Source organism: Phyllostomus discolor, chromosome 2 (assembly GCF_004126475.2).
Source record: "Phyllostomus discolor isolate MPI-MPIP mPhyDis1 chromosome 2, mPhyDis1.pri.v3, whole genome shotgun sequence".
In the NCBI taxonomy this organism is placed as follows: domain Eukaryota; kingdom Metazoa; phylum Chordata; class Mammalia; order Chiroptera; family Phyllostomidae; genus Phyllostomus; species Phyllostomus discolor.
In genome coordinates, this window is record NC_040904.2 from 29,320,604 (window position 1) to 29,464,782 (window position 144,179).

The 144,179-nt window shown below is 32.1% G+C and overlaps 1 protein-coding gene across 1 annotated transcript; it reads right to left on the reverse strand.

The window, feature by feature from the left end:
- Nucleotides 1-27,438: 27,438 nt before the first annotated feature.
- On the reverse strand, nt 27,439-114,019 carry SI (sucrase-isomaltase). The gene is made up of 47 exons (XM_028504854.2): nt 113,902-114,019; nt 112,600-112,736; nt 107,996-108,113; nt 106,974-107,083; nt 105,940-106,091; nt 104,538-104,709; nt 102,874-102,973; nt 101,795-101,907; nt 99,033-99,158; nt 98,074-98,205; nt 97,414-97,533; nt 95,480-95,593; nt 92,129-92,213; nt 89,940-90,057; nt 88,036-88,207; nt 85,804-85,920; nt 82,886-83,040; nt 81,944-82,028; nt 81,115-81,171; nt 79,935-80,059; nt 78,219-78,307; nt 75,402-75,451; nt 74,315-74,485; nt 73,327-73,482; nt 69,555-69,758; nt 67,386-67,540; nt 65,918-66,086; nt 63,401-63,497; nt 63,192-63,304; nt 62,975-63,100; nt 61,866-61,994; nt 60,948-61,058; nt 58,696-58,758; nt 52,411-52,527; nt 50,382-50,469; nt 49,304-49,442; nt 41,705-41,838; nt 40,766-40,800; nt 40,566-40,682; nt 37,936-38,084; nt 36,035-36,119; nt 35,604-35,660; nt 34,890-35,014; nt 32,305-32,393; nt 30,996-31,045; nt 30,590-30,757; nt 27,439-27,610 (listed from the first exon to the last, which is right to left on the reverse strand). The coding sequence occupies exons 1-47, from the start codon at nt 114,017-114,019 to the stop codon at nt 27,542-27,544; spliced, it is 5,481 nt and encodes a 1,826-aa protein (XP_028360655.1). The 3' UTR covers nt 27,439-27,541.
- Nucleotides 114,020-144,179: the final 30,160 nt, after the last annotated feature.

A 144,179-nucleotide genomic window follows, 5' to 3' on the forward strand; every position in this document is an offset into this window, starting at 1 on the left:
TTGCTCTATGGGAAATGGGGCTTGAACTATATGTTCTCATAAAGCATCTTAGCCTCTCTTCCCAATGTAGTGTATTTCAAAATAAGAAACTGACTATTGGGGCAAATCACCATTATCTAGGAGAAACACTATTTTAAGACCACTACCACATCTACTTGTCACTGTATAAACCACTATGTGGACCAGTTAAGATTTATATCTAATGTAAAAATGAAAGTAACTGCAAAAACTTTATCAATGGAGAAGTGAAGCCAACCAAACAATAACATCAAAAATCAGTTATTTTGTCTTATTTTATGGCAAAATTTTCTTATGACAAGTTAGTTATGTGACAAAATGCTTGCTACAAATATGCCTATAGCAAAAATGTGTTTGGTGAAAGTACCTGAAAATAGTTAGACTATTTCTATCTGATTGTTCTTGAACATAGAGCAGAAAACAGCGATAAAATATGTCTTAAATACTGTTTTTAATGCTTAAAAATTAGTATTTAAATATTCCTGTCAGTTTTACAAATCTATTAGGGAAGATGAGATTTGAACACTATAGCATTACCTTGCTTTCCTTTTTGTCCTGTCCTTAATTATCAGATTTTAGTGATCTCAGTTTAGTCTTTTCCACTTCATTCCCAAACTTTCTTTAGCTCCTTACTCTGCTTTAAGTGTTTTGTTAAAACCTGTCACTAACTCATATTGCATTTTATATTACTTTCTATATTTGTTTATTTTCTATATTTTCTTTTACGGTTAAGTTCTATGAAATCAAAGATTTGAATTCCTCTCTGCTTGATCTCTAGCATTAAGCTGTACCTAGAATACAACATTCAAATGTTTTATTGAAGAAATGTTTTATTAAATACAACTCACTGCTAAAACTAGATCTCTATATTATTCAAATTTGCTTTTTATTTTAACATTTTTTCTTAGAACCTAACACAGTGCCATTTTTTTCTGAAGTCAGTAATGTCTTTTTTGTCCCTCATTTTTTTTGTATTTGTTAGGTTTTTGTCATGAGTTCTTTGCACATAAAAGCTCATTCAGTAAATATTTACATGATTGAATCCATCAGATAATCTATTATTTTTTTTTACCATGTCCAAATTGATACTCTTATCACTCACACTTGCTTTAACCTGATTTCACAGTAGGCCAGATGCACGGCTTTTGTTCTGGTGTTACTGGGTGTTTCCTTTGCCTTGTCCCTATGTTGTATCCCTTGTTTCCATGATACCATACACATTCTTCTCTGTTCTTTTTATTTCTGGAAAATAGCCATGAAATATGTGGCAAACATACTCTAGCATGCCCCCTCTATGATCCTCAATTCTTGTATTCCTACCTTTGGGTAACTACTCCTTGACTGTGGGTGAACCTGGAGTAGTCCAGGTAAATATAGAAAATCTGTAGGATACAATGCACATTATTATATGTGGGTGAAGCATCATTCTTGCTGGAGTGTCTGTCTTTCTCTCCTTGGTGACTTCATGTTGCAAGCAGTCCTGCTGGGGTAGTCCACATGGCAAAAAACTACAGGACACCTCCAGGAAATGTGGGAAGCTTTTATGAGCTGAGGAGAATATCTGACAGACAGACAGCTAAAGAACAAACAAACAAATCTGTAACTCTTAATTCTACAACTGTAGGAACTAAATATTGCCAAAAACCACTTGACTGGGGAAGTGAATCCTTTCCTAGCTCAGCTTCCAGATAAGAACTAAGTCACAGCCAACACCTTAATTGCAGACTTGTGAGGCTCTGAGGAAAATGTAGCTCAGCTGTGTTTGGGCTTCTGACTCATAGAAACTGTGAGATAATTAAAATGTTTTGTTGTAAACTGCTGAGTTTATGGTAATTTGTCACAAGGCCTAGAAAACTAATACAGTGAGTAACTTTGTGAGTCCATATGTGTCTGAAAATTTCTTTTTCTACTCTAGCATTTAATTTTGGATTGGCTGATCTTTGAATTTTATGAATTAATTTTCTTTCAGAATTTTAATACATTTTGCCATTGTCTTTCAGCATTCATTATTGTCAAGAAATAAAATTATATTCTAATACACAATAAGAAATGTATACATTCTCCAGTCTTGTGTCTTTAATGATCTGCTCAATCTTCCAAAAATGTTTTTATACCTTGCATCTGGGGTTGTCTACTCTATTCAGACTGCTCTTATGTGTCTAAAAATTTTGAACTACTGTTTGCGATTGGAGTAGAAAAAAAGTGTATTATATGTATTTTCTATATTAAACTACTATTTAAGATATTGCTTTTAGGAGTTCTGGCCAAGATGGAGGTGTAGGTAGAAACCCTTCACTTCCTCTCACAACCAAAAGGAGGATAACAACCAATCTAAAATCAGTAAACAACCAGAAGCACCAGAAAATCAAACTGTGTGGAACTCTGACAACCAAGGAATTAAAGAAAATATCACCCAGAACAACCAGACCTGTGTGCCAAGACAAAGAAATATGGCTCAAATGAAAGAACACAGCAAAACCTCAGAACTAAGTGATAAGGAGACTGCCAACCTAACTGATGGAGAATTTAAAACCCTGGTAATCAAAATGCTTACAGAACTGATTGAGTTAGGTCAAAAAATGAAAGAACAAATGAAAGATACCCAAAATGAAATAAAGCAAAATATTCAAGGAACCAACAGTGACAAGAAGGAAACCAGGATTCAAAGCAATGATTTGGAACAAAAGGAAGAAATAAACATCCAGTGGATCAGAATGCAGAAATAAGAATCCAAAAAATGAAGAGAGGCTGGGGACTCTCTGGGACAACCTGAAACATTCCAATATCTGGATTATAGGGGTTCCAGAAGGAGAAGAACAACAGCAAGAAATTGGAAACTTATTTGAACAAATGATGAAAGAAAACTTCCCCAGTTTGGCAAAGGAAATAGGCTTCCAGGAAGTCCAGGAAGCCCAGAGACTCCCAAAGAAGTTGGACCCAACGAAGCACACACCAAGGCACATTATAATTACACTACCCAAGATTAAAGATAAGGAGACAATCTTAAAGTAGCAAGAGGCCCTGGCTGGCGTAGCTCAGTAGATTGAGGGTGGGCTTCGAACCAAAGCATCACAGGTTCGATTCCCAGTCAGGGTACATGCCTGGGTTGCAGGCCATGACCTCCAGCAACTGCACATTGATGTTTCTCTCTATCTCCCTCCCTTCCCTCTCTAAAAATAAATAAATACAATCTTTTTAAAAAAAGCAGCAAGAGAAAAGGAGAGAGTTTCTTACAAAGGAGTTCCCATAAGGATATCAGCTGATTTCTCAAAAGAAACCTTACAGGCGAAGGGGCTGGAAAGAACTATTCCAAGTCATGAAAGGCAAGGACCTACATCCAAGATTGCTCTATCCAGCAAGCTCTCATTTAGAATGGAAGGGCAGATAAAATGCTTCCCACATAAGGTCAAGTTAAAGGAGTTCATCATCACCAAGCCCTTACCATATGAAATGTTAAAGGGACTTATCTAAGAAAAAAGAAGATAAAATATGAACAATAAAGTGACAACAAATTCATAACTATCAACAAATGAACCTAAAAGAAAAGAAAAATAGCAAAAGCAAAAACTAAGCAAACAGCCAGAACAGGAACAGAATCAGAGAAATGGACATCACACAGAGGGAGTTCAGTGGGGAGGGGGAAGGGAGGAGTAGAGGGGAAAAGGTAAGGGAAGAAGAAGCATAATTAGTAGACATAAAATAGACGGGGAAAGATAAAAACTGGTACAGGAAACAGAGGACTCAAATAACTTATATGTACAACCCATAGACATGAACTGAGGGGGGAAATGCTGGAGGGTTGGGGGGGCAAAGTGGAGGGGTGATAAAAGGGGAAAATTGGGAAAACTGTAATAACATAATCAATTAAAAATGCTTTAAAAGATATTGCTTTTAGATATTTTATTTTTTTGGTTTATTTGGGCTCTATTGTTTCCTATTAGTAATTTCATCTTACCACTTTCTACAGACATTTCTTATGAACAGAAAAAAGTCAGAGGGCCTCTTTTCAAGAGAAAAGGAGGAAATTTTAAGGCCCCAAGTTTATTGGAAACACCTAACATCTGGATTGTTTTTTTTTTCTTTTTTAATGCATCTGTCATTGCCCACATATACACCCTCATACACTTTTCCTTCTCTCTGTGTCCTTTTTTATTTTGAACATATCTTTCTTTCCTAGTAAGGACAAGGTGAATGTACAAGAAAAGAACCCTAAGAAGATCGGGTACAGAACACTGGAACACTCTGCACAGAACACGTTCCACTTGAAATTCCTAACAGCCACTGTACCATTAAAGGTGCGCTTCTGAAATTCAATACAATTCAAGTATATTAACAGAAAAAAAGAGTTTACAGTTATTTATTCTGTAAAAAGAGAACACTTTTTTAAAAATTAATGTATTATTTTATTTTTTAATTCAATCTTTATTGTAATTTTTTCCATTACCATTTAGTCCCTTTACACCCCCTACCCCCCAGCAAACCACCACACTGTTGTCCATGCCCATGTAAATATTCAATCCAGGTAGTCCACTCTCAATTATTCATTTTTAACAAAATAATGCTATGGTTCCCCAAAGTGAAAATGTTAGGCGAATCAGACTGTTACATACAACTTGGTTCTAATCTAGAAACTACAATTAATTTGTTTTGCTCATGCCTTTAAGATGATCATATCATGATAAAAATAAGGTAAAGATATTTATATTTTGGTACAAGGAAGCTATTGAGGGAGAATTAGCTGAATATAGTTATAAGTAAGCCATAAATAATTCACATATATAAAATCCAACGTTAGTTATGTCTATTTTATGAGTATTAATAATGATTTGATAAAATAAGTTAATATTATTATAAATGGCCTTAGGAAAAATTACCCTTGCATTTTTGGTCTGCTTTCCATAAGTTACTTTTATGGCTAAGTCATAAATGCTAATCCTTAATAGAACTTGAGTTTCTTTTACAAAAATATGTATTCTGAGTGGTTAGTAACTATCTGAAACAAGTTGCACAGTAAATCAATGAAGCAGACCTAAATTTGCAACTGACATTTCTGATTCATTTTGTCTTACTTTTTAAGCAACACAATAAGCTAAAGTGTTCATTTATTTACTTTTTTAATGTCCCATTCTTTATCAGGGCATTCTACCACTTATCTTCCCCAAATATTGTCATTTTCCTATCATTAAAGATGGAGATAATTACTATTATCTGCAAAAGCCATCTTATACTGGTTTTTAAGATAATTCCATTTGTAGTTATATTTCATTTTAATGCTGTAAACTTGTACTTTTTATTTTATTACAAATGTATATAAATGTTATAGGTGCCTCTATTTACCTTCTCACAAAATACTGGGTTGGTCAAAAAGTTCATTTTTTTTTCTGTAAAATAAAAGACACATTTTTTAAATTTTCCCAATAACATTATTGATTTGTGTATTTTGAGTATGTTAACTAACTCCCACATGATATGAAGTTGATTGTTCTCAATTAATGACTCAATTTGATTGTTATCAACTTCAACTAGTCTACTCAACCATGGAGCATAGTCAAGGTAGAAATCTCCAGCACAAAACTTTGCAAACCACTTTGACACTTTTGATCAGTCACAGCAACTTCCCTGTATACTGCACAATTCTTTTTTGTGTGTTTCATTTGTGTTTTTATCTTTCCTGAAATAATAAAGCATGATATGCCAAAAATGTTGCTTATTTTCTTCCATATTCAATATTAAAATGGCTACACCAAAATTCACCAATTTTTATGTTTTATTTTTAAATGCATGCTGATATTATAGCTGCCTCAATACAATCTAACAAAATTGTTTCAAATGAAGTTAAAGACATCTAACCATTGCTAGAGCCATCTTAACAGAAAAAAGAATGAACTTTTTCGCCAACCAAATATCAAGGAATGAAATTGCTGGATTATACAATAACCAATGTTCAACATTTTCCCTTTTTTTTTCTTGCTTTTCTTATTGTTGTTCAAGTACAGTTGTCTCCATTTTCCTGCCACCACTTTCCCCTGCCCCTCCCACCTCCACCTCCCACCCTCAATCATATCCCCCTTTGGCTTTGTCCATCGGTCCTTTATACATGTTCCTTGATGACCTTCCCCTTCTTTGTCCTGTTATCTCCGTCCCCCTGCCCCTCTTGTTATTGTTTTTCATTGAGATATAATATGCATTTTTATATTATAGTTATATTATATAATTTTTATATTAAAACATTTATATTTTTATAATATAAAATATACAATGTATTTTTATATATTTATAGAGTAAAGTGTATGACTGCTCTCCTGATTTGTCAATGTATAAACTGCTAAATCCTATCAATACCACAATGTACAGACATAAGTAAATATTCCACAATCAATATGAAACAGAGGATTGTGGAAATTAGTAAAACTTCAGTTTATTCTGTACCTTTTGCTTCAATTCATAGACAAATCTAGGGCAAGTTGTCTCATGAAGAGTATAGTTTAGGCCCTGGCTGGTATGACTTAGTGGATTGAATGCTGGCCTGTGAAACAAAGGGTCACTGGTTCAATTCCCAGTCAGGGCACATGCCTGGGTTGCAGGCCAGGTCCTCAGTGGGGGATGTGGGAGGCAAACACACATTGGTGTTTCTCTCCCCCTGTTTCTACCTCCCTTCCCCTCTCTCTAAAAATAAATAAATAAAATCCTTAGGAAAAAAAAACAAGTAAAGTGTAATTCGTTCTGCAGTACTGTTAACATTTGGTACAGGATGAATATAATTTATAAAACAAAAATTATGTAGAACATCAGTTTAGAAAGTTTTTTTCTTATTTTTTTAATGCTAGTATTTCCTTTGAAATCTAAAACTGCTAGGATTTCAAGACTATCATTAATTTTTCCCTTCTTATCTAAACATTCATTGATCAACTGTTATAACATGTACTCTCTACTCTATAAAGGCCAGTTTCTAGACACCCCACCAATATACTAGTTTACATATTTGGTACTTTTGGTCTCCTCTACATCCTCTCCATTTGAGAACTTCACTTTTTCATCTATTCAAGCTGTTATTCATTTCTAATAGTTTCTCCTACAGGTCAAATCCAAGCTTTGAAGCCGGGATAGGGAATAGACATGATGGCATTTTTATGGTCTTTATCGCTTCATCTCCCATCTGCTCTTTGTAGCTCATTGTTAAAGGATAAAACATACTATCAGCAAGAGTCCTGGGACCACCAACTCACCATTTCAGGCTAAAATAGGACAATTTAAAATATATAAAGGAACAAACAATGGAAGCCAGTAAAACTTTTATTAAAAAAACAATGATTTAAAATTTTGCAGTGACAAAATATTAGTCTGTACATAGGTATGAAAAAGAAAAACCTATCATCTATCTACAATACAATTTAAAAAATTACATTAAAAGTAAATAATAATTGTCTTTGGGTGAAATAGCATTTTACTTAATTTTTATTACAATGAGTATGAGCTATGTTTAATAAAACATATTTAGGATCCAAAATGTATTTTAATTTAAAATAGTTTATACAATTCTACCTAATAAATTTGTCCATATATGCATCTATATAAGTTAAGTGCCTCATTTTTATGCCAGAATTTATTCAATTGCATTACATTTAGTTGTTATATATGTAATGTTTAAGATTTCTCCATTTAAATGCTATTTTAAAAAAAAAGCATGGATAACTGTTATTTAATATTCACCTTCTTTGCAGCATATTTTCACAAAAAAGTCTCAGGAGTGCTGTAGCCAGGTCAAAGATTACATAAAAATTACAGTCCCTAATCAACAAGGCTCAAAAGGACAATCCTCTTTACCATGTGACTTTGTGCTCCCCTTCAATTTCAGATTCTACCCAGAGTTGCCTGGTTAGCATGATGATTGACATCTTCACAATTTCCTCTATACCACAACATTCTTCTGAGTGAGAACTCTCTTCCCTGTAAAATTCTAAGTGTCATTTTTCATTTGAGATACTCCTGCATTGTCCTTAGTGTCCTATTTTTTGTATATATGAATTGCATTTAATTAACATACAGTGTTCCTTTATAGAATATGTTCCAAGTGATGTTTTAATGTCATGCATTTTATCCTCCATTTGACCACCATATTCAATTTATCTTTATAATTTGACATTAAAATTTATTATTTATTTTATATTGCTTTCTAATTACTATTTAAATTTTCCCTTTGTTGTTTTTCTGCTTCATGTTTTTCTTATTTTTATTCATATAAAGCAATAATTTAGGTTTCAGACTTCTGTACTTGGTTCTTCCTTTCCTGGTGCACATCTTTTAAAATTAATTTGAAGTGTGTTAAATCCTTATTTAACATTTATTTTATTAGTTCTGATTTCATTTTAGCCTATGTTCACTACTTATCTTTACTTCATTTTTTGTGCATATTTATCTGAACCTCAAGATCTTTGAATTTGTCTCTCTACTTTCTTCCAGAATATTCAGTTTTATCTCTTCCTTATTTAACGAGTAATTATCTGACATTATGTTAATCTTTCTTTAGTTGTGTTTCTATAGTAAGTATATATAATCTATAATCTATATACCTGAAAGAATCATAATCCTTCGTCTTTTATTCTATTATAAAAGAGGGTGGCTTTCTAAATATTTATAAATATTAGCATTTTAGGATCCTCACTAAAAAATGGATATTTCCTTGGGATATATGTTTTAGATTTATAAGATATAAGGAAGAATTGAACTTGTAAATATTCCTAGATGAGATTGTGAATGAATATTTCCAAAATAAAATAAAAAGTCAATTTTCTTGGTAGGCATACTCAATGACATAGTACTTTGTTGTCATAATTTAGACTGTACTGTTGGGAACTGCCCTGACTGGTATCAGAAGCTGAAACCCCCACCTAGGCTAAGGCTAAGGGAACGCCCTTGGAACAGTAAGCCAGCAAGGAGATAAGGGCTTGTCTCCCTGGCAGGAATGCTGCTTCTGCTGCTGAACCCCAAAAAGCTTGGTCGGTTAGCCAAAGACGGGTAAGATTCCCCACGGGGGGGAACGACCTAGGGCAGGCACGATCACTTTGGGAGGCCCCCCAAAAGAAGGACTTGGGGGGCTGCAGCAAAAGGGGGTGATGGACCCTCACTCCTCAGCTTTGACATAGCCTGAGTTCTCATCATCTGGGAGAAAATCTCTTGATTGCCTTAGTTCCCGTGCTAAGCCTGAAACAATGACAGGGTGGTGTAGCTCTGTGCTGAAAGGGCAGATTCCCTGGGTGATCGGGCCTAAGAAAGAACATGTGAAGTACTGTGAAACCTTCTTTGTTTAGAATGCTCTCAGTTGAATGAGAAGGGTCCTAGGAGGAAGTTAGTTGGTTCCTCAAAGTCTTATAGCTCTTTGACCCCGACTCAATAGACTGGCAGAATTCCTTGTTTTCTATAGTTCCTTACTTCCCCCTGATAAGTACTGTACTTTACCTGAATTATTATGCAAAATGAGCCCAATAAAAGCATGTATGGACGGTAAATCAGGGCGCCCCCCACTGCGGGGGGGGGGTGGCCATTTCATCCTTACTTCCCCACAGAAACTAGTTTGTCTCTGTGCATGTTTGTTTCTTGCGTGTTTTTCGGTGAGCCATCCACAGCGTTCCGTGGTCACTGCTGGCCGGTGACCCACGCGCAACACTGTACCATGTCTAATCAAAACATTTCTCAGGGGTTTGGGGGTGATAGCATCCTATAATTTAGGATTCTAATAATGAGGAATACAAATGAAAACAAAGCCTAATTCTATATATTTATAACCAATTTATAAACTCCTCACTAGTTTTCTGTTCCAGAAATAGCTCCAAGTTTCAATGTGTACACAATGTAAAATAAAACTGATTTTTGCACTTGCACAGACATTCCATTCAGAAGTCTGCAAGGTAGATCTTTCTGCATAATTCACTAAGTAATTTTGATAACACACATGCTCACTTGTGCATACACAGACATACTGGCTTTCTGAATATAAAAATATTAAAAATATTTAATAACATTTTAATAAAAATGATATATATACATTTAAAAATATTTTATAAAAATATTAAAAAGATAGAATTGAATCTTCCTGAACAATGCTATTACATTCTAGGAAATTAAACTAAATTCAGTAAAAAACATACTTGCATTGTCTGTTTTTGAGCACAATGTAGTCGTATTAGTCAACCTCTATCTTTTTTGCCAAAATGCAAAGAATGTTTTAGTTTTTGAGAATATCTAAACAATATGGTTCAATCATGTTTAGAATATTTTACTAGGTAACAAATTTAAAACATGATTTCATAAAATACTGCTAACACAATTTTAACAAAAAATATTTGTTTATAGCTACTCATTCATATTTTTTAATTTCAAAAAAACAAGGATAATCTAATGGAAAATTCTACTAGCCTTTCCTAGTGTATCCTCAAGATCACGATGTTGAAGAAATGCTCCTTTGAAAGAGAGAGGAAGGAGAATAGAAAAACAATCCATAAATAAATTATCCTTGAAATAAACATAGATTATAGGTATAAGATAACATATTCAGGCCTCTCAGAAATTCTAAAGTTTAAAAATGTCTAATCATATGAAATAAGTTTTCTTAATAAGCCAAAAAGAAGCAATATTGAGGAATATACACATCTGTCTGCTGCGTATGACTCTACACAAGGATCATATAGTGACAGAGCGATCCCCAACCTTTTTGGCTCCAGGGACTAGTTTCATGGAAGACAACTTTTCTATGGACCAGAATGAGGGGTGGCTTTATAGTCTGCCATCAGATGCAGCTCAATTGTCACTTGTCACTCACTATTAGAGTTTTGATATGAGTCTGCTGGCAATTGATTTGTTATGGTTCCTGTGCAGTCAAACCTCTCTGCCAATGATAATCTAAATTTGTAGCCTCTCCCCGCTGCTACCATAACTATCTCAGCTCCATCTCAGATCATCCAACATTAAATTCTCTCAAAGAGCGTGCAACCTATATCCCTCACATGCACAATTCATAGTAGGGTTCCTATGAGAATGTAGTGTCCCAGCTGATCTGACAGGAGGAGGAGCTCAGGAGGTAATAGGAGTGATGGAAGCGACAGTAAATGCAGATGAAGCTTGGCTGACTCACCAGCCACTCACTTCCTGCTCTGTGGCATGGTGTTGGGAACCCCTCTTGTAAGGGATTCCCATAAAGATATCCAAAGAATCAGCAGAAAAGTGTTGTTTTTATTTCACAGAGAATCATTTAAGGAACAAATCAGAAGCATTATCTACTATTCAATGGTACTAAAGAAAAATGGGTTTTAATTCAAAATATTTTAATAGTTTACTATGTTGTACAAAGTTGAGAATATTTAGCTTTCTATCTATAAAGTGAAAAATAGTATTTTTACTAAACTATTCTTTTGAGAATTTGGAAACTGATATTGTGAATCATAATGTAAGTGTAGCTCACAGGAAATCATAATTGTAAGGCTGAATTAATTTGACTATAAAATCAATCTGTATATTCTAGGAAATAAAAATAGGAATTTCAAAATATGAGTTCCTAGAATTGGTATGACGCAAATCTAGGTAAAATAGTATATTTTATTATATAGTCTACATCAGTACTCCACTAATTATATCCTTTGGGATAATAGTTTCACAGTATGTCAAAAAGTTATAAAAAATAGATTTGATGAACATATAAATGTGAACAATTCTGAATAAACTAATTTATATAGGTTTTAACATTTTAGAATTGTATCGTTTTCCTTTTTATTTTTAAAGTATGCTTTATTGATTATGCCATTGCAGTTATCCCATTTTTTTCTCCTCTTTTTCCCCCTGAGCCCTGCACCCCCTCCCCCCAGCATTCTCCCACCTTAGTTCATGTCCATGGTTCATATATGTAGGTTCTTTGCCTTCTCCATTTTCTATACTATTTTTAACCTCCCCTACCTATTTTGTACCTATTAATTATGCTTCTTATTCCCTTTACCTTTCCCTCATTCTCCCCTCTACCAGTCCCTGCCGATAACCATGTGATCTCCATTTCTGTGATTCTGCTCCTGTTCTAGTTGTTTGCTTAGTTTTTTTTGTTGTTGTTGTTGTTGTTTTGTGTTTTTGATTCAGTTGTTGCTAGTTGAAAATTTGTTGTCATTTTACTGTTCACAGTTTTGTTTTTTTATCTTTTTCTTAGGTAAGTCCCTTTAATACTTCCTATAATAAGGGCTTGGTGATGATGAATTCCTTTAACTTTATCTTATCTGGGAAGCACTTTATCTGCCCTTTCATTCTAAATGATTGCTTGACTGAATAGAGTAATCTTGATGTAGATCCTTTCCTTTCAAGACTTTGAATATTTCTTTCCAACCTCTTCTTGCCTGCAAGGTTTCTTTTGAGAAATCAGCTGATAGTCTTATGGGAACTCCATTGTAGGTAATTCTCTCCTTTTCTCTTGCTGCTTTTAAGATGCTCTTCTTAATTTAATCTTGGATAATTTAATTATGATGTGTCTTGGTATGATCCTCCTTGGGTCCAACTTTTTTAAGTCTCTCTAAGCTTCCTGGACTTGCGTGTCTGTTTCCTTCAACAGATTGGGAAATTTTTCCTTCATTCTTTTTTCAAAGAAGTTTTCAATTTTTACTCTTCCTCTTCTTCTGGCACCCCTATGACTCCAATGTTGGAACATTTAAAGTTGTCCCAAAGGTTCCTGAGATTCTCCTCATTTTTTTGAATTTTTTTTTCTTCATTCTTTTCCTGTTGAATGTTTATTTCTTCCTTCTGCTCCAAATCATTGATTTGAGTCCCAGTTTTCTTACCTTTACTGTTGGTTTCCTATATATTTTTCTTTATTTAATTTTGCATATCCTTAACTTTTCCTTTATTTTGTGACCATACTCAATTATTTCTGTGAGCATCCTGATTACCTGTGTTTTGAACTCTGCACCTGATAGGTAGTCTATCTCCTTGTCACTTAGTCCTTTTTCTGGAGTTTTGATCTGTTCTTTCACTTGGGCCATATTTCTTTGTCTCAGTGCATCTGTTACATTGTAAGAAGTAGAGCCTTAGGTACTCATCAAGGCTGGGTAACCAAATTCTCTGATATTGTGGTTCTGTATATAGGGGAGGGGTCAGAGAGGGAACAATGTTGTTTGCTCAGCTCTCACCCCATTTTTAATCACTTCCCCATTACCCACAAGCAAATTGGGCTCTTCTGGTGCTGATTCCCAGGTGGGTGGTTTTGTGTATGTTCTAAGACCTTTGTGGGTCCCTCCAATGGACTCTCCTGTGAGACTTGGAGTTTCTCCAGCCACCACACACCCTGTATTTTTTTACTACCAGAGGTTTTGAGGATTTATTTCCCTGTGCTGGAACCCTGGGCTGTGCAGTCTGCCTTGCTCCCCAGTTGTTCCTATTGGTTTATCCACAGGCAAATGTGGGACTGCCCTGTCTGCCTGCTGCTGTCTTACCACGAGTCCTCTCCCTCCAGCTGCCCTTCCTACTAGTCTGGATAATGTTTTTTTCTTTAAATCCTTGGTTGTTGGACTTCCACACAGTTTGATTTTCTGTCAGTTTTTGTCATTTTTTTGTTTTTGAATTGGTTGTTATCGTACTTTTGGCTGTGCAAGGAAGCAAAGTGTATCTACCTACACCTCCATCTTAGCTAGAAGTACATTTAATATGCTAATGAAAATTTTAATCTCCATAAAGAGGTTTATACATAGAATTTTTCAGTGTTTTTTCCTGGATCATCTTCTAATATATGTATTATGATTAAACATTATTTAGTAATTTTACAGCTATATTAGGATATATAATGATTCTTATATTTTATATCAAAAATAAAAGAATCACTTTATTACAGAATGAAAAATAGAAAAAATGTTTTTTGTTTAAATATTTTAAGGTATAGTCCCTATGTATCTAATCCAGCCTTATATAATATTTATTGCCAATAACAATAAAATAATATAATCAATAATTACAAGTTATTTTTATTATAAAACCTAATGTCACACAAGAGAAGATATTGAAATGCCCTCCAAAGGATAGCCATTTTGATTTTCAATTATTTTTCAATATTAATGAGCAATTTAATTATCCCTCAGTGTTTGTTAACATGGCAATTTAGTCAATATTATTGAAACTTTTTAAGCTACTTTGACATACCTACTTCTAGTAAGCATTTGCTATGTATTAAGTATAAAATCGAATCTCACAGGATCAAACACAGATGTTTTAGTAGCTAGAGGAAAGAGACTAAAAAACAGAAAAAAGGAAATGGAGTTTTCTTTGGAAATTTGTTACTATTTTCTTCATTAGAATTTCTTTAAATTTTACTCCCTTTTTATTGGTATTAATGAACACTGAAGTACAAGTGTGCATATTGAAATAAATTAACTATGAAATGTGAAAGATGTAATGATCTGTGATTATCTATATAATAGCTCTTATTTGAAATCCATGTAGTTACCCATGCATTTTAGCAATTTTCCTATTTTTTTAAGTATCCATCTTTCCTAAAGACATGTGTGGAGTTCTTCCTGGCTTATTATTAATTTGGTAAGGATGACCAGAATGATTTTGACTATAAATTGCTCAGTGGATTTAGAAAATGCCAAAGCTCGGGTAAATTGGTGATACAACTTGGAGTGGACTGCATCTTTTGATACACAGTTAACCTATGTTTTTACACTACACCATTTCATTATTGAAGTTGGATAAAATGCTTCATTTCTTTATTTCCTTCACTTCTCTGACTTTTTTTTTCCCATTTAAACTTGTGTTGTTTATTCCCTTTGACTTGCGGAGATCATTCTGTCTCCTTTTAAATATCATCTGTGTCAATCCTATTTTATCCTCAAAATTTCTTTTACTCGCTCAAGTACTAAATGTTGATTGTCCCCAGAATTCTATCCTTGGCTCATTGTTTTCCTCTTGTTATATGCCTCATATGGTTTCCCAAGTTTGCTGGATAAGAGACTAACTCTGGTGCCAGGAACACTAGATTTGAATATATAACTTGACTACTTCTAGCTGCAGGACAAGGTGCTTGATCACTTTCTAACTGATCCTTTCTTTCTTTGCATATGAAAAATTGTTCACTAATTTTAGCAAGTGCCTGCTGACTCTTCTATCCAGAAACCACCTCCTCTGTAGTCTGGAACTGTTCTCCACTTTCCTACCTTGTTATTCCAATATCTTAGTTGGTGGTACTATTTTCTTCCCATTTGTGATTCCACAGAAAAAAAAAAAAAATCACTTGGCATGTAACGAAACCAACTATTCTCCACTGCTGCTCTTCTTTTTGATGCTTGAATGTTGACAATTGATTATCCTTGTGCTGCAATTTTTTACAGCCTTGAAATTCTCATACCCACAAAGTTAAATGTAGTGCAACTATGTCAAAATGGTTTATAAATTTCAAAACACCCGGATATTATTTATCTGCAGACTAGCAGTCTCTATCTCAAGCACAATGATAAATTTATCTGAAATTTTACAGTGCTGAAATTTAAATGCAGCTTTTGTGATTTTTAGTAAGAAGGATGTTGGCCACAGTGTCCACAGTGATTCCCAAAATCAGTTGGTATATACCGCCAAAAGTTAGTATTGCCTTGTTGAACCAGCCAAATACCAGAAACTGTCAAGCACTCTTGCAAACTCAAGAGAATGATTTTATCGTCACCAAGAATTATTTATTTTTCTCAAGCTATATAAAAACTCAGAGTTGTACCCATCTTTGTCATGTATCCAGACATATTCGCAGGTTCTAAGGAGTATAACATGGGCATCTTTGAAGGGGTACCATTTTTCTTTCTACTACAGTTGGATATTACTTAAAGACTTACAGTTAAGTTTTTAGATTAAAAATATAAAGTTGAAAATTCTCCCAAGCTTATCACCTACATTGTTTCTGGCAGTTGTATTTTGTAGCAGTGTCCTCGTATTCTTATGTTAAGTATATTCTAGCTACATGTATTACAGCCTTTTGACTTCTACGATATAAAGATCTTTGTTCTCCAATAGAATGTCTATCAAATACTTCATGTTTGAATCGCTGAAATGTAAATAAAATTGATGATTTTGTAAAAAAAAAGTATAATTGGATGACTGATTGTTGTGGTCTTGTGTTTGAGTAAATATACCAAGTTTTTCAAAAGAAATAATGTGTTTGCTATGATCATTTTTCTGATGGTAGCCATGGCAGTTTGTGGAGATTTGTGGGGATTTTACTATTATAAATATAGAATACAGCATTCAGTTCTCAAAGTTTTCATTTTACAACATTGCTCCTAGCAAGGAAAATTATTTTCCTTTTAGTGAAAAGTCTACTTTAAAAATAACAATTTCTGAAGAGATAAAACACATTTCTGAATCCCATTTTAAGCCAATTCACACCTATTAGTTTGTGTTGAACTGAAAGAGGAAGCATCCATATTTATAGTGTACCTAATGCCAGTATTTCCTGTACTTTGATGTTTCAGGCATGAAAATGCTCCTGTGGTCAGTTACATTTTACCGCATACATGTCTAATTAAATGAAGAAATCTATCAGTGCCAAGGTACATAATACTGATTTCTATTTACTAATAAGATACATCACTTAAAATGGATAGAAATAGGGAAATGGAGTTCCCCAAGAATGTTAATATAAAATAATGACTATTCTTAGAGTTGAATAGAGGTGTGTAAAAGGGATGGAGGGGAAAAAAGAAGCTTGTGGTAGAGATCTGGCCTGGAGATTAAAGTTGTTGAAGTTTGAAATAATAAACTGCCAGAGAAGCAGTGACATCAGGCTTCAGCCCGGCTTCAACTAAGGATAACAAAACATGCTGCTTGGTGCAGCTGGAGGAGAAGTTGAAGACCAGGGAGGGCATTTGCTGACTGTGAGGCTGAAATGTGTCCGGCCCGGAGCAGGCAAGGAGGTGGAGAAGGGAAGGTCTGTATCAGGGCAGCGATGCACTGAGACTTTGGGAGACTTGGAATGCCTCTAAAGTTAATTTACATAGTTCTGTTCTGAGTTATTGAATGTTAATTTTAGAGAAAGTCTTACATTCAAATCTCCAGATTTACCTTACTATAATCTCTATGTGTTGATAATCTTTCACATTTTACCTAAACATCAGATGAAATTTAAGGTAAATAAATGGTAAATGCTAATTTTATTGGATTACTAGATAATTATATTTTCCAAATAATTATCATATGCTGTGATTAAGATTTTTGCATAATAGAGCATATTCATATATTTCAAATGAGTCTCACCTGAGTTATAGTTTTTCCCAAACTTAGTTTTAAGAAAGGAAATATACTTGTTAATTAGTATAAAATATAATGATATGTATTTTCTTTTCCAGTTAACCTATTTTATTGCAGTCTTACTTTTTATTTATTTATTTTTAGAGAGAGAGGGAGGGGGAGAAAGAGAGGGAGAAAAATATCAATGTGTTGTTGCCTCTTATGCACAGCCTACTGGGGACCTGGCCTGGAACCAAAGCATGTGCCCTGACTGGAAATCAAACTGGTGGCCCTTTGGTTCCCAGGTCAGTGCTAAATCCACTGAGCCACACCAACCAAGGCTGAAGTTTTATTTTTAAAATAAAATGATATGAATTCAGAATTAATAAAGCAATATGCATATCCATAGTAAACAGAAAGTTACATCAAAGTGGCTTTGAATGTTTATGAATGTGACATTAAATAACATAAATAACATGTAGTAGGAGGGAAAGCTCAACAATTTCAAGAAATTGAAGTGTATTCCTTTATAAAAAATTCATAGTCTTCTATTTCTTGTTCATATAATGTATTGTCATATTGGCAATAAGTTATTGTCATAACATATTGTCTTTTATTAATTCTGAATTATCTAGATATTCAATAGCTATATATAAGTTTGCTCCATTTTAAAATTGATATATTATGTAAGACATGAAATTATCAGACTTTCAGTCAAATAATTAATCCCTGGACTTGGAATTGAAAGTACAACTTAATTAAAATAAAAGGATAAAATATTTAAATTTTGATAAAAGACTAAAGGTATTTTTTGTGATCATAAAAATCAGAAAAAAAAACATGAATGAGTAGTTGCAAACCACAGTACATTGTCACTATAAAATATTACACATGCTCTTAAGAGACATTAGTACATTTGTTTATTGATTATCTTGTCAACTTTATTCAACTTCTAGAATATAACAATTGCTTATTTAGAAATAAAACTTTATGATCTAATAAAATAATATTGTTTTTTCTACTTATTGACTTCTTTTATTTTCTATTTTCTGATCTATCAACAACCAACCAACCAACCAACCACTATTTCTATTTATGCACAAAAATTGTCATTTTTAATAACCTAATAAGCAGAGGAAAATTATCGGCCCTAATTTAATTTTACATTGTATATGAAAGGAAAATTTAGAAGAGTTCAGAAATGTGTAAAATATTTATATAGATCAGATTTAGTTTCTACATAATTGTCTCTTTTGATTTTATATTTTTGTGCTGTTCGAATCTTTTTAACCTCAAATTGTTCAATGGTAAGATTGACAGATGTATTCTGTGAATATAAAATGCTGTAAAATTATAGTTCTAGGAAAGCAATGAAAATTTTCTGTACTAACAATGAGGCCAAAGGCAGAAAAAAGAAGTTGGAGGAAAGTAATATAAAACTCTAATATCTGGGAACTTGTCTTCAAAGACGGTGACATCAATTTGACATGACCTCAATGGAGAAAGTCTATTTCTTCACCTTCTTGAATCTGTGCTGGTCTGTGACTGCTTTTACTAATTTTATCAATTCTTATCTCTTGGAGCTCTGGGTTTTTACATAAGTCCAAGCAAATCAACAGTCAAGAGAGTCTATGAGGATGAACAGTGATACACCAAATATAAGTGAAGATGTCATCTTGAATTTCCAGCCAATCAAATCTTTAAATGACTCTAGTCCCAACCTATATTTGACTCACAACATGACACAAATGGAGGTTCATATTTTAATAATATAGACAAGGTTTTGTGTCTCTTAATTAGGTGATCATTATTGTAAAGAAAAGGATGAAGGCTGGAAGGATGACGTGAAAGGGACTGTAAACAAATGAAAAATAACATCAAGGTTTTCTGAGTCAGAAATGAGTCAGAAATGTAAACTATTAAGAAAGTTAGCAGAGAGATGTTGAGATGTACAATACATGCTCTGTGACCTGTGAACATTTTCTTTACCCTCAGTTTTTGAGTTATGGGTGTCATATATACAATTTTTATGTATGTGAGTTTGAGAAAACTAAACTACATATGACCTTGAGCACTTATTAACTTAAAGAATGGTGATGGTGGTAAAAAAGAGTATATAAATATTTGTGATTGTAAATAAATATAAGCAAACACATTGTTCAGTGATTTATAAGAAGTTAATGCATTGCTCAGAGGACAAATAAGTACTTAGTGCTAAGTATTTGAGAAAGTAATTTCACCAGTTATATGTTTTTTTCACTTTTGAGTCATTTTATTATATTAATATAAAAAGATTCATTTAAAAAATTGTACCCCAAAAGCAGACTGAAACATCATTTTGGTATTGAAAGGAAAATGTGAGAAAGATACAAACATAATAGTAGAGCTCACTAAGAAGCTACTTGAAAGAAAGGGAATGAATAAAGACATAAAGTAGAATGAAGAAAGACACCAGCAGAAGACTTTGGAGAAAATGATTTATGAAAACAAAGCTCCGTCAGGATTTTATTGTATGTTGTCTTATAGTTTCAGGAGCAAGTGTAAGTATCAATATATCCATATCTGTTTTCTACAGCTAATGACATAAAATAATCTTTGTCTAAGATGTAATGATTGTGATTATAGAAAATTATGAATCTGATTAGCCAGAGACTTTATGAAATAAAATACAGAAACTAAATCAAAACTATCAAACATATTTCTCTTTATCTTATCTCATAAATTCCTCGAAGTCCAATAAATTATTGAAATGTACATACAGAAATATACACAAGTTAAGAACTAAATATATTTCCCTACAGTGAATCCACCTTTGGAATTAATCATTTGATCAAGAAAAATAACATTACTAGCACCCAGAAACCATGTTCATGACTCTACTAGCACTGCTACATCTATGAAGGTCAACACTGCCATGACTTTTATCACCATCCATTGCTTTCTCCTGCTTTTTGGTCTTTATATACTTGGAATTGCATTGTAGCTTTACTTTTGTATGTGCTTTTTAACTCTTGTGGTAAAATTTACACTTTTAAGTGTACAGTCTGCAAGTACTGAGAAAAAAATATATATGCATATATCTGTGTAACTGTACCAAGAGTTCTCTGTGCCCCCTTGTAGTAAACCCCTCCCTTCCCCTGATGTCCATGACAACCCTGGTGTGTCTTTTCTCTTGTGGTTGTTTTTACTCAATTCCAGTAAATGAAATGATAAAGTATGGTGCTTTGACTTTCACTTTCTGCAGTTAGTATGCTCAATTAGAATTTCATCCATGGTTTCAGAGGTCTCACTTGTTCATTTGCTCTTATAAGTATACAATAGTCTATTTATTATCCCTTCATTGAGGAACATTTGGGTGATTTTCATTTGTCCTGGCTATTATGAAAAAAAAAAGCCATTGTGACATTTGGAAATAAGAGTGAGATTTCTAAGTCATGTTATAGGTGAGTTCTTAACTTTTAAGAACTTCAAATTGATTTCTAAAGTTGATGCACCATTTTACCTTTCCCATCAGCAATGTTTGAGAGTTTCAACAGCTCTGATTTTGAAGCATTTGATATTGTCAGATTTTAATTTTATTTTAGTCATTCAAATATGTGTGTCATGGTATCCTGATCTGCTGGAATTAGCCTGCTACATGTCTTTCCTCTATAGCCAGAGAAGGCTCTGAAAAAATTTAGGTCTCCTTAGGGGACAATGATTATAAACTAGTAGTCTATATTATTCTACATATTGTAAACTCTATAGCATGTTATCTGACTGGAAGGTAAAATAAATTTATTTTTAGGTTGGTAAAGCACTATATTTGAATATATTACTTATTCAGTGAAACAGTTTTTAGATGCAGTACCCTCAATTTGAAATTTTTATCAATGTTAAAATTTATCATGACTTCCAATGTACATATTTTAATCTTCTCTCTGAACCTGATTGGCTCCAAAGGCCAATGATGATATTGTATACATTTGTATGTGTTTTTTGAACTCAGTAAACAGTTGTTAATATGTTATTACAGAGATATGTTTTAATAGTTTTGGGTGTATAGACATAATGTGGTTTTGGGATTTTAGAATGTTTTGTGGATCCTTATTTCTTGCAGAGAGTTATTTTATCAATATGATAGTGGTCTGTCAAAGTGCCCTCAAAAGCTATCTATTTTAGCTACAATTCCAAAACTGCAACTTTAAGATCCATAAAATACTATTTCAAGAATCTAAGCACAACTCTCATTTAATGCTACTTTATTTTATATGAATCATTTATTTACACACTCATTTAGTTGACAAGGATGTATTGACAAGTGTCTACTCTGTGCCAAGATTAGTTCTAGCCTTTAGTAATAGAAAGGAGAAAAAATACACACACATCTCTCATGGAGTCCATACTGTAGTGGGAAAAGTCAAAAAATAAATAAACATACAACTAGCTTTCAAAGATTAATAGTTATAAAAATAAAATCGTAATGGGCAGCAAGGAAAGGGGGATAGTGGCTATTTAAAAAAGATTATTGAAGAATTTCACAGTCTGTGGAAACTTAAAAAAATTGTGTGAAGATATTCTTGTAAAACTGAAAAGAAATAAAAGAACTTTACACAGATAAATAACATATTCAGTGAAAGAAGCTTCAAACATTATAGAGAGAAAGGTAGAAGTTGATTCAGCAAATATTATAAGAGGCAATGTCGTTTCCTATCCAGCAACTAATTTCTTTCAATCCTTCTTAATACAAACTTCAGTTTTTACCATACTCTCCAATCTTTCATGCAGCTAGATGATGACTCACCTGCATGGTGAGGGAGGCCATGATTTATGTAAGGTTAATCACCCCATACACACATAAATGTGTGCCCCAATTTTGTCCATAAGGTACTGTATAAGGGAAAGCTATGGAGGAAGCATCTGAGAAAAACATTGTTTGCTCCTAAGAGAAAGCCACAAAAGATAAAATTAAATTAAATTAAAATAAAACAAAATAAAATAAAATACTAATACAAACCATCTTTCTCCTCTACCTATACTGTCCAATATGGTACTCACTAAACATGTGCAGATATTACAAGCACTAAAAATGTGATTCCATTTTGGATGTGCTACAGAATGTAAAATATACATTAGATCACAAAGATAAAAAGTTTTAAATAGTTGATTAATAACTTTGATATTAACTACATGTTAAAATAAAATTTTGGATATGTTAAGTTTCTTGCAGGACATTTGGTCCTGCCAAACATCCATTAGTCACTTAGCCCACGCCAAATGTCCTTCAAATATGGCCTGTCACAAATACACTTAGAAAATGTCCCTCAGTTTAAACAGGCCGTAACATTTATTTATACTCTTGGTTTAGAGTGTTAATGTGTGAAAAGTAATATTACGTTTTTCTAGCTCAACAATTATGTTGTAGCTATATTGAAAATAATAACCCTCTGCCTTGGTAGCCTAGCTGGCAACGTCACATGGAGTTAAGTCGATGAGTTTGGGTTCAAATCTTGCGGAAAAACAGACCAGATGTTTTTATGGTCATTTTGGGTAAAACAAAATTTCAAGAATCTTTTTGGTGTAGACCAAATGTCTCTAGGAATATTTTGGACAGGACCAAAATATCTGCTAATCTACCAAGTTAAATAATATATGTTACTATGCTAATTCTACCTGTCACATTTTACTTTTTATGTGATTATTGAACAGTTAAAATTATATAACATGCCCCTTCCATTTGTGAGTTACATTGTATTTCTTTTGGCAGTGCTGCTCTAGATATTACTATTTTTAGACATGGAACCTCAGACAGCTGCAACCATTTTTATAGGATCCTAAAGATAGAAACTTGAAGATGGAATGGATATGGGTCCATGATATTTAGAGTCATAGGACTATCCATACCTAGTTCTTAGGCTCCTTATATGAGATAATTGTTTGAGCCAGTGTTTTGGTCAAGTGTTTTGTTCTGTGGAGCTGAAAGCATTGTCTTTCAAAGAAAAAATACTGGGGGACATTGGTTAATAAGATTATGTAGGTTTCAACAATATATTTCTATCATATTCGATCTGTATGTTGCATTGTCCATAATGCAAAGTCATATCATCCCCTTTACCCTTTACTATCCCAGTAACCATCACCAGTAACCACCATGCTATTGTCTGTGCCTGAGATTTTGTTTGTTTTTCTTGTTTGTTCATTTGTTTGCATTCAGTTTTAAAAGATTTTATTTATTTATTTTTTTAGAGAGGGAAGGGAGGGGGAGAGAGAGAGAGACACACACACACACACATAAATGTGCAGTTGCTGGGGGTCATGGCCTGCAACTCAGGCATGTACCCTGATTGGTGCATTCAGTTTTATATCCCAAAAATGATGCTAGGAGAATTGGAAATCCACATGCAAATGAATAAAACTAGACAGCTGTTTGTTCCCATGTACAAAAATTAACTCAAAATGGATCAAAGACCCAAATATAAGACATGAAGTAATAAATTACATGGAAGAAAAACAGATGCTAAACTTATGGACCTTGGTCTTAGAGAATATTTTATGAATTAGACCCCAAAGGCAAGGGAAGTAAAGGCAAAAATAAATGAATGAGACTAAAAAATTTTTGTTTTTGCTTGTATACAGCAAAAACAAATGGCCCAAAATGCACCACACAAAAAGCAACTGATCAACCAAGAAGAGATATTTGAAAACAATAGTTCTTATATGGTGTTAGTATTCAAAAAAAAAAAAAAAAATATATATATATATATATATATATATATATACTCATACAACTCAATATCAAAAATATCACACAATCTAATTAAAAAAAATATGCAGAGGACCTCAATAGATGTTTCTACTAAGAAGGCATACAGATGGCTAACAAAGATATCAAAAGATGCTCAATTTCACTAGATATTAGGGAAATGCAAATCAAAAGCACAATGAGGTATCTCTTCATATCAGCTGGAGTGGCTATTATCAAAAAGTCAAGTAATAACAAGTGGTGGAGAGGTTGTAGAGAGAAAGGGAACTCTCACTCACTACTGGTGGGAATGTAAACTGTTACAGATACATGGAAAACAGTTTTGAGGTTTCTCAAAAAATTAAATGTTGGGAACTGCCCTGCCTGGTTTCAGAAGCTGTAACCTCCCCATGGCTAAGGCTGAGGGGGCGACCTTTGAACCAGAAACCATTAAGGAGACAAAGCTTATCTCTCTGGCAGGAGCTCCACTTCTGTTCCTTTTACTTCATCCATAACTGGCCCCCCAATGCTTGATTGGTTAGCCAATGACAGGTAAGATTCTCCAAGGTGGGAACAACCTAAGACAGGTGCAATCATGTAGGAGTCCCTCAAGGAAGGACTTTGGGGGCTACAGCAAAAGGGGGTGATGGACCCTTGCCCCTCGACTTTGACAAAGCCTGAGTCCTCATTCTGTCTGTGAGGAGTCTCCTAATCTCTTGGCTGCCTTACTTCCCTGACTGGCTTAAGCCTGAAATAATGACAGAGGGCAGTGCAGCCCTGCGCTGGAAAGGGTGCGTTCCCCTGGCTATCAGGCTTAAGAAAGTATATATATAAAATCCTGTGAAACCTGCTTTGTTTAGAATGCTTTCAATTAAATGATAAGGGTCCAAGCAAGAAGTGAGTTTGTTCCTCAAAGTTTTATAGCTCTTTAGCTATCTGACCCTGACTCAAAATAGGCCCTCAGAGTTCTTTGTTATCTATTGTTTGATCCTTACTGCCTGACAATGATTAATGAGCTTTAACTATATTTTTGTGCAAACAAACCCAATAAAAGCCCATTGAGGAAAAGGTTCTTGGCCCTTTTCCTTTGAGGGATTGGCCACTTTTCCTCCCCAAGGAGATCATGTCTTGGTAGACTTATTCTCATCTGTGGTGGCTGGGGGATCCCTGCAGGCAGAGCACCCCCCACAATTAAGAATGCAGTTACCAAATGACCCAGTGGTGCCTCTTCTGGGTATCTACCCCCCAAATTTGAAAACATTTATTCACAAAGATATTTGCATCCCTTTGTTCACTGCAGCATTATTCACAGTGGCCAAGACATGTAAATGACTGATGTGTCCTTCCATAGAGTATTAGATAAAGAAGATGTGGTACATATCCACAATGGAATATTCTCCCATAAGAAAGCCATAAGAAAGATGAAATACTGCCTTTTATGACAACATGTATGTACCTTGAGAATATTATGCTACACTAAGCAAGTCATATATTCTTAACAAAACAAAAAATAAGGAAGAGACCATAAAAGTTATATAGGTGAAAATAGTTATTTTATTTTTTTTAATTGTGGTGAATGGCTATGGTCCATTTTTTATGTGTGGGGAATAATATGACCTGATTTTTACTAAAGCAATAAAGTAGATATTAGTTTCTACTACTATGAGGATCAAACATTCCCCAATTCAGTCTTTAGTTCATTATTGAGATAGTATTTTAAACCTGAGTCACCCTTTCTTCCTCTGTGATATAGTGTACTCTTTTCCCCTCAGCCTTACAAACAGAAATGGCTATATCATATTCATAGTTTATACTTTTTTATAATTTTGTTTGTGAAAGGCACATACTTTATTCATTCATGCTCTCTCTCTGTTTTATTCACCATCTCTAGTGCCATTCTTTTCTGCAATTAGGAAGCTACCCCCAGTGATCTAAATCCTTCTATTTCAGCTTCCTAATATTTTCACCTATACGTGGTTCTGTGAAAAATATATTTTATATTAAAATATATATATTATATATTTTATATTTTATATAAAACATTATATATCTTTTGTTTTTCATGAATTTGTTTTAACAACATTTACACAAAAGTTCTGAGCAGTACATATTCTGTTTCTTATTTTATTTTATTTAACATACTGATTGTAAGTTTTATCCATGTTGTGATATGTAGAATCTTATTTTTTTCTTTCATTTTCAAATTCTTTTCCAAATATAGTAGACATTACACATAGATGCCACAAATGGGAGTAAAAATCAGTATTACTTACAACTGGCCTATCACCTACCCAAGATACTAGGAAGAGAAAAGTGGAGATACTAATACCAAAAGGTAGATTTTCTTCAAACATCAACTCAAGTTTGGCACATGGATATTATAGGGTGTGTGACAGACACAATTTAAGCAACTCACATATTAAAAATAGACCAATGAATACAATTTCAGGACATAATTTAGGAAATTCTCCAATCTTAATGAATAAATGAAGATAGTTTACTCGACTAACTAAACAGAATAGATAATAATATTTTTCTCACATATAAAGAGCAAAGCTAGAAAAAATTGATTTCTGCTATAAACTGAATGTGCTCCTTCCAAAATCGAATATTGAAATTGTAATCCCCAATGTCATAGTATTTGAGTAGGAAATGGCACTTTTGTGAGGTAATTAAGTCATGAGGGTGGAGCCCCCATGAATGAGATTAGTGCCTTATGAGAGACACCACAGAGTCTGTGTCCTTTCTGCCCTCTGCCACGTGAGCACACAGTGAGATGATGGCTACCTGCAGCCCAGAAAGAGGGTCCTCACCAGACACTAAATGTGCCAGCACCTTAATCTTAAACTTTCCCTGCTTCCAGAACTGTGACAAATAGATGTCTATTAGTTAAGTCACTCAGTCTATGGTAATTTGTTAAAGCAATCCAAAAATAACAAAAAGTCCTTTTAGGAAACAAAGAGAAACTGTATATTTGATATGCTTATATACATCCTAGTTTTTGTCTTACAATTGAGTGCACTTACTAAAAATAATTAAGTCTGATGACTACTATTGGTACATAACAAATGGACAAAATGCTGAAGAAAATTTTATATACAATTATATAATAACTTATCTAAATTTAAAAAAATCATTTGTTTTAATTATGTCTTCATTATACAGGTATATTTAGTAACTGGTTTATAATTTTATTTGATACTTAGCAAGGGTAATAGAGCTATTTATCCCACCAAATATGTTTAAAAATTATTCTAAGCCACATTAATATAATTAGTATTCATGTAGTCATATGCTATACAATAACTTTAGACTTTATTTATTCATTTATTTCCTTTATTTATTTATTTGTATTATTGTTCATTTACAGTTGTCCCCATTTTCTCCATTACTCTCCCCTGATTCACCCACCACCCACATCCCACATTCAATCCTCCCCACCCCATTGTTTTTTTCCATGTGTCCTTTATTTTACACAACAAAAGAAACCAATGAAGAGCAAAGCTTATAAGTAGGATGAAATTTAAACCCAGATGTAAATGTCCCTTTGGCAACTGGAATTGATGATGATCTTCATGACCAGTTGATTTCTATTGGCTCATTTAGAGTAACATTATTTATTTTCAAATCAATATTTAATATCTAAAAAGAAGTAAAATGACAATTAATTGTTTGATGAGAACCATGTTTTAACAAAGGCAATATCTACAAAGAATGTGTTCTCTAAATAAACAAGGTATATTTTCTTTTTCATTTTGATACATTTTTTATTCCAAAAATTTCACAGCCATTTCAGAAATAATCTCACCCAACTCACCCAGTATTCAGATGATGAAAAAGAATCTTAGAGAGTTGGGATGGTCCTCAAGAGGCAGTGAATAATTAATACAGTTACCAATTAAATATTGATTTCTATTACTTCATTTTTTCTCCATAAGTCCTATATATTGAGTTACTCATACTTGCTCTACATAAATCTCTATGCTTCCCATCCTTGTATACTGTATTGTTATTTGCACATAAAATTTAGGATAGAAATATGTTTCTTTTTGATCACACTCAAAGGGCTTTGGGATGCTGAATTCATTGACAATGATTTCAATTATGTGTGTGTTACTTTTCATGGGAGATAATGTAAAATAGACCAGACAGGGACTAAATTTGGAAGTGAACAATTAAACAGCAGAGGACAAACAATCCTCTGTAACAGTTCTATATGATGATGTCAGTAGACCTTCTCATTGCTGCTTTTTCTCTAATAATCTCTGTGCCTTAGCTCAGTGAATTTGGATTCAATCATCAATTATGCAAGAGAAGATGAAGAGAATCAGCATTTCTTTAGTACTTACTGACTCTCCTGTACAAACACTCTCCTGAAGGTTTTATATATTTATTCTTCACTAAAGCACATCATCTTTAGATTTATTTCCACTGTTTATAGTACACGAGTTTAGAAAGGTATATATTAAATAATTTTTTCATATCCATTGCCTATGTTTGAAACTGACCCATTTTAAACCAAAACCTAACCTAGTTCTTTTATTATCAAACCAAAAAGCAGTGTTTTTACAAAAGGCAACAAGGCACACCTGTTGCTTGGAAAATGTTTTAAAATTTGTATTGACACAGCAATTAAAACATCCTTTGCATACAATTCCCACACTCATGGAGAATGGGAACCAGGCTGAGAGAGAAATTGACCACTCTTTCCTTTTCCCATACATCTATAAATGGTTAGAATATAGTAGGTGTTCACAAAAATTTATTTTGTTTAAATATACTTGAAAGAAGCACTCCATTGTTAGTAAAGTTAATATCTTCTTTTGGATCACTTAGGTAATAAAACATTGTTAAAAATCACCCCTTAATACTTAAAATCCTATGAATGTGCTTGAAAACTTTTCTTTATAATGATGTGTTTTTATGCCTAGCATTTGGTCAAAATGAACTTGAAATAATACTTGGTATGTTAAAATGTTTAACCCTGTCTTGTTGATGGTATGTAGTTTATTTTTATTGTAAAAACTGTGAGATCTTTTGTTCACTGTTGTAGTAGTACATAAAGAGCGAGAAAATACTGCTGATCTGTTTTGATCTGTTGAACATTAGGTAGTTTAACAAAACTGATTTATAACTACAATTGATAAGTATGCTATTTGCAGCTAGGGGGATTAATTTTTCTTTTCAGGGACTATTTCTTGGTCTGCCCTAACAGGTCTCTGACTAAATCAGCGATTTCATTAAACTGGAATTTTAAAAACCAGGAAAATATTTAAAAGAGGAAAAATGAGGATTAAGGTCTGGGTTATAAACTATTATTTTTACCAGGAAAAGACATTAAGTATGCAAAACTCTAATTTCCCAAACTTTATATAATTAAATGTAATAAAAGTATTTTAATACCTAAGTAATAATTAAGACAGTTCCATGATAAAGGTGAAATCTCAACAGACTACAAAACAGTAACAGGACTGTTTTAGGTGAATAGAATGGCCCCTTAGGTGATGTCCAGCTCTCACATTCTATGAAATTTATGATGACCTAAGACTGTGTCCAACACATAATTGTTTGTTTTTAAGTTGAAGTCCATCAAGTAACTGTGTAAGTTATATTCATGTGAAGTGATTGTTTGATTAATAGCTATTTCTTTTCATTCAACTTTAAGTGCAAACCAGTAAGTGTACAGGCACTCACACAGCTTTTGCAGTGCAGAGGCAGCCTTAAGCTTAGATCAAACAAATTGTGATGGCTATGGTAGTTGGTTTCTAGAATATGTTTTTTGAAATCTACCTTTATAGGACATAGATTCACAGGATTTAGAATTGGAAGGAGCTTAAGGGATTGTTTACTTCTATATTCCTATTTAATCTCAAAAGAATAAGGACCTAAAATTATTTGGTCAAGGTAAAAAGCTCATTACTGGAACTTTAACAAAAAATACCTGACTCCTTGTTCAGTCCACAAATTACAGCTTCATATACCTCTATGTCAAAATATTCGTGAGTGCTAATAGACAATTAGTCTATTAGTTTTGCAAGAGTTTTCAAAGATACCTTACCTCAGGCATATGAAAAGTTGAAATACAGGTATTTTGTTTTTGAATAAAAAATTGTATGCCCTGGCTGGTGTAGCTCAGTGTATTGAGGGTGAGTTGCAAACCAAAGGGTCAAATCAAAGGTTAGGTTCTCAGGGCACATGCCTAGGTTGCAGGCCAGGTCCACAGTGGAGGCCACGTGAGAGGCAACCACACAGTGATGTTTCTTTCCCTCTCTTTCTCCCACCCCTTCCTCCCTCTCTAAATATAAATAAATAAAAAATAGTTTTAAAAATGTTTTGAGGCAATTTACCATATATGAATGACAATAATTTACATGTTTAAGGTACATTTACTCTTGCTTTAATTACATTAAGACAGTTTTTAAAATAAATGCCATTAAGTTGATTTGTATGACAGGTTACCAAGTAGGATAATATGGAAATAAATATGGCAGTTCAATGAAAATAAATAAGAAAGTTTAGAGTTCACCCATAATAATGTTTCTTTAGGGCTGAGAAATAAAAATATCTATGTAGATATTTTGAATCACTCCATTTAAAAAAATATTGTCTTATATCACTTACCTTTTTAGCTGGTTCATGAGCAAAGTTAAGTGGCTGTGGGTTTCCATTGTACATGAGATTAACTGCGTTAACAGAAGTCATTTCTAGCCCCCATATACTGATGGATCCAAGCCTCATTTCATCTGTGTTTATGTAGCCTTTTACCAATGGAGTGCTTTTCAAGGTGGTCTACAAAGAGAAAGACACAATTTAAATCCTTCTATTGAAAAAAGAATCTTTAAAAAATATATATTTTAACTAAAATATATCCCATAGTACAGCAAGTTATTTATTCAAATATTTAAAATAAGGTATGTTAAGTACTACATATAAAATATATAAATACAAAATAAATATAAAATAAGGCATAAAACTTAATATATTATTTAACACAATTGCATATAAATGCTCTGAAATGAATACACACCTTGTTGAAGTTGAACTGTATCAAGGAATACAGGCCTCTTTCATAGGTGTCTGTAAGGAAATATAAAAGTGATATATTTATATTTCCAAAGAAGAACAATAATATATACTAGCATAATTTGCTTCATTGTTGCAATACAAAGCAAACAAAAACCATCATTGCATTTTAGTTAACTTGTTTAAACACAGCCCAAGGAACACTAAACTATAAAGAATGAATCACCAGAGAGGGTTCTAAAACATAAGGTTTATATCCACCTCTTTATATAAAATGTAATCTTGACATATTTAAAATTAATTTAACAATAATCTAAAGCTATGATGTATTAAATACTTACTATTCATCAACTTCTAAGTACTTCATCACACTACTCTAAAATACATATTATTATTATAACCCCATTGCATAGAAGATGAAAGCGAGTCCTAGAGAAGTTTAAATGAATGACCAAAAGTCAAACAACTAATTACAGATACTCTTTTATTTATGATGTGGTTACATCCCAATAAACCCCTCAGAAGCTGAAAACATAGTAAGTCAAAAATGCATTTAATACACCTAATCCATGAACATCTATGCTTAGCCTAGCCTACCTTAAACATGCTCAGAATACTTACATTATCTTACACTTGGGAAAAATCATCTAACACAGAACCTATTTTATAGTAAAGTGTTGAGTACTAAAATTTACTGAATCTGTGAAACCTAAAACACACTATCAAAAACTGCTGACAACCGTACACTGCACGGTAAAGCTGGTTTACCCTCACAATCCCCTGTGCTGCACTTCCTGCTGCTGCCCAGGACCACGAGAGAGCATCAGACAGCCTATCACCAGCCCAGGAGAAGATCAAAGTTCAAAATTCAAAGTGTGATTTCCACTGAAAGTGTATCCCTTTCACACCATTATAAAGTTGAAATACCTAAATTGACCCATCATTGATTTGGAGACCATCTTCATTATCAAGGTCTGGTTTTCCAGACTACTCACATTGAGTTCCATAAAACCATACAAACATAAGACACAAACTTTAGCTTCTAGGAGAACAAAAATGATTGATATACAATCCCTATGCACACAAATCTCCTACTTATCCAGACATTTAGCATAGAGATTAACTATACTTAGGATAAGAAGAAATTCTTTAAATGATTACAACACTTTTAAAAATTGATTGCACTATTTATTAAACTATTTTTGTTTTAAATAATATTATTTTAGCTTTCAGAGTATGATGATATTAATATAAGTAATATGATAATTCATGTACATCATCAATTACATTTATCTACTAAATGAAACACATACCTATGGTTTCTCCATCATCCCAAAACAGAGATCCTTGTGCTGTCTGATTATCATCTGCAGCAACAATGAGCTTCATGTAATTTTTTCGACTATGAGAAAGAAATATCATTTTACCAGTGTCCATAGAGGAGCATGTGCCTTGTTATGACATGACATCTATATAAGTAGCCAAATGAATGCAACAAAGAACATTAATTAAGGAGAATGTAAACTGTTTTAGACAAAGAAATGAAGCACTTTAATATTTATTATGAATTCATGAGAATGAACCATAAAATTATTGATATTTAATAAATATATCATGCATGTCTTTTGATCTCAAAAGTTCACCTACTGCAATAAATCAGAGGTGGCCTCACTTATAATAATTAAAACCATAAGTTTATTGACATGTTTATTCTTTTCAATGATAATCCTGTCATTGATCATTAAACATAAAACATTAAAGTATGGCACTTTATCTCATATGTCTTATGTCTTCCTTACATAAATCACTGAATTATCATAGCAATTATTAATAAGAATGTAGAGAACAGCCAGCAAGTTTTAAGTCCCATTATAGGAATAGACACTATCTCTTAAATTTTTGGCTTCACTGGCCTGCTTGAGAACTAAATATTTGCCACTGTCAACATTGGGTAAGAGAGCTGGTTTGACAGCTTCATATTACTAAGGAAGGATTTCTCAGGCAAATCATGCTTAGCTATTGGTCAATCATGGATGTTTAAGATTGTATTGCCATGGAACTCTCCTAAAATACCAGAATATCTAAAATTTTAATCTTCATAGCAACTTGATATTTTCTGTGTAAAAATGTTAGTATGTCTTAGTATGCATAAATGTATGCATTTCAGCTCAGTTCACTGGTTTAGAAGATAAGTACCTTATTGGCAACATTAAAACTCTGGTTTAACCCACAGTTTTGCAACATATTTTAAAACAGATTTAAAAGAATTTTACAACTTGCACTTTATCCTATATACAGGGCAAGACAAAAATAGGATTATACTAGATTTATGGAAAATAATATAGTAGTTAATCCATAATACAAAAATAAAATGTTCTGTGTATTCACAACAATAAACCTATTTTTACCCTACCCTATATATACCTAAGACTAATATCCTATTTACTTTATCTCTGACACACTCAAACAATTGCCTCTTTCCTCCTTTCTCATAACAAAATGATCCTTTAAGGAACAACTTGAATGGTCCCCTCAATGAACACTCATTTTTTATATAAAATCATTTTTCTCATGTTCAATTGATATCAGGGAGAATATTGATAGAAATGGGTCTAAGCGTTTCCAGAAAATTGAAAGAAACTGTTCACATTAACTGGGTCTGTGAGCATGTAGATGATGAACAGAGTGGAGAAGAGACAGAGGGACTAAGTCCTCTAAAATCTGCTTGTCTAAGCCAGGAATTTAAGCAGTTGAAACAGAGACTCCATGGCCTGTATAAAAGAGTCACTCTTAACATCAGTCACAAGAGATACAATGGGCCCATGATCCCTGACTGATTGGACACATAATGCTGAATGAGAGAAAGAGAATACAAGTCAGAGGGCTCTGGAGCAAAGAAGACAGGAGGGTCCTACCCAGATAATCAGTGTAAATGGTAATGGACAGCAAATCTGAGTTATCTTTTTTCTTTATACGAATGGGTCTACTAAGAAACCCATCTGGTTTTCCTGTAAGTCTAAAGGAGTAGTGAAATCACCAATAGATATCCACATTTTCAAAGACTCAAGTGGGTCAAAGAACATTTACAGGATTGAAAGAGAGAGGCAGAAAAAGGGAACAGAAAAGATGGAAAAAAGAGAAATCTTCTGAGCAATGTATGGTTAGAGTTCTAGAAAGGTTCATTTAAAAATTATGTTTTCAAGAAGTAAACGATATTTATTTCCACATGTTAGAGGCAGAACAAGATGAGGAGCTAGGAAAGGCAGCCATTCAAAAAGCAAGACATTCATTTATCATTATCATTGCATATTTATACAGAAGACATTAAGTTTTAATTGGTTTATTTGTCTGAAAAACTTTCTTACTATATGAGGAAATATATTTGGAGGCAACATGTTTTTGTGTATCTTGAATACTGAAGCACTGACAGTTTTTCTTTTTCTGAACTATCCTTTTAAAGATGTTTTAAAGCAAACAGTATTGGAATACAGAGCAGTGTTTGTTTAATTATTTTTTTGAATTCCTGTCCAGTATAATAATTCAAAGCAAAGAGTGAACAAGTTTGCTTATAGTCCATAAAGAAGGAAGAGGAGAGTTCCCTTGAGCTTGGAATTATTAGCTGTTATTCAAAGTTCTGAAATGGGCAGCATCTAGTGAGCCACCCCATGTCACCCCCATGGGACTTGGAGGACAGGGAAAACTGAAGTAAATGTGAAGGTCACATTTCTAGGTATGCCAAGTGTAAAAAAGGTTGTTGCTTCTGACCCAGCTCCATGACTTTGGCAGGCTACCCTGTAAGCTTGGAAATGGGGTAGATTCTCAGACTTTTTCCAGTCCTTGACAGTTCTACATGATGTATCTTACAATTTAATCTGAGCTCCGTGAACACTTCATTTACCTGTGAACTGTATTTTGAGCAGGCTCTTGGCAAGGTAGAATGTAACCACCACGAACATGAAGGTTTATTTTATATAACGGAGCATCAAATTCTTTAAAAACTCCTCTGACACCAATGTCTTGACTCTGGAAATGACAAGGTTGGAAGGAAGAACAAAAGCAGCAAGAAGTAGAATTACTAGCAATATTGTAACTTCAAGAGGCTCATTTATAAAGTCAAATGATATACTTCCTATTTTAAAATCAAGACACAAACATTTATTCAGAAGATCATGTTGTTTAAAGCATATCTTCAGCACTCAGTTTATTGATAGCCTTGACATGGATTTACCATTACTTGTTTCTGTGGTGCTCACATGCAGAAAATGGACAGGCTTTGAAAGCTCACAGAAGCTATTCCCAACATACATTATTTTGGGGAGGACTGTGTTACCTTTAGTGATCATTTTGCATAGCCAATAAAGGACAATGACCTTTTGGTATACAATGTGTACTTCTCATGTTTACTGGGTAAAATAAATGGATGACTACATAAACAACTATAGCAGAATAAATTCTCTTTTATTGTGCATTAACCTGATTCAGATAATTAGCAAGAAATACCTTACTCATTTTAATTGGAAAGTAAACCAAATATGTCATTAATGAAATTGTGAGAATCAAATTTAAGTCCATTTACGGTTAGCCAATTCCTCAGAAGTCTTTAATTACTTACCGTATGGTAGTCAAACCACCGAGCATTAGGGACGTAGCCTCGTATAACAAAAGTGTCCTAGAATTTAAAAATATAGTTATTTTTGTTCCATCCCTCTTCCACTTAACCTCCCTACACCCCGAAGCTCTCCATCTATGAGTCTGTCTCCATTTTCCTTGTTTGTTCAGTTTGTTTATTAGATTCCACATGTGAGTAAAATCATATGGTATTTGTCTTTCTCTGACTGGCTTATTTCACTTAGCATGAAGTTCTCCAGGTAAGGACTGATGGACATGGACAACAGCGTGGTGACTACAGGAGGTTGGGTGTCATAAGGAGACTGAATGGTCATAGAAAATGTAATAAAGATGAAATAAAACATAAATGTACAGTAATTAAAACATATGCATTAATTAAATATTCTATGAACAAAAATATGCGGTGGAACTTACAGGTTTCAATACAGGGGTGACCATAAACGCCGGTCCCCACAAGAACTGCTCGAATACGTTCCAGGTTGGCTTCTCATTAAAGAACCTTGGCAAAATATTTACAAATAATTTAATGAAAGAACTTCATCTCTAATGAATACCATGAAATAAGTATTAATTTTGCAGTGTGGACATTGTGGATTGCAATGAAAGCTAAACTATAATTTAAAAAAAAAATTCTATGACTTGGAATTCAATATGCAATACTATAAGGCTTTATGAGTAAATCTAGACCACTATTAAACTTCCTGACAACATGTTGAGAATTGTGATTGGTCATATGACACTGAATAAGAAATGTCCTTTGAAGAGAACTCACAGAGGTACAGATATCAACCAGGAATAGAATCTCAACAAACTAGAGTGTAAAGATTATAAATGCCCTGGAAAAGAAGTGTGAGAAAAGTGTGGTTTAATAAAGCAACTGGAGAGAATAATTTGAATCTAGAAAAGCTTTTTTTATGAAAGCTGAATTTTTCATCTTATTACTAGAACTTAAGGCATATTAATTGACTTATTATTTTGGTAAATTTACCTTGGTTATTACTGATCAATTTGAGTAAATATATGTTGTATGTTTTTATTGATTTACTATATTTTTTATTACTCTGGTAATATAGGGTACACAGGAAGCTAAATATACTGTGTGAGGAGAAACCCTCCAAAACAGAATTATCTTCTAGAGGGCAGGCTTCCCCTGTTCTGCAGGTGAGTGTTCCAGGAGCCCATCTGTATCAGTGTGCTAGCTGTTGTTTTTGTGAGAGGCTGCATTTGGCTTCAGTGAATTTTTTTGAACACTCTCTCAGTGCATTTGCTCATTTTATGAGGATGATTTATCAGCACACCTGCCCATACCTCGCTGAATTTTCAGAATTTTTTCACCAAAAATAGCATGACCCCCACGCCCCACCTCTCTATTCAGCCATCCTCTCCCCAAACAACTTGTTTTTTCATTTCCCTGCAGGAGAAATGTCCTCAAAGGAAAATGTTTTGCCAACATGGAAGAGGTAAAACAACAAAGAAAACCAGCGAAAGCACTAAAAGGCATCAAAATCAATGAGTTCAAACACTGTCTTTGCACAGTGCAAAAAACATCTCGATAGGTGTATTGCATCAAATGGACAGCAATTTGAAGGTGACTGGTTTAAATATGTAAGAATAAGTATACAATTTTTTACAAATAAATTCCATTTTTATCCCCTTCTATGATTATTTCAAGGGTTTCTTTGTTGAATATGTGTTTGTTTGATTTTTGTAATATCTATGATACAAATCAGTTTGTATTTGTCTTAAGGATAGAACAAGATAACATTTTTTCTAACTATGCTCCATGGAATAACATTTCAAGATTTGGCCATATATCAGTTTGAGCTTTAAAAAGTGAATCCAAAATTTTTTTGAAGGAAAATGTTAAAAGTGTTCTAAGGTACCCCATTAGCACACCTATGAAAAGGAGTGAGATTTTCTTTAATTAGGGACTTATATGTGGTAGATTTCCTTAAATGCTATAAACTGTACCTAATTTAATCATAATGTAGGGACAATATTACTTATGTAGAAAACCTTTTGAATATACCAATGTAATAAGTTATGGAAATTATCAAGAATAGCACCTAGGATATTGTATTTGTTCCTATAAGAATAATTACTTTTTAGTAACTAATTACTTTGTTTTATTTTTAATGGCATATATTAATCTATCAGAAGATTTATTTATGAACATGTGTGTTAAGCCAAAATGTACACTAAAATAACAATGAAAACTTTCCAAGTCAAAATATTTCTATATTGTACTGAGAGATACTATTAAGTAAAATAAATGAAAGCTATTTCTTTATGGTAGAAAACAAATTTGCACTTACTCATTCAAAAGAGGTCGGATAACAGTGCCACCATGAGCATGAACTTCATGCATCTGTGTATAGAAGTAGGGCAGTAAAGTATATCTTATATTTAGAATGTTCCTTGACATTTCAGAAAAAGTTTCATTCCAGGAAGGAGGATCTTGTCTCTGAAATAAACCAAATTGAAATAGTCACAAACTGTTGTCTTTGTTTAAATCATATTTTTCAAATGCATATCTGGAGAATAAAAAGTAAAGAATAGTATTAATTCATTATCCTGTGCTTTAAACTATTGTCACAAAATGTTATGCAATAATGTTTCTATCCCATAATGAGAGCACAATATTGGCCTTTAATAAGAAAAATGCAAATTTAATTTTTGTCTTGATTTAGTTTAAGTTATCATGTGTGAAGAGCAGTTCACATTTGAATAGGGGGCAAATACATTGTCAACTATGATGACATACAGTGTAGAAGTGAAAAGTGGTGTAGGATAGATAGGAAACATTACACAAAAATGAATTGCAATAAAGAGACATGTAGAGCTTGCCATGGTAACCCTGCACATTGTGTGTTCTCATAAGAAATATGTAAATTATTATGCTAAAAACTAATTACATATGAGGGTGAGAAAATCTAATTAATGCCGGAAAAGGGAAAAGAGCATGCTCCAGTTTATTGTAGAATATACATTCCAGGTAAAAAGACTAAAATTAATATGTGAAAGATTAAACACCTGTTTAAAGCATTTTTGCACTAACTGGTTAAAAATAATTCACAGTTAAAGTGTTTAGTATTTTATATTCTATCTTTTCCAGGGAACAAAAAAGGCTGCCACATAACTCAAGGGCAACACTTTCAATGTTTTGTTGTTGTTGTTGTTGTTGTTGTTATCAACAAGAATAGGGCCCTTAAGAACTTCCTCACATCTATGAAGATTCCAACTTTTCTAGATTTTAGGATTAAGAATGCTTGATGATGACTGAGTGTTAATACTGGTATATGTAGTGTTAGAATAAGCACATACTTAAAAATTAAATGTTGCAAGAACTACTAAATGGGATCTGACCATATTGTTACAAGTTTCAAAGTCAGGTAAGAAGAAAGAGACAAAGGTCATTATCTGTTGCTTATTGATTTCAATATTATTTCACTTTTAAAATGTTGATACACAAGCATGTAATTTTAAACCATACATTCCTAAATTTGATTCTATTACCTCATAATTAAACAGGTTGAGCCTTCTGTTCTTTTGATTTTTTATTTAGACATATTTCCTTAGTCTTTTTTTTTTTTTCTGCTCTGTTTCATCTTCTCAAAAACTCCAGCCACATTCCCATCTTGGGTTCTTTCCCTTACTCCCTTGCACCTTGAATTCTCTTCCCCAGAACAATATTTATGTTAGCTGCTCTCCTCCACTCAAGTCTCTGCGCTAATTGTAATGTGACTTCATCTAAGAAAAGTTGACCTCCCTTTTCACCCCTTCTAAAACAGAACCCCTATAAATCTCTATCACTTTAGCACACTCAATTTTTGCTTCATATGCATTTATTTGTGCCTCATATTTTATCTAAAATATACATAAAATATATATAAATATATGTACACATACTTATCTATAGTCACTATCCTTCCTACATTATGTGAATTAGCAGGGCAGGGGTTTTGTAAATATCAGCTAATAGATTCTCAGTGAATACTTTCTGAAAGAATCCATACTCAAGCTTCTATTGATTCATAGAAACCCCACCCTCCTAATATCACAGCTTTTGTTATTGATAAGTTTTCCTGTTAAATATTTCTATTCCATCAAGTTATATCTCTATTTCCCAACTTTCAAATTCTTCCAAAATATGATACTGCCTTTCTACCCTAATAGATTTTCACTTTCATTTTCTGACTAAAATTTCCCAAGAGTAACACAAAGATTTGAAGCGCATGGTGAGCTCTACCATTCAGTTACTATGGCTAGATTTCATTCTTTAAAGACGAGCTCTGTCTACAACTCTTCCATAAGGGGCTCTTGGTAATTTATCTTTGCTCTGTACTCCTTCACCGAAAGCCAGTATCACAAAATTTAGTGCTTAGTTAAACATTGCCTCTAAGTGTTCATACTTTTCCATAACTTTTAGTATTGTCTCCCCTCTCATTCAGAAGTTCCTCTAGACAAGTTGGTAAAGTGTATAGCTATATCACCACACAGAAGTAAGTCCTCATGATTCCCTTTGTCTTCTCTTTCTCTTTTCTTTGAATTTCTCAACTCATTTTTAACATATGCCTTTTTAAATCTTCCTATTTCATGCATTGATACAAGTATTTCAAATGGCATTCACTTCTAATTATTCAATATGAAGCTGTCTTTTTTATTATTCCATTCTGGTTTGGAAGAAGTTCCAGAGGCAATTCCCCCCTCCCACCCCAACTACTCCAAAATTATATAGAATAGCAGTAAATAAGCAATCTATCAAAGTTCTGAACCCAAAATTATAAAGAGTAACCCAAGCCAGAAATTTCTCAAAATGATGAGCTTAGAGATTCTTAGTAAATATACAGTGAGTAAAAAACATTCATCTGAACATCATTGAGGGAAAGTTAATAGAAAACATATGTTTAGTGGGAGGGGGAGAGTAAATGCAATAATTACATACCCTAGTATCCTTAATATTGTGATTTCTTGAGTATGGATAAAATGACCCAAGTTGCATCCATCGAGCACAGAGCTGATATTCCGAATTATTGAAGAAACCACAGATATCTGCTCCAGTCTAAAATGCATTGTTATATTTAATTAATTTTCAGTTTTCCTTAATATTTACATTATAAATATGAAAGGAATAGAATCACTTACATAAGATATTCCAAAGAGACTAAATTCCATCATACCTAAAAAATTAGGAAAAATTTTAATGAGCTGTAGTTTCATATTTCAGTATTTTTATTCATGAAAATGTTCTATTTCTAATGTCAACCTCTAGTTCAATGAAACATTTTTAAGGTAATTAACACAATTTTCTATCATATATTTTAATAATTTTCATACATGTTAAGTTTATAGTGTTAATGTTATTTATAAAAAAGACAGGATGTTTTTTTGACACTTCTAAGATAACATATTTAGAGCACAGAATTATTATAAAGACATAGTATGAGAAGAAAGTGTAGTGATTTTCTTGGTTTCATGTTTCATAATAAAAGGCTATCTCTGTAATAATTTAATGATAGATTTCATCATTTGAAACAAAATAAGTCATTTTATGAAATAAAATCCTCAGAGGAAAATAGAATGCATGTAATTTCCCAGATTTTCAATTGTAAATCATTTTTAAGACTAGATTGTAAACAGAAAAGTATTAATTTGCCCTTTAAAATGATAATGTCTTATTTACTATTTATCTAACCATTGCCAGAAAACTGTTTCTAAATTTGGTTTTCAATATTTCATTCTTTAGCATTTATAAGTGATTCTTAGAATCTAGAATTTCTTCCCATTTCTATTCTTAGTGTGTTATCCTTCCCATCTAGCCCCCTTTCTAACCAGGAAACAAAATGTGATAAAATTATTTTCTCAAAATAAACTGTTTGGAAAACATTAGTTTCTATAAAGCATCCCAGATCTTGTTTTCTAGCCTATTGCCTTATATCATGGTGGTATTTGTCATTAAAATGTGATGCCAGAAGTATATTTTCAAGAGAAACTTATAAAGTATAGGAACAGATACCAGAAAAAGTAAATACCTAACAGAAAACTAAAAAAAAAAAAAGGTTAAAGGTGGTGATTCTCACATACCAATGATTGATTTGTCCAAATTGCTCCATTCTGCATAGTTGTCCCCAAGCCAGTGACCTCCCCATCGTCCGGCAGTTGGGTATGTAGAACGAGAAATAACAATTCCTCTTTTGCCTGTTGCCTTCCGCAATCCACTAATGTAAGTGAAGAAGGATCTGTAAGTCTTTACATTAGGTGTTTTCTTCAGCTATTTCTATTTACAATCACTTCATTAAAAATATAATTTGATTTATGATATCTATGTTGTGTCATAATATAACTGGATCTTCATATGTAAGCCTTCTCTCATTATACTATAAATGCCTCACCAGTATAAAGGTATGTTTTTTCTCTTCCAACATTTACAAGCTTGAAATACCTAAGTGGCCTGCAGTTATTTGTTCAATTAGTACAAATTAAGTCGACTATTGGTATTATCAAATCAACTAATTAATGATTTGTGAGTTTTTTGACTGAATGCATTTTAGTCTACTTAAATGTTTTCTCTTAATAAAAGGTCTAGGCTCCAACTACTGACTGCTCCATCCCTGCTCAATTGTAACTTGTCAACACAAGCTTTGTATTATTGTGAAGAGAATATTTGTTATAATATTCCTTCTTTTACAGGCTAGTTTAAATAGAATGGGGCTTTCCTGGGCTCAAAAATGAATCTAATTGTTCTATACAAGAATGGAATCTATTCAAAGTCAGATTAAAAGAATGGATTTTACAAATAATGTCATGTTTTCCCTCACTCTTTGAAAAGTGACTTGAATAACTTGTTTTGTGTTTTAGTGGCAAGAACAGTGCATTACATTATTTTATTTGCATTTCTCTCTCTCTGATATAATGAGTTATCTAAAATAGGAAATTATTTTACTATTCTATTAATTAAAAATAAAATGTTTATTTTTATTTACTCAAAATAAATTGTATATGAATAAGGATTGTAGAAAAGTCTCAGGGAAAAAATTTCAAGTACCTAATTAGGTAGACATTACAACTCACATGTTATCAACAGTATAGAATCATTTTTTTTTTTGTTATAGTATGGCCAAAGTGTTTATACTGATTTGTTTATATATAAAGCTTCTTTAATGAGTTCTTGAGATTCTTGAAGTTAAGGACTTTGTGTTAATCTTTTTTGTACTTTTTACACCTAATACAGTATAAGGCATATAATAGTAATGTAGAAAATTTTTAAATTACTGAATAGCTCAAATTAATATTATAGGAAACTAAAATATTTTAACTAGACATAAGATGATATATTGAACCATCTGTTGTATCCATTAACTTAAATTTCCTACTTTACATGGGTCTCTCTTTAGAAAGGTCATATAAGAAAAACATCTCCATTGTTTTATTTCTGATAATAAATATAAAAAGTCAATCAAATTAGTAAAATTAATATATTGGTTATACATAATATATATTTCCTGATATTTATCAAGAAATGAATATATATTTTGAAATAATAAAATAATTGAGAAATTAAAAATATAAATGAAAATGTATAATCTAAATTTACTAATTTGCAAATGAAACTAAATTTATTTAACTATTATAAAAATTATGTAAGAATAAAGTTGTCACAAACTCTCACTGTGTTCACATGCAAGAAACACCATAATCTTAAAGGCTTTATTTCTTCTATATGTCTTTTGCAAAAATTTTTACCAGGGGCTGAAATTAATAATTGAATATGTGTGTTACTAGATTTCTGATCAAGAAGAACTCTGCATAAATTATTTTCAAAATAGCCTTGTCTAGTGTGGTGGTGTGGCTCAGTGGATTGAGTGCTGGCCTGCCAACCACAGGGTTATTGGTTTGATTCCCAATCTATCATGTAAAAAAGTACTTTAAATAGTTTTCTTTTAAGGAAAAACCTAACTTTGCATTAGAAGAATACCTTCTGTAAACCTTCACAGAATATTTCTTATCTGAAAATCACTTGTCACCACTCAACAAATAATTTAACATCCCATCACTACACATATTTTATAAATATTTCTAACACATCTAACTTTACAAATAATTTAGTCACAATGAATTTAGTTCAATTTTAAGAAGCACATTAAACCATAAGACAGTTTATCTTCTGTTGTCAATTGACTTTGAAGAATATAGCTTACAGAAAGAATTTTAATGTTTTCTTACAGAAGTATTTTATTGGGTTTTATAATAGTTTACACAAGCATTTTTAAAATATTAGAAAATTTATAAAACTATCTTGAATTATTGGAGAAAATTTATTTTAAAGAGAAAATAATTATATAAAAACATACTTGTATATTATAAAAGAGGACTATATAAAAGAAGACTATTGATTTGAAAATTTTAAAAAATTTTAAATGATCTAAGAATGTGTTTATTTTAGTGATGTTTACTAAAGGTAATCTCAAATTAATTCAAAAGTCTATTGTTTTTTTTAGTTGAATGAATTTTATAAAATTTACATTTCTCAAGAATTAAGAAACATAGCAGCCTCAATTTTATTTGAAAATTTAGTATAGTTACTTTGAGAACAAAATTATTCTTGATGTGAGAATATTTTCTGAAACATACAGTAAAAGGTAGACCTTGAATTTTACTCAAAACTTGAGCTACAATTAAAAAAAAAACAGCCAAATTCACATAGAGACCTCATGGATGTTCACTGCTCTGTGTTTTACTGATAAGAATGAAAACATCTTAAGAAAGTAAAAAGACAAAATAACTCAACTGTTAACATTTTATGCACACAGTCAGACATACTTGTACATGTGGAAACTAGGTACAAATGAAAAGCAATGGAACACAATTTCTATATCAATATAATCAAGATCATTTTGTGATTCTGCAAATCTGGTGAATCTCTCTGTCAAAGATACCCTTTGTGGTTTTATAAACACAATAAAGAGAAATATACACATAATAATAGAAAAGAAGCTACAGTTATTGTTTTTTAGTGTTTTAATTCTTTGAAAATATTTCTACATCATTAGCAGAGAGCTAAATCTTACCAATTTAATGGAATTAAACATATGTTTATAACATGATTCTTGAAAAATTACCTGAACATATACAGGTATACAGGAATTATTGAAGGGTGTGAAAAAACTATCACATTTCTTCAGGACAGTTTTGTTGTCTTTTTAACTTCTGTTTGCTTTGGAAAAGGAAGGCCCTACAATTATTTCATACAGATCACTGGCTTTTGACACAGAAGATGTAATCAGTGAGGACTTGCTCCTCTACATTTTTGTTATAGTGCACACCCATGTCTGTTGTTTTTAATTACTGGTGAAATCAATTGATAAATATTCTCTAAATACTTATATCTCTCATCTCTGATTGGATGGCATTATATTATTGAAAATACAGGTTAGTGTTGTTTAGAAAAAAATTTATTACAGGATTGTTTTCTCAATATTTATTTTAAAAGCTCTTTGAAAACTAAAGATACTTTATTGACTTATTTTTAGAAAGGAAAGCTTTCAGTATTATATGTTAATACACTTTAGAAATAATAACTTTTTCATTTAACATTTCAAATTGACCCACCATTAGATTTTTAAAAAATGTAATATCAATTTCAGGTTTAGCATTGTGTAAAATGTTTTTTTTTATGATGAAATAGTTCTATTTTTGTATCTAGCATAATAAATAACCAAATTAAAAAATTCTTTTGGTGAGAAGATAATGTGAAAAACTAACTCATGAAAAACATTTTATGGACTTAAAACAAATTTGGGGGGAGTAAGGAGGGTGGGTTAAGGTGGAAGAGAATATAAAGGGATAAATAGTAATGAAAAATACAACAAAAATAAATTTTATAATTTCAAAAAGATTTATAACAGCTATATCAATATCCAACACAACCACATTAATCAGAAGCAATGTCTAAAGCCCTGTCTGGTATAGCTCAGTGGATTGAGCACAGGCTGCAAACCAAAGGGTTACCAGTTCAATTCCCCGTCAGGGCACATGCCTGGGTGGTGAGCCAGGTCCCTAGTGGGGGCTATGTGAGAGGCAGCCAGACATTGATGTTTCTCTCCCTCTCTTTCTTCCTCCCTCCCCCCCTTTCTAAAAGTAAATAAATGAAATATTAAAAAAAGAAAGTCTTCCTTTAAAAACAAAAGAAGTAATATCTAAGACACATGTGTTCAGTATATGTTTAGGTGACCAACAGCGTAATAGAAAAAAATAAGTTACAGCTATAATTAAGAAAACTTCCAAATTAGTGAAAGGGTAAGCTGGATCCTATTTGTTGTTATCTATACCAGTCTTATTTTTCACTAAAAATTTTAGGAAGAAGTCACTTCCCACAGTACACAATTCTCCTACCTACAAAAGGCACTCTTAGTCTTTCCAGATAGACACACTAAACATAGAAAAGCAATTTATTGCAATTGTCCAAGTTGTAAACTAACCCAGTCTATAGGAATATCTGAGAAAATAATTTATATCTATTGACTTTGTAAATACCTTTTAAATTTTTATTACAGGAATTTTGGGCATTTACTTAAAATTTGTGTATTTAACACAACCAGAACTTTCAGAGAATCAAAGATTTTGATTTTCTCATGTTTTCTCTATTAAAAAAATAGCAATGAGTAAAGTCATTTAAGGTATTGTTGAAGATGAAAATATAAAGTAACTATTTATATGCTCCTTGAATAATTGTCTGAAGTTTGAACACACAGTTTTAGGTAGTTTTTAAACTGAATTTCTCCCTATATTACTATTGTAAGCTTTGTTTCAATACATTGGAATTTAAATAGCAATAGAAGGAGTAAATTGAAAAGTGAAAGTTTTTTTTATGATGTATATATATGAAACTTTTTAATTTGTTATGGTATATCCCAAAATCTCTAAACCTGTTTACAATTGCACAGGCTGATTATTTAGCTCTTGTTTCTGAATACACTCATTCTATTCTTCCTGTGGTTTGCTTTTTTCATGCTAAGTTTCATGCTAACTGAAAAATACAATAAGAGATAGTTGAATGTCAAATATGTGTGTTTGAAAGACAGCAAATGAATCACAAAATGCAATGATAAAATGTTATAATATGGATGACTGAAAGAAACAAAGGGCATTTTTAATACTTTTGGTTGTCTCTAATGATAAATAAAAAGTCTTCACTCTTCACCATATGCTTAAATGTAAAGGTAATTTACATATAGAACACTTTCACATTTTTCAAAGTCTTTAAACATGTAATGACTATATTTAATCTCTAAAATTTTTTGAGAAGGAGGCTACTGCTTTTTCTCATATAACTCAAAATATGTATAAATTGAGATACTTAACTCAACATTTAACACTTTAATCTGCTTAACTTAAATAACAAACATGGTGGAAATCTTTACTGAAAAGTATTATGGAATGGAGGGAAATTAAAATTATTAACGAAATGTATTATGACAAATTAAAGGTTGTTCTTCAGAAGATATCTCTCCTATAATGTTATTTAAGAGTTAAAATGAACCTTAAACATCTCCAAATACCTTTGTCAACTCTTTAAAAATTAACCTACTTTTCCCTTAAATTTATTCACATAATTTTGGTAGCTGTAGTAGGATAATAATGGATTTATTTAAATTTACTAAGCACTCTGTAACATGTCAGGAAACATGGTAGATTCCATAATGTGCTCCAGAGTTGAATTTCCTGACCTTTGAAGAAGAAAACATTTTTTCATATTCCCTTAAATTAAATACTTTCATCTTCAAATGCATACTTTTTGCCAGCTGGATGATGAATCAATTATTAATACTTCAGTCCTTTTTAATATGTGTAATTTTACAGTGAAGTGTGGTTAACTAAGGATATCCATGTTCCATTATTACATCACAGTAGGGTTGATTGAAAGAAATGTTTTTCTCAATAAAAGACATTGAGACCTGTTGAAGACCAGTTTATTTACTCTTAAGAATGACATTCCTTAGTCCTTGTGTGTGATCTTAGTGTCCCTACTTTTGGATTTAGTTAACAAATCTGTGGTCACTCATTCATATAATATCTTAAATAATTCATCTATTCAAGGTTGAAAAAGAGACTTGTGCTAGAAATAGGATAAAATGTTTCAGTAAGTGAGGTAATATTACCCACACTCTTTATTCCAAAATGTTTTCTCATTCATTTACCTACTTCAGTTATATACCAGGGAGATAGTTTTCAAACTTTGCTGCTCATTAGAATCACCTGGGTAATTTTTTAAAGTTCAGCTCCTTAGGCTGTACCATAGGCTGATTAAGTCAGAATTTATTTGAAATCTCTAGGGGATTACAATGTATAATTAAGAGCCAGTGAGCTGGAGCTGCATTGTGTAATACAGTGTCCACTAGCCATGTGGGCTATGAAATAAGCCTAAATTTATTGCAGGCAAGAAGGGACTGGAAAGAAGTATTCAAAGTCATGAAAGGCAAGGACCTACATCCAAGATTACTCTATCCAGCAAAGCTTTCCCTTAAAATGGAAGGGCAGATAAAGTGCTTCCCAGATAAGATCAAGTTAAAAGAATTCATCTTCACCAAGCCCTTATTATATGAAATGTTAAAGGGACTTATCTAAGAAAAAGATAAAAAATATAAACAGTGAAATGACAACAAACTCACAACTATCAACAAATGAACCTGAAAGAAAACAAAAACAATGAAAACAAAAACTAAGCAAAAAACCAGAACAGGAACAGAATCACAGAAATGGTAATCACATAGAGGAATTTCAGTGCGGAAGGGGAAGGAAGGTATGAGGGGAAAAGGTACAGGGGATAAGAAGCATAATTAGTAGACATAAAGATAAAAATGGTATAGGAAACAGAGGACTCAAAGAACTTATATGTACAACCCATGGACATGAACTAAGTGGGGATGCTGGACAGTTTTGGGACAGGGCAAAGGGGGGATAAAGGGAGGAAATTGGGAAAACTGTAATAACATAATAGATAAAAATACCTAAAATTAATAAAATTGGAAAATCCATTCCTAAGTGTATTGTTCAACAGTAATATATAGTTAGTAGTTACCACATTAGGCAATACAACATTATAGGACATTTTTTTAATTGAAGAAGGTTTTAATAGATAATGCTAATAAATATTTGATACTCAAAAAATGGCCTGGGTTCCATTATCTTTGTCCTCACATGACAGTTTGTTTAATGTGGACATTAAAGTTTGAGAAGCTTAAGATAATTCACACATACTCTAATTTGCTAATAATTCATGTAAAAAACAAATTTAGCCAATTATTAATATCTTAATTAATGATATCAAGTTATATATTATTTACTCATTTACTCATTCAAAACTATTTATTGAGCACTTACTATTTGTTAGGTGTTCCCTACTATGAGCTGAGTATATGGTAGGGAACAAGATAACACAGTTTAAGATTCTTTTGGAAATAAGATACAAATTCAAAGCAATGGTTCAGATGAAAGAGAGAGATATCAAAAGGAAAAGCACAAATTCTAAGTGTCATGAAAGACCAAGTAAGTTACAGATAACATTGGGAAGAAAAGTGCCACAAAATAATGCCGATAATGAAGAACTCTCAAACTAGATAACATTAAATCTAGTATCTAAAAGACAGTAAAGAGTCAGAAAGGAAAATTATGAACACTACTTACTCATGACTAGGTTTCATTTGTGACCATCCATAAAGATTGTGAACATTGTAATGCAAAACCGATGACCCATCACTAAGGATATGCTCGGTCTCCATACACATAGTTCTGGTGTGTAATCCTTCAGCTCTTCTTACAAGGTCTAAAAACCAATGAAAAACATTAATATATTATAAAGTGCCTGACATTAAAAATGTGTAAAATATAACTGTATATTCTTCTAGTATAAATATTAATTTTTGCTTTAAATTTTATTGATTTTTAAATCATTTGCATACTTTGCCAATGGTATTATAAACAGAAAAAAAAACAGTCTATAGTTGTAATTGATTGTAGTTACTATTGTGATTGAAAAAATATGTGAAAAATTTTACTATAGTCAGTAACAAAAATATTACTAATAATTAATATAGCCCAGACTATTGTAGCTCAGTGGATTGAGTGCCAACCTGGGAACCAAGGGGTCAGTGGTTCAATTCCCAGTCAGGACACATGCCTGGGTTGCAGGCCAGGTCCCCATTTGGGGCAATGTGAGAGGCAACCACACACTGATGTTTCTCTTCCTGTCTTGCTCCCTCCCTTCTCCTCCTTCTAAAAAAAATAATCCCTTCTCTTCCTTCTAAAAAAAATAAAAATCTGTAAAGAAAAGAAACCAAAATACTAAAAATAATAATTAATGTAAATTAGGGAAAAAACAAAAAATAAATGCACTCCTAAATGTCTCTTATACTTTGTTTACTTAGACGACAAATACTGATTAAATGGATTTAAAAAAATCAATTCTGTGCATAAAACCCTGGGGTTAGGAGCCAGGCAAATACTATAACAACATTAATATTTGATCCATTTTTTTTCTGAGTTTAAGATGCATTTTATTTTCAGGGATTTGTCCTAACTTTCTATTAACAGTTACGAAGTTTATTGCCTGCCTAAGTGTATGTAGATGAAGTGTGGTACCGTGTGTAGGTGGGTAGTAAGAATTGAGAATGTGAATCCTGTTGCCTACATCATAAGATATATAACCTAATTAACTAATTATTTATAACATGATAACATCAAAGGGAAAGCAACAATATTGTACCTGGAATATAAGGTGGAAAATTTAGCTCTTGACTTCTGCATTTATAATCAGCTGCTCCATTTACAAAACTTGATGGTTCATTCATATCCTTAAAAAAAACAAATAAATAGAAAACAAATTTAGAGCACATATTCTCAAAATAACTAATTAAGAGGGCCAATAAGCATATTTAAATAATAAGTATTACTCAGTATTCTAAAAAGCAAAAATCTACATCTCAATGATACTAAAGACTTTAGCTCAGTATGCCTTAATTGTTTATAATTCTTTGCCTACTTTTAACAAACACATAATTTTCCATTTTTCTCTGTATATATAATATAAGGGGTGAATAAAAAAACAGAGTTATCTTCTGGAGGGTGGGCTCCTTGTATTACAGGCTTCCCCCACTAGGTGAGTGTTCTAAGAACCCATCTGTATCAGTTCAAAACTGTTCTGAGCAGTGGAAAAAAAGTTCAGTAAGTGTGTTGCATCAAATGGAAAGTACTTTCAAAGTGACTGAGGTTTAAACATGTAAGAATAAAAGAGTATTTTCTAAATAAATTACATTTTGGGGAGGGTCTCCCTTCATATACATATAAAATTGATTATTTCCTAAACATAAAATTAAATTATAACAATGTTTATTCTCCCATGCCCTCTCTTGAACACTCATGCCTTGGAGCCAGCCTTATGCCAATTGCTTGTTTTAAAAACAATAGTTTGTGGATTTTAAAACCCTAACATATATCTTACAAATACAAAAATAAAAAACTTCTAAGAGTATGTGAGCACACGTTTCAGGGTCCTAGTACCGACATACAAAGGGACCACCCTCTAAATATATAAATTAGCTACAATTATTCTATCTACCTGAAATAATGGTTATATTTTCTGGATCAAGTTATCATTCTTGGAGATATATTTAAAATGATCCATTATAGTACATAACTTTATATATGAAATAAACTTCCAACTCTGGCTGGTGTGACTCATTGGATTGAGCACTGGCCTGGGAACCAAGGGGTTGCTGGTTCAATTCCCAGCTAAGGCACATGCCTGGATTGTGGGTCAGATCCCTGGTAGGGGATATGGAGAGGCAACCACGCATTGATTTTTTTTTCCTCTCTTTCTCCCACTCTTCCTCTCTGTCTAAAAATAAATAAAATCTTTAAAAATAAAATTAAACTTTGTATTACCCATTAATTAAAAAAACAATGTTTTAAAGCTTACACATAACAACACCTTTTAAAATGTTCTTTAATAAGAAAATAAGTAAATTAATGCATACCTGTTAAAAATCAACAAAGAAATGCCACCTCCCGAAATTTAGAGAAGTACTATATAAAATCTCCTGTATTAAATATTTAATTCTAGTAAGCTTTTGTAATGCTGTCTCAAATTCTATTGTTAAGAATATATCCTGACTCATGTAGCTCAGTGGATTGAGCATGGCCTGTGAATCTCAGGGTCACCAGTTTCATTCCTGGTCAGGGCACACGCCTGGGTTACAGGTCAGGTCCCCAGTGAGGGCCACACACAATGAGAGGCAACCACACATTGATGTTTCTCTCCCTCTCTTTATCCCTCCCTACCTCTCTCTCTAAAAATAAATAGATACAAATTTTTAAAAAGAATCTTGTTAACATTTGAAAGTTAAACCTAAAATTAAGAGATTGAGAGATAATTTTGCATAATTTATAAGAGATTATGATTTCTTACATCATGGAGAGTTGAATATGAAATGTGTACTATACTGAATGAAAATTAAATAGATATTTGTAAGCACATAAATATTAGAAAAAGGGGCTATTTGGGTTCATTTATTAAGTTGAAAGTATTTAACTTGAATACTCAGAAAATAGCATTCATATACATAAATTGAATCCGTAAGACTGTATTTAACAGTCCCTTGCATAGGAAACTTTTATGGAAAAAGCAAATGAGCTAATTTTCATAAAGAATGGTTTGTTGACATTATTATAATCTATTAAGAATTTTGCATCAATACACAATAACTTAGAATATAAATTACTTAATGTTCACTTACAATCCACAAACCATCGAACTTCATTCGGGTATTGTAGAAATCGACAATTTCCCCCGCCCACCATTCTGCTGTGGAATTCCTGAAGAAATCTGGGAAAGCTACATGAGCTCTGGAAGCCTGTAAAAATAAAATTCAGAACCACAGGTATAAAATCATAGAAGAGACCACATGTGTCTAAGTCAGGTATTTATCTGTCAGATCCAGAGGTTATGGACAAGTGATAATAATGGCAACCTGATATCAACTTGAACTGCACAAATGCGTATGATTTTCCTCAAAGTATCCCAGCAGCAATGGGGAGTGAAAAGAGAGACAGAGACATACAGGGAGAGGGAGAAGAACAGCCTTGTGAATCCGGTATAGGTTGTAGAGAAACCACTCAAAACACAAAAATATATTTTCAGTATTTCTTAGAGTCATAGGGAAGTTTTTATGCCTTATCCTTAGAGCCTTACTGCATCTTTACCCTTGTGGAACAGCAGGTGGGGTAGAAAAAGGCCTTGGTTAAACCTGTGTTTCAGATTAAAAAAAAAAAATGTTTACATGGTTTACTGCTCTTCCAGAACCAATATACCAAACCACCACCCCAACCAGCTGTTTATTTTTCTCTCTCACATCTAACTCTTCCCAACCAGCAGAGAAAAGTGATTTACTCCTGTCCTTACTAAGAAAATTCCCTACTTGCCAGCCTACTCATATAAATTCCAAGGTCAGAGTTGATGTGTTAGCAGAGGAATAATCTGCAGACAAATCATTTCCTTGAAAAATATAGCTTCACCTGAATGCTTTTTTGTCACATTTTAAGACTGTGTAGTAAATGACAGAATAGTCTTCTCCATGCACAGTGTACAGGAGGGCATTGAAAATGTAGAGACTAGAAAATATAAAGGTTTACAAAACCAATATATCATGGGTACTGTTAGACTTGAAAGACACTTTATTTTATTATTTTTCCCCAACTTATACTTTCTTGATACAGAAAAAAAGGCTCAGTGTGGTTATGCAATGAATAATACCTATGCTAGGCTCTCCCATAGATTATGATGAGAAATGGTAAGAAAGGTAACACCATATTTTGTTTTGTAACTTCCATTGCTCTGATCTTTCTATAACTCCATTCATTTTCATGTTTATTTTATGAAATAAAAATAGTTGGCTGACTATATTCCTTTAATACAAATCATTGGTTATATATAGAAATTTCATCAGGTATGTGTGATCCAACATGCTTTATAGCTTTTGTGGAAGAGGATCTTGAAAGATTACACACACACCATTGCAAATTGAAGCTACCCTCAAAACCTATATAAAAAAGTTATACCTGCCTCTCCAGTGTTGCCAATATTACCTAAGATTAATAGGTAGAACTTCAGTTGAGATAAAAGTTACTATTTTTCCTGAACAGTATGATTCAGTAATCCTTTGACTCTACTTGAAAAAAATTTGGTTTTAAGTAAAAATGGTCCTCTAATTTTGCACACTGAACTTGAACTTTTATGTGAACTAGTATGATTTAATGATTATACTTCGATCTACCTAAAAGACCAATTGTCAACTCTTTTCTAAATACTTCTCTTATTTTTGAATTACAGTTGCTATCCCATATTAGTTTCAGCTGTACAACATAGTGATTAGACATTAATATATCTTATGAAGGGATCACTCTGATAAATCTAGTAACCATCTGACACCATACATAGTTATTACAATGTGTATTATTGACTGTTCTCATGTTATACTTTATATCCCCATGACTATCTTGTAACTACCAATTTGTACTTCCTGACCCCTTCACTTTTTTCAACCATCCTCCCAACGTTTACCATCTGTCAATCATAAAATTCCTCTTTATATCTATGAGTTTGTTTCTGTTTTATTGTTTGTTTTGTTTTTTAGACTTCACATATCAGTGGAACACATGGCATTTGTCTTTCTTTTCCTGACTTATTTCATTCAGCACAATGCTGTCTAGGTCCATCTATGTCATTGTAGATGGCAAGATTCCATTCTTTTTTGACAGATGAGTCATATTTCATTGCACATCTAAACTATTTCTTTATCTACTCATCTATTGATAAACCCTTAGGTTGCTCTCATATCTTGCTATTGCAAATAATATTGCAATGAACAAATGAATGCACATCTCTTTTCAAAATACTTTTGTGGGAATTCTTCGGAAAAATACATAAAAGTGGAATTTTCGAGTCCTTCTTTTTCTCTTCTTACAGCCTTTGTTATAAAGTCTACACTGTCTGGTATCAGTATTATTAACTCAACTTTTTTTTGTTTCCATTTTCATGAAATATCTTTTTTCATCTCTTTACTTTTAGTGAGTCTTTGGTGGACAGCAAATAGAAAGATCTTGTTTTCTTATTCATTCAGTTATCCTATGTGTTATTTTTTTCTTTTTATTAAATTTATTAGAATGACATTGCTTATTTGGTTGAAAAGATCATATAAGTTTTAAGTGTACATTTTTCATACATTATCTTCACATTGCATTTTGATTAGATCATTTAACCCATTTACATTTAAACTGTTAACAGATATATAATTATTGCCAATGTATTACTCATATTTTTACTCATTTCCCTTTCTTTTTAAAGAAGTCCCTTTACCATGTCTTGAAATACAGATCTAATGGTGATTAACTCCTTTAGCTAGATATTGTCTGAGAAACACTTTATCTGTCTTCTGATTCTAAATAATGACTAGGTATATTTATCTTGATTGTAGGTCCTTGCTTTTCCCCACTTTGAATATTTCTTGCCATTCCTTCTGGCTTGCAAGGTTTCTGTTGAGAAATCAACTGACAGCCATATGGGAGATCCCTTGTAGGTAATTAACTTATTTTATTGATTGCCAACTCTTAGTTTTGTTGATTTTTGTTCTCTTGTTTAGATAGCACTTATTTCATGTATTAATAGTCCAATCTTTATCATTTTATTCTTTCTTATGGTTTTGGGCTTAGTGTGTTCTTTTTATCCTAGTGCTTCAAAGTAGAGAGTTAGATTGTTTATTTGAAATCCTTCTTCTTTTCTACTGGAGGCATTTATCACTATAAATTTTCCTTTTAGACTGCCTTTGCTGCATGCCTAAGCTTTGATACATTGTAATTTCATGTTGCTGTGTCAAGTTATTTTCCAATTTCCTTTTTTATTTTTCCTTGACCTATTTGTTGTTCAAAATTGTGGTGCTTAACTTTGTTGTATTTGTGAATTTTCCAGTGTTTCTTCTGATGTTAATTGTTATTCATTGTGCCCAGTTTTTATTCAATGTATAATTTTGATATTCTTAAATTTGTTAAAACTTGTTTTGTGACCTAACTGGTGATATAACCTAGAGAATCTTCCATGTGCTTTTGGAGGAACACTTTGTGAAGTATATGATTTTCTGACCACTATGCTATATCCCTGAAGCTAATACAATATCAGATATAAACTATAATTGAAATTAAAGAATAAGAATGAATCAATACATTTATTAACAAAGAAAAAGAAAAAAGTCAGGTAAAGAAAATCAGTTATGAATAATAAGGCATTACAATAAATGTCACAGAAATAGAGAGAATCATAAGAGTCTATTATGAACAATTACACAGCAACAAATGGATAACACACAACAAATGGATCAAGTCCTATAGGAATACAACCTAACAAAACTGAATCATGAAGAAATATGAAAAGTTTACCAACACAGAAAAGACTAGGATAAGATGGATTCACTGGTGAATTCTACCAAACATTTAAAAATAACTAATGTTAATCCTTCTCAAATCCATCCCCAAAAGAATGAAGTGAAGAGAATACTTCCTTTCCAAAGTCATTTTAGGTGGCCAAAATAACAATGACATCACAAGAGAAAAGAACACTATAGAACAATGTCCCTGATGGCTATAGATGCAACATGTTCAATAAAATACTAAGAAACAATATTCAACCGAACAGTAAAAAAGGTCACATACTAAGAACAAATGGGATTTATCCTTGCAATGCAGGGCTCATTTAATCTTATATAATACATTAACATAATAAAGAATAAAAATCACATAATCATCTCAACAAGAATTGAAAAAAATGTGTCGGACAAAAATTCAACAAACTTTCATGAAGAAAACTCTCGATACACAAGAACAACAAAGTAACTTACCTCAAAATCATAAAGACTGTATACCAAATGCCTATAGGTAATATCATACTGATTCAGGAAAAACATTCCTATAATATCAGACATAAGGCAAGGATGCTCATTCTTATCACTTCTATTTAACATATTATTGACAGTCCTAGCTAGAATAATTAAGCATTAAAAATGCAATATAAAGCATCCAAGTCAGAAAGAAAAAGGTAAAAATTTCATCTTTGTGAATGCCATAATGTTATACACTAATGATGAACTATCTGAAAAGAAAGTTATGAAAACAAGTACATTTATAATAGAAAAAAATAAAAAATACATGAATAAATAAATAAGAATAAACTAAAGTGGGTGAAAGACTTTTATACACTGAATACTACAAAACAAAACCTTGTTAAGTAAAATAGAGAGGCCGATCAATAAAACCATAACACATTTCAGGGAATGAAAGAATTAATATAGTTAAAATATTATACTCCCAAAAGTGATATATAGATTTAATGCAACCCTTATAAAAATCCCAATGTTACAATTCATATGGAATCACCAAAACCCCCCCAAAACTAAATAGTCCAAATAATATTAAGAATGTAGAAAGAAGCTAAAACCATCACATTTCCTTATTTGAAAATATATTTTCAAGCTATCATAATTAAAACAGTGTGGTGGCACCATAAAAATTAGCACATAGACGAATGGCACAAAATAAAGATCACACAAATCAATACACAGATATATAGTCAACTGATCTACAGCAAGGGTGTCAAGAATATACAAAGGGAAAAGGGAAAGTTTCCTCATCAAATAATGTTCAGAAAACTGAATATCCACATACAGAAGAATGAAAGAAGTTCCTTATTTGTATACTACATACAAAAATCAGCTTAAATGGACTTAAAACTTAAATGTAATATTTGCAACTTCAAAACTAAGAGAAAAACACAGGGAATCTTCAGTATATTTTGTTTTAGCAAAAATTTCATGTATATAACACCAAAGATATCGGGAAAAAATAGACAATTGTCACTGAATCTGACTAAAAAGTTTCTGCACAAGAAAAGAAATAATCAACCAAGTAACAAAGCTTCCTACAGGATGGGAGAAAATATTTGTACACCATATAGCAGATAAATAGTAAATTACCAAGGTATGCAAGATAGTCCTACGCCTATATATATATTTTTTTAAAATAGCTCATTTAGAAATGGACAAATACTTGAATAGAAATTTCTCTAAAAAAATACATACCAATGTCCAACAAGTAGGTGAAAAGATGTTTAACTTCATTTTTGCCAGGATAATGCTGATCAAAATCAAAATACATGGAGCTCTCTCCAAATATTAGCAATAGAACTACCATTTGTGGGTAGTTATCCCTCAAAAAAACTGAAATCAGTATCTCAAAGAGATACCTGAACTGAACTCTGAACTCCCATCTTTACTGCTGCACTGTTCACAAGAGTGAAGGTGTTGAAATAACCTAAATGTCCTTCAATGGATGACTTGACCAAGACAATGTGGTGTATACCTACAATGAAATACTATTCAGTCTTACAAAAAAAGAAAATCCTGCAGTATGAGGCAAAATGGATGCACTTGAAAATATTATGCTGAGTAAAATAAATCAGGTACAAAAGGATAAATACCGCATTCCTCCATTTATATGAGGTATCTAAAATAGTCAAACTCATGAAATGAGAGAATGCAGTGGCAGTTGTCAGAGGCTGCGGGGTGGGGATAATGGGGAACTACTATTCAATATGCGTGAAGTCTAGATCATGCAAGATAAGTTCTAGTGATCTGCTGTACAACATTGTCCCTAGGCTCAAGGATGCCATATTGTGACCTTAGAAATGTAAAATGATAGATGGCATAGTGAGTATTCTTATCACAACAAAATAAAAAATTAAAGAAAGAATGATTGCTTGCATTGAATAAGATATGTAAAATTACTTAACAGAGTGACTTTTTTGGTAATTAAGAAAAAATAAATACATTTGATTTAAATATAACCTGATATAGATAATTAGAAAACAACCCATCTTTTTTTTTGAGGAAATTATTCAAACGGAATGATTGGTGAAAGTGATCATTAAATCCACGTGCTGAATTTCCTTCAGTTATATAGCCAACGAATGTAAAACTTACATTAACAGCTTCATCTTCAGTCTGAGTTTCATCTATTGTTATATTGGGTAAATCTGGCCAAACCTACATAGAAAGAGGTTGAAAATCAATTTAAAATAACTTCAGTATTATGACTGTGTTGTAAATAAATCAGAATTTTAGAGGCATATTATAGATTGAAGATCCCAGATTAGTAATCCCTTCAGTTTTTTTTTTCAGTTTTTTGTTTTGGTATATGTGCTTTTTGCAACCTATTCCCATTTTCCATATTGATATTCTATTTAATATAGCAAATAAGAAAAAAAAGCTAACTTTTGTAGCAGTCAGTGATGTGGAAAACAATTCATGTAACCAAAGTTCTGGTCCAGAAATAATATGAAAACCATATATTAAAGTTTATTGAATGTAGTATATTAAAACTATTGGTATAATTATTCTAAAATTAAAATATAAAAATAATGAATATATTTTTATTTAAAAGGAATTGACTCTCTGAGTTGAATGATGCCATGCTGAGGCAAATATCTTCATGGTTTTCACAGTAAGTACTAAATCTTTGTTGCTGATTGCGGAGGAATGGATTAGAGGATACAAATCTGACAAAGTAGGAAGGAAAAAATTCCTTTTTATGGCCTACATGTCATGCTCTGGACTTGCATGTTTCTAAAATGAGGTTTTTTACTGTCTATCATAGTTTTGTTAGCTGGGAATGAGTGGCCAGAAAGGAAATAAAGGCAGAGCCCTCGCCATTACAATCTAACGAAGAACTTAATACAGGAGGCTCGAGCAAAAGAACTCAGCAGTCCTAAGCTTGCCTTGAGAAGATTTCCAGGTGTCCCAAGAATTACAAGCAAAATAGAACAGGAGGAGGAGAGAGCCCTTGAGTCTGTGCCAAGAAAAGGGGATTCTGTAAACTTCTATAACCATCTTACTAAGTTTGCAAGATGTCCTAAACATCACAAGCAGGAATCATACAGGAAGGGGGAGGGAAGAGTCATCCTTGAGATTCTATGCTGGAAAAGGGAGCTTCTGTAACAAATTCTCTAAGAAGAAAAACTTTGCTGAGAAAGAAAGGCTTTTTAGCTGTAAATTATTCCCAAGGCAGGGGAAGAAGGGGGAACCTAGTAGCTAGCTGAGACCTATAACTCCTGAATCCCAATAGTCAGCGTACTTAGATTAGGTAAATATCTACTTGTAGCCTCAAGTGTATAGAACAAACTCACTGACTTAGTAACAACATTCTTTCCTCTATATGTGGGGAATTTACACTTGCCAGTTGCCTGTTTGCTGCTCCATGCTTGTCTGGGTTTCACAAATAAACTTATTTCATTTCCACTATGGTGTTTGTCTCTAACTTGAATTATTCTCTTGCAAGCGAGACAACAACAAAGAGACAAGGGGGAGGAGGCCTTGCGACTCGGGTCTCTCTCTCCCCATCTGTAAAGTTTTTTTTTCTACTTTAATTTAACCTTTTTTATTTTGAAATTAATTATATTCAGACTTACAGAACAGCTTGAAAATATACCTAGAGTTTTTTGTACCCTTCACTGTGCTCCTCTAATGTTAACATAATTATAACTACTGTATAAGTACCAAAACCAAGAAGTTAATATTAATATTATACTATTAACTTACCTATAGGCCATTTTGAATTTTATCACTTTTACCACTGATGACCTATTTTTGGTCTAAGATCCAAAAAGAATCTCATAATACATTTAATTATATCTTCCATTATGGGATTTTGTTATTTTTTTTCTAGTAATGATTTATTTTTTCCCCTTTTATATGTCAGCCAAATCAGGATATTTTCTAAAAGATATTAATACACAAGGTCTGAATACTGCTGTTTAAATGCAATATAGTAAATTATATTCCTTGTTCAAGTCAGGAATATAAATTAGCTCTTAAAAACATTGTTTACTTTTTTAATAAGTTTTTAAGAGAAGTGCATAAATTTAAATGACAAGGTATAGAATAATGATTTGCTTTGTTACTAATGGTAGTTTTGTAATAAAACACAAAAGGTTGCAAGAAATACAGTAAGATAATTTAAAGGTGAAACAAACAGCATCGAACTTACAACTTTTATGAATTTTTTCTCTATTTCTAATAATTTGGATTAAACTCAAAGGAACACATAATTTTCTTTATTAATTATTAAGTCATACCATTATAGTTATATTTCTCTATGTTTATAACAATTTTTTAATTTAATAGAAATTTTCAACAAAATATTTTTCTCATATTTTATTTCAAGGTCAAATCAATACCTTTGCCCAACAAATATCATTGGTATTTGGCCATTTGACAAAGACATCTTTTTCCTGTCCTCTTTGAAATGCAGGGTAAGGCTTCGTTTCATTTCCTGAAATTGCTGGATCCTAAATTGAAATGAAATACAAACCAAGTTACTATGAAATAAAACTATAGCCTCTTGGGTAGTTATGAAACATCCTAATATTCTATTAAACATGCATGTAATATATCATATGTATGCACACATGTGTATATACATATATGTCATATACATATATGCGATGTATCATATATAGCGTCATATTATGCTTTCAGAGACATGAGCTGAGGCATGGACTGATGATACAAACTTTACTCTTCTATCTGTACTACCTTCTAAATTTCTTATAAAAATTAAGAACTTTGAAAATATTTAAGCTATAATTTCAAGCAAGATTACTAGAGGTTTTGTTTTTATTTTTCCAGTGGGATTTCTCACTATGTAGCTTGCTTCTTATGAAATAATGGTACAATATTCTCCCCAGTGAATCACTAAGTTGAAGGCAAATTTTTAAACATGAGAAAGATAAGCAGCAGTCCTAGAGAATAATTTGGGAATTGTATGGGAATAGAAAACCCATCATCACTTGGTGATATCTTCCGTAAATCAAAGCCAGTTTACAACAGGGGTGATTACTAAAAACCAGGTTGACTTTTACTCCCACCTTTAGTCTTAGATCTCTAAAAGATGTGCCAAGTACACAAGTAGCCTGTGGCAGCCCATGTAAACAAAAGGAAGTGTTAAAGGAAGAAACTTTTAGATTACAGAGTAGATTCCAAAGTTATATACTTCCTGTTTTGAAACACCCCCCCATATCCCTCAATCTAGGAGAGAAATCTTAATAAAACTAAGATAATAAGGCTTGCATGAAATGTAAAATACAAATACTGACCAGGATAATAATGTATCTCATTCCTTCACTTCTTATTTTGTCAACAAACTGAGGAAGGTCTTGGAATCTTTCACCAATTGTGAAGTCCAGCTGCCTCTCCATGTAATCTATGTCTGTGTATTGAACATCCTGAAAAATAGGAGAATTGCGGTAGTGCGGCAAGAATCATACTAATAATCCATTCATTATTACAAGATGTGTTTTAACTAGTAAATGTTTGAGTGTTATAATAAAATTATAATGTAGGCATAAATAATATATTTTTCATTATTTTCTGTCAGTAGACATTAGCTAAATTTTCCTCTAGGTGTTATAAAACACATGGCTAATACAGTAGACATAACTTTTTATTAAAAAAATAAGGCAACTTCCTTTTTATAAAAAAATTCACCCTCATATTTCTACATCATTTACTACATAGTTAATGTCCTCATAATAATATATTCAGGAACTATGTATTAAATTCTATTATATTTACCGATATCTTATAATGAGGTCTTTCTTATTTTTCTTAGAAGGAGTTGTTACATATGCCTCCCACTCTACATTTTCATGCTGATGTGTTACTAGGTGAATTTCTGGGATTCCTTAATATCACTAAAATCTCACAGGGACTAATTATTTCTGGATACTCAGGAGTATTTATTTTCACAAACATTGAGAGAAGAGGATATTCTGCCAGCCCTCTAATTCTATGTTTTAACATTACCAGTATCATCTATCTCAGGCAAACAAAAATCACTCTGTTTCACTTCCAATTTCTTTCCTGTAATTTGTCACAGCAGTGGATGGAATAATTTTGTAGACCCTTACTCTCACGCAGAGGAAATACAGAGAATGTGTCTGAACAAAGTTTATGAGAGAAATGCAAATGCACAGTAACTTGTTTAGTACATGGAATTGGAGAGAAAGTAGGAAAAAACTGGTAATATTCCTGTTCATTTATCAATCTAATAAAGATCATTTACAAAAAGTTCATATCCAATTCATTAGGTGCTACTAGAAACTAAGCACTAAATGTTTCCAAATGCTTAAAATATTTTTAAAGTATATAACTGTTTATTCATTCCAGTGTTATACATCACATACTTAAAAGTTTCTATACATACATATGGGATCCGAGCCGCTATCATATCCTCATACACTTGCCGAACCTCTGAAGTATTTCTGTACCCATAACGACATATTTGGAATCCCAAAGCCCAGTAAGCTGGCATGACTGGTCGGCCAATTACCTTTGAAAACAAAAATAATTTGTGAACTAAAAGAATTATTTATAGTATAAAGAGAACTCTATGAATTTTCTAAAAACAAATTTAATCCTACTTCATGGTATTGCTTTGTCACAACTTCTGGATTTGGGCCCAAAAACATATAAAAGTCCAAGATTCCTCCAATGATGCGGTAAGTTAGAGCAGGTGTTGGCTGAAATGTAACATCTGGAAATTCAAAATATGATATCATTTTATTTGTGTATAAAATATTTATTAAAGAGTAACATATAAGATGACAAATTTTAAAAATGATTGTCTTACCCATTCCATTGCTGTTAAGTAAGAGAACCCCATGAGAATGGCCCTCATCTTCCAGAGCCATGTAATAGGGATGAAATCCATAGGAATTAAGTTTATACTAAAATAAAATAAATACATAAATAAACACAACATATATTGAGATAATAATGCAATACCATGTAATTTTGTCAATGTAATATTTAAATTTATTGTATGATCAAGCCTAGGAATTAAGTGCTCCTTCCTTGCATAAACAATCAAAATCAAATGCGTTTCCCTTAGAAATTATCTTCTAAAAATTAAAACAGTTATTGCTTTAGAGTATGCAAATAAATATACAAATATACAACTGTAACATCTGCGAATGCTGCCTGATAACTGATATAAAATGAAGCATTGGCATTAGAGTAATTGGGTTTCTTTCTATAGGTTAGTTATGTTAATTTATTTTAAAAACTTGCACTTCCTTTTCAATAACATAATTTCCTAAAAGTGATTAAAGAGATTGCTGTGGCCAGATGGCTCAGTTATTGTAGCCTCATCCCATACACCAAAAGATTGCAGGTTTCATTCCTAGTCATGGCACATTCTTAGGTTGCAGAAGAAGATTTAAAAAAATGAATAAAGTGATTAAACTACTTAAACTAAAGGAATTAATATGATAATTATCTAATTTTATATATTTCATATTTAAATGGTAACACATAATAGTTTATATTTATAAAACATTTCACTTTGTTTTTAGCTAGAACTTTTTACGTTTTAGAATAAAAACTGTTAGATAACTCAAAAAATTAAAACTGGATCTGACTTTTGACCCAGTGATCATTCTTCTGGGAATATATATGAAGGAACCCAAAACACTAGTTTTTAAAAAAAAATGTTATTTATTTATTTTTAGAGAGAGGGGAAGGGAGGGAGAAAGAGAGGGAGAGGAACATTAATGTATGGTTGCCTCTCATAAGACCCCTACTGGGGATCTGGCCTGCAACCCAGGCATGTGCCCTGACTGGGAATTGAACCAGTGACTCTGTGGTTCACTGCCTGCACTCGATCCTCTGAGCCACACCAGCCAGGGCTCTAAAACATTAATTTGAAAGAACATAAGCACCATTATGTTCAGTGCTGTGTTATTTACAGTAGCCAAGATACAGAAGCAGCCCAAGAATCCATCAGTAGATGAGTGAATAAAACACTATGGGACAGTTCCATACACAATGGGATACTAGTGGGACATAAAAAATAAAATTTGACCCTTTGCAACAGTATGGATGGACCTAGAGAACATTATATTATGTGAAATAAGCCAGTTAGAGGAAGATAAATACCATATGATTTCACTCATATAGGGAATCTAATGAACAAACTGAACTGACAAGGAAAATAGAGGCAGACACATAGGTATAGAGCAGGATAACAGTGAAGGAGGGTGAGAAGGTAAAGGGGTGGAGGAACTGAGCAAAGAGGAAAAAGAACTCATGAACATGGGCAACAGTGTGGTGATAAGTGGGGGGAGGGGGTATAAGGGGACTAAATAGTAATGGAAAAAAATCAAATAACCAAAACATACTCATGGCCCTGAAATGACCTGCTAAAGATCACAAAACTTTGAAGATAACGAGCTCCAAAGAAATACACATCTTTGACCCTCAGGGAATCCCAGGAATTGATTAATACGTAAAAGATAATTTATATATTGAGAATAAAGGTTATACCCTAATAATGACAATGTTAATGTTGAAAGCTTTAACAAAGTAAATTTTGGTCAAATATATTTTTTCAGTTGGCATAAATGAAAAATCACCTTTATAACCTAATTTTGAAGTATTGTGATGCAAAAAAGTTTGAGCACCTAAATATGAAAGGTGGTTGCAAAGTATACACATTTTATAATTTCACACTTAATACATCCTTTAAATTAGCATCACGTATTGCAAATAGAAATAAGGTAACATTTTATGAGAATGTCATTTTTACGTGTCTAGAATAATTATAGTTAATATTCTTTGTGCAGTGCATTAAATAACATTTAATTAGTAATGTGCATTTAATTAGTAAGTCAAAACATTGGGAAAAGTGACACGATCTCATAAAAACATTTCCTAAAGATGTAAGTAGCAGCAAAGACTCATAAAAACTCACACCTGCAGCTGGGTGTCATAAAGGAAAAAAAGGTGGCATCAGATCATTGTTGAAGAAAACAAAAAAGTTAGAGAGTCTAATCGGTTATTTTCTAAAAGCTGAGTATAAATACGTATTTGGCAGGGAATACTGAATTTGAATGTTCTTTTTATGCAGTTGAGAGAGTACGGAATTGGCTCACTACCTCAGTCCTCACTGTACTCAATGTTATTGCTTTTGCTAATAATTACTGGTGATTTATTTAGTTTGTTTTTCAGAAAATCATTATAGCAGCTCTGGGAATCTCCAGCCCCTTTGTCATGACTTCAATACCAAAGTACAGGCCTACACAGAAATGACTTGGATCCTAATCGTGGTCTCAGGTACTTCATGAGGCAGTACAACATTGGTACCTACACCAGGGGGTTGGTCTCTTGTGAACATTCCCCAAGTGTGCCAGTTTAGATTTCGCTTAAATGCTGAGTGCTCCACTTCCCCAAAACCATATATATATTCTGATGGCAGGCGAGTAGATATTTGAATGAACTTGTCATTAAAAGCAAATCCAGGTAAGTGAGAATCCCAACTGAAAACAAAAGAAAACAATTATATTTCAGGAAATATTCATGAAGGTGTATCACAAATAACAATGGTAATTCTTTCTTAGGTGAGCTGAATATCAAAAATATTTTCTCTATATAAATTATTTGAACAAGATATCAATTAGACATGTTATTGTTCCAATATATTTTTCTTTTTGCTAAGTTAAAGAATACCTAAAGTATATTTCAAATATTCAGCATCATTACATGGTTATATATGTTTATATTTAGACATGCATTGCTTTTAAACTAAGATTAATATGAAGTTATTAATAATATATAATCTGTAAGTCACATATGTTCTAGAAATCAAAAGTCATCCATTTTACTGCTTCTTTGAGATAGTAAGAGTTTTTCTATAACATAATAAATAGAAATCAATACTAAAATAAATTATTTTACTTTTATCTTGCTTTTTGTGTTTATTCAGTGTTTACCAAAAAATTCTAGAAGAAATGTTTTATAGAGAATGTGTTGTATTTCTAGTCATTTGCAAGAACAAAAGAAAAGGGAAAAAAGAGTTACCAGTGTAAGAAAACATAAGTATTATAAAGATTTTGGGACATTTAAATTTTTACATTAATTATTTTGAAAAGGTGTTTACTAAAGAATAACTATTCTTAAATAATAATAATTATATTTTTGCACTGGAATTTTTTTTACAAAATAACTTAGATTCTGATCCTTCGAAACAAAAACATAATCATAACACATTTTTCAAAATAATACACACATACTTTCTTCATTACATGTATCCAGTATGACAATACCTGAAAATATCTGAATAACACCCTCAAAAGTATAGAAAGACAAGCTTAAATTACACAAAAGTATCCTTTAATATACCATAAGTTTTTAATTTATTCACTGCAACAAAAATATTTATGTGCATTTATCAATGCCTGGCAGAAATAGTATTAACTCAGTCACATTCCAGAACAAATAAACTTTGATTTCAACAGTTCTTACAAAATATTTACATAACACATTTTCAGTTACTTATTTTGCCAACATTCATCATGCTTTTCAACAGGAGTTTTGGTTTGGTTCTGAACTGGATTAGAAGAATAAGTCTGAGAGTTAATAATAGAATAAATCACATCGAACGTGAAAGAGAAATTTTAACAATTCTTAATGATAGTTTTATGATGTTAAAAGAGGTCAAAACCATTTTTAGTGTGATGACACTCTAACTCAGTGAAGTCTGTGAGAATAATCATCTACTTTTCTTATCTTAGGCTAAAATGAAAGTATCATTCGTAGCAAATAATTCAATCACTTACATAACTCTGCCTGTGCTTCGCCGTCGAATCTGGATGCCAAAAGGATTTTCCTTGATTTCAGCATCATAAAGTCTATTTTCATAAGTACTTGTTGGTGTAGTTGGAATGTTTAATGGTACTGGAACTTCATATCTCTTATTTTTGGGATCATAAATCTATTGCAGGAAATAATAAGAACAGAAATGTTTTGCTCTAGTTTGGTGACATATTACATAAATATTAAATAATTTAAATAATAGTTAAAACAAGAATACTTAGGATTTTTGTTTATATAATTCTTAATTCTGTATCCATAGCATGCATATATATATTTCTCCATATACATACATAAATATGCAATGAGACCAAATTGCCTATTGCATTTGACCTCTTTAAGATATTTTGTAATTCATTTTTCTATATAATGAGAAATCTTCAAAATCAACTTTTAAGGCTAAATAGTTCCACATGGGTATACAAAAGTATTTACCACTTCTGTTTAGACATAGAAGTTGTTTCAATAATTTTGTCCTATGTAGTAAATACTATTATTGACTACAATATTTACTAATGTTAACATTAATTTATATTTATTGGTATCTTTATTTTCTCAGTTCATTTCCTGGAAATGAAGTATTAGGTCTGAGTATTATTAACATTTATAAGGCCCTTGATATCTACTTGTAAACTGTTTTCCAGAATTATTGTACTAATTAATATTCTCACCAAAATGTGTGCTCTAATGCTGTTTTATGTTACATAAGTGCATTTCTTTTCTAAATTGTCTTTTATGTCCTTGATGATGAGGATGAAACTGTTTCTGCATGATTATTCACCATTTAGATTTTCCACTCTGAATTTGTCTTTTGTTCTTTTGATTTTTAGTCTATATGTAATTTTTTTATTTCTCAGTATTATTTCTTTTGTTACATGTCTGCTTATAATCTTAATATTTTCTTGTTTGTATGAGCTGAAATTCCTTGCCTTTTATGATAAAGGTATCAGATATTTATCTATTTATTGTTTGTCTTCTGATTGTTTATAATGTTTATTAATGTTGAAATGTATAATTTCTACATAGGACATTAGATTTTTATCTATTGGATACATGACTTTGTATCTGTGGTCTGAAAGAACTTTACTAGCCATATACAAGATAAATATGCAGCTATTTTTTTTTCTGGGCTTATATTGGTTAAATCTTAAATGTATACATTGTATCTTTATATGCTATATTTACATACATAAAACAGACTTTCAGGTAATGCTAACTGCACTTCTGTTTTAATTCTGTAAATTTTATCTATTTTTATATACATTTTAACTATCACCATTGTCACATGTTTATTTTTCCAGAAAATATAAAGGTTATTTTATTAAGTCTCAAAATGTATTCCACTGAGATTTCTATGGAAATTATTTAAAAGCATCAATTGAACTAAAATGAGTTACCTTTATAAAATTTAGTCTTATTTAGAGTTTCTTAGTACTTATTTAATAGCTATCAACACATTTTAATAGTTATTTTGTACAGAGAGTCACTCCTATAATTGTTTAATATTTTTTGTTTATTTGATTATTCTTCCCATATGATTTTGCTAATGAGATTGAACACAATTTCAGTTTCTAAATGGTGAAGGATAGTAAACAGGAAGCATTTCTGGTAAATATTATTTTATATTCAGTCATTTTGCTGATCTTATCATTTGTAACAGTTTTTTTTTAGTGGATATCCTTGGAGCTCTTTATTTTTAAAAAAATTCTTATGTGTAACTATTGAAATGATTATTTCTTTTACATGGCTAATTAATGGGTAAAAAATTTAGATCACTGTGCAAAAGTAATGAAAATAGTAAACATACTGTTTCACTTTTTTGTTTATTTTAACTTGATTACCAACATAATGCATTCAAAGTAATTATCTATATAGCATAATTGAAATATCTTTTAAGAAATTGCCACTATATGTTTAATTATTCACAAAGTTAGCAAAAATGAAAAGCCTTATTTATTGTGCACCTAGCTATGAGCTTTGTAAAGGAAAAAAAGCTTCATTTGTATAAAATCAAAATGCTATCAATCCAATTAATAATCCTTAATACTACACTAAAGATCTAAGCACTGAAGGTACTCAAAATCTCTCATCTTGACAAATAAGTCATGCAGTGGCGTTATTTATATGAAACATACCTTAAACTGCAGCATGTCATTTTTGTGATATTTCACTTCTACACGAAGAGTCGAGATGGGTTCAGAAGGCCGATTTCTTTGGGCATTGGTACTCTTCAGCTGGAGGTCAGCTGTTACGCCCATGGAAGAATACTTAGTTGAAGTGACTAAGTAAGAGTTGTCATTTCTAGGAAAGTAACACTCAGGTGCTTGGGATCCAGAAGTCTAAAAATGCAATACATGTTTACTGTCAAAAGCTGTAAGCATTGTAATATTTGACAAAAATAAAGATAGACATATTTAATCACATGCTGTATAATCTACGGATATTATTGTTTAATATAAAATGAAATTGCAGTCACAATGTAAAATATCTATTATGCAACCTGAGGTACCATGTACTAAAATGTTATATATATAATATTTACATTTTGTTTCTAAAGATAGACCAGTAGAGCCAAAAGATTAAATCTCTATTTTTAATTCAGAAAATAGAATGATTGTATGTGTCTTTGCAAAAATTAAGTATAGTACTCATAATAACTATCAATATTGGTAATGTCAACAGTGTTATTTCTGTAGCTGGGATGAAATAATCTTGCTGTGTAATTTATGGAAACAAAAACCTATAGACATAATATTCAACAGATAAGTTTTCAAAAACTTGGTTTATCTAAGTAATATCTAAGTAATTTAAGTTAAAAATGTACTTTGAATAGGTTTTATTTTATTTTTTAATACTCAGGGCTGCTCATCTCCACACATCTGTATGTTTTAGAAGTAGAAAAGTTACCACTTAGAATGTTACCTAAGTGCTATATAATGTGCATGTTTTTGCCCAAATTTTTTAGGGAAAAATAAGGATACCCATTGTACATGGGTAGTACTAGATACTTAAAAACCATCTTTGCTTGTTTTTGATCACTTCAAAGTCCATGCTACACATAGTGTAAAAGCAACCACAGGGGACTGACTGTGATACCTAGTGGGCTAACCAGCCAACTTCAACCTCTTGATGTTTGTAAACAAGCCCTTCAAGGTCCTAATGAAGAAAGAGTGGACCTTGTGGATGCAGTCAACTGGTAATGATTTAACACCTACAGGCAGGATCAAGAAAGCATCCTTTGACCAGGTTTGCAGTTGAATCTTAAGACCATGGAACAGTGTCAAGAAGGAAGTGGTTGTGAAATCATTTAAAAATTGTGGCATCAGCAATGCTATGGGTGGAACTGAGGACGATGCATTTTACTGGGATGAGGAAAGTGACTCCTCAGAAGATTCCAGAAATGTAGAAATTGAAGAAGGCAATACTTCTGATATTGACAGTGATGAAGAGTTCTTCACCCACTATGATGTGTAAATATCACAAATTTGTTACCGGTACATAAAATTTCTTGTACCTTGTATCTGTTCTTGTGATTTGTAATTATGTGTTACATAAAATTTCGTGCACCATAATATGTTAAAAAATAAATGCTAAAATTCATTTATAATACAAAACACATATCTACATATAAATAAATAATAAATACATAAATTAATTAATTAAATTGAATTGAATTAAAATTAAAATGAAGATTTTTTTCCTAAAAGTTTGGGACACAAACATGGGAGTGCATTATCTGAGATTTTCAGATGACAGTAAAACAAGAGGACTTTTCGGAGCACATGAGATATGATGCCAGCTCTAAGCAAGCATGTGAAATTTGGTGAAGACAGGGATGATTTTGAGGAATCAGGGAGGTACTAAAAAGTTTTGGATAAGACTTTTTTCTAAGTTAACAGTAATTTAGGAAGTATCAAGGATTTTATGACACTAAGCTTCAGGAAAAGTTTCTTTTTTTTTTTTAATGTTTGGTTTCCCACCAGATTAGGCAAACCAAGACTTCTTGCACTGAGTGACCGCCACCAGAGTAACCACACAATCCAAACAGTACTTATCTTTAGCCCCTTGGTGTCTATACTTCCTTCACAAGCTTATTTCTTTTCTACATCATCCATTTTCATGTAACATGACACCAAATTCTCTCTCTTGCTTTCTTGTACTTAACTGCAAAAACAATCCTGGGAAAGCACTGTCCTCTACCTTCTCAATACCTACAATTCTCTGGTTAAATATGGCTTGAGAAAGACACATCCATCCAGATTCATATAATTGTGAAAGTTAGAGTGGGTCTTAATGATGTAGTGTACTAATTTATTTCCCTAGTTCATTCACTATCACACTGCCTTGGATGATATTTTCCTTTTTCCCACAACCACCGAATCTTCCCTATTCTCATTATCACCTAATGGTTTTTTCTTGTTATTGCAGTATGCAAAAGAAAGCAATCAGAAAAAAATCAGAATGAAACACATCTACCCACCCACCTCTTCACCTCCTATTACAAGATACATGCTGCTAAGATGCACTATTTTATTTGTACACCCAATGCCACGCTCCATGCCTCCTTTCCTACAAAGACATTTCTGCAATTCTCAACTCTCTTCTGCATCATTAATACTGCACCCATTGTAGATTGTGCTCAATGGCATAAACCAATTTTATTGCTCCCATATTGCTTTCTTTATTTTATTCACCTACAACAGTGCCTAGAATATAGTAGATCTCAAGAAGTATTTGTTAAATGAATCAATGAATAACTATCATGATCTATAAAAACATAAGGGAATTTACCTGTACCTTAAAGTATCATATTTAATGGATTTCTGGTAGTTGATATCTTAGTGTTTAACCTTCATTTACTTGATCTAAGAATGTGTAAGGTGTTAAAATAATAATAGTTCTGGGAAAAGCACATTTTTTACATATTCTTATTAGAAGTAATTTCTGTCTTAGAATCCAATCTTTAGATTTGTTTTGATAAGAGAAGTGACTGTGCACTGAATGAAATGGGGATGAGTTTGAATATGAATGAAGAGCTACAGTTGAAAGAGAAGATATTGAAGATGAGAAAAACACACCATAAATACAGTCTTTTATTGATTTCAGAAATATTTTTCCTCCTCACTCTTTTCTTTAATTCTTCTATAAGCTTTCTTAATGGTGAAGATTAGACTGTTTTATCAAACATTAGAGATGAATGGGGACCTTTTCTGTGGTGGGGGAGATTGGCATTTTTCCTCATATAAATGCAGATATATCTGGGAAAGTACTGGCATGTGTGTCTTGACTATCACCAGACATATAACACACGATTTTAATTTCTTGATTATACAAAATAAATGTTTTTTGCTGAGAAAACCTAGTGATGTGCTCAAAACACAGACTTTGAAACAAGAATAACAAAAGGGGACTGACTCTTCTTTTATCCCTTCCTGTCAAAACTTCTGCCATCAATAGCTGTCACCTTCTTGTCTAAAGGATAATCAAAATAACTGCTCAGAAATGATCACTTCTTAGTGGAATAGACATAGCCCACCAATCAATTTCAGAAGTTTTAACTTGAGACAATGTTTTTGAAAGACTGCTCCCTACTGGCATAATATCTTGCTTAATTAAGCTAGTCAACCACAGCTAACCAATGCACTACTATTTCATTAAAAAAAGTAACATTATACAAAGTGCCCAAAAAGCAATTTACATTTCCATTTAGTCTGGCATTTACTAAGTTAAGTATGGGAATTAAGATAAAGATAAGTTTTCTATCAGAAGTTCTAATTTCAAATTCCAAATGTTTATCTAGATGAATTTACTTTATATATTATAGAATTCAAATTATAAAATGTAAAGATTACACTGAAATGCTTATGTGAAAGCCATACAATGAATCATAATTAAAATTCATATTACCGTTTGCCATATACAACCACGGTCTTCACACCTTTTCTGGGTTGCAGGTTCTACATCTGGATAACAATCAAACTTTTCACTTTCTAAGAAAACTTGATTCCATTGAACAGTAAAGGTTTGTCCAAGGTTAAACTTGAGACCATAGATTACGAGGCTCTTTGAAGACAAAAAAAATATTAAAGGATATTTCTACCATTGTACAATTGAAAAATATATAACATTTATAAAATGTGGTAACTGCGGCAATTCTTCAAATCAAGTAATAAATATTTGTAATATAATGCTTAAATAATGGAATCTAAATGAGAAAATATGCCACTGAAATGGCTAGAACCTCAAAACAGCAAACTATGGGAACTGTAGAACATTGATGTAATGCATTATCTTTCTTTAAGATTTTATTTATTTATTTTTTAGAGAGAAGGGAATGGAGGGAGAAAGAAAGGTAGAGAAACATCAGTACTAGTTTGCCTCTCATGCATCCCCTACTGGAGAGCTGGCCTGCAACCCAGGCATGTGCTTTAACTGGACATCAAACTGGGGGGGGACCCTTTGGTTCACAAGCCTGAACTCAATCCATTGAGCTACACCAGCCAGATATATCCAGGCATGAGTTCAATTCAATTCTCAGTTCTTCCATTTAATGTTCATGAGTCTTGAAAAAAATTGTCTATCCTCAACTTCTTTTCCCTTTAAACGGGATGGTTTACCTCTACTAAACAACAACCAATATACTAGGAAGGTATGCATGATTGCTATCAATGATGAAATTAAACAGGAAGAAGTAGCAAGGAGTCTTCTTATTATTAATATCTAAATATAAATTGAAATGGCCAAAAATGGACTATTGGCAGCACATAGAGAAGAACAAAAAGACATGTCATGAAGAAAAATAATCACAAAACCAAGAGCCTGAATAGTTTTGTAACATTTAATGTTAAATGTGAGAGTACACAACAGCTAAAATATTTTAAAAGATTGTATTTACCTGGTTGGAAGCATGGTAAGTGAAACTGGAGTGAGTTTGCATCGGCTTATTATTTTCCATCACTTTAACTTCTGTAACAGTGTCTGTGAGCCCAAGGATTTTAATAGTCTCAAATGCTAAAGCAGTTCCTTCTGGGTACGATGAATGTGTGCATATGATATCTAACTTGTTCTGAAAAAGTATATAATGTTATATATTAAGTCAGTCTTTGGAAACAAAATTGAAATAATAATACAGCTGTGAAATGGGAAAAAAAGCAATCATCTGTCTTTCAATTCCTGCCAGTTCTCCATATCCAAGTAGCATATATAAATATATTCATTAGTAGCCATTTTTGATTTTTTGTACAAATGCCATAAGATTTACTACAAAGATCACCTAAATTATTATGATGTAACTCATATATATCTTTTCTCTTTCTAGCCCAAACTGATGAAGAATGACTTAGCTTTGGCAAAAAAGAATATATAAAGAAACCCAACATGTACAAAAAATTGCTATCGATTATTCAAAATTTAACTTTGTTCAAAGATTTTTCATCCTCATTCCAAGTTGATGATAATTATTGCAGTGACCGACATATTAAAACACATTCAGATAAATTGAGATTAGTTTCCTAGAGCATGTTTCTTCAACATAACTCTTAAAAAGTTCCTAAAATTTCAGTGAATCTATTTCATCATCATTAACTCATCTGTTACATTTTTTAAAGATCTTATGTATTTATTTTTTAGATAGAAGATGGGAGAGAGAAAGAGAGGGAGAGAAACATCAGTGTGTGGTTGCCTCTCACATGGCCCACATTAGGAACTTAGCCTGTAACCCAGGCATGTGGCCTGACTGGGAATTAAACTACCAACCCCTTGATTCTCAGGCCAGCAGTCAACTACTGAGCCATGTCAGCCAGGGCTTGTTTGTTACATTTAAATATAAAAATTTAAGCTAAGATTTTTATGATTTAATAATTTATTTCATTTCTTTTCATTGAATCTGGAGGTAAATATCAATATATTTCAAAGAAATCCACAATAAAGGTATAATCCAGACATTAATCATGTATATAACTGTGTCCAAGGTGAATGCTTACATTAGAAACGGTAAATGTGTACAAAATGTAGGCGCCAGTTTCTATGGTATCTGAAATGGAAAAAATAGTTGCCAGATCAAAATGTAATGTCAAATTCTCTGCTCTATTTTTACAGTTATAAAACACAAGAATTTTGAAAAAATATTATTTAATAATAAAGCAAATTGTACAGATTATCCTTTTAAATTAACTTTTTAAATTACCTCTAAATAAAATAACATCAGTAGTATATTTTCTCAGTAAGTAAGGATAATGAATACATACTTGTTTAGTTTAATTTTTCAAAGGCAGCTAAAGTATTTATGGAAATTTAAAGAAAAAATATAGTAAAATATATATTATCCTATATTTATTGTTTTGAACAATATTAGATCTTCCTAGTAAAACATGCACCATTCAGTTTATTATCAGAAGATATGGCACACTGCAATTTTAGTTCACATCTTTTAACTTTTTTTCATTATTTGTAGAAAAAGTGAATCTGGGGACATGTTAAAGATTGAAGTAAACTCCAATAAGGTAAAAAGAAGGCAATGATTTTGTGCACCAGAAATATAATTAAACTTCTTGTCAATATTTTTTTAAAAAGAAAAAGTTAAAATTATGATGAAAATAATTTCAAAGAAACCAAGGGAACATAACAAGGGAATTCTAAGATTTAAATATAATTTTCTCAAAAACATTAATTTAATTAAAATTTTCATCTTAGAAAACACAATTAGAGTCATAGCCTAAATTGAATATCATTTTATTGTTTGCGTGTTTACTTACAAATAGATTATTCATAAAATTCTGATTTTATCTTTTCAAAGCAGGTAATTCTATAGATACCATATTAGTTGACTGATTAAATGACATCTTCTTTGTATTTTTAACCATCCTCTTACATAAAAGTAAATTATCAATGTCATTTTACAAGTTGAAAATGAAATATATTTGGGATATTTATATCATTAAAGATATAAGAATAACCTTAAAGTCAAGGCCCACTCCCAACCTGGGACCCGGCTCACAACCCAGGCATGTGCCCTGACTGGGAATTGAACCAGCGGCCCTTCGGTTTGCAGACAGGGACTCAGTCCACTGAGTCACACCATCCAGAGCTCACAATGTTTTTTTTTTATTGATGGCTACAAATAATTTAGTTTTCTAGAATCCACATTTATGACACATTCCTTTGAATAAATGCTTGGAACATCTCACTGCAGCACTCAATTTAGTGTTCTTAGTCTCTAAGGTATTTGAGAATGAATAAGAAGGCTTGTGTGCTGGAGTAGAATGAGAAAAAGGGAGCTATAGAGGGGATAGTGAGAGAGAGAGACAGAGACACACAGAGAGAGGGAAAGTATGCACACACACAAAAGTACACTTAGTGGTGAATGCTTTAGGTCTTGGTAAAGACAGTGGCTCCTGACTGAGTCAACTAGAGAAGCATGGATAATGTTAATGGGTCTCCAACCCACAGCCTGGGATAGCTGTGAAGGCAGCCCAACACAAAGTTGTTAATTTACTTAAAACCTTTTCTTTGCTAATCAAAGAAATATACTTTGTTTATGTATTTAATGAGTAGCCCCAGACAACTCTTCTTCCAGTGTGGCCCAGAGACGCCAAAAGGTTGGACACCCTTGCCAGATGGTTTTGAGCAGAGGTGGGATGATTTGAATCATCTTTTGAAAAAATGACTCTACCTGTTAAATTGAATAAAATGTCAAAGCATTTGACAACTATAGACCTCTAAAACAATTAAATAGCTATTGTATTAACTAAAATGAAAGATAGTGATGATGGTGGTGAACTAGATGAGAGGACCCAGATAAAGTAGAACCAAGAAAAATTCTAAGGTTGTGAGAGAGGAGTCAATTCTAGGATTCTCAGCATTTTGTAGTGATGAAATTTGCCATCAAGTGACAAGGGGAAGACTGTTGAGTGGAGCAGATATATAGTAGCAATATGCATTGGGTTGTCTCCATTTCGACAGATGAAACTTGAAAGGAATTTTTCATAGATTCCATATTTTTAAATTATAAGAGATCACACCAATAAATAGACTACATTTTGGAGTTAATTTCAAAATATTTGGATGTTTAAAATCATGGGATATTCTTTAACACAAATGAGAAATAGTGAGCTAAAACAGAAGCGAACTATATATTTTATAGGCAATAATATTAAAAGCATACTTAACAGCTCTCAACTAAAAGAAATGGAGTACAAATATTTAACAAATATATGAGTGTAATTATAATATACTAATTACAACTGAGCAGGACATTTTATAATTACAATGATTATTGCAAAAATTGGCTCTTCTTTATTCTCTTGGTTTACTGAATTCTCAAGTTTGGGCTCAAGAAATAAAATTAAAGGGAATAATTAAATAAATTGTGAACAATTTATGTGGTATTATTACCATCAAATAATTTTGCATTAGCTAAAACTTTAAACGTTGGCTTTCTTTTATTTTTACAGTGACAATATTTTATTTGAAATGGCACAATCATGTAAGACCACTAAAAATATGATGCATTTTGTGCATCAGTAAATTTAACAATTTTAATAAAGGTGATAATATAATAAACAACACGTGTCAAAAGACTTTTATAAGGAACTAATACACAAAATAAGTATTGTAATTAAAATATAATTTAAATAAAATTTTAAATTTCATAAAGTAAACTACAACCCTAAAATACATTTGACAACAGGAATTAAAAATTAAAACTTATGACATTTGTTAAATGGATGCAACTATGTATGAAGTCAAAACTTCCCATCTTCAAAATGAACATTTAAAAGTATATCCCCCTTCAGACTCACTTTTAGTTTCTCCATCATCCCAGAAAAAGTCTCCTTTTGCTTTGTTATCTTCATCTAATGCAACTATAAGTCCTAAAGGATTCTTTCGGCTGTTAAGTAAGTTTATGGACAGATATGATTAAAATAAATTTATAATAGTAAAAGTTCCTAAAAATAGTCCAAATCAAACTAATAGATTTGTAAACAGTCTGCATTCATATGAAAATATTTTAAAAATTCATGTCCATATATATTAATAATTTTTCAATGATAAAATATTTATATGCCTAGAATATAAATGAAAGGAATACATATTATATATATAAAACTTCTTGGAGGCTAGGACACCAACAGTTTTGAAACAGAACAATAACATTTCAATTAAAATGAGAAAAAAATAAGTATTTGTGAATGCACATTACATCTTGTATTTGCCACATATCAGTTAATCCTAAATTGCAGTGTATTAAGGATACATTTTATATACAAAATAATGAAAAGTCAAGTGTAACATTTTTAAATGTTTCATGAGATCTCTAATATTCTTAGAAATGAAGCTAACTCTATTATGAGAAATGAAATATGTGGTCACTAAATATGTTTCTTAGCTATATATTACCTTAGGTTTTTAAATCTAAAATAGTACCCCTTAAACTTTACAGTCTAAGCAATCGCTCTGTACAGAACATGCTCCTTGCAGCTCACACTCACCACAGTGTTTGTTTCTCGTTTAATACAGCTCTAGAGCATATCCCACTTTTTTCCCAAGAACACAGTCATGATATAGTGACAGTATTGAAATTATCGATTTAGAATGCAAAAATAATTAAATTAGAACATACATTCATTCACCCATCAATTTGGCCCTTTAACAACTATTCAGAGAAAACGGAGAGCCAGCCTGTTATGACCTGGACACCGTTATTAGTCTGGGCCCCCAAGAAGTCAAAAGTCAACCCCAGCCTTCGTGGAGTTTATAGTCTGGATAAGTGAACACACTGCATTCAAGAAAAATTAAATAATATAGTTCCAGATTTTCTTAATGTTGTGAAGAAAATAAAGCGGAGTAAGGAATAGTGAGTGACTATGATGGAGTGCTGCAGAATATGTGGAAATTTGTGAATTTGTAAATATGACCCCTTCTGCACCCATGTGCCCAGAATGTATGCTGCAAGATGAAGCCCCAGAACTTTCTAGTTTCTCCTCTTTTTTCTATATATTTCTGTAATTCATTCTTATTAAATAATTTAGTTGCTATCTTGGAATTTACCTAAATAGAACTATCCACCTCATTTATCAACTTAAAGGTAAAGCATTTAAGCAGAAAAAAAAATTGTGACATTCAAGTATTGACATCCAAATATTTAACAACTGACATTATTATCAACTATAGACTCTACAATTTCAATTTTTATTATGAATAATAATTTTATCATTATATTTTAGTATGAATTTAACATATGTAACTTTAATTGCACATATTCAGTAAAGAATGTCAGTACATTTTTAATACAGGAAATACAATTCTAATATAGTTATGTTTATTTTTACATCAACAAATTTATATTAACATGCATGATTTGAAGCTTCTTTTTATAATCATGGTGGTTATATTTAAGAATCACTTCCATATGTCAAGCATCTTCTAGTAAATAATTGAACATTAACCTTTGATTCCCCAAATATGAAATACTAAAAATTATATTTCAGATTTTAGTTTATTAGTCTTTGTTTTACCTTGCAGTTGTAGTTACGGCAGGTTGTTGAGTGGGGATAATATAACCTCCTCTAAGATGTAATCCTATTTTGTCTCCAGGAAGATACATATTAACACGTTGTTTCCTCCATGGTCTTTTTGCACCCTAATATTTGGAAGTTAAGAAGATTTTTTATTAATAGTAAAGACTTTAAACCCCATTTCCAACCATCAAAATTTATACACTTATATAACTTTTATGAGTAATTGACACCATCCAAGTAAATATTGTTAACTAATTTAAGAAAACTCATTTTTTTTCAGTTTGCTGAACAAATAGGGGAAATATTAGTTTGTTTTCTCAAAAATTAACAGAAAAACCTATTTTTCTTCTATAATTAACAATATTCTTAACTAGTCATATTTTTCTTCTTTGTTTTGTTTCATAGTTAACCATGTTTCTAAAAATAATTTTTTTAAATATTTTATTTATTTATTTTTAGAGAGGGAAGGGAGGGAGAAAGAGAGAGAGAGAGAAACATCAATGTGTGGTTGCTGGGGGTCATGGCCTGCAACCCAGGCATGTACCCTGACTGGGAATCGAACCTGCAACACTTTGGTTTGCAGCCCATGCTCAGTCCACTGAGCTATGCCAGCCAGGGCTCTTAAAAATATTTTTTTTAAAAATTTGGGTTTCTGTAAAAATAAAAGGTCTGCCTAGCAAATATAAGTGATATAAAAAATAATGTCTTTTTAAAATAAAAACATCTTAAAATGTCTTGTGTCTCTATGTTACCTTTTTGAAGTTAAAATAAAAATCTTTCCCAGATATTTAAATGTACTGTAAGAAAACAAATGTTTAATAGTAGCTCAATACTCATTCTTCTGGCAATAAGTTAAATATATAAAGTAAGAAAAATACTAAACATCACCACACCTTTCTAAAATTATTCCAGACCTTTTATTTTCACAATTTGAAAATAAATAACACTTTATGTAAAAGTATAACTTCATATTAATCATAAGCAAGATAGTATACTTGCTGATTGGCAATAAAATGCACACATTTTTACACATTATTCAAATGTGTAATTATTCATTTTTTCATAATAATGACAGGAATACTGAAAATAGTTATGGTATTTGTTTGGAGTTAAGTTTTCATGTAAAGATGTTTCACAATAATACTTGTGAGTCTACTATTATATTAAGGTTACTTACAGTTTCATAATCATACCAAGTAGCATCAGGGATGTACGCACTCACTGTGTCTGCTCCCTTTAATAAAGCAAGATAATTATATACATATCATATATAATATATATATGTTCAATACTTCACAGAAGATAATTACATCAAATATTAATTTAGGTATTCATAACAAGGGTCAAAAGCTTCTGTTACATTGTTAAAACTCCAATGTGTTCTATAAATAATAATCAAAAAGTTGTTTTACTGGTTTTAGACAATATTATAATGTAAAATATACCAAAAGCAAAGATGAAATTAATCGAAGTGGCAACTAAAATAATACATGCATGCATTTGCATTGTTATATTCTACAAGGTAATTGTGAATGGGGACACTCCTGTATATTTCCATGGGTATTAAAACATTCAAATAATAGGTAAAAATTACATAGATCATTTTACTATTGTTTCAACATTTTCATATAATCAGCTGGTTCTCACGTTCCCCTTTATTTACAACTTTGAAAAATTTCAATGTCTATGTCTACTTAAATGATTTCATTATTATTACTCTAAGATTAGATTTCCATTCCATAAATCAGTTTCTTTTTCTGAAGAATATTTTAGGAAATTTTATTTTTCCTAATTATATATTACATGTTAGAAAAGCATAAACCTACTTAATATTTTTGCAATTTTTCAAAAATTTCTTCCACAATCAAGAATCCACATTTATCAGGTTAAAACAAGCTTTTGAGTAACATCTATTATGAAGATGTTTTGTGATTTAGTGTAGATTTGGTAGATTTTGTTATACAACCATCCCTTGAACAGTAAATTAATTAAATTTCAAAACCTACCTGTTTTAAGACAGGGGTAATGAGTAATGCGGGGCCCCATAAGAACTGAGTATCCTCAATCCAGCTATTTGTATCGCCATAAAACCTAAGAACAATGACAATGTTTACAATATGATGACAAAAAGTTTATCCACATTCCTTCTTTGGTTTATCTTTTCAATTTTTTTCTTGGAATTAATTATTAGCTTTAATTTTACTTGTTTTATACGATATTCTGAATCTATATTTCTTACATCTTATGGTTCATCTGATGCTGGGAAGGAAGGAAAAAAGAAAGGAAAGAAGGAAGGAAGGACAGGAGAGAGGGAAGAAAGATGGTGCTAGAAAAGAGTTCATCTGGGATTCCAAAACAATCTATTTATCATACATGATAAAGTTACTTTTTTCTGTAATAAACAGCTATTCTGTTTATATCATTTTCTTCTGTAAGATAGATTTATAAAGTACCAAAAATATTTCATATCCTACTTCCTTCCCTTTACTTTTTTTCATTGTTAATTCCCATTTTAACTTGGATTTGAAAAGGTTTTCTGTAATTTCTTGAGGAAAGGTCCTGTTTTGGTCAAGACATACAAAGACAAGCACAATTCATTATTTTTTCACTATATTATATTTGATCTATATTTACATGAGTTTCACAATGTACTTGTATACATAATATGTTTTCAATAATTGTATATTTACTCTTGTTTACTGATATAATTTCCCTAATACACTCTCTATACCTTTCACTATCTAAATTTTATTCAAGACTCATATTTCTTGATGAATCTTGTCCAATCACCAAATTAATTATATTTACTAGGGTCATTCTACAGTTCATCAAATCATTGATGTGAATGTAAAAATAATCTTGATTTATCTCCATTAATCTGTTAATATATTTAATATATATGCAATTATAATTGGAAAGATATTAAAGTTCTTGACCATAGTACTCACTCATGAAGAAATGGCCTCGCTACTGTTTCCCCAAACTTATGGGCTCTATAAAACAGAGTATAGAGGAAAGGTAATAAAGTGTAGCGAATTTCCAAATAGTGCCTTGATGAATTAACCAAAAGAGAATTTTGTCCAAAAAATGCTGGATCTTGATCCTATGGGATAAAAAAAAAAAAGAAACTGAAATGAGAAAGCCAAAATATGAATGAAAACTAAAATAGAAGCATTTAATCTATTTTTTGAGATGCAAATTGTATACATTTCAGCTGATTTATAAAAGCTGAAATTACTTCTGTTTCATCATCAAAGTATATGAACTTTCTAATTTTTATGTTTTACTTGGATATTTTTATTTATTTTTTGCAGACATCAGTAGTTTATTATTTGTTTAGTCCAAACACATTCAAAATGGAAACTGAAAGAATACTTTCCACCTGAAACAGTTACATTAGATTCTACTAGCATATAATGCTTAACACATCATAGCAATAAAGATGGTAACCCATTGTCTCCTATACCTTCTAAAACCAAGACTTAAAGCCAATTTGGTTGCAATAATGTCATAAGAATAGAACACTACCATCAAAAAAAAAAATCAGCAAATAACAGTAAGGGTAGATGAATATTTTTGCCCTGGTTCACTGAAAAGGGGCCAAATCTTTTATGGAACAATCATCATGTAAATTTCTCCATGAGGTGTTTCACTGATGTGTTCATGGTAAGTAAAGACTGACATTCACAATGATATGTTTTGTTATGAGGATATTATTAAATTAACATTTATTTTGAAAATAGTTTTCTCATTTAAATACAGAGAAAATAAAAATATTTTAACAGGGAATTTTTTAAATTTTGTATTGTTCAGTTACTGTTTTTGCCATTTTCCCTGTTACTCGCCCCTGCTCTATCCACCTTCCACCTACCACATTCAATCCTCTCTCCACCCCTTGGCTTTGTCCATGGATCCTTTACACATGTTCCTTGGTGCTTGACCCTTCCCCTGCTCCTTCCCATTGTCTCTCTTCTTCTTCCCTTCTGGTCACTGTCAGTTTATTCTTTATTTCCATGTCTCTGGTTCTATTCTCTCACTTGTTTGTTTTGCTGATTAGGTTCCATTTATAGGCAAGATCATATGGTATTTGTCTTTCACTACCTGCTTATTTCACTTAGCATAATGCTCTCCAGATCCATCCATGCTGTTTGCAAAGGGTAGGAGTTCCTTTTTTCTTTCTGCTACATTAACAAGGAATTTTTCACTGATTTTTTTGTGGTAGACTGAATTAATGGCTCAAGTTTTCCTCCTTCCCTGTAACCACCACACCTTGCTATGTAGCTTTGCAACCCCTACAGCTAATAGTGGAGTATAGACACTTACCCATTTTTTGACTTTATGCTCAGCTATGTAACACACTCTGGCCCATGTGACACATTCAAATTAGGGCTTAAAAAGCACTTGCCTCAGGACTTGTTGCCTTGTGCCTTACCATTGACAGTAGAAGAGTAAGCCCAAGTGGTCTGTTGCCCAAGGATTCAAGAAACAGAGTTGCCTGGCTGGCTTGCAGACTTGCAACTTAAAGGACAGCCTTTCTGCCAAGCCTGAGCTAGATCAGCTGACTCTCAGCCAAAATACAGTTGTGTGAGCAAACCTGCTTATATCTCCTGCTATGGGTATCAGAATTAAATAAGAGTATTGGCTACTGCCTCCCTGGATTCACTATCATGTTTTTTAACCCTAAAGCCATATTTCCCTTTGGCTGCTTCCAGCTAATCAATTAGACTGATGAGAATACTCTTCCAATGCTTAACTTTGTCTTGAAGACTCAAACACTAGGATGACTGAAACTTTCTTGGAATTAGCAACTGTGATTCCAAGTGTGACTCTATCAAATCTTCTTCCTTGCCTTCATCTCACCAGGTTCAGACCTAACCGAGATCTGAAGCCTCTCTTCACTTTTTCTGCTCCCTTTCCTTTATCCTACACAAGTCCTTCACCAATAAATGTCTAATATGTTTAATTCAGCTTTGGCATCTGCTTTTTGGAGGATATAAGTAAACACAGAGTGTAATATAATTCACATCAGGATCTCCCATGAACACAAATTTCTTGAAAGCACAATTTAGATAGATTTAAGAATTTACTTGTCTCCAATTAATACCTTTTACTTCTGTTCCATTATGCCTCTTTCCAGGCTAAATTCTGAAAGGTTGTCCTTCTTCTCAAACAGAATTAAAGCCCTATATGTAGCCAGTATGTGAATAGTGAACAATTTCTTAACCACTATATACAAAATTGAATTGATGGTTTACTCTAATTCCCCCATTTCCTCTGAAAAACATGCCCACGGGAGCCCAGAGCAGGAATTCTCAGGTCTGATGGAATAGCTCAGTATGTCCCCCTGTACTTATGCTCCCACCAGTTCAGATGCCTGTGTTTAAAAGCATTATTGTATTTTTTCCCAACCTGTCATTCCAGTTGTGTTTATTATAGAAAGACTCTGGACTCAAACTGCTTTGCAAGGGGCTTTGGCTTTTTGTATTTCTTAAATTAAACCAAAACTGAAAATCTTTAGCAGTATAATATATATTTTATGAAAAAATTACCTGATGCTTGATAGAATCCAAGAATCAGACTAAAAAATCTTTGGCTTTAATTTAAACTACTGTGATTTAACACAGTTATACACGCTTTAGTTTTAAATAAAATATTTATGTACTAATTACATTATCTTTCATGATTCCCTTATTTGAACATCTTTGTACATACAAAACATTTATGGGGCTTAGAGGAGGAACTTTAACTCATTCGCAAATTATGCTACAAAGTTTCAGACCATATCTTCTATAGATATATATTTAAGTGCTTTGTTCAAAATAGGGTTATGTTTCATTTCAAACCAAGGAAAACAAGAGGTATTTACCACATATTTATCAGAATTATGGTTTCTGGAAAATGGATAGAATGCCCCGAGTTGCATCCATCTTCTGCAGAGCTCTTCTGTGGTATTAGCCTCAAATCCACAGATATCTGCTCCAATCTAAAGAACAAGTAGATCTATTATCGATAATGCAAAGATTCTCACATTGTTCCAAGCATCACATTATTTGCCTCAACAGATTAATTTGCAGTACTTATAATCATTTTGTTTTACTGTCTTCATCTACACTTCTTCAATGTAGGTTATTTATTTTGTATATTTGTTACATAAATGTCTTTAATTCCATATTTTACTCTTTTCTTGATTCTCTTATTCAGTTTTAATTTTTCAATTTCAATTTTATTTATTTTGTTGTCTTAAGCTTTTGTATTGTGTCCTTTGATGTAATCATTGTTAATTCAATGTATAATTACATTATTAAAATGTGTTGTTCTTAACTCCAAAACATCTCCAGTAGTTTTTTTTATTGCTAATATAATACTGTAGGAGTAAAGTAGTAAAAAATGTTACCTGATAATGTACTCAAGTAAAATTTCATGTCTCTTTTTTCAAGGACTTTGAGAAAAGCTATTATCCTTAATTTAGCATTTACTGTTTGCAAACATTTCCTTTTTTTCTAAGTAGTATTTATGTATCTATAAACAATATATTAGTCTTGTTTTCACAGGAATTAGTTTTATGAAAATGGTACGTTCTAGGCATCACACTGCTTTTCATTTTTTTTTCCCAAAGCTTTGTTTCTGTGAGATTAAATTTTGTTAAGTGACTCTACTACTTCTCTATTGTATAATATCCCATGACTATAAACACCGATTCTATGAAATTTATATACACATTTCTTTGTGAATATTTAAGAAACTCTTTTATCATTTTATATGCATATGTATGATATTTCCTGGTTCATTGGAAATGTCTGTTATTTAATCAAAACAATTGTAACCATTTGTATGAATGGTATCAGTGCATGACATTTTCCACGGCTTCATTTTCTTGCTAATTCATGACTTTTAATCTTTGCTGTCATATATATATATATATATAATATAATATATATAATGAAATGCATATTTCACTTCAGTTTATATCTGCACTTCTCTGATTAAGTTAATGTGGATTTCTCTTTTATAAGATTGCCTATAAATACATCCTGCTAATTTTAAAAAGTTATTTGTACCTTCTGGAAATTCATAATAGGTACTTTAAATTAAATATTAATAATTTTATTGTTATGTATGTTGAAAATATAATTTCCCAGTAGGTTGGAAACTTTTTAACTTTTAAAATAGTCTTTTGATAAACAAAAATTTTCATTTCAATGTAGGCAAATTTATGTTTCTTTATTTTTTTCACCCTGTGTGCTCTGTTTAAGAAATTATCCCCTTATCCTCACATCACAGTTACCCACCTATATTTTCTTCTAAAATATTTGAAGTTTTACACACAGGTCTTAAATCACTCTGGGATTGATTTGTGTGCATGGTCTAAAACACAAACCCATTTTACTTTTATTTTGCCAATGGATAACTAATTCCCCAGAGGAATAATTGGTACTTTACTCTCTGATCTACACTGATAGTGCTAGCATTTAAGAAAGTTTTATTAATGCATAGTCCTATGTCTTTTTCCATATTAATTTACTTAAAAATCTACAGTCAAGCATCATTGTTTTATATTACTTTTCATTCCATAGTGTTAATATGAACATTGCATACTTTTTTACTTGATATAAAGGGACTTACACATTGTCTTATGTTTAGAATTACCAAGTATGAATTTTCTCTGCTTTTAAAATTTTTAAATGGTCTCTGCCCTTATCTTTTTCAAGTAGAGAAAGAAAGGCTTTATTTTTTAACACAGACTAATAATCAAAGTATTTTAATATGTTTAGCCTTTGACATTTCCTTTTATTACTAATATATTTGGGTTTTCTTCCTACTATTTTATGTGGTGCTTTTTATTTATAAGCTTTTTCTATGTTTTATTTATATTGATATTTGCTTCACAAATTACTTTGATTTGATTAAATTTTGTTTATTCAATTTTCTTGATGTGATAGATATTACCCTTATTCTTATTTTTCTCATAAACTTCCTAAGAATAAACAGTGAATTTTATGTAACATACCTTTAATCATTTTATTACTAATCATTAAGATATCACAACATTAAGTGTAATTAACAGCTTTCAGGAAAACCAATGTGTGAAACTGCTTACCAGAGGTATCCCAAACAAACCGAACTCCAGCATGCCTGCGATGGACCATTCCATTTGCTCCCAGGAAGCAGTGTTGTCTCCCAACCAATGTGCAGCGTGCCTTCCAGACCCAGCAAAAGTTGACCGGGTGAGAATGAAGCTTCTCTTGCCAGGAAAAACTTTTTCTACAGCTCTAAAGGTAAGATCAAATTAATATGTAAGATTTATTTTAAAATAATATTGATATTTAGAAATTCCAAAAATCTTAATTTCAAATGCTTATATTACAGTTCCTAGAGCCAAGCCATAGTATTTGCAGCTATTTTATCAATGTTTTATGCCAATTTTATATTTAGCTTTCAATTTCTTATTTATTTAAATACATTCAGATCGAATACTGACAAAGGAAATCTTTTAAAAATCATTCAGAATATAAATGACTTCCTTTACAAAATTAAATAAATGTGTGGTCTTTTATCTATTCCATATTTGTTTTTAAAATGCATGATTTCATTCATTGAAAATTTTTAATATGAAATGTAGGAATCTGAATGTTGACACAGTACACATTTTTGGTGGCACAATGATTCTAATTATATATTAATATCTTCATTCCCAAGTATCCATAAGTAATGTTGGGATAAAATGTAAATATTTAAGAAATATTTTATTTTGTTTCTAGAAGTTCACCCCTCACAACTACTAAGGTTATTCATCTCGCTCCTATCAGTACCTGAGAATTATTTACCTTTTTTCCATAAATGAGAAATAATCATGAAAAGATATAAAAGTTTAATTCAGTATATACAATTATCCAGACTAACTTAAGTATAATAGTATTTTAACTGTTTTTTTTGTATTAGTACCTTATAATACTGATTTATAGTGTTTTTTCCTATAATTTACTAATTTGTATAATGTAAAATGTAATGTTTCACTGAGTTTAAAGACTGAAGGAAACAAACATGGGTATAGATAAATATGGGTCTGAATTAAAACTAAGCTGTAGTTGCTTAATTGTATAAACATAAAAACAATATTGAAACTAGGGTCTGGTGTTATAGACCATTACTTTGTAGATCTTTATACAAAGCTTGGAAAACAGTAGGCAATAAACACAAGATTGTCACCTTCCTTGTTTTGTATTTTGTTCTTTTTTTTATTGTTGTTCAAGTACAGTTGTCTCCATTTCCCCCCCATGGGTGCCCCCGACCCCAGCCATCCCCACTTTCCCCCCTGAATTCTACCCCCTTTGGCTTTGTCCATGTGTCCTTTATACATACATGTTCCTTGATAATCTTTCCCCTTTTTTCCCCATTATCCCCTTCCACCTCCCCTCTGGTTACTGTCAGTTTGTTCTTAATTTCAATGTCTCTGGTTCTATTTTGCTTACTTATGAAAGACAAATACCATATGATCTTACCTGTATGTAGAACTTAATCAACAAAACAAACAAGCAAGCCAAATGCATTGTGTTCTTTTTTATATACAGGTAACACATTGCATTAGAAAATTACATTGGGAGATACTATATCAAAAATTACATTTTAGTTGAATCCCCTGTTTCTGAATAATAATTAAAGAAGATTTGTCCTAGAAGCACCATTCTTCTAGGCCAATTGTAAAGTTTATGCTTAGAACATGATTATATTCAGAGATGGAAAACCCAATGAAAATTTTGAAGAGGAATTTAAATCTATAATTTAAAAAAGAACACAGTTAAATACATAGACTATCTTCTTCTTGATAACTAAGTTCCAAACGCATAAGTAATACTAAAAGAACCGATGCTTTTAATATATTAAATTCTTATCATGAAAATGTTACCTTTCTTATGCTTGCCATTTTCCAACTCTATTAGTAAATTATCTAAGATATTCTAAACAACAAATATAATAGAATGTTCCGAATAAAACTGCACTCACTTCTCTGTGGCTATAGCCATGCTGTATCCATAGAGGCTGTGAACATCATACTGCTTTCCCCAGTGCTGCACAGCATCCATGCAAATTGTTTTGGAATACATGATTTTGTCAAGAATATCTTGGAGAAAATATATAACAAATGTTTTTTAAAGAAATTCTTTGCTATTTTAAAGTCTACAGCCCTGAACAGGTAGCTTAGTAGGTTAGAGTTTTGTCCTGATCCACCAAGACTACAGAATCTGTCTTCTGTCAGGGCACATACAAGAAGCAACCAATAATGTATAAATAAATGGAACAACAAATAAGTATATCTCTCTCTCTCTTTCAAATCAATACATTAAAACTTTAAAGTTTACAATAAGAGATTTTTTCTATTTGAAAATGTATAATCCTTAAATGACATGTTATATAATATCATACTCAGTTAAAAAACAATAAAAGGTGATGATTTAAGCTAAGTTCCAACTCAGTCTCCACACTCCACTCCTGTTTATTAATTATTAGATTTGCATTTTCATTAATAAATACTCTGATCACTAAATCCAAAGGAAAAAATAGGGAAGGAAGCCAGGCTTTAAATCAATGATTTGGAACATAAGGAAGAAATAAACATTCAATCAGAACAAAAAGAAGAAATAAGAATTAAAAAAAACATAAAAACAAACAAACAAACAAAAAGGGAAAGTATAAGAAGACTTTGGGACACCTCCAAAAGTATCAACATCTGAACCGTAGGGATGCCATAGGAGAAGAGGAAGAACAAGAAATTGAAAACTTATTTGAAAAAATAATGAAAGTAAACTTCCCTAATTTGGTGAAAGAAATAGACATACAAGTTCTGGAAGAGAAAAGAATACCAAACAAGGTGGACCCAAAGAGAACCATATCAAGACACATCATAATTAAAATGCTAAAGGTTAAAGATAAAGAGAGAATCTTACAAGCAGCAAGAGAAAAGCATAAAATTATCTACAAAAGATTCCCATAAGAATTAGGTGATTTCTCAGAAGAAACTTTGCTGGCAAGCAGGGACTGTCAAGCATTCAAAGTGATGAAAACAAGGACCTACAACCTAGATTTATTCTATCCAGCACAGCTATCATTTAGAATGGAAGGGCAGATAAAGTGCTTCCCAGACAAGGCAAAGCCAAAGGAGTTCATCCTCACCAATGCCTTATTATGTGAAATGTTAAATGGACTTATTTAAGAAAAAGAAGATCAAAACTATGAACATTAAAATAACTACAAACTCACAACTATCAACAACTGAATCTAAAAACCAAACAAAAACAAAACCCTAAGCAAATAAGCAGAACGGGAAGAGAATCATAGAAATGGAGATCATTTGGAGGGGTATTAGCTGGGATGGGGAAGGAGGAGAATGGAGGGAAAGATGCAGTGATTAAGAGGCATAATTGGTAGGTACAAACTAGACAGGGGGATGTTAAGAATAGTGTAGGAAATGGAGTAGCCAAAGAACTTATATGTAACCCACAGACACAAAGTAATGGGGGCATTGCTGGAGGGAAGGGGCATAGTGGGCTGAAGGGGGGTAAACGGGGATGAATAAGAACAACTGTAATAGCATAACCAATAAAACATGCTTAAAAATATAAAAAAAACATGACCTAACTCTATACATGTAGACCTGTTGTGCAATTACAAATCATCCAGATCTTTGCTGTTCAGTTTTCTTATTGTGTTTTAATTTGCAGACATATATGAAGTTGCAATAATTATTGTCATTTTTCTTCAGATGGTTGAAGCTATGTATTCTCCTAAAAGCATATCATTTTCTTTGTGTTTTTTCTATTTTACTCATATTTAATGATACAAGAGATGTTTTTAGAATACGTGTAATGAACTATTCTTACCAAGTACATTCTAACAACTACACAGACTTACAGTAAAGTGTTCATGAAAAAAATTGATCACTTAAATTATTATTTCAAACAAATTTGGTTTCTTTTCATTAATTATTCTATCACCAACAATTAGAAATAAGCCAGTATGTTATATCAAAATTTAATATCTCCTTTCCTTCATCATAAATATTTTGGTCAAAAGTAAAACAAGCAGAGATATTGATTTTGGGGTTGCAAAATGTACCACACTGTGTGATTTAGAAATATATGCTAGAATTTAGCTGTCAGCAGTTAGAGGTAAGTAGATAACCAAATGAAATTTACCAGGAGTAAAAGGTGGATAATTTAGTTTGTTCTCCTTGCAACCTTTCTGTGAACCTTGAACAAAGCTTGCAACTTCATTCATGTCCTGAATGGATATAAAATAAAGAACAGCAGATTTGAAGTAATTGTGCTCTATTTGTTTGCAGTTTTTTATATAAGACAAACATGATATTGCTTTACTCCTAGAAGACAACTATAAGCTGCCAATCTAAGAACAAACTTGCATATCTATACTCACTGCTTGATTCTACCTTATGAACAAGCCATTATACTGATAAAAATAATATTATTTGCTTTTACATGGGTGTATAAAAATAGGTAACAGAAATATTTTAGATTCAGGGATTGTATACAAGCAAAATATATTTCATTTACCTGGTTTTAATTATACATATAAAACATTAGATACAGGTACTATGCAACTGTCTTTCTAAAAACTGTATCACTTTCTAATGTGAGTCTATCATTGCACATATTTTAGCACATTTATTTATCCAACAGTTTGTTCATTTCAGCTGACACATATTTAGTTTCTAAGACATGCATCATTATAGTTTGTTCATTTCAGCTGGCATTTATCTAATTTCTAAGATGTATATGCATTGCTAGCAGCCAGGCACAGCATTCTTTGTCTAGCCACAACTTCTACACTCCCATGAGAGAATAAAAGTGAAAAAATCAAATAGCATTTTAGTATCCTAATAAAAAACAGTTATGACTTGACTAAACCCCTGGAAGAGTCTCTGGGGACCACAGGGCAGGGCGACCACAATGGGAGAACCAGTGACCTAAAAATCTGTGGAGACGGAGTGGTGAGGTACTGTGCTTGCTGATTCTCTTGCCATGTAAACCTAGGCCCCAGACTTGTCTTGCCACTTACTAGTTCTGTGACCATAATCAGTTAATTCTTTGTACTAAAAAAGATAAAAGATATAAAATCATACACCACATTATACAGGCTCAAGAAATATGTAATTCTTTTTCCTTTTCTGTTAATTTCAGTGAAGGGTAGAATTTACTCACATTGAATTCTATACAGGGTAGGGCAAAAGAAAGTTTATAGCTGTGAGTGCACAAAACAGAGTTTATCCTTGCATCATTAATATTATTTTATTATTATTATATTATTTGTAACTGTAAAACCTAATTTTTGCCCTACTCTTTCCCCTTTTGAGCCTTACTTCTCACATCTCTGTTTGTCTCTTTCTTACAAAGGCATCAGGCTCAGTAGAGTCTCATGAATATTTTCTTCAAAGAGTATGTTCTCTTCATTACTCTTCCCTTTCTGGTCCACATCATTCCCAGATGAAAATTAAGTGAGAAAAACTGTGTTCCAACGAACACATTTCTCATTATGGTATAGATTTTACAAGCAAATGTTTCATTTTCCAAAATATATATTTTTAACAGCCACAAAGAAGAAAAATTATGTAGTTCTTTTAAAGTATATGTTGGAGTTATTCTATTAAAATAACCTAGACTATTATTATGTTCAATATTTTTCTATGGCAATTTAATTCACATAATTTTTCAAAGTGATTTTAATATTAAAACTGAAAATTAAAAAAAAGTTTAGCATGAGATCTAAATTAGATATCTAGTAAATTATAAAACTATTTTTAATTTCACTTAGAAACAAATATGTCATCTGTTAAATGAACAATTATTTGCTGTGTATTCATTCCATCAGAAAGAAATAACCTGAGGAAGGTTAAGAATTAAGGATATAACTTAGTAGTAGGATTTGGCAATTGTTCCAGTAAGTGCTTTCCACTGTTTATACATAATATAATGAATTCAGTGATATTTAGTGAGGTTTCAAATCATATTAATTATCATGATGTATTTTGTTTTGTTAAGCATTAACCAAAGTGTTCCCGTATTAGCATCAAAACAACTCTTCCTTTCTAATCTATATGCTCTTCCTCCTCCCTCCCCTCCTTCTTTGGAGATGAATCAGGGTATTTCAGTCTTGAAAGGACTTTAGGAACTGGAGGATTCTCTCTTTCTACAGACCAGCCAGCACCTCTTTTACTACTCTTTAAGTGTCATTTATACTCCTAACTCCATTCTAATGGACTCCAATTGTTTCCCAAACAAGAGAATTAAAATGAATGAAGAAACTTCTAATTTAAATTAAATAATACAACTGAAATTAGAGCTAGAATTGAAAACAAAACTCAAGAGCAAGTATGTTTTTCTTTTTATTTCTACCCACTGCTAGGTATTATCATCATGATCTCACTGAACTTTTTTGTTAAATAACTAAAGCCTCTTCACCTCATTCTACTACTATCATGGGAATCCTGATGATTTTGCTTAATCTTTCACTCAGTTTCATGTTGTCCACAGAAGATGTAATTAATTCCCCAGAACATACTTGATATATTGATGGTGCAAGATAAAGACTTGTTAACTAAACAATTGTTTGAATTAATAAATACATTGATAACTAAAATAATGACCAAATTAATAATGAGCACTGAAACAAAATAGAGATATCATGGACCTAAACAAAGAGAATATAACTAGTCCTAGGATACTCATTATCTCTCCTTTCAAAAGTGTGAACCATTGTAATAAACTATGAACAAAATCCCTGATATTTTCTTTGTTTTCAGGTTTATTAGACTACTTTTTTCTGAAAAATGGAATTCCAGGCTCATCATGTAGTTTCATGCGCAAATGCAGTTATAATTTCCATAACAACAGATACTAAAGCATTAACTATAATCAAGTGTTATTCTATACAATAAACCTAGCAGCAGGTTTTCAATAACTACAGATATAAAACTTCATCCAAGGAAACTTTTAGACATTCATTTTTCCATTTAATAAATAGAACATTTATCTAGTATTTTATTTGTTGTTGTTGATTTTGAGATACAACACTTAAACTATTGCCAGTTTTGATTTGTTCTTTTCATAACTTACCAAAAATGTTTCTAAAGGGTTTATTCAGGTTAATAGTACTGCAATTGTTTAACTACTGTAGACTTAATAAATGTTTTTGTAGTTTTACTATTACAAGATTATCCACAAATCTTGTTAACTGACTTTTAACTATAAATTATTAACCATAAAGATGCAACACCTTAGTAACAGAAATAAAATTATTCTATAAAGGGTATTACTAAAAAAGAAAAATATCAATTTACAGCTTTTAGTTTTTATTCTTGTCTAACCCATAAACATGACAGGTATGATATTTGTACATCTAGAAAAATAATATAAAACACTTTAATGTTATGTTGATAAAATACAAAATATATCTTGTCAACTGAATAATTCTTTAGTTGAAAATATTTCAGTTTTATGGACCAAAATTGCTGGTTTAGAATAGCTACTTACAATCCAAAGTCCATCATATTCTATTTCTTGATGGAAAATGTTGCATTCATTTGCCCACCACTCTATGCAGTTTGGATTAGTGAAATCAGGGTATACTGATAATCCTGGCCACACCTAGAAGAATAAATCATTCACATACTTACATAAATTTTAAAAACAAATATATTATAATTCAAAGTAACTGAGTGGAGAAGAATTATTAGAGTTATAATGTTGTAACTCTTTAGGCATATGGGATCCATGCACCATTCATGCTTACAATAATCCCAGGCCTACTTTAAAATGCATTTAAGAGAGGGTAGTTAAAGTGAAGAAGTAGAGTGAGAACATGAAGCATTTATGATGGGAAAAATAGAAGTACATGGGGTGAGTCTGTTGTTTTGACTACAAATTAATTTAATTATTAGCATCCTACTAGGTTTGGTTAAAAAAAAACATATAATATATGCATTGTCTGGTAATAGAAAGTACATTACTAGTTCATTTTCAAAGGCAACTACTTCTTAACAATTCAAATGAAAAAATGTATATATGGTCTAACAAATGCAGGTATGATACATATGTCTGGGCAATGTTTCAAGCATCTTAATACTATTAGTACATTTATTCTTCATTAGGGATTTAAGAACATAAGGTACTATTTTTATCATCATTTTAAAGATGATGTAGGCAATAAAATTAAACCCTTTTTACAGGTAAGAAAAATGATAAACAGAAAAGTTAAGTAAGTTGTTCAAAGTCAAATGCTAATAAGTGTCAGAGAAGAAATTGAAAACCAGGTACACTCTAATCAGAGCCATACTAATAAAGTCTACACAAATTATGCTGCCTCTTTATGACTGGTGTTTCTTTAAATTATTTTACTCAACACTTAAAATAACATTAGACAAGGTAAATTAAATTTCAAATAAATTAAGAGATATAGTATTGTTTTATATCCACATCATTTGTATTGGTTATCTATCTGTCCATATCTGACAGAGCAGGTCGTAACAAAATGTATTCTGTGAGTTCTTACTAGGTTTTATAAGTAAGAAATTCACCTCTCTCAAAATCACCTTTTTTGCCTGTAAATTAAGAATTTTAATCATGGTTATCACATTATTTGACTGTGAGGATTAAATGTAAAGCATAAAACAATGCACACCATACCAGTACTCAATTTGTAGAGGCGTTATTTTATAGGGGCGGAAATTCTGCTTTGTTTTCTGGTAGAGCTCATAATTAAAGGAGACTTTCAACAGAAATTTTAACTTTGGTAAATGAGATACAAAGTGATAGGATATTCATCAATATTTTAAATAATGCTATAATAAATGTTTTTATAAATTTATGTTTTCTCTTGTTTTATTCTTTTAACTAAAATACAGAAATGGAATCATAAAGTCAATGTATTAGACTAGACATTATAGGTTTTGATAGGTCTTAAACAATTGTCTCCAAAAGAATATTTATCCTGGTTAAGATTTTGCATTTTAGAGCTAAGCAGTTTCCTGACTCTGCTCTTATTAGCTCTTGATATTAGGAAAGTTACTTCATCTCTTCTAAATTCACCCTTGCATCTATAAATTAAGAACTTTGATCATAACTATCACATTATTTATTGTGAGGATTAAATATAAACTATAAAACTTATTACACAGCAAATAAATACTCAAACTATAATACATTATTTATATAAAATTATCAGAATTGTATAATCTAAATTAATTATATTTGTTGTCTTTAGTTTTAATTGTATATCACACTAAAAATGATCTGTCTTGTTACAAAAACTGTTTTAGAGATAATTGAACAATTTTTTCTGCCTAAAATTTTTCTACTACACAAACTATCAAACCTAGTTTTGAATGTGAATACACACACACACAAAATTTTGTCACTGAACAATAGAATAGCTGAGCAACACAACGTTAACAGTTATTATAATGTACCTCTCCGACAATTGCTCCAGTCCCATCTGACTCATTTACCCACACCTTCTGTGCTTTTCCCCTCTCATAGGTGCCATATGGTGTTCCATCTGCACGATTACTTATGGAAATGCCAGGGTCCTGATAACAGAAGAATTAGAAAAATCACCAAGAGCAAAGATGTGTCATTAGAAACCAAGGCTAAGGTAATTTATACCCTCATTTTTCCAATTACTACATATGTGTGTAAAAGTTGGACAATGAAGAAGACTAACAGGAAAAAAATGATTCATCTGAAATATGGTGCTGGAGGAGAGCTCTAAAGATACCCCAGGTGACCAAAATATGAACAAGTGGGTCATAGAGTGAATTAAGACCGAAACATTGCTGATGACAAAAATGGCAAGACCAAAGCTGGCCTACTGCTGGCACATCATGAGAAGGCAGAGTTCTTTGTGAAAGACAATAATGTTGGGAGAATTAGAAGACAGCAGGAAAAAAAAGAAGTCCAAAGATGAAATGGCTTGACCCCATAAAAGAAGCTACAGGCATGATAGTTAGTAATCAGAGCTGACTCAATGGCACATTACAGAAACAACAGAGAAATAGAAACTATAGAAAATCTATTAAATGACAAAAGTATAAATATTAAAATTTTATTAATATAAAATCTGTCATTACCAAAATGATGACATATTTCTGTCCATGATTATGCAAGTCTTTAACAAATTCAGGGAGACCATTGAAAGCAACTTTATCATAAGTAAAGTCTTTCCTGTTTTCCATATAGTCAATATCAGTGACCTGTGTGTCCTAAAAACAAACAGAGTGTATATTAACAAATAGTACTGAAATCACTCTCTAATCACTTCAACTTTTAAGTCCCCAAATTTTGTAATATGCATATAATTATTAAAAATAAATAAACTTAGATTGCTTTAATTTCACTAAAGAGTACCGATGTTTTGTTTTGTTTTTTTTAAAAAAAACTGGCTTTTCTAGCCCTGGCTGGTGTAGCTCAGCGGATTGAGCACGGGCTGCGAACCAAAGTGCCGCAGGTTCGATTCCCAGTCAGGGTACATGCCTGGGTTGCAGGCCATGACCCCCAGCAACTGTACATTGATGTTTCTCTCTCTCTCTCTTTCTCCCTCCCTCCCCTCTCTAAAAATAAATAAATAAAATCTTTTAAAAAAACCCAGAAAACTAGCTTTCCTAATTCTAAAGTATAAAAGTATTATTATTCTTCACATTTGTGATGATAACAGGATATGTATTATGATATAATGTGATTAATTGTATAGAAAATAAAACCTACATGTTAAATAATGTATTCAATTTTTATTCTATTACAAAGTACATAGGCTTTAAAAATAAAGTTTACTAAAAAACTATGATTTTTTACACAAACATGTATTCAGTCATAGTGTAACTCATAATAAGTTCTCAAAAATTCACATTGATCTGGACATTATGTGTGATAATAAATGTACTTTATCATTAAAAGACAGGTTAAATATTATTAGAAATTATATATATATATATATATATATATACACTAATTCTAACAGTTTCCCACACTTATTATTATGTGACAATATTTAACACGGTACCCCTTCTCACAAACCCTGTATCCCACTTACAAATGGTATGCCAGCGTCCCGATTTCTTTTCACCACTTCTTTCACTGCATCAAGTGATTTATAATCCCAGCGACTCAGTTGGAATCCAAGACTCCAATAAGCTGGCATTGCTGGTCGTCCAATGAGCTTAAAGTAAATGGATTATAATTAGTTTCAATAAGGAGCATCACAACTTAGTATTAATATGCTTCTTATTCTATTATATTTCTAGCATTCATCTAACTACATATTTCAAATAAATATTTAGTGTCACTGCATTTTCAAATGTGTCCAAGATAGTCTGTTAGAATTCTGTTCTTAGAAACTTAAAACACTTATGCTTTGTTATTTTTTCGTTTGTATTTGGTTGAAAAATTAGAAAGTTAGCACTTAAGTAACTTTGCAAAGGCCTATGATGAACAACATGTAAAAGAAGAGAATAAACTAATAGAATCAAAGAGATCAGAGAAAAAGGAAATTGACCTCATGTCCACTGCCATTAACTACGAAACGAATGAATGAATGAATGATCTTGTAAGAAAAGAACGTGTTTAAAAGTATACAACTTCGCTCTGACTAGTGTGGCTCAGTGGGTTGGGTGTTGTCATGCAAACAGAAAGATCACTAGTTCCATTTCCGGTCAGGGCACATGCCTTGGGTGGTGGGCCAAGTGCCCAGTTGGGAGCATGTGAGAAGGAACTAGTCAATGTTTCTCTCACATATGGATTTTTACCTGCCTCTCTTTCTCCCTTCCCATCTCTCTAAAAATAAATAAAATAAAATCTTTCAAAATGTATACAAGTTCTATTCCTTTACATTTTCAAAAATATAAATAAAATATGTGTCATGCAAGGCTCCCACTCAGTTATAAGGTACTTGTCTCATCTCATTCACTCTTAGGCCATGGCTTCTTCTCCCCAGAGGACCAAATGGATTCTCTCCTTCCATTGCCTCTGTGGCCCAAGTAGGCCTGGTGTATGATTAAAACAGAACACCAGTGTCTCATCACAGTAACAGGGATCATGGTTTTGCAAGTGGAAATATGGGTGAGCTAATATTACTTTTTCACTGAAAAGTGACTATTGGTCTACTTTAAGACAGACAATCTTACTTAGCATGATGGTTTAGGTTTGCTTGTGTGTATATCCATGATTTCTCTATTATTTATATTAAATACTACTGTGTAAAAATTAAAAGGAAACATTAATATTGGGGTATTGTATTCTACTCAATGTAAGCATTAAATTTATTTTTAAAATAACTTATCAAATAAAACTTTTAAGAACTCAATATTTTAAAACTCCTTTATAAATATCTTAATGTTCCATAAAATGTATGTAAAGATTTGGACATGTGATTAAATTTTCATTGTGGGTTGTTCTATGTATTATCTATGTAACATAACATATTTCATAAAAGCACATAGAATGTTTATTAGTATATATTATAGAATAATAGGTTAGGTTGCACAGAGAAGAGACTTAGTTTTCTTTCAAACAATAAACTAAATTTCTGTTGTTTACTCTCCACCTAATTTGGGCCTCATTTAAACGCAGCAGTGTTTAATAGTGCTCCATTATATACCAGTCTTTTATGTTACTGCTTAAATTCAAGCCTCTGCAACTCTACCCATAAAATTATGTAAGCCAGTGCATTGCCACATGTATGCTGCACTCACATGTGAAGCATGACTCAATCTCAACTACTGCTCTAATCAACATGTAATAGTCAACTCTCCCAATCAATATTTCAAAAATAACATGTGAAATCCCTTTAAAAATGTGCTGCCCCCTGCTTTGATGATGTGCTAGCTTTACACAAATCTGTATGTAGACAAGCCTGACACTGTCATTATGATTTCATATAACAGAGACTGCAACTTTTGTGTTCTTTCTGAAATTTGCATTTATCAACAGCAATTTGGGAATTGGTAGACATTATAAATCACTCAAGTGTGTATAATCATAGGTACTCTCATTTTAGGCTTTTGGATCATAATTGAAGACAGTTTTTGAGAGTAATTATTCCCTCTGAGATTATTTTAGGAAATGGGAATTATATGTCAAAATATAATCAATAAAAAAGATTTTTAAAACAAGCATGATCCTTAAAGTTAATACCAATAAAATGATTTCTTTTTCCATGATTACACCAGAAATTATTATATATGCCACAGGAGAACAATGATATGGAAGACACTTTGAAAATCAGGCTTAAGGTAAGCCCTGATTTTTAATCTCCCTAAGGTCCATCTTGGGCTCAGGTAAACTAGGATGTTATATAATAGGTAAATGAGAGTTGCTTAGACAGTACTCTTAAGATGTAAGACTTCAGACCATGATTCAAAATCTGCCCTTCTAAATAAATCTAAGTATCAGAGCCAGTTTTCCTAGAGTTTACCTACTCTCCATCAACAAGTTCCATTGGCCTTTCTCATAACTAGCCTGCCTCTAGGATTTTTATTACAAGGACGCTCAACCCATACATCCATTGCCCATCCTGAAACTTGAAGATACTTCCTTACAAAGAAATTCAACTCCTGAACTCAATGGCCTAATAATTTTATATCAGAAATTCAGACATTTAAATATACATAGGCTTCACTGTATAGAAAATAAAAACAAAAATATAAACCACCAACTCAGACGTGAAAAATGATAAGATTTAAAAACATATTTAGCTATCGAGCCCCAGATATCTTAAATAGTGTCACTTAAATATGTAGACATGTTAGATACAATATATGGCAGAAGACAATTCTGTAATATGGACATGAAGCACACCTCTTGATACTGTTGAACTACTTGTTCTGGTGTGTCGCCTAGAAAGATGTAAAAGTCCAGAATGCCACCAGTAACTCTGTAAGTTATGATAGGAGTAGGCTGGATGAAAACCTCTGCAAAATAAAAATTGAAAAAGCATATGTAAATAGTGAAAAAGGTACACAGTGATAAAATAATTATAGCATCTGTTTATATTAACCACATAATTTTACACTGTGTTTTAAATAATTATGAGGAAACAAGATATTGAAGATAGGAAGAATACAGGGGAAAAATAGAATGCCAACAAGTGTGAGATTTATGATAGGACATCTTTCAAGACTTCAAGATGTTTCCCTGGCAAATACTGGAAAAAGCTTTCCTAGAAATTGCATAGTAAGGGATAGAGAACCAGTCATTTTACAAAACAAAATATTTATTTCTAAAATTGTGTATCAATTAGTTATTTTAAAATGAAGATTCTCTGAAAGGTCATGTTATTACAAGTTAATTTCTAAGAAAAAACATGTAAAATTTGATATTTCTGTATGTAAATCAAAATAATTGTTGGGAAACCATATAACTACTGTTCTTACTGAAAAATTATTAATTTTTGCAGCTTTTTGTTTTACCAATTCACCTCTTAAATATATATATATATATATATATATATATATTGTACTTACAACATTAAAATCAAAAGATCTTACATTTTTATGAATTATGGTAAACTAAAAAAAGTCTTTTTTCTTTCTCTCCCCATATAGACCTTTCTCTTTTTTATTTGTGGTGCATGCTAACATCTTAGCAAATGAGGCTGAGGAAAGGGGAGTGTTCCTTGACATATCTATGCCAGGATTTCAATGTCACTCTGAACAGAAAGGAACGTGCCTGAAACTCACAACACAGCAAAATAGAGCACTGACATGCAAAACTTCATTGTCTCACTAACTATAAAACCTACTTATAATTTCACATACTAAATCACTAACAATAACATTTGCTCTGATATACCATATCTATGATTGGAATAAAGAACATAGCTAAAATATCTCAAGTTAAATTTCATTTAAACATACTAACAGATAAAGTACTCTTACCCATTGCATTGCTGTTCATTAGGAAAACACCAAATGACTTTCCAGAAGTATCTTCGATACACATGAAGAATGTGTGATGGCCATATAAATTATTGTTATTCTATAAGACAAAAGTTGGAAATTAAATTTTAAGTATATTTACTATATAAAGAGTATTATTCAAAATGGCTTTTATAAATTCCAAGTTGTTTCTATACTTACCCCTCATATCTCTAGGTTGATTTTATTAACCTAGTTTTGTTCATATGGCAGACAGTGTATCTGCCATATGAATAAAACATTACAGCACAAAAAACATCAAACTGATTTTAGTTATTAATATATTAAGATAAAATACATAATATATATTACATTATTAATAGATTGCTTAACTTTCTTTTGTGTTTTATTATGATTAAATGAGCTTTAAGAAGCTATTCATGAAAGGGTGTTGACATGTTTATCCATTATGTCCATGTATTCCCAAGGAACTGCAGAGAATGCCCAGATTATGTCCACCCTCACAGAACTTTTGCAGTACACTTGATGAGAAGTGATGAGTGTGTAAAATGAAGGAGGCAAATTGGTATTATACTTATAAGGTGAAGGAAACAAGACTGCTCAAGTATATTTAATACAGCTACGAGGTCATCAGCCAGGAGTTCATTAGGTGTTTATTACTGATAGTGATACTATAGAATTTATTGGTAAAATTTATTAGTGGTTCTGTATCAAATGAGATTTTTTTAAAACAAATGTACTTATTCATTTTGGGGAATAAAATATTAGCATCAGCATTTTAAAAGTTGGTAAAATTTGACTCAAAGAAATCATAAATTAATAAATGTATAAATGGCCCTGGCTGGTGTGGCTCAGTGTACTGAGTGCCAGCCTGCAAACCAAAGGGTCGCTGGTTGGATTTCTAGTCAGGGCACATGACTGGGTTGTGGGTCAGGTTCCCGGTAGGGGGTGCATGAGAGGAAACCACACACTGATGTTTCTCTCTCTCTCTTCTTCCCTCCCTTCCCTTCTGTCTAAAACTAAATAAATAAAATCTTTAGGAAAGAGAAAGTATATACACAAATAATACACTGTGATGATTTCTATATTAAAATATGAATAAAGGGTTAGAAAGTAAATATTAATTCTGCATAAAAGATTTTGGGAGAAATTCTTATGCAGTGAAACTTAAAATGAGTTCTCAATGACATTGTATACATTATAAAGAACTTCAAGTTTCAGTACTTACAAAGAGAACAACTTTTCGGTGCAAATATGTGAATTTATAGAAGATTATCATAGGTTATAGAAGAGGAAGAAGTAGACATATGATGTCCAGTAGATAAGCAGCCACTATATTACACAAACCCAGTATAACATAAGAGTTTGGATTTATTCTAATGAAATGACTAGCCATGGGTAGTTTTAAATACAAATGTGACTGAAAAGGAAATGATAAAGTATGAAAATTGAAAGAGAACATTCATAAACTGGAAATAACTATTAAGCACACATAAAAATATACTGTTTGCTTATTGATGTAATTTATGACTTTGTTATCAATCCTTACTCTTACAGTAAAAAAACCTCTGAATTAAGTAACACTGGAGAATTTCAAATAGGCTAAAAATACCATCTGCTCTAGTATAATGATATTATTTATAACAAGAAAGATTGTTCCTTACATCACCAGGAAGTTGATCTCGGGTAAAAATTGGCCATGTTTTCCAATATAAATCATGACGAAATCTCTTATGAATGTGTTCTCCAAAACCATAAATATATTCACTAGGAAGTTTGGTTGAGATCTGTAAATACTGATCAGAGTATACCAAAGGACCAATGCTGGTGTCAAACCTGTACCATAAAAGAAATATAAAAAATGTTAAAGTGAAGGAACTATCCAAATAATATATTTCATAACCCATAGACACAGTCAATAGTGTGGTGATGGCCAGAGGGAAGAAGGGTGGGGGCTGGGGGGAGGTGGGCAAAGGGGAGGAAATGGGGACATCTATAAGAGTATAAACTAAAAATAAAATAATTCTACTAAATAAGGGTCCATATATTTCATTGTAAATATGTCACTCTTTAGCTGTGATCATTTCTTAAGAACACATGCATTACATCATAACCAGAGCTTGTTAATTCCATCAACACAACGTGCTTCATCATCACCAACATACTCCTTCACATGCATTCTCTCCTCTAATCTTCATCACAACCTTAAAGAACAGTACCTTTATCAATCCCACTTGATAAATATAAGAAATTGGGGGAATTAATTCATGTTTTCCCAGGGGACGAACTGGTAGGCAGCAGAGTCAGATTTCAAACCCAGTTCTGCCTTTCTGCAGGGACAGGGTTTTAAAATGAAGTCTTATTCTGACTTCTCACCTCTGACCTATATACTAAAATTAAGCTCAAAATCATTTTTTAAAAAATAATAAAGGTTGTTTGTTTTATGCACATCAAATATATACTATGAAACATGTGAAAAGCATTTAGTGTTTTTGTGATTTTACATAAAATAATTGCAAACTATTAAAATATATTTAAAAGTAAATGCAAAAATTTGATCTTGACTGCTTAATTAAGCTTTCTTAGAAATGCAAGACAATTCATCTTGAAAACTAACTCCTTTGTCACTTATATTCCTCATACTACATTCATAATTTAGACAATAAATGCTACATTTAATTTAATATATATATTAAAAGTCTTTTAACATTACTATCAAAATTAGCCCCTCTCCGAGTAGTAACTATTTCATCCTACAAATTGACAACAGGGTATGGCAAATAACAGGGAAAGGTCACAATAGGGGCCCTAAGTATGAGAAAATATAGCAAGGCTAACATTGAGTCACTGATACTCTCCACCTTTGGCTTTGGTTGGCCCATTCTTGCACCTTTCATCCACAGGAAATAACCCTCCTGTATCATTATATCTTACAAAGATATACAACCATCCTTTTTGGAAGGAAAAACTAGTCTTCCTGAAAATGATTTAATATTTTCCTAATTCTAAAATAGGATAAAATTGAATGGCTATTTAAAGTTATATAAATATAAAGTAATTACTTACAAAGTTTTCATATTACTTTTTCTAGTGACTTTGATGCTAAATGGATTTTCTGTAACCTTTACATCATACAATGTATTGGAAGCTGCATTTCCATTAAATTCTTGGGCAAACTGATGAGGAACTTCATATCTTCTATTATTTGGATCGGTGATCTACAAAAATTTAAACAAATTAGTATTATTTGATTCAAAACTCTTAATTTTCTAATTCATAATTAAATATTAAAAGCAAGTTCCAAATAGACAGTAATAAATTTAATAATTTATAGATGAGCTATTAATCTAGCCATAAACTTAATTTCAACATTATTGAATAGCTAAATACAAAATTTATTGTATAGATTGGTAAGGAATAAACTGAATTTGTTGGTTACAAAAGTAGTGTATACAAAACAAATATCTTTATTGACTAATAAAAATTAATGATAGCATTATGAAATACTTATTTTTGAATACTAGATTTTTGTGAATTCAGTTATCGTTGTTGCTTTTTGATGTTTATCCCTTCATAATTCCATACCGATTTTAAATTCTGTTTAAAAAATGTCTTAATTCCTGTGAAATTTTTGCTATAAAGGTAATATGCAAAGGACATGGTGCTTTTTCACTTCCAAATCTAAAAGAACATACTAGTAAAGTACTTGCTTAAAACATACCACAAAATTTAGTTTCTTTAAAATTACAAATAAAATGATAGCAATAAAAAATTAAGGACTGTAAGTCACATTTATATGGCGCATTTAAACCTTTTCTGAAATTAAATTTTAAATGAATCCTTAGTAACAGTCTGTAATTAAAATAAGTTTATCAAATATTTTCCATTGACTACATTATTACATTTTCCAAAAATAACTTTCTGAGAAATTATTTATGTCACATTTGAATAAACAAGCTCAGAGAAGTCAAGTATTCCAACTAGTTCTTTACTACAGAATACATATTTCTCAAGAGAGCAGATGTCTTGGTAGGTTAAGGGGTAGGCTTATAACATGACTTTCATTATTAACTTTGTTTTAGAAATCTCAAAAACCAAACCTTGAACCGGAAACGATTGGCTGTCTGACTTTGAGTTGTGAGGAGGACACTGTTAATGTCATTTCCAAACAGTGTAGGGGAAGGTATCCTGTTTAATTTGGCTTCAAGTCCTTAAAGAAACAAAAAACTTGTTATGAGTCATACGTTTATTTATGAAGATTAATGATTATTAAGTGCTTTCTTATTTTTATAAAGTTATAGACCGGATCACAAATATCTCTTTTTCAATATAGAAGATACATAAAAAATACATTCTTAATATGATTAATTTATTTTAATTTATTTTTAATATATTAATTATTTTGCTTGAGATAGTATGAATGCAGCTCAGGCATAACCATATCCAACTATTTTTAACTACTTCAAAACAAAATAAGTCCACATTAACCTCACCATCCCTACCTAATAATGATGATGTAGACTGACTCTTTAAAAACACCAAAATTTGCCCTGGCCAGTGTGGCTCAGTTGGTTGGAGCATCACCCCATGAACAGAAGGCAGGTTTGATTTCTGGTCAGGGCACATGCCTGGACTGAGGGTTCAGTCCCAGATGAGGTACATCCCAGGAGGCAACCAACCGATATGTCTCTCTCACATGAGGTTTCTCTCCCCCTCCTTCTCCCTCCTTTCTTCTCTCTCAAAAATCACTGGGCATGTCTCCAGGTAAGGATAAAAAATAATATTTAAAAAACAAAATTTTACTCATCACCTTCAGACTAGAATATACTTCACAAGTCCTTAAAATTTAGGGCCAAAATAATTCTTACATTTTTAAAAATAGAAAAACTTATTCTGGGAAGCATAGTAAAATATAATATGTCTCATTTTTGATTAGTTAATACTTTTAATATTTCTTATTATATTGCAGTTGTCTCAATTTAATGTAGCCAATGTAAACATTTTTGTATCCATCCTTTCCACTTGATTATATTTAAGATATTTTCCAAAGAAAATTTTAAAATGTATTTTTATTCCTCCTCAAATATATTATATTGGATCACCATGACAGAACAATTCTCACCAGCATTTGTTGTTTTAACCTCCTGGGCATTATAGCCGTGGTTATTTACAAAGAAGCACCAAGGTGTAACTGAGTCATTCCATGGTCTCCAGCAGCAACCTCGCAGTTCACAAGTGGCCTGATAAAACATTTATAAAAAGAATTATGTGATCGGTATTGTTAGCATTTTTCTCAGCCTCTATTTTTTTACACACTCATTCACTGAGCTAAATGTTTGAATAAATGTTTGAAAAACTTGTGGAGTCTAATGAACAAAATAAACTGACATACAAAATAGAAAGAGAGGCATGGACACAACAAACAGACAGATGTCAGAGTGTAGAGGGGTGGAGCTGGATGAAAGAAGGTGAAGGGATTAGCCAAAGAACATTACGTACATAACCCATAGACACGGACAGCAGGGTGGTGAAGGCCAGAAGGAAGCAGGGTGCAGGCTGGGTGGAGGTGGGCAAAGACAGGGAAAATGGGGACATCTATAAGAGTGTCAACAATAGAAATGCAGTTTAAAAACAAGTGTATTTGTATATATGGTAAAATATCACTTGTTTTTTGTTTCTTCCACTCGGAAGAAATATAAATATTCTATCAATTCAATTAATTAAACAGTATCGGAGATCAATGCTCTGAGTTGTGTTTAATTTACATACTAGTGCACATTATTGTAAGCTTATATATTTTTAAGGTTGCTGACCTCTGGGTAACTACAATTTATTCTGCTGCCGTACAGTCAATACACAAGAACTAAGATATTTATTATATGTACTAGTTATGTATCAAGATGCAAGCAAGGCTATAAAGATGAAGATATGGCCGTGAATGCAAGACTACATAATATGTGTAAAGTATTTATTTTCAGCCAATTGTTATTTCAAAATTTACTTAAACCTTTTAAACTAGTTTATGTGCCAGGTATTGCAAATAGTTGATACCATTACTATATTCAATGAATAAAGCAAAATACTGTATTATCAGTGATTTTATTATCTATATGGAAAAAATGTGTGGACTAGAGGAGAAAATTACATATAGCTATATAAAAAGTTGAGTGACATAGTGATGTTATATATGTGTGAACATTAGTGTCATTAAAATCTACTTAATATTTAAATGGAATAATGTGGTACACTTTCAAAATTTGAACACCTACGATTTTTGCTTTCTTGGCTGTTTGTCTTGAAAAAAGTTAAAACCTCTAATTTTAATAGCTGAAGTAACACATGTGTAAGCTTCTCTCCTTTTTCTGGCATCAAATTAAAATGTCATCAGAAACACATACATGTGCACCCACCCATAAACACAAACATACATGCATGTACATTGCAGATGAGAATACAATTAAACGTGGCCATTTTTAGGGTAATTACTTATCAGGCTCTAACATCCACATAATTTTTTTTCTTAGAGATGGGAGGGAGGGAGAAAGAGAGGGAGAGAAACATCAATGTGCCATTGCTTCTTGAGCACCCCCTACTGGGGACCCCTGGACTGCAACCCAGCCATGTGCCCTGACTGGGAATCCCACGTGATCCTTTGGCTCGCAGGCCAGCACTCAATCCACCAAGCCACACAGCCAGGACTCTACATGTAACTTTTTATCTGGCAATTTTATCTCTAATTATCTAACTTATAGAAATACTCCAGACAATACAAAAAGATAATTGTATAATAATGGTCATTTGTAGCCCTGGCTGGTGTGGCTCAGTGAATTGAGTACAAGCCTACAAAGCAATGGGCTGCTGGTTGGATTCTCAGTTAGGGCACATGCCTGAGTTGTGGCCAGGTCCACAGTGCAGGGCACACAAGGCAACTGCACGTTGATGTTTCTCTCCCTTTCTCCCTCCCATCCCCTTTCTCTAAAAATAAATAATTTTTTTTAAAAATTGTCATTTGCAATTGTCTGTATAAGATGTTTTTTTTTTTAAATGTTGGTACAAAATGAGAGGTAGAACTAGACACAGATAGACTAATTTAGAAAGATGTAAAGTTTTAAAAACAAAAGATAATAAATAAACAAATTATAATCATGCCTTGCTAAAATGAAAAAAAAAGTACTTAGTAAAATGAAATTACATGGAGTTCCTCAAAACATATTGTATGAGTTTCCTCCAGCTGTTGTGGCACCTGTGAGCAGGGTGGTTGGAGTCAGAAATTTATTCTCTCACAATTCCAGAGCCAAGAAGTCCTAATGTGAAGTGTTAGCAAAACCAGGCTCCTGTCGAGGCCACAGGCAATAATTCTTCCTTGCCTGTTCCTAGCTTCTGGTTTGTCTGGGCAACCCTCAGTATCCCTTGGTTTGAAGCTACATTATTCCAATCTCTACTTCCATCTTCACATGGTTTTCTTCCCTGTGGTTCTCTGCCTGTCATTCCTTCTCTTCTACTGACTCCAGTTGTTGGACTTAGGGACCACCTTAATCCAGTGTGACCTCATTTAACTAAGTACATATGCAAATATCTTATTTCCAAATAAGATCACATGTGAGGCTCCAACTAGATATAAATTTTTGTAGGACATCATTCAGCATACTACATATATACAGCAAAATATTAATTTAGAAATGTATGTGCCCCTCATGGCTCTTAATATATTAAATTTGGAGTATTTTTGTATAGATTTTGGTACTTGTTATTTATGTTTATGGTTCTGCCTATTTTTCAGGATTTCAGGCATTTTTTCCCATTATTTTTAATTCCTAATCTGACTTCACTTTTATTTCTGCTTCATTTGAAAACAAAATATTGAAAACAAAATATTGAAACATTAAACATTCACCAATAGGCACAAATTTTAGTAGGTAAATATAAAATAAATTTATGTTCTTATTTTTATTTTATGTGTACATAAGTGCATATATAGAATTATTATGTAATTATATATAGCGGGTTGCCTCTGTGTTTTGAATTGAAATGTGCCCCCTCACACTTCTTTTATAGGAAGCCCTAACCTTTACTGTAACTGTATTTCAAGATAAGGCCTTTAAGGAAATAATTAACATTAAATGAAGTCATTAAGTGAGGCTTTCATCTGACAGAATGGGTGTCCTCATAAGAAAAAAAACAGACAATGAAGTTCTCTCTGTCTCCCCCTCTCTCCTTCTCTCTCTCTCTCTTTCTCTCTCTCCCTCGCTCTCTCCATTTGCAGGAAAAAGGTCCGTGTGAAGACAAAATAATTCAGCTGTCTTAACAACCAGGGAGAGAAGCCTTGCCAGAAAGCAACCCAGATGGCACCTTGACTTCTAGCTTCCAGAATTGTGAGAAAATTAATGTTTATTGTTTAAGCCACCCAGTCAGTAGTATTTTATTAGAGAAGTTTGTGCTAACTACTAAATACACTCTGGGTAAAGTTATGGCTGCTTGTTAAAATACTATTTTAAGTTCTTTTAATTCACCTTTTTTTCTTAAATGATATATATATGATAAATTAGCTAAAATTTGTTAAAATCATAAGTTTAATTTGTTTCACATTGAAAACACTCTTTAGCAGCCTAGAAGACCGACATTAAAGAATAATAGTAGGCATCATAACCTTAAACCATTGTTTTTGAATGTTGTTTCTCTTTAAGATTCTAACAACACATGTTTTTTTCTAACAGAATTTTATATTTAGCTTTAATCATTTGCTACAGAGAATATTAGCTTAAGAAATTATCTGTCCAATTTGCTCAGCATGTCACAGTAAACACTGTTATTTAGCTATTTTATTATCTGGTAAGCAGTAAAACCCAGTATTCCTAATGTTGTCCTAAGGAAAAAATCTTATCTATTTTCAAGTTTTCGTGGAAAAATTAAACATAAAATTATGTGAAACTCAGATATGCATATAATAGATATATGTTGTGTATATAACAGAATAGATATGCATATAGTAGAGATGTAATATATTGGGCATATTATATAATATGCATATTATAATGTAAATGTATGATATAATTTTAATATATAATGTATATGGTATATAATGTGTTATAATGATTAAATGTGATATTTATATTATATTGATATTATAATACATTATAATACATAGACATTGAAAACTGTAAATATACAAAGACACACATACATTGAACTTTATTCCCATGCAGATTATGGAGACCAGAGAAGAGTCAATTTAAGGTTACATGAATTCATTTGGTTAATCTGAATTATCTCTGTTTCAGATTCTTCTTCTGAATTACAAAATAATAAAAATATTAATAATATTTTAAAAATCAGTGTTATTTTTTTCCCACTGATACTTCTTAATGTCATCATTACAAATACTCTGATGGACAGTAAATATTTTCTGCCAGGTATTATATATTATCAAAAGTTAAATAAGAAGTCAATTTGAGATAGTAAAATTTTAGGAAGGTTTATAAAATTAACAATAGCTTGTTAAGCATGGAAAATGTTAACTTTTTAATTTGAATTGAATAGAGATACAGAAAAATAAGCTCAATCATTTCTATTATCTCTCTTCTTTTTGTACAGAAGTATAATAAAAACATAAATGAAACTTAATTCATGGCTACACCTTTAAAAATATAGCATCAATCTGATATTAAGTGATTATCTTAAAATAATTATTATATCTATTCATAAAAATATTAAAGACTTGCCACAGACCTGTGTTGGAAATTGTTCTGGAATGCAGTTTATTCTCTCATTGACGGGATCATTTAGCTTATTGGGACATTTCCCTGAGCCAGGGTTCACAGGGGTCGTGCGAGTGATCACTGGGGTTGGAGTAGAATGACTAATCTCTGGGCCAGAAAAAGTCAATAAAATAAAATGTGGTATTAAGTTACTTTTTTCCTATTCCTAAGTAATGAATGCTTACATTGAAAGAACGCATGAATTTATATCTAGTAAAAATAAACTTGGCATTAAAACAGAACACACAAATTCAAATCCCAGTCCTTAAAAAGAAAAGAGTCAAGCAGTATTTGAAGATTGACTATGTAGAGCCCTCTGGACTGCTTCTTCAGAAAAACAAAATATATTCACAGAAGGACTTGAAGTAGGTTCAAAAGGAAATGAAGTGTACAGTCCCACCACATTTACAATTTGTGTTGTGTAGATGAAGAAAGAAGATGAAATGTGGACAGGAAAAGAATGTAGAGAATGAGAAGAATTGAAGAAGTAAAGAGAAAAGTTAGAGAAAGAGGCAACTGTGAAGTAAATAAAAGAGAAAGCAGGAAATAGAAAAGAAAAATAAATTCCTACTCTATATAATAAAGAGGAACTTTCTAGCCATTAGATATTGGAAAGATAAAAATGATTGCTTCACAATGAAGAGAAATTTTGGTTTACTAGAAGAAGGTAAGACAAAAGACTAACAACAGTAGAAAATGCTAACCATAGTTACCTTGGAGACAATTTTTTAAGATCTTTTATGGTTTTGATTTGGTTAAGATAGAATGATGAAAAGAGAAAATAGATTAGGTGGACCAGAGTAGTATGCATCAACTCTAAGTCAGAATAGAATAATTTACAAAGAAGATAATCTAAACCTTGTTTCCCCTTCCCTTTTTTCCCCACTTATACAACCTCTCTCTCTCTGTCTCTGAAAGCCAAGGTATAAACCCAGTCTCCCCACTAATTAGAAGGGTCTTACTGATAACTGTAGACAATTATTCCACCTTCTATGAACACCTTGATTCCTTTGCCTCTTTGTTATTTCTCAAGCAACCCCATAAGGGAAGGCCATTAATGTAAAGGCACATAGATTCTTAATTACAATGGCTCATCATTGAAATAACTGGAATATAATTGGTAGAAAAAGTTGGAGTAGTTATGTAGCTTACCTAAGATCTTACTTTACAATTTTCATCTCATACACATTACTATTCAAAACCCATAACTATTATGGAGTAAGCTCTATCTTAACATCACTATATTGTGTAACTATTTTTTAGCACTACTTACCTTCAACAGCAGGAGTCTTGGTTGCTAAAACAGCAACTAGGGCAATAGCTATTATTGTAACTATTGCAAAGAGGACAATCAGAGTGATTTCTAATCCACTAAATTTCTTCCTTGCCATCTAAAACAAAATAAATGTATGTTTAAAATGTAAAATATATAACTATAAAAGCCACCATTGTTATCATAAAATTATATACATTTAAAAAACTAAGCACAGCAGAAACAAAGCTAGACACAGCTCCATAAATTTATATAACATGAAATAATATACATTGGAAACATGTAAGCAACATATTCAATTTTAAGTAGAAAGAGTAACTTTATGATGCAGTTACAGTAGTACACTAAGATGAAAACATAAAAGGAAAAGAAAAGATAACCAAGGAGGTATGCCCTAGCTTTCTCATTTTAGAGTGTTTTTCAGATTGAACAAACCTCACATTTGCACTATGTTCGTTAATTCTCAGAGAGATACATTCTATGAAGGAGATGCTGTTTTTCACATTTTACTTATGAACTTCAATGTAAGAAACAAAAATCTAGTTCTTCCTACTATAACTATTTAGGTAGCAGCTAGGAATGAGCAACCAGAGGGGAAGTAAAGGCAGGACCCTAGCCATTACAATCTAGCAAAGAACTTTAATACAGGAGGCTGGGAGTTAAGAAAAGAAATGGCTGACCAATTGACTTAGCAGTCCTGAGCTTGGTTTGCCAGATGTCCAAGAATTACAAGAAAAATGGCACAGGAGGAGGGCAGTCCTCGAGACTGTGCTGAGAAAGAGGGGTTTCTGCAAGCTTCTGTAACAATCTAAGATTGCCAGGTGCCCTAAACATCACAAGCAGACATAGTACAATGAAGGGTGCAGTCCATGAGATTCTATGACAGGAAAGGGACCTTCTGTAACAATTTCACTAAGACCAAGAGCCTTCACTAACTGAGAAAGAAAGCCTTTGTAGCTTTACATCATTTCCAAGGCAGAGGAAGGAGGGGGAACCCCGAGAAGTTGGGATTCTGAGGTATATAACCCCTGAACCTCAACAGTCAGTGTACTTAGATTAGCTAAGTACTCATTTATAGTCTTGGCTCAAGTGTATAGAACAAACTTATTGACAACTTTATTTTCTCTGCCCATGGGACATTTAGACTAGCTGGGTGTCTGCTTGCAGCTTTACGCTCCTATGTGTCATAATAAACTTACTGTCTCATTTACACTATACGTGTTGTCTCTCGATTGAATTCATCTCTTGTGGAGAGAGAAGAACAGAGGTGGAGGAGGGGAGCTTCTTGACTGAGGTCTCTTTCTTCCCACTGTAACTATTGTCTCTCAAATTTCAATCATTTTCTTATAGCCATATTGTGGAATATATGATTATAAATATAAACATATGAGAAAAAATAAAAATAAAAACATAAAAGAATAAATATAAAGTATAAATATTAATATAAATATACAAAAGGTATAAATGTAAATATAAAAATGGAAAATAAAATGTATATAACATATATATATATATATATATATATATATATATATATATATATATATAGAAAGAGTATATATTTGGGTGTTCTTTAAAAAAAAAAAAGATTAAGCCCTGGCTGGTGTGACTCAGTGGATTGAGTGCCAGACTGCAAATCAAAGGGTCACCAGTTTGATTCCCAGTCAGGGCACATGCCTGGGTTGTGGGCCACATTCCCAGTCAGGGGCACTTGAGAAGCAACTACACATTGGTGTTTCTCTTCCTGTTTTTCTCCCTTCCTACCCTTCTATAAAAATAAATAAAATTAAAAAAATATTCAATTATATGATTTTCAAGTTCCTTCCTCAAAGAGCAAATGAAGTGTATCAAACCAAAAATATATATTTAAGACAACATTATGCATTTGAAGTAACACACAGAGGATATCTAAACATAGAATGACAAAAGCCCTTCTCTAGTAATCACCTTGAAGCTATTTGTTTAATTTCATTTTGACTATGCATCTTTTATCTTGTTTAGTCTTCAAGTTTTTATGGCTTTTGAGTGTTCTATGATTTTTATATAAATCTTAATTGAATGACATATACCCAGATGAGAATTTAGAATATCCATAGTAAATGCTTCAATAAATTTTTGGTTTTAAAAATCAAAGTTTTTGAAAGAGTCCTCTTATATTAGTTTCTCTTCCCGAACCTTTCTGTGTCAGTTCATAGACCAAGGCATCCCAACCGGAAAACTTCTTTTCCCTCTTCCATATTTTTCTAGCACATTCTATCATTCCACAAGTCTTGCTGATTGTACCTCCAATGTATTTTCAGAATTAAACCCATGTCCTATCCCCACAACTGCAACATCTTTTGGGGGGTAATATGTCTTCTTAGTACGTTTGATTCAATCTTTCTTTGACCTTTCCACATCTGTCCTTCCAGGTTAGTTCCAATTTATGCCCTGTTCAAATGCCATTTGCTCTGTGAGCCTTTTCCTACTCTTAGATGCAGAGTGAATGTACACTTTTCCCATTTTACCATGGCAGGTAGAAATCTACTGCAGTTATTTGTGCATATATTAATTTCCTCTATTGAACTGTTGTAGATTTGTAGCAAAAATCATGAAAGTAGTTCAGAGCCTGACACTCAGTAAGCACCATCTCAATTTCTAAAATATAACTCATGAATGAATGTTTAAAGATTAAAATTTCATAATTAACATATATGTACAGTACTCATTGCATTAGTAACCTTCAGACAACCTAAATGTAAACTGAACTTGACAGGTGACATGTGCAGCTATTTAGAAAATGAAACCCAGTTGCTCAATGTTGTATGGGAAATGACATAGTTGCATTTAATGTTTAACTTTAAAGAAGTTTAAGTCTCACTCAAAGTAATATCCTACTTGGATATCAAGAAGTCAATAAAAACAACTGGCTTTTCTTTTGTTAAGGGAAGTCTAGAAAATACATATTGTCATGAAGCAAACTCTCTTAGATCTAAAAAATGAGAACAAAATTAATGAGCTAAAAGTAAATTACTCATGTGAGTACTCATAAGCAATAAGTATTAAAATTGTTTGTATGCTCTAGATGATAATGAAAGTGATAATACTTTGAATCACATTAATTTTAAGCAATATATTTGGGGGTAAATTATATACTGATATCCTTTCTCTGTATACTATTTTCAAAATGAGTAATACGTTTTTAGATGATAGCTTGATCTTTAGAAGATTTGTTTGAAAAGATTTAATGTTTTTAAAATGCAACATTCTACTCTGCCTACATATTTTTCTCAGATAAAATATATTTAATCATTCTTAGAGTATTTTTCTATATTACAAAATATTTTTATCCTTATTTTCCTCTACATAAAGCAATGGAACTAAACCTATTATGACTCCACTTAAGTCTGACAAAAAGTTTAATAAAACCCTGGCCAGTTAGGGTCAGTGGATTAAATGCCAGCCTTGTGAACCAAAGGGTTGCTGGTTCAATTCGCAATCAGAGCACATGCCTGGGTTGTGAGACAGGTCCCCAGGAGGGGGCACGCCAGAGGCTACCACACATTGATGTCTCTCTCCCTTTTTTTCTCCCTCCCCCTCTGTCTAAAATTAAAAAAATAAAGTCTTTAAAAAAAGTTTAATAAAGAGCTAGGCAAAAAAAATAAAATTCTTAGATCTTAAAAAATAAATGTTTCCTCCTATTTAGTTCAGATAGCTATATATTTAAAATGACAACTGGAAATATGTTATTTTTGCTATATTAAAGAAGTGCAGATGGACAGGAAGTTTGCTAACATGAATTATGAGAGAATGTAATTACTTAAAAACATGAAAGTAACAAAGAAATATTATTCATAACTTACCTTATTTCATTCCTTGTTCTCTTTGCTGTTGTATGCAAGAGCTGGGTAAGGCTGCCAAGGTAAAGATCAAGGAGCACTGCTCAGGTATATATGGAGCTACTCATAAAGTTTTATTGCACCCTCAATCAGCCTATCAGTACTCACAAACACGTTCAATAAGCAATTATAAAAAACCTTAAACCTAGAAATAGTTTGGGTTAATATTTCTCTCTGGGAATTCAGTTAATTAATAATTGTACTCTCAAATAATCTTTGTTTTCTGTAAGTTATGAGTTGGCCTAAGAAGATAAAAGTATTTATTTACACTGTTTTTTCTCTTTTCAAAATTTCATTTTGTTTATTATTTAGGTGTTTTCTCAGTAAATCTTTTATCCCATTGTGTGATATTTAAATTTATACTGGAAAGTAGCAACTCATTGGTAAGCTAGAATTTAAAAAAATATTTGTAGAAACTAACAATTAAAATATAATAAATCAGATAAAGCAATGATTAACTAAAAGTTATCTCCTGTGAATATTAAGTTTGAAGAACCAACCAAATGCATAAAAATAAAATGTAAAATAGAGATAGATAAACAAGTAATCAAGATTAAAACCAACATTTTATTTATCTATTTTAATTAAAATACCTAATTATCAAAATTTTATTGGAAACAGCATTTCATACAGTAAAAATTATAGTATCAACTACACTAGTGGTTTGAATGAAGTATTAAAGCATTTAAGAGCAAAGTATTTGATATCAGAGACCTGGCATAAAACCCTAGCTAGGCTACATTTTCCTGAGGAACTGTGGGCAACTTTGTTAATTTCTGTAAGCTTAAGTCTCTTTATCTACAAGTAAACATAAAAATATCTACCCAAAAGGTCACTGTGAGAATTATATGAAATAATACAATTACCATTATTACAGTTCTACTATCATGAAGAAAGTACAATTTGACTCTTAAAAGATTGGTATATGCATTCTTCACACAATCTGGCCACTATATTTTTAAGGGAATACGATTTTTTCTAAATATAGTTACATAGAGTAGAGTAACTGCATAGTTTTTTTTAGTTTAAAAAGAAACAATATAAGTGTATGCTTGGATGACTGTAAGCCTCGGGGGAGATATAAAAGAGAACTTCTAGTATATTAAGAGCAGTGATATGGAAATATGGAATTATAATCGTTATAGACTGGTCTCAATGGGCAGAACTAAGTCCTATGTAATAAAAATTATGAGTGATTTACTTTCTATTCACAGCATAAAATTATATGTGTGTGTGTGTGTGTGTGTGTGTGTGTATGTATATGGCAAATGTTATTAAATCTACCCAAATCCCTTAGAACCAGGAGGAGAATGTAGCAAAGTCATGGGATAGAAGGCCAATATACAAAGTCAACCATGTCCCTATATAACAATGGGAAACTAAAGCTAAATATAAGTACATATATATCTAGCATATATATCTATAGATATAAATGGATAGATAATTTATGAAAGCATAGAAATCAGTACCTGGGTGTAACCTAAAAAATATGCAGAACTTGTATTTTGAAAACAACAAAATGTCAGTAAAAAGAAATCAAAGATCTCAATTAATGGACGCCTTGGTCAGAGAGCTCAGTTTGTGAGAGCATCATCTCAACATGACAAGGCTGCGGGTCGATCCCCCATCAGGGCACATGCAAGGATTAACCAATGAGTGCATCAAACACTTGGAACAACAGATCAGTCTTTCTCATTCCCTCCAACCCTCCCTCCATTCATCACTCTCTCTCTAAAATCAATTTAAAATGTAAGTAAATGGTATGATAAACTGTATTCATTGTTTACATAATGTAGTATTTCACTGCTATTGATTCTTTATAATTAGACTAATATATTAAATAGAAGTCCAATAAAAATTCCAACAAATAGTTATAGGCAATCTGACTATAAATTTTCTTTATCAGTGTTTATAGCAACTTTATTTGTAATTTCCTTAAACTGGAAACAACTCAGGTGCCCCTTAACACTGGGCATATGCATACAATGACATATTACTCAGCAATAAAAAGTTAGGAATATTTATAAAACATGAATGAATATTCATTTAAAGTAATGAATATTCAGGCAACAACATATATCGACCTTGAAAATCAGGTAGGTTGTTTTGTTATCCCCACAATTTCATTTTCTGATCGGTTCAAAATAAAGCAATTTATTACTAGTTTACCCAGTTTTTCCTTCTTTTAAGTGTAAGGGCAAACTCTAGCCTCTCCCTTATTGACCTGAAATGGTAAACTTCCATCAAGTTTTAGTCATTTTTTAGATTTGCTTTCATGTGTAGATATATTTTAAGTAGTAGTTTTTATCCTTTCTATTGAAAAAGCTTTACATGATTTGAAATTTTCATATCTTCTATATAAATTCATAGTTCCCTGTCCTGTGCCATGAGCTAGGCTTTGCCTTGAGTAGTTTCTCTTGTTTCTTTGGTCTTTACTTTCTCCCACACTATTCTGCTTTCATTCATTAACCTCAAGAAATAGAGAGCAACAAGATGGATGGGCCTTGAGAATATCAGGCTAAGAGAAATAAGTCAGACAGAAAAATTTAAGAACCAGATGATTTCACTCATACATGGGATATAAAGCTGAAAACAGCACATGAACAAACAAGAAAAACAAAAACTCTTGGACACTGACAACAGTGTGGTGGATTACCAGAAGGGGGGGTAGGTTAGTCAAGAGTAAAGTATGTCACATATATGGTGACAGAAGAGGATTTAACTTTGGAGGACAGTCACACAATGCAATATATACATCATGTATCATAGAAATGTACACTTGAAACTTACATAATCTTTTAACAAGGTCACCCCAGTAGATTTAATTTTTAAAAAAGAAAAAATATTACATCAGAATCTTCCAATATTCATTTTAGTATTCACCCATATCAGAATTCATTTCATAAAACATTTTATTTTTAGGAATAAAATGTAGGCTAAAAGCACATTTAAATCAAAAGTTTTAGTTAGATAATAAGTTTTAAGGCAATGCAGAACCAGTGAACTAAGAAACTATTCCCAGTTATCATATTCACTACATTCTGAGATTTTTATGACCACTCTTGCAATGTCGACTTTGAATCAAGGAGGATAAAGAGGTGGGTATTCCCATTTGAGCAATCACTGTCCCTTGACATATGTGAGACCTTGCACTGGGTGCAAAAGTCTTAAGTTCTTATCTTCTTATGACACAGTAGAAAAATTGTAGAATACAATGAGAATGCAGGCTACAATGATACCACAGGCTATAGTAATACCATGCTATGTTATCAACAAACTTTCATAAATTTTGCAAAATATACAAAAAAGGTTAAAATAATAATATTGTAATTATTTTCCCAGAAAGCTGGAGAATCTATAGCTACAATATAAAGTCAGACTGATAGTTAGAGTTACTTTTAAACTGGACTACATTATTTGAATTACATTTTTTAAAAACCCTAATCCGGGAAAAAATCCATGTGTTGCATGTCACTTATAAGGCACTTACCTCATTAACTGCTCTGCTTGTTTCCATTAACCTTGGTAAACGCCCCTGAAAAATTCTAATACAAGGCTTTGAATAGCCTCTACATTGCCAGCACAAACCTGAAAATTTGTTGTAAAACATGTTTTGGAGGGAGTAATACATTAGCTTTCTACAAGCACTGCATTGTTAAGAATTTCTACATTTTGTCAATTCTGGCAACATTACAAAGTAGTTTGTTTCACTCACACTTCCAAGTGTGGAGATTCTGTCTGCTGCCTGGCAGACAGAAATCTGAAAACACCACAATGCTACCACTTTTACAACAGCAACAACAAAAAGCTAAACACAAGTTTTTAGAAAAAAGAAAACACAAGTTTTCTTGAACTCGTCAGCAGTTGACTGATTACAGGTAAACCTGTTACCTTGATATCTGCGTTAAATCTGAGTTAACAATTGGAAGAATGCAAGAGGACAAAGGACAGCAACATTTGCTTACATGGATTGATCACCAGTGACAACAAGCCAGTGAGAATACTCCTTAATTTTGTGATAAATTGCTAAGGCTGAGTGTGGGCTATCATGACAGTAACCCTGCGAGCCACACGCCAGAAAAATTTTCATCTCACAGACACTTCTCAGGCATAGGACTGGGGACTGGATGGAGTCTTGAGAAATCCTCCCTGATGATGCAGGCAAAAAAAGGAGATGGTGACCAGCACAAGAAAGACATAGTATTCCACTTTCTCCCTCAAGTTTCCCACAGAGAAAGGCCTTCAGAGCCTGGGAAAAGGCAGTGAGCCCTGGTGCCTTCGGGGCATAGATGAACACCTGCTGAAGCCCGGACATGTGGCAGAAGGATGTCTTGCACCCGGCCAATGGGAAGGGGCTCCCTCCAGTTGGATATTGATAGAATCACTGAAAAGGCCAGGCTTCAACCCAGGGTTATAGCAGCTGTCTAAAATCGAGTCTGAACCAGAACAACAAATGGCATTTGCTCTCACCAAATTAAAGCACATTGAGAAATAGGAAACAGGTCTAGTGTTGAGTTCAAGAGCATGAAGACTCTAAGCCACGAAGAAAAAGAAAAGACCTAATGCTGAAGATAAAGCAGGCACTGAGAAAAATACACTCTGTAATCCTATACTTCCCCTGTCTTGTTTGGAAGTGAGGACTCTTCAAAGGTAAGTAACTCCAGAGGAATCTGAAGCTTGTAATGCAATTAGGGTAGTCATAGCAACAACAAAATCCAAATTCAGTGTGGTACTGACTTAACTGGCACAACCCTCCACAATAAAGGACTATCAGGGGTCAAGACATACCCATTTCCAGGCTTAAACACTCTTTCTCTTAGTCTCTACTATCCAACAAGAGATATCCCAGTTTACTTTTAGTACTAGATATTTATTTTTTAAATTTATTTTTCAATTACTCTTGACATACAATATAATATTAGTTTCAGGTACACACCATAGTGATTATATATTTATATACCTTAAAAAGTAATCACCCCCATTTCTAGTACCCATGTGATACCATAGGTAGTTATAATTTAGTTTTCTAAATAGTACTTATAATATAGATCCATTATAGCATACATAATGTATGAGCCTTCTCTATTTATCTATTTAATCAATGTACTGTTAATTATATATTTACTGATTCAAGTGTTATATTGAAACCAAAATTTTAGTGATGTAATTAGAAATATGTTCATTCTATGAAGTTCGAAAACTAGCAGTTATTCTATAAGAAAAATGTAAACCCATGCCTATATGAATTGAAGTGTAAATTTTACATAAATTATTTTCAACCAAGACAATGAAAAAATAGCAAATATTTATCAATAATAAAAATAAGAGCCCTGGCTGGCGTAGCTCAGTGGATTGAGTGCAGGCTGCAAACCAAAGCATCGCAGGTTCGATTCCCAGTCGGGGCACATGCCTTGGTTGCAGGCCACAGACCCCAGCAACCGCACATTGATGTTTCTCCCTCTTTCTCTTTTTCCCTCCCTTCCCTCTCTAAAAATAAATAAATAAATAAAATCTTTAAAAAAACTGTTGTTAAATAATAAAAATTTAAAAAATGACACAAATTTATTCATAAGGAGGCCACTGATAAAATAAGAACTTTGAAGAATATGAAGCACATATAAAGATTTGCCTTTAGTAGCATCTTATGAATGATATCTACTAATATTTGACTAAAACATTTTTAAAAACAAAAGGATGAGGATAAATACTTCCATTCATAAACATAAAAATGTAATTTGAACTATTTTTTAAGATTGTATTTATTTATTTTTAGAGAGGGGAAAGGAGGGAGAAAGAGGGAAAGAAACATCAAGGTGTGCTTACCTTCCAAGCGTCCCCTACTGGAGACCTGGCCTGCAACCCAGGCATGTGCCCTGACTGGGAATCGAACAGGTGACCTTTTGGTTCACAGTCTGGTGCTCAATCCACTGAATCACACCAGCCAGGGCATGACCTGAGGTATTATCCAGATTCAGTTTGTATAAGGTTAATATTGTTTTACGGGCCAAAATATATCTAACATTATCAAGATAAAAATATGTTGACCACCCATAAAAATGATTGCCAAATAACATTCATTGTACACTGTAACAAAACAAAAATCAAATAGTTAATAATCTCTAGTAGCTAAGATTATATGATCCAAGCTATTGTAGCAGATTTGAGTAAGCTGTTGCTAAATAAATAAATAAATAAAAATAAAAGGGAAGAAATATATTTATAAAAATTCAAAGTGAAAATAAATCATGATTTTAAAAAAATCAGAGCAAAAGCTACAGACAATGTCATTTAAGAAGTGAACTGCTTGAAAATTAAACAGGATAAGATTTGATTATTATTGGCCATCATAGTACTGTTACCAAACAACAAGGGGGGGGGGCAAAGGGCAATATACTATTACTGAAAGGAACCCCCCAGGTTTGTTATGTCCACCGCAGGAGGAAAGATGTCTCTCAATGCCAGAGAGTCGTGAAAAGGAAAGGAAATGTTTACTTAATGCTATACAAACTTAAAGTAGTGACCTAATGTCTTCATCAAAATCCCAAAGTCCCTTAAAACACCCACAAATACACACAGTCCTTCCTTCCCCCTTTGCCCAGTCTGGGGTACCGTATCTCAAGAAAAGAAATAGAAATCCGTGGCTCAGGCAGCCCCCAGTTCTTCCCAGTAATCCGTCTCGGCTGGTAGGCCTCCCTCAGTTCCCAGCACCATCAGCTGTGTTGCTGGGATCTCTGCTAAAGCCGGGTGGTGGTTCCCACTTCTAAAGCCTCGGGGGTCCCCACTCTGCTAAAGACCATGTGGTTCTCTACCTCCAATGGCTGCCATGTCTGGGTTTAAAGCCCCGAGCCAATCCCCCTCTGCAGCCCCATTTCCGATTTCTCCTATAATCACTTACACCTGCCAGCACTCTCCTATCCTTCCAGCTTCACTGGGCTGCCATCATGAATCCAGGCAGGCATGGCCCCATGTCCTGGAGTCAATCTTCGCCAAGCTTCCACGCAGGCACTGTAAGTCAGGGGACCTGCCCTCCCCCCTCCCCCCCCCCATTACATTTTGGTGGGGAAGTTACTTCCATTCCCCTGGCTCAGAGCAGGGCCACAGCCATTTAACATATCTATGTAACCAGTTAAAGGTTATAGATATGTTAAATGACCACACCAGAGGGTAGCTGCAAAGCTGTTGCTATGCAAAACAGCTCTCAATGGCCCTGCTCCGTGTGTCCCTTCCTCCAGCTCACACCTGAAGGGGAAGGGGTGAGGACATCTTAATATTTCCTGGACACCTTGAGTTCTGGACCCCATTCCAAATGCCTATTTGGGCCCCCTTCTTGGCTGCACAGTACTATAGTTTTTAAGGATGAATCTTCATTTTACAGGTGGTTTTTGTTTGTTGACTTTCTTGTTGTTGGTTTTAATACCCTATCATTTTAATTTGGTTATTTAATGTTCTGTATCAAAAACTAAAAAAGTGATTGTTTTTATTTTCCATTTATTTTGTAAGTTTATCTGTTTTGTAATATTAATTATGATGGAATAACATTATTTCTATATTTGGAGCTTTTGCCAATTGGATATTTTATCTAATTTATTTAAATCATTTTAATTTAAATGCTTTTGTAAGACAAAAACATGGAATATTATGCAATTTACTGTTTGGTAATTTTTGTTTTTGTTATTTTATTTATATTATCTATAGTTTAAAACACTTGTTTAGCATACAGAAAGAAGTCAATAAATATTAGACAAAGTTAACTAATAAACTAAACCTAATAAAAACAAACCCAAAGAGAAAAAGCATGTATTCTCTCTGCTGATGTTAGGAAAGTTATCCTTTAAAGATAAAGGATCTGTGAGAAGACATTTATTTGTCTTACTGATCTTATAAAATTTAAACAAACCGCTACCTACAAGAAATGTAAGTTAAGTATTTTGCAAACATTTTTTCACAAAGATATTTGCAATCCTTTGTTTATTGCAGTGTTTTTTGTGGTGACCAGGACATGAAAGTAACCAAAATACCCTTAGATGATTTAATAAAGAAGATGTGATACACACACACACACACACACACACACACACAGGAATATTACTTAGCCATTAAGAAAAGATGAAATAGTGCCATTTGTGGTAACATGGATGGATCTGGGTATATCATGTTAAGCGAAATAAGTCAGACAGAAAAAAATAAAGAACCATATGATATCACTCATATGGGGGACATAAAACTAAAAGCAACAAGTGAACACACAAACAAAAACTCACGGACATAGACAACAGTAGGGTAGTTAACAGTGGGAAGAGTGTGGGGAGATAGTAAAAGGTAAGTGGGGTCAAATATATGGTGAAAAGTGAAGATTTGACTTTAGGTCATAAACACCCAATGCGATATACTGATGATGTATCATAGAATTGTACACTTGAAACCTATACATATTCCATTAACCAATGTCACCCCAATAGGTTTAATAAAAAATATTTTGCACCAAAAATTATTTTGGGAAGTAAACTTCCCTCACCATATTTACAAAAATTATATTTCACACAATACAGGGCTGATAAATTTAAGTCCTAATGCTCAGACTCAAATCTGATGTTTCCACTATTTTTTCACTATTATGAATAATATTTTAAATTTCTCCGTGCCCCATGTCTTACCATGGCTGTTAAAAATTTCTATTACCTATATAATTCCACATTAAATTCTTTGTTATATCATTTTCTATGTATTTTATGTGTGTGTATATTTTTCAATTGACTTAGTAAAAACCTGTCAATGTTTGAAACTATGTTAGCATATAATTTCGTACTAGTTAGTGGCCTATCAAATAGTAAATACTTAATATCACTGAGTGCATTAGCAAGTATTCATTCTATACATATAACTCCCACAGTGATGAAAAATGAAATTAAGAGAGTTTATATATGCCTATACATGGTAAAACATAATATTTAAAATGAGTGAATGAGGAGACATTATTTGTCAATGACTTTGGTTACACTCTCCTAGTGATACCTCAAGCAACATTCTCTGTTGCATGCCCTGAAAGGTCAACTAAATAGATTGTGTACTTAACCACTTCCTGACAGAATAAAGAAACCTGAAAAGAGCACACCTGAATTTCACCCAGCTGTGAGTTTCTTGCTCTCTGGTTCTCAAAGTGAAGAATAGATAATGTTGAGTAACCATAATTCAACCATATAACCCAAGAAGTTTCACATGTGTTTAAAAAAGAATGTAACTTCTTGAAATTGAATCCAGTATCCTTCTCTTTCTATATAGAATTTTTCATCCTTAAAAAAAAAACAGACATTTTGGGAGAATGAGAGAAACAGATGCTGGAAAACAAATTCATTAGACTGTATATATTCAGTTTATGAGATGATAAAGATTCCTGAGTCAACTGCCTTAGTATGAGAAAAACTAATGTTGGCAATTTTATTTAAATTAGGAAGTATTCAAAGATATTAGTAGCCAGGAAAATTTGGAAAAATGTTAGACTCTTATCTTGAAATATTTGTTTAAGCTAATGCAATAATTAAAGCATAAATGAAGTATTTGATTGTACTGATCTTTATAATGTCCACGTCTGAAGACACAACTTGTCCTAATGCACAAGCAGTGAACATAACCAGGGCTGTATCCAATCATACTTTACTGTTAAATGAAAATCTTCAAGAAGCTGGAATTATCTGCATTTGATGTAACCTTTTTTATAAAAGATGGCAATAAAAAGCAATACATTTATTTTTAGTTATAATTCAGGGTCACAAAAAGTAATGCATTCTTTTTAAAGTTTATCTTGCACTTTTTAAGGAAGTGCATATTATTAAAGCATAAAGATACTTTTCAGTTCCTCAAAGATGTCCTATACCAAAGGGTTACAGTATGTGGGAGGAAAAACCCTCTGTTAGAAAAACAATTTTTACCTCACTTATTTATAAAAGAAATATTTTACCAGTATATTATTTAAAATATAATTAGAATTGTACCTCTATTTTTAGATAGAATTTTAAGAAGAGAAACTAGAAAAACAAATTTAATATTTTTATTATAGATACAACAACTGAAGGATGAGTTCTCTGAGGGACAGGATGTTGAGAAAGAACAGAGCCACAAAGTAATTCTGAAAGTCAGACAAACATATTTTCTATCTTTTAAGATTCACTTCAATATTGTCTTGACAATCATGAAAAGTAAGAAGAGTCCACTTTCTCCTGAAATAATTCAAGATCTTTTAGTGGCATTATTTCTACAGCTACCATCCTCAAAATCGACCTGCCATTGTTCATGTTTCAGTTTTTGCATGGAGTGATTTGATTATCTAAGCTCTTAATTAAGATTGTTCCTCTTATCAGAATTTCTATAACTATCTAAAATTATGTAAACCTTATTGTGTTTTCTGGTAGTTTCAGGTGTGTAGGACTTAGCCATGAATGTTACAAGCTAAATAATGTACCTGTAATCTTCAAACCTTAACAAACCCTGCAAAGTGGAATTTATAATTCCCATTTTACAGATGGTGCCATTGAGACTGAGTAATATCTACCCAAAAGCACCCAGCAAAATGTGGGTTCAATTCTACTCTGATTTATAATTTGAAAAACTTTTTCCATCATAGGTTTTCTCCCCATATAACATAAAACATTTTCTTTTACTTTAAAATCCACTCTAAAAACAGAGTAGATACATAATAAATAACTGTTGGTTGACTAGTAAGCTAATAAACATAAGTTTAGAATAGCAAAATGAAACTATTCCATTTTTAGATAAATAAACATCAGCTTGGAGGAACAATAAAATTATTGTGCATATATAAATTTATTCCAGGTTTTTTAATGTCACAATGAAAACCCAGTGAATCTGAGTTTATATGTACAGAACAATAAGCTCTGAAATCAAAAGACAGGTTGCTGAATGTCAACATGTAAAAAGTACATAAAACCAGGTATTAAAGAGGGGTGATTCATTTTAAATTGTGAATAATGCTTCTTTTATAATATTATTAATAATGTTACCATTTTAGTAAAGCGTAAAACTCAGGAAATATGAAGGTCATTCAATATCGTCTCTTTCACCTTAAATAGAGATCAGCTAGAAGAAAATGACAGTAATAATATCTCAAGCCCCTTCCTATCGAAGGGAAGACTCCAAGACCTGGAAAAAAATAGCCATCACTCAGGATGAAAGCGAACATGATAACCAAGGTTTACAACAATTTTCCCGTGTCTTCGGAAACACTACAGAAATGTTACATGATGATCAGTATCTGTTACATGTTAATTTATATTTATAATATTTTAGCTTGGTAATCTATATAGGGACCCAATCCTTTATTCAACATTCAATCTGAAGGGACAATGTGTTCTCAGGCCATTTTCAGTGACTGTCTGCTGTTGCCTCAGCCACTTTATTTACTGTAAACTCAGAGACAATGAAACCACAATGAGGATAAGGCACCTTGAATGGCTTTGGCTTTTAATCTCTTAGGACATCAGAAGTTACAAACAAAAGAAATCAATACAAATATCCTTCTGTTGAGGAGGAAACTTACATATAAGAGACACTACAGTCAGTATCAAGGTTTCTAAAATTTGGAGGGATTAGCAGTCCCACATACAGTTTATTGCACACCCCAGACATGTCCCCCCAGTCTGCTTCTCAACCCCCAACTGCCTACGTTCTTTCCACTTCAAGTGCCACTCAGCATATCCAGTATTTTTCCCTTTGATCTCTAAAAACTACATTTTATTCAGCCTCAGGATATGCATATAGAAATTTATAAATTTGAAGCTAAGCTACAAATTAATTTGAGAATGAAGACTATATGCTAATGTGGTCTAATTATCTTTGTGTTCCTTAAGTGTCGTATACATTATAAACACTCAGAGAAACTATTGAAGCCATACAACTTTAAAACTAAATGTATTGACAGCAATGATATATCTTAAAATTCCAAATTCACTCTATTTTTTTTTATTTTTATTTTAATTTTTAAACTTTTTTGGTTGTTCATTTACAGTTGTCCCCATTTTCCCCCATTGCTCTCTGCATTAACTTAAATGTAAAGGCACTTCATCATAATACTAGTGACACTTCAATGTAATTACAATGTTTGCATCCTCATTTAGAATCTGATCATTTGATTATTTAATTTCTAACATATTAGCATCTCTATGTGACTATAAGTCATTGTATCTGCCCTATTTTTCATAGCACTACTCAATAACAGAACAAATTACATAAGCATTTTACAATTAATGATTAAACCACTCATTCAACAAAGCAACCATACTTTCAGTAAAGTGCAATTTTTTTATACATTTAACATGAAATTTCAGTTGAATCCTTTCTTTAGATATTTAGGCAAGTGAAATTTAAAATCAAAATGTGTTTTTTAAATGCTTTTTAAAGTTATTTTTTCAGACAGTTTATGGAAACAACTTCTGTATCCTGCTTTATTGGTATGCAAATATTATTTTTAAAGGATTGGAAATTCAATGCATATAATAAAAGAAACAAGTATTTATTATTTGTTACCTCACTTTATTTAAAACTGTTATTCAATAGTTTTCTGTTACAGTAAAATAATGTTGTTTCCATCTTGTTAAAGAAGAAAAAATGAGGATAAAAGGAAAAGAAAGAAAGAGACCCATATCACATTTAGATGTGTACTTCCTATTGGCAAAATGATGTTCCCAAAATATTGTTTAAGCTAATGAAATCTTCAAATAACTAACTCAGATTTCCCTTAAAAGCCTTAAGGAGAAATATTCTATATCTTTGAAGCCTGAAGTCCTCTACTGCCCTCAAATTGCAAGACAAGTTATATTTAAGTAACTATACTTTCTTCTGAAAATACTATTATGTGCATAAAAAGTAAGCATCTGATTTTGATCAAACACCAATTGTTTCATCTCATTTAGAGAGGAATGAGACATAATGAATGACTGCATTGTTTTTTATACCATTAATTCAATTTAATTTACCATACTTTAAAGAAGATAATTCAATATTACTGGGGATATATAATAAACATAATTTCAACATGCAAATCAAATAAGGAAGAATAAATTGAGAAAATAAGAGTATGCATATCAAAATAAATTAAGTTTTACAAAGCACATAGAATACTGAGATTTTTTCCAAAGCCTAACCAATGATCAGGAAAATACACAACAATGAGATACCACAGCACACTTACCTGAAAGAGCCAAAATCGAAAACATTAACAACATCAACTGCTGGTGAGGATGTGAAGCACCAGAAACTTTCACTCATTGCTGTGGGGAATGCAAAATGGAACAGCTGCTTTGGAAGATGATTTGGAAGTTCCAAAATTAAACCAACTCATTCCATATGATCTAGTAATCATGCTCCTTGGTATTTACTAACAATTTGAAAACTTATATCCAGAATAGGCAAAGCACAGAGTATTTTAGGGACAGTTAAACTACTTTATATGATACTATAGTGGTGAATACATGTCATTAAACATTTGTCCAAACCCGCTGAGTATATAACAGCAAGAGTGAACAGTAATGTAAATTAGGACTTTGGATGAAAATTATGTGTTAAAGTACATTCATTGGTTGTGACAAATGTACCACTCTATTAAGGGATATTGATAGTAATAGGGGCTGTATGTACATGTGGAGACAAGGGAGGATAAGGACAAACTCTGTATCATCCTCTCAATTTTTCTATGAATCTAAAACTTCCCTAAAAATCACAGTATAATATTTGTGCCTAGATACAGAGAACAGACCAATACCTGTCAGAAGGGAGGGAGGTTTGAGGGCTGTGTAGAAGAGGTAAAGGAATTAACAAAAAAAAAATCATAGACACAGACAACAGTATGGTGATTACCAGAGGGAAAGGGGGTGGGGGGAGGTAGAAGAGGGTAAATGGGGGATAAATGGTGATCAAAGGAGACTTGACTTGGGATCGTGGACACACAAGACAATGTACAGATATATTATAGAATTGTACACCTGAAAGCTATATAATTTTATTAGCCAATGTCATCCCAATGCATTCAGTAAATTAGGTAGCCATCCATACATCCAATGAATGTATCAAAAAACTGTGGTACATTTACACAATGAAATACTACACAGCAGAAAGCAAAAAGGAGCTCCTACCCTTCACGACAGCATGGATGGAACTGGAGAGCATTATGCTAAGTGAAGTAAGCCAGTCGGTGAAAGACAAATACCATATGATCTCACCTATACGTGGAACCTAATCAACAAAACAAACAAGCAAGCAAAATATAACCAGAGACATTGAAATAAAGAACAAACTGATGTAACCAGAGGGGAGGGAGGAAGGGGATAATGGGGAAAGGAAGGGAAAGGGTTATCAAAGAACATGTATAAGGGACCCACAGACAAAGCCAAAGGAGGGAAGGATTGAGGGTGGTAGGAGGGAGTGGGTGAAGTGGGAGAAAGTGGTGGTGAGAAACTAGATAGGACTGTGCTTGAACAACAACAAATTTTATGTATATACATATATATATACACACATACATATATATATATGTATTTATCTAATATTTCACAAACAACTTAGGGTCAGTATTTCACCACCTTAAGTAATTGTAAAAACCACACCATCTGCAAGGTTCTCTGTCCTCCCTCTATTTATGTTGTAGAATACATTGAAAATTTCATGACTGTGTTATAATTTTTCCTCTCAACCATCAAACATATTTTAGGTAACTCAACAGGAGAAAAATGGATATTAAATATACTCAAATGTTTACCATTTCAACTCTTCTTTTCCTTATTATGTTCCATATTTCTGTCTGAAGAGCATTCTTTAACAAGTCTTTTAGACTGGTCAGCTGGCAATACATCCTTTTAGTGTTCCTTTATCACAAAATGTTTTTATTTAATAAAAATTCCCCAGAATTTTTAATGTATATAGAATTCTGGGTTGACAGAACTTTAAAATTGCTTTTTCCACCCTGGCTGGTGTGGCTCAGTGGATTGAGTGCTGGCCTATGAATCAAAGAGTTGCTGGTTTGATTCCCAGTCAGGGCACATGCCTGAGCTGCAGGCCATGTCCCCAGTGAGGGGCATACAGGAGGCGACCAAACATTGATGTTTCTCTCTCTTCTCTCCCCCTTCCTCTCTCTAAAAATAAATAAATAAAATATATTTTTAAAATGTTATGTTCTTTCTTTGTAGCATCTGTGTCTTTATGTGAGGGATCTACATTTATCTAGGTAGTGTTCTTTTACAAGTAAGGTATATGAATCTGAAGTTTAAGATAAAGGTCTAAATTTGAGATTTAAGTTTGGGTGCCACCAGATTTCTGTTTAAGCTATAGAGAGGCCCAAAAACTAATAATTGAGGACCTTCAATATGAAGTGGTCAAGGGGAAAAGGAACCATCAAAGAAAACTAAGAAGAAATCACTTTTGATTTAGGGGGAAAAATAGTGAGATATCCTAGAAGCCAAGTAAAAGAAGTATATTAAGGACTAAGGACTGTTGTATGGTGATAGAAAAAGATTTGATTTTGGACTGTGGGCACACAATCAATGTACAGTTGATGTATCAACTTCATGTATCAAGTTGATGTACACTTGAAACATAATTTTATTAAACAATGTCATCCTAATAAATTTAATAAAAATAAAATTTAGAAAAAGAATTAAGAACTCATGAACTTTGTGAAATGCTTCTGACAGATCAAAGATGATGAAGATTGAGAAATAATCACTGGCTTTAAAATGTGAAAGTTATAAGTGAATCAAGACCACTTCTGTTGGAATGTTGATTCAAGTCTGATTTTACTGAGTTTAAGAAAGAAAATGTAACAAATGAAGATACAATCTTAAATGTTAAGCTGTAAATGTTTAAACTGAATTGTCATCTATCATCTATTTTATTTCATTACTTAAAGAAAATCTTAATAAAACAATTAATAGTTTACTTAATGGGAATTCTGGGGAAAGAGAGTGTAAGGCAGGACCCCCCCCCCAAAAAAAGTGTATATATTTTTATGTTTAAACTTCACTTACCTTCAAAGTACTATCCATTTGATGCAATATACCTATCCAAACTTTTTTCATTGCTCAGAACAGTTTTTTTAACTCATTGATTTTGATGCCTTTTAGTGCTTCTGGTATTTTTTGTTTCTTCTCGTCCACGTAAGCAAAATGTTTCCCTTTGAGGACTTTTTTTATGCCAGGAAACAAACAAACAAAAAAAAGTTACTTGGGGTGAGATGTGGTGAATGGGGTGTGGGGCATAGGGGTCATGCCACTTGGGCTCAAAAACTGCTGAACACTCAATACAGTGTGGACAGGCATGCTTGAAAATCAGCCATCATGAGATGAGCAAACATAGTTGAAAGAGTCTTCAAATAAGGTTTGCTGAAACTGAATGCAGCCTCTCACAATAACACCAGCTGATACACTGATACAGATAGGTTCCTAGAACACTCACCTAATGAAGGAAACCTGTAGTAAAGGGGCCCAATCTCCAGGAGATAATCCCAATTTGGGGGGATCCCTTTTCATATAAGAAAACTTCAGATAATTGAAGTTTACTTTTGAAATTATAATTCATTTGGATAAATTATTTCTGAATTTTATTTCTTATCCTATTCCTTTGTTGGTATATGAAGGTAATGATTTTTTTTTAAGTTAGAGTAATATTTTAGAACATGAAATAAGGGGACCTATAAACATTGTTTTTCTCTCTTTCATGCTACTAAAATTATTCTTTTTAGACTTAACAGCATGCTACCTTTTATATTCAGTTTCCTTATCTGATTTATGGTATTTGATTTATTGTTGTGCATTGTACTAAATAGCCATATTTATTAGATAAGCATGATAACTTATGGCTCCAAATAAATTTCTTTCGTCGTCTTCCAAAAATATTAAGTAAGAACTTCAACGCATCCTCAAACATTTGGTGCCAAACAGTTTCCTGTTTGTAGGTTTCCCTTAAACCATTCATCTTCCAGAATCTAACCTGCTGAATAAAGATATTATTTTCTTATTATGTTCATATAATCACTTGCCAGATCATTCTGGAATAATGTAGATGATGAATAAAATAAGAAGAAAAATGATCTTTGTACAAAGTCTAATTCACATCCAAATATATATGAAATATTTAAAATATATAGAAATAGGTTAATGATTGACTCTATAAATAGTTCCATGTTCATATGCTCTTATTTAATTATTACAAAACTGTATTAAAGTAGGTTTTAATATCTTTGTGTTGTATACAAAGAAACTGTGGCTTAGGGAATGGGTTATATAATTTTACTAACATGGCATGGCTCTAATTTGAAATTATATTATTTTTAAAAAACTAGAAAATAGTAATAGTAGTAATAAAAATATCTGATAGGCCAAATGAAATGTGGACCTACAAATCAAGTCTGTCAAAGTTTCTTGAATATGTAAGATTAATTAATCAATTTGTATTTTATTTTATTTTTTATTGTTGTTCAAGTACAGTTGTCTCCATTTTCACCCCACTGTGTACCCTCACCCGACCCATCCCCACCTCCCACCCTTGAACCTACCCTCTTTGGCTTTGCCCGTGTGTCCTTTATACATGTTCCTCAATTTAAAAAAATGAAAAACAATACACAAAAAGAGTAGACCATAACTATTCTCCCAATATCTCTGAACTTGACCAGAATTCAATTTTTTAAAGTTGTTTTTAATAGGAAAAGTTATAAAAGAGAAATAAATTTGATATTTGGCCAAAGATAAGGGACAGGCAATAGAAGAAAGAAAGAAGAGAATATGTAGGCAGTCTTTGATGCTGATGCCCAAAGACTATTTAAGAGTTTCATCCTGGTAGACACTTAATAAATATCTGTTAAATAAGGCCAAATGATTAATTAATCCACAGGATATTTAATGCTTTCCTCATGTCATAATATTTCAAGAACAATGAGTTTCATTTGTTTGTTTAACCATGTATTTAGTTCTAAAACCAGCATAATTTTGGAAGTTTAACACAACTCTACCTCATACCCATGGCAACTGGCCATCCTATTCAGCTGACTGGATGTCAGTCTGCAAGACAGATCTTGCTGAACTACTGAATAGTTACATTTGAGACTGAGCAATTACTTCACATTTGTCTCAATATTCTCAGCTACAGAATAAGCTCCATTTCAAGTAAAGTTCTGTCATTCTATGAATTTAATGTTCCCTTCTCAAACATTATTTTCCACCCTTCCTCTTTTTCCTCTAGAATAAAATATTAAGTCTAAAATTAAGAAATTTTATTGATTCATCTTTATTTGCATACATCTTGAATCACTATAAAATATTTTTGGATCCTCCTCTTCAAGGTAGACAAAATAACTTCAGTTCCTGGAATTCCTTTTTCCTCCTTCTTAGATTCTTGTTTTCATGTCTTCCCTTAAAAAGAATGCAAATATTCCTCTGGCTCATTAATCTCTTTCCTTTTTTCCCTAAATTTCATCACCCTAATGATAATATGTCCACTGAAGTCTACTAAAATTATGTTAAGTTTTGCAGTTATAATAACAGGAATACAGCAGAGAATAGACCCTGAATAAGATACTACAGTTGTCTGAGCAAATTAAAGATTAAAAAGCCACAAATGTAGGTGTGGTGTGACTGGGATAATCACAGAAATAAGGATTGCACAAGCAAATTATGACCAGTAGAAAGACCAACAGATCAATCTGTTGATGGAAATCAAATAATGAGGGACCTTTAACCATACAGAACTACCTTTTGTCCTTAAAGTATAACTCCAAAAGATCAAGAATGCAATCCCATTATGTAAAATAAATGATATATTCATTTATATACATCATTATTTTCTTGCTTTCAAGGTTAGTCTTATGGAACAAAAGAATGCAAAAGAAGAAACAATAAATAAAGATGGATATAAGGAGGGATATTTAAATTATATCTCTTTCTACATGTGTTTTGTTGTGATAAATAACATCTAAGTTTATTTTCTACATTGAGCAAAAAATAAGAATTTATAAGTAAATAAGATGAAATTCAATTTGAGTATCTTTTGGTCACTTGGAGTAATAAAAGTGCAGAATACATGCTATTTGTTTGGAGAAAATCTCTTCCATTATTGCAACAGCAGCACTTAATGTCAGCAAGCCCAAGAAATGTTTTTGACGTGTCATGAGCTTACATTTTCTCCTTCAAGACCACTAATAGCAATGTAATTTTAAGTAAAACACCAATAGAAGATAAATTTGTGAAGGCAAGTGACATGCCATGTAACATAGACATAATTGCATTCAAAACATAAAGAAAATGATCAGATATCAAGTTATTTAAACACTGAAGTTATACAATGTTATGCAACTCTATGTTGTTTTTTATTATAAAAATTAATATATTGATTGAAATAGCCAATTACTTGAAATATTTTGGTTCTATAATATCACATTATAAAGTTACTTTACTCTTAAGGAAAAAAGAATTTACATTTAAAAGCTAATTTCCACAAGAAATGACATCAAAGAATAAAAATACTTGAAAATGATAATAATATATAGGGTGAATTATTAGAGGAAATTGTTAAAATTTACTGAAACATCTAGTATTATGACATGAAAATATTTTCCAGTAAAGGGGAGAAAAGGAAAGGAAGCTCACATTTACTAAGCCTTTATGTAAAGTACTGTGCTATTTTTTTCTCATCATTTTGTTTTACACTAAACAAAATTAACATGAAATGAACAGTTGTTCTAGAGCTACAGGTGGGGAAAACAAGGGTCAATGTACACAGTGAATGGAAGAGGCTGGTATTTCTATCTCCAAAGGCCATGCTCTTTGCCTTAAAGTGTGTATAATTTTGGAGTTTAGCCTGTCATATATACTGAGCATAGTCTTGGAATAAATCTCTTTAGCACTATCTGAATTACCTGGGTGAAGTCCCAGAGTTTATCAGATCATTTTTATTTGTAAGAATATTAGTTGATCATGAGAGTAAACATGCTGCAATCACATGTTACAATAGTGACTAGTTTCCCATGAAGCATTTTGCCAGAGGCAGCATATTCTATTTCTCTCTCAACTATTAGAGATATGACCATGAGGTGACTTTTTAAATTTAGTAGATAATAAAAAATAAGTGCAAAACATAAATATTATTGCATATTTAGGGGTATCTGTACAGTCTATTTAAATATCCCACACACTTCCAAATATCTTAAGATGATCTACGTTTAAATAAACCTATAGACTTCCACATGCCAGCTCTAGCATTTAATGATTGAGTCTTCCTGAGACTGATACTGTTACATATCTCAAAATTTTTCATAAATAGGTGTATTCTCTTGCTGACTTGATTTTCCTCTCTTTACCACTAATCATTAATTAAATCATACTTATGGAAGTTGCACTACAATAAATATTTAAGTAAACAATTATATGTGGTCAAACCAGTGCTTACTGCTTCCAGAGTAATTGAGGGCTTATGAAGTATGACAATGCCTCCTTACTATGTGCTAAACTTGGTTAACAAAGCGCTGACAACTATTCAATAGCTTATAAAATACTGTAAAAAAGAAAACATCTGGATCTTAAAGTTTATGTTGCATATCTTTGGGAAAATAGAAGATTATACAATAAATAATATTAGAGAAAGAGGATAATCATCTGGAGGAAAAATATTGGGTTTTTACTTTACCACTATTCCAAAATAATTCCCAGATAGATTTAAAATTTTAACATTAAACAACATAAAAGTACTAGAAGAAAACAAGAAGTTGTCTTATTCATTCCCTTCTACTTTGGAAAAATAATAAAAACTGAATAGGAAATGCATCCAAGTATATTTTAAAACTCAAAAGCTACAAAGACAATATTGATTATATATATATATATATATATATATGTAAATATGAACTTCTTTGCCCAAAACACTCTAAACAAAGAGAATATTAAAAGACAAATTGAGAAAATTTTGGTAATTCTTATCAAAGGCCACGATTTAATTTCTGGAATTAAACAAAATGCCTTTGAGTCTATAAAAAATAGACTGATGGTCCAATCAAAAAGTGGCAAGAGATATGAACTGACATTATCCAGACAAAAAGGTTCTTAGAAAATAAACATGCTCAAAATAACTCATTATAAGACATAAAAAATTAAAACTGCCAGATAATATTTCATCCTTGAGGAATAAAACAATTGGATAATGCTGTGAGAGAGTATATAGAAAACAGTCTTTCTCATATGAGAAGCTGCATAGAAAATTGCTGCCAACTTGGTAAAGAGCAATTTTGAGAATATCTATTATAATTAAAAATGTGTAAGTTTTAAGCCCTGGCTGGCATAGCTCAGTGGATTGAGTGCAGGCTTCGAACCAAAGTGTCGCAGGTTCGATTCCCAGCCAGCGCACATTCCTGGGTTGCAGGCCATAACCCCCAGCAACCGCACATTGGTGTTTCTCTCTCTCTCTATCTCCCTCCCTTCCCTCTCTAAAAATAAATAAATAAAATCTTTTTAAAAAATGTGTAAGTTTTTTTGACCCAGCAATTACACCCATAGGTCCTTCTTTTATACATATATAATAGCACACACTCAAACGATGTATATTCACTGTAGTTTTGTTCATTATAGCAAAAATTGGAAACTATAAGTTTCTTATTGAATAACAAGTTAAGTAACTTATGGTAGACATAGAAAACAGAAAATTGCCCTGGCTGGTGTGGGTCAGTGGATTAAGTGCCAGCCTGTGAACCAAAGGGTCACTGGTTCAATTCCCAGGCTTAGGCACATGCTGAGTTGCGGGCAAGGTCCCCAATATGGGATGTGTGAGAGGCAACCAAATGTCAATATTTCTCTCCTTCTTGATGTTTCTCTCCTTCTCTTTCTCCTTCCCTTCCTCTCTCTAAAAAATAAATACATAAAATCTTTAAAACAGAAAAATGTACAACCATTTAAAAAAAAAGTATGTAGTGACTCAATTGGCAGATCCTCCAATGTAAAAAAAACAAGGTACAAAATAGTATGCATAAGAAAAGAAAAGAAAAGAAAGAAAAGAAAAGAAAAGAGAAGAAAAGAAAGAAGAAAACAAATAGTATGCATGATATTCAGCATGTACATGTATTAACAATTTTGGGGGAGGAGACTAGATCTGCTGAAAACTGTATATGTATATGTATATGTGTATGTATATGTGTATGCATATGTAGATATATCTCTCACATATATTTATTTGCAATTTATATATTGTGAGCATATATGTAGTGCACACAAGGCATTATTTTTAGATTTTTTTTTCCTTTTTGGTACTACTGAACTCCATGAGGTATTCCCTTTAGTAGACTGCTTGGTACTAGAATAAGAACTAGAAGTTCTGTATGCAAAAGTCTCAGCTTTGACATTTATCAACCCTAAAATCTTGGGTGAATATCCTAACCTCTCTCTCTCTCAGTTTACCTTGAGTATACAGCAAAGATAAAACCTTATTTTTATGAAAGTGTGTTATAGTAAATCAGGTCATGGGACACAGCTTAACTGTAAGGTTTTGCTAGTGGTTCTTGGCTTTTTGTCCTTGATGAGTAACTTAAGCCATCTACACTTATAATTTACAAAATAATAGCATCTATCTCCCAGCAGTGCCAATGAAGACCTTGAAGCTCGAGAAGGTTAAATGATTTAGTCAGAAACATAAGATTATTATAGGCAGAAAATGTAAGTTCTGTTGTCTGAGTCATTTTAATAATATATTCACAAAAAATGGAGTACATTTTCAAGTGGAATTTTCTATAAAGTTATATGTACACATATGTGGCCTTAAATTATTTTTGATTAATATGAATGGTTGGTTATCATTATAAGTTATATATATGTGTGTGTGTATATATATACATTTATAGATAAATCCTTAAAAGCTTTAGGATTTACAGTATATTAACTCTAGCGTTTTTTATTAAACTTTAATTGCCTTAAATTTGTGGAAGTCAGAACATCATGTCATTCATTTATATACTAAATTTTTCCTGCCTCTTTTAAAAAGTATTATTTACTAAAATAATTTTAAAATACAAATATGTAGAATTTAAATATATCTTGTATTCTTGTGGGAGAGGGGTGTTTAGATTTAAGTTTCAGGATAATTAATGATAAATGACACAGCATGAACTGGAAATTAGTAAATTGAATATAAATGATAGTTTTGATGAGGAGAATATTCCCCTTTTATGCATTATTTAACTTCAAATTGTTTTGGGAATATTTGTAATGATTTTAGAATTATTTTCTTCAAATAAAAATAGTAGAATAAGTGTTATATAATAAACATGAACTTTAGAAATGACTCTGAATGGAAAACCCTGACAACTCAGTCTCTTTCACAAGGAAACTCTACCCTAAATCATACCAATGATTTTCTCAAAGACCCCACATTTAGAGTTTCAATGTATAGGACATCCAATGCCAAATCTAGTTCAAGGATACCACCCTTTTCCCTTGTAGCTATTAGACTCAATAAGTAATTTTATTTTATCAGGATGAACTTATGTCTCATTCTTACTATCCAAAAGATACATTTTCACATTCATAAATATGGGCTTGAAATCTACATTAGGTTATGAAAAGTCATTGGAATGAAGACAAGAAACTGAAGGAAGTAGATGGTAGTACTTTGTGCTCATAATTACTACACAGACAAACAGAAAAGAATGAAAGCCTCACTGATACATTAAAAACACACAAATCAGTAACATTATTAAAACTTAGACTTTAAAAAGTTGAAAGAAGTATATTTGAATGAACTATAAAAGGAATTCTTTCCATTTACATAAAAGGTAGTTTAAGTAAAACTCTATAAATGGAAATAAACAGCACTCCAGATGGTCAATAGACACTTCTTTGAGAACAAAGAAAATCATTCAAATACATATACAATTTACAAAGTTTACCCAGAATTTGAAAATCATATTAGAAAAAAATTTCAAAGTCTACTGAGCACTCTTCATCACTGAGTTAGAACATGTTCTTGACCACTGGACCTATGCAGTAACTGATGATGAAACATATATCAAGGTTATCTATTTAATGAATATACTTTTTGTGTTTATTGTTATTTGTTAAGCAAATACAAATAAAATAAAGTCATAAGTTACAAGGTTATTCAGTAGTGGTTTTGTTTTTGTATAGGCTTGCTGGTAAAAGATCTGAATTAGATGATGTTTCATAGCACCGTCTGTCCTCTACTACCTTTGCAGTTCACAACACCTAGAGTACGCATGTCCTAATATCCTAAATGATTGTGAAGTGCAGGGGTTACTTAATTTTCAAAAATAACATGGCAATATGCACAGCATTCTGTAGTATTGGCAAAGTCTCATAAATTTCTGCAAAAGTAACATAAAAAGGTGATTTGATTGTGTTTTACAAATATAATCTCTATAGTATTCTTTAGTTCCTTGCTAAAGTTATTAAGATTGTCATATATTTTTCAAAATTAGAATAAAGTCAGTATAATTATTGAATGTTACACCTCTCAGTGTAATGTCTTTAAATATGGAACTTCAACTCAACACTGAAATAAGGACATGTAAAAGCCTCATGGAAAATAACTTGTTTTCACCAAGACTAAGCAATCAGATATGAAGGCATTCATAGTCAAAATAGTGAAGCTACAGTAAGTTATTAACAGATATCCCAAGGCATTTTCTGAGGGCTTCTACTTTTAAGTTTTTTTAAAGATCAAATGGAGAATTGTTTTTAATTTTTAAATGAGTAATTACAATTTTCTCAAAATATTAATATGCCCCAAGCATTTCATCATTAGAACTACATGTATAGAGACAAAAACTCATTCAAAAGCACACTAAAAATTTGTACATTTTATTGTGTGTGAATTGTACTACAAAGAAAGTCAAATTTTAAAAGTTTATAGAGACCATAAAAGCCTTGTGACCAGAGTCCCATTGGCATTTGGTGCCAGGGTCATAAGTTCCTCCTGGATTCAGGGATGAAGACTTGTGCAAACATGCCCTCTCCAAGCTAATGCTGTTTCAGTGTCTACCAAACCTGCATGGTCATAGAAAGATCTGTGCAGTTGTTGAACATATAGATTACAAGGCCCACCTGTCATCTGCCAAATCTGTATTTTTAGCAACTATACTAAGTGATTCCACAAATGGGTACATCTGAGAAACGGGGCTTTTGTTTCCCAGTTCCCTCTTAATCATTTTTCTGCTACGTTTTCTAGGTGAAATTCTTCCAGTTAAAATTTCTATTCTCTTTGAATTGTCCAATTTTTATAGATCTCTGCTTTTAGAATTCCAGATATGGCACGTTAATGACATCTTAATAGAGAATTAAAAAATAAATAAATAAAAGAAAAAAATTATCCATGTGTCCTTTATACATGGACAATAACAAGGGGATGGAAATGGGAGGGAGGTGGGGAGGGCTGAAGGGGTGGGCTGGGAGGGGGTAAAAGGCAGAAAACTGTTCTTGAACAACAATTAAAATTTAAAAAATTAAAAATTAAAAAAGAAAAAGAAAAAATTAAAGATTGTTTACTTTGGTTCTTTACATCTGGTAATGGAGAAGAAAAAGAAGAGTATGGTGTTGGCATTTCCAATGTCACCTTCCTAAGGGTAACACAGCAATAATACTAGTATTCCTACCTCCCTACTTGTGATGCGCTTTGATCAAAAATAATGAAAAAGCTTCAAGTATTTTGATATTGATTTAATATGTTTGAATCAAAACAAGAACAATATGGTAACCAAACAAGCAGTACTGTATAATTTCACTACTGGTTGGGAAAAGCAAATTTACTAATTAAAAAATAATAATCTTATGATGCTAAGTAGTTACTGATTTCTTAGTGCAAAAGAATGCATTATAACACATACTTGTTTTGGTTATCAACACTTAATGAACGTTGATAGTTCTCATTGAATAATGTGGTCTCAGTAATTTTAACTATTTTTACCTTCACAAATTCTAAATTATTGTATCACTTCAATTATGGTTACAAAAAGCTGCCTAACCTGTGCAATGCCTAAAATTTCTGATACCCAGAATGGACATTTGAACAGAAGCAGCCTCCTGGCTTATTTACATTTTACTAAAATGAAGATCCTTAAAGAAGCTCTATAGGAATCACTTGGAATATGCTTCAAAAACAGACTCCTAGACCTAGCCCAAGAAATAATGGACCCAAATCTAAAATGCAGTGCCCTAAAATCTGTATTTCCACTAGACTTTTAGGCAATTCATGTGTTAAAACAATTTCAGGAATCTGTATTTTAAGAACTCTAGGCTGATCAAGCCAATTCTCCTATTATCACTGAGGAGTCATAGGGATGGTGTCACCGTCCAGAGGCCTAGATATGTCTGTGCGACAGTGTTATATTATAAAAACATTTTTTCCCAAAGTAAA

Bases quoted from the DNA above. Each gene is read 5' to 3' on its own strand.
- SI (XM_028504854.2), bottom strand. From the start codon at position 114,019: ATGGCAAGGAAGAAATTTAGTGGATTAGAAATCACTCTGATTGTCCTC. The intron at 67,541-69,554 runs GTATGTTTCATA...TTCCTGCAATAG, and splicing joins ATGACATGCTGCAGTTTAAG to ATTTATGATCCCAAAAATAA. The intron at 63,101-63,191 runs GTAGGATTAAAT...TTGTTTTCAAAG, and splicing joins TGACAAAGCAATACCATGAA to GTAATTGGCCGACCAGTCAT.